The sequence below is a fragment of the Rattus rattus genome, chromosome 6 (assembly GCF_011064425.1).
Source record: "Rattus rattus isolate New Zealand chromosome 6, Rrattus_CSIRO_v1, whole genome shotgun sequence".
NCBI classification, from domain to species: Eukaryota; Metazoa; Chordata; class Mammalia; order Rodentia; family Muridae; genus Rattus; species Rattus rattus.
The window spans coordinates 147,464,809-147,608,987 of NC_046159.1; positions in this window are offsets into that span (position 1 = coordinate 147,464,809).

Below are 144,179 nucleotides of genomic sequence, written 5' to 3' on the forward strand. Positions count from 1 at the left end.
TGAAAGGGTAAAGAGGACGGATGGACAGACAGACAGAGAAGAGGGCTAAAATATAAAGGTTACTTGCTGCTCTGCTGAAGGCATGTGACCTCTAACACAGGAGACAGAATTCTCATGTGTGAGGATGAAGCAGCTTTTCACAGAATTAGGTGATAAGGTTACGGACCGTGATACTACACTCTGCTACTGTGATTGATCAGCTTGACCCTCTCTGTATGATAAGACGTTAAGCCTCATGTTATCCCTGGAGGAAATGGATGGCATAGGATTATATAAGGAAGACGCTTGAAGAAATAGTGAGGCACTGCAGGAACAGCTACAGAAGATCTTAAAATGTGGACCGATAGGAGTTATGTGCTATGTTTGCTCTTATGACAAGAAGTGTGGGAATAAAATAATGACAGGTATATAAAAATCTAAAGAGAGATCAAGAGAGGATAGCCTCAGGGGAAAGAAATACTCCAGAAGAAAAATAGCAAGGCAAGAGATATGAATATATGAAATATGAATAGCATTTTGCCTCTGCTGTGAAAATAATCACATGGACATATTTATATCTGAAGATTAATTATACATAAATTTTATAGGAGTTTAGGAGATTAAAGTACCGTAATAAAGGGATGTTCCCATTGCTCTCAATCAATATCCAATAGGTAAAACTGAGGGAAAAAATGAATACTTTCTACATATATTATTTAACAAATGAGTCAATTACAAATTTTGTAAAGAAAGACTGAAAAAAAATACAGTATTATCACCAAAGTATGGATCATGGCCGGATATGTGGAAAACAACTAAGTCTCTTGGAAATAGTTTTATAAGGCTTCTTAGAACTTACACATATACCACATATCATTCAAATAAAGTAATTAAATTTAAAATATATTTAATAACAAAACAAAAAAAAGCAATGGATTGAGAGCCACCATAGGAATTAGGAGCGACTACAATACCTTTGCTTCAAGAGCCTGGAGCAGGGGGAAGGACTGTATTATACTTGCTGGCATCTGAGTGGTATCTCACGAAATGAGAAAGTGAAGGTGATGCTTTGCCAACATGAGCTTGAACACAGAGAAGTGCGTTCACTAGAACTTCACAACTCAAGAAAGCAAGAAGAAAGACATGCAGTCAGGGAAATAATAATAATAACACTAATAATAATAAATTATAATGATATGTTAATATATTCAGAGTAAGCAAGATGGCTTAGCAAGTAAGAACACTCATTTCTAAACCTGATGATTTGAGTTCAATTCTCAAAACTAACATGGTAGAAGTGATAACTGACACCTGCAAGATGTCCTCTAACTTCCCACGTGTGTAGCCCCCTGACACACACACACACACACACACACACACACACACACTCACGCACAAAGAATAAACACATAAGCATTAAAATGTATATTTAAGTAACTTAATGGTAAATGGAATCTTAGGCAGACAAAATTATTGGTGAAATAAGTGTTAACACACTTCTGAGGCAACATTTGATGCTGACATACGAAACCTCTCAAATAGGACCATGGCAATCTGAAAGCCTGGGCAAAACAAGTTTCTCTCCTTGGCAAGCTTATTATTATAAGCACAATAACCCAGCAGGCTGCAGGCTGACTCACAACGTTTCTGGAGTGTTAGCTGACCACAAACACAGGGTAGCAATTTAGAGTAAGAGAATTTGTCTCCAAGCCAAAATATTATTTATTTCTAAATATACGACACATTTTCCTGACTTCTTATGCCCATAGCAGGTAGCCAACAGTGGAGAGTCCAGAACAAATGGGAATTGATTTGTCTCCAGCCAGAATGAGTTTGTTCTGGCATGCCAAGCATCCCATGACTGAAGGACACAGCACTCCTAGTAGGGCTTTTGGGGCTTATCTTTTAAACATTACTCTGAATCAAGACGAGAGTCAGGGGCAATTCAATTTCAATCTACATGGTCTGAAATATATTGAAATATTTCTTAGGGATTACACCATAAAGGTAATAGGTCACCATATTTAAAGATAGCAAGTTCAGGATGTTCTTGGTTCGGTATGTAGGAAGTATGTTTTCCCAGGTCACACAAACCCCTCAGTTCAACCTGCAGCACTGCTCTGGTGGCTCAGGCCTGTCATCACAGTACTCTGGAGGACCAGAAGCTACAATTCACTGGTGTCTATACAGTGTGTTTGGGGTCAGCCTGGGCTGCAGAGACTCCTGTTTCATAAACAAAAGAGAAAAAGAGAGGGGGGAGGGGAGGGAAGGGAGTACTGAAGAAAGAAAGAACTAATTAGTAATTTAAAAACCATCAGACCAAAAAAAAAAAAAAAAAAAAACAAAAAAAAAAACATCAGACCTTGAGATTTCCACTATTTCATCTTGATTGTAGCATCCCAGTACTGAACCTTTGATTGTTGGAGAATCCTTTTTTGTATCACAAACTCATTCCATACATATTTTCTGTTGACTAAATAATTCTACAGCTTTAAAACTAACGAAGTATTCTAGATCAAATAAATCAACATACTCTCTCCCATTCTGTGTTCTGTGCACTTTAAGGAATCCAGCTCCCTGTGGCGATATGCTTCTTTGTGTCTCATGCACATCCTTCTGAACACCACTTTTTTACTTTTTCCAACTAACTTTGTTTTTGCATTGCTTCCAGAAGGGAAAAAAGTAAGAACAAATAAACTCAAAGTAGTGACTAGTTCTGACTTGGTCAAGCAAAAGCGACCTGGTCATTCTCCATTTTCTCCTAAACTGTATCTTTGTTGTGGGTTTTTACTCATTTATGCTTCTAATGCAAATGATTCTCACAAGCAGCAGAGTGTGGATGTCCAAAAAGGTCAGTTAACAAACCCATTGCTTGGCTCCATCTTCAGTTTCCAATTCTGTGAGTGGGGCATGTGGCCCAAATTTTCACTGTTCTAAGGAACTCTTGGGTGATGAGGATTCTTCAATTAGGGAACCCACCTGGGAAAATGAGATCTGATAGCTTATATCTTTATAATTTATAAAATATAATTACACACCTGTCTAATATACCTCATAAGTGTGCTGTGGTTTCAGGCAATCTTATTGTAAGTATTTTTAAATGTAAAAGTATTCTATATATTAAAATGTATAAAATGTATTAAAATTATAGAAAACAATTCATTCATCTCCAATTGAATGTCCATATACAATTGAGTATTTTAAAATCAGGTTGTTTGAATGGCAAAATTGCGTTTTTATTTTATTTATTGAGTGAGCTTAAACACTGACATGTAGAAAGAGCAAGCCCAAGATTTCTCCAGTAACACTAAGTATTCTGTCATCGTTATCTTAGATACTTGTTATTATACATCAAACTAAACATGCCTATTATGCACATGAACATGAACATATTAAGTCATATGCCCAAGAATACAGAGACAGAAAATGTTTAAGCTACATAACAATCACCTTCAGACATTATCCCAGGAAAGTTTCTGCAATTTGATGATATCACACTAAATGTCAAGGTATGCCTGTGTTAAAAATATATGATACAAATGAGGAGGGAAATATTCCCATTTTCTTCTTGCCAATTCTTCTCCCTTCTCTTTGCTCTGTACTGGAGATGCCTTGGACTACCTTCCAAATTAATGGGAACCTATCAGCTCATTGTAGCTAAGAAATAAGTAATTCGTGATCGCAGTTTCACAGGCCAACAGAGAAACCAAAGGGGATTATTTCATATGAAGGCAACAGGTGAACACATACACACACACAAACACACACACACACACACACACAAACTTGAGTTTGTAACTTTTGTTACTTGTATAATGAGTTAAACATTGTGAGCACATGAATACAAACAAGTCATAGAAAGCTGCCTCTCTCAGCCTACTTTATGCTGCATGTTTATTGTATAAGTAAAGAAAATAAGCTAACTCTCATTTTGCTGTTAAGTCATACTGATTGTGAATTTTTGTTTTCAATGCAGAGAGCTGAACATAGGGCCTTCATGCATGCAAGTGCAGTGCTTCACAGGTAAACTATAGCCAAGCCTACTCTTCACTCTTCTGGGGAGCCTCTTCATCAAGCCACAACTGGGCTTGAACTTGCTGTCTTCCCATGTCAGCCTCCTGAGTAGCCAGGATGACATTACTATTGTGATTGTGAAATGTAATGCTATTTGCTTGTTTTGGAAAATATAAAAAAGTAATAATGACAGATACTAAAATTGTATATATAAACATGAAAAACATTTCAAGGAGTGCGTTCATCACCTGAGTCAGAACTTTACAAAACCCACCGACAATGTCGTGTAAAGCAGAAGTATGATCAGAACTATAAATTTGAGGAAAGGATTATTTTCTAGTATGTGGATCAAGTTCATGATTGGAATTGAGTCAAATTCTCATCTTACAGATGTCAGGAATCAACAAAATATGAGCACGGTAAGCAGAAAGAGTGGCGCAGCTACTTGGACTTTGGACTTCCTACCTCTAAGGGGGGAGAGCTGATTGGCTGACTGTCAAGTGGTCATGAGTCATGTCCATCCTTCTGGCTTCAGGGTGTGCTCCAATATCATCAGTACCAAATGGTTTTAAAAAGTAAAAAGTGGGGGTGGGGGAAAAAGTAAAAAGTGTTCAAACAACCAAGGGCCATAAATACAGGAAAGCCTGAGACATGCTCACAGCCAGAGGAAATTAAAGAGACAGAATGGGCATATTTCACACGAATCCTTAACTACAGCCTTCAAATTGAGAAACAAAACAAAGCAAAAAACAAAACAAAACAAAACAAAAAAAAACCAGAACAAAACAGAGAAAGAGGAATGAATGGATGATTAAGAAAGGTTAATAACATATAAATATCCCATGAGTTTTTTCAATATTGTCAAATAAATTTTGCTTCATTAATAGGAAGAAATGTAACATACTAATGCAACATATTCACCAAAGAAACGGTAAAGTGGAAGAAAATACAGATATTATGTAGAAACTGCTTAACTTTCCTGTAGAGATAAAACTCTTCTACTAAATAAAAGTCTATTAATATAAAAATGGGAATTTCAACACACCCATGCAGGCTGGCTGAAAGACAGCCAGAGGCAACGGGTCCTGCCCTCCACTATGATAAGAACTATGTTGTGGAGATGTGGGAGAGAAAGAGAAGTGGAGCAGTTAGTGTGCTCCGTAGAGAGGTGGGGCTGGAGATGAGATGGTGGTGAGGAACAGCCTGATGTATGCGGCCTGTCTTACAGCCTAAAGCCATGGTGATCTCCTGGTTAGTGCTGCTGCCAACAGCCATGCCCCAGCAACAGTAGGGGTTGATATCCATGGCCCATGTTACCACCAAATACCATGCTGCCATCTGTGATGTCAACTGCTACCTGAGGCCATGTTGATGTGCAATGACTTCTCTTAGCTTGCTTTACTTGTCTCCACTGGCTGCCTCATGCTACACAGTTGTCCCTGCCCATCACCCAGGCATTATTGGAGAGCTGACAGGCCAGCTAAGTAAAGCCCAGATCCAGGGCTTTGAGTTGGTCCACCACAACATCTGCACCGTCTATAAACTGCTGGAGCACGTGAGGATCTGGGCTTTCATAACTAAAGCTGTAGGATCTCCATGACTCAGAGCAACAACAGGATATCCAAGAGGAATCTCTTGTAAGGTCCACTATTCATGGTGTAGCAGAAGCCCAAAGTCTCGAACTAGGCCAATAGCTTATTACAGTGAACATTTGCAAATGAAACTGGACAAAGATGTATACTGTAATTTCCATGGCGAGATGTCTGTAGTTGTTTGTTTGTTTTTTTATTTTATTTTGCAGGGCAGGTTACAAGGGTGGAGGAAAGACAGGGAAGAACTAGGAAATGAATGATATTGGAGTGCATGATATGAAATTTACAAAGAGTCAATAAAATTATGAAGAACAAAAGGAATTTGAAAGAAATAAAATGAAACACACAGGAGGATTTGGAGGGAGGAAAGTGAAATGGGAAATGATGCAATTATATTATAATCTCAAATAATTAGATAAGTAAAAGTTTTTAAAAATGGAACATTTCATAATATCAAAACTGTACTATAACAAAATATAAAAGATTATACAATCTTCATGTATATAATTTTGTGAAAGACTCTTTCAAAATAAAATAAGCATAAAATGTATTATGAATAATGAATCCAAAAGTTTAGTAATTAACAATAATGGTGGTGATTAATAACGTTTCTCAAGTTAACCTACAATAGTTTTACAATAGTAAAACTAGCCAAGACTCCTAGTAATGGGGAGCATGGATCCTGAGCTGAACATCTTTGGTAACCAGACAAAGCCTCAAGTGGAGGGGATTGGACACGAACCTAGATAGAAATTTGAACTTACAGTTTGTCCTGCCTGCAGACTTTTCAGGTACCAGAACCAAACGTAATTGATATTAAAGAGACTTCATCCAGCAACTGATGGGAGCAGATGCAGAGTCTCACAGCCAAACACTGGGCAGAGCTCTCGGGGAGTCTTGCAGAACAGGGCAGAGAAGGATTGGAAGAATCAGAGTGGTCAGGGACACTGTAGAATCAAGTGACAAGGACTCGTGGGAGCTCACGGAGATAAGGGAGACTATAGGGGTCTGAATTAGGTTTTCTGCATATATATCCAGAAAGACTCACATGAATTAGGGGTCAAGCCTAGACTATAGAGTAACAGGATATCCTAGAATTCAGAGTGAGAGATTATGTCAACAGAGGCAGGAAACTTAAGATTTTAAAAAATGGGTCTGATTAGTTACGACAAACAACTAGGAGGTATTAAAAAGTAATAGTCATTAAGCAAGGCAACCTAATATTGATATAGGCATAATTGAATTGAAAAGCAAAAACAGATAAGGTGGACTATCTAGGGGAATGGGATCCACAGATAGGCAACAGATTCAGGGAGAGCTTCTGGTTCAGTTGTTGGGGGACCCACATAAAAACCAAGCTGCGTGACTGTCGTGGGGAGGGTGGTAATGGAGGGAGGATAGGGAGGGGGAACATCCATAGAGAAGGGGGGAAGGGGTTAAGGGGTGTTGGCCCGGAAACCGGGAAAGGGAATAACAATTGAAATGTAAATAAGAAATACCCAAGTTAATAAAGATGAAAAAACAAAAACAAAAAACAAGCTGCACTTCTGCTACATATTTGCTGGGGGCCTCAATCCAGTCCATGCTCATTCTTTGATTAATGGTTCTGTTTCTGGGAGTACCCAAGTGTTCAGGTGAGTTGACTCTGTATTTTCCTGTGGAATCCCTGTCCTCTTTGGGTCCCTCATTCCTTCCCCCAACTTCTCCAAAAGACTCCTGAGCTCACATTTGTTTAGCTGTGGGTCTGTTTCAATTCACTGCTGGGTGGAGCCTCTCAGAGGACAGTTATGCTAGGCTCCTGTCTGCAAGAACAACAAGGTATCAGGGTTTGTTTTTTGCCCATGGGGTGGGTCACTATCTATTTTGGCCAGTCATTGGTTTGCCATTTCCTCCTCTCTGCTCTATCTTTGACCTTGTCCATCCTCAGTAGGAGAGGATGCACCTAGTCATGCAGTGACTTCAGGGGTATATCAGATGTTCAGGGGTACATCAGATGTTCAGGGTACATCAGATGTTCAGGGGTACATCAGAAGTATGGGCAGAGGAAGTAGGGGCACGGTCCAGGGGTTTCACCCTTCAGATGAAAGGGTCAAGGGGTACTGTGAGGAAGAGGCTTATATTGGGATGTAAGTGAATAAATAAATTAATTAATAATAATTAAGGAAGCATAGACAACCCCTAACTCTTTCCTCTCAATAGCCACACGTACATTTGGAAACCTGATCTATGACAGAATTGGTCTCCTTGTGACTGGCAAAAGGATAGAGCTTCTAATAAAATATTGGGGTTATGTTTATTTTTATGAGATCATAAAATGAAATTTTTTCTCACATCACATGCACAACCTACTTGTATAACCAGCAGGTGGAAAAAAAGCTATAAAACCTTTGTAAAGATAACATAGAAATTTATTTTTATGTTGTTAGATAGGAAAACGTTATCTCAAAGAAGAGGGAAAAAGTAACACAGTAAAAAATATGATTAATAGAAATTCGAGACACCAGATGATAAACAGAGAGAAAATATAATGCGTGTTTCAAACCAGAAGGCAGATCTGGAACATTTTAAGTAGTCTTGTAGATCTTTAAAAAATGTACACAGCCCAATAACAATAAAAAAGAAGGCAAAAATCACACAACAAGGCAATACATAAAGTATATCACTTGGGGATTTGAATGGCCTCCATAGACTCATAGATGTGAATGCTGGTTTCCTAGTTGATAAACTATTAGAGAAGGAATCAAATGTGTGGCCTTTTAGAAGAAGGGACACTCTTTGAGGTTTCAAAAGCCTATACCATGCCAGAGCTGTTTCCATTAGCCATTCCTAGTTAGGTCTCCACCTCATGGTTGAGTTTCAAAATGTGAGCTTTCAGCTATTATGCCAGCACCATGACTTTCTGCCTACTGTCATGCTGACCTTTACAATGATGATTGATTCTAACCTCATAAAATTACAAATCTCAAATAAACTCTTTCCTCTGTAAGTTGTCTTGATTACAGTGTGTTATCAGCAATAGAAGAGTAACCAAGACAATCACCAAACATGAAAGTCCAGCAGTATCAAATGCAAGTAATATGTAGTGTATAGTTCATCACAGTATCTCAGGGTTCCCTGAGAAAGGCAGTAAAGGGGTATGGCATCAGAGAATGTGGCCAAACCTGCTTTATCTTTGAGGATTCTTCTGACTATAACTCTTTGCTGTTCTACAGCCCAAAACCATTTGTGGTAATTAGCTCCTGCTATCAAGAGCAGGGGATTAAGACAAAATTACTACATTGGTTCCGTTTTCTTTTTTTTTCACTCAAGACTCTGGCTGGGCCTAAGAGAAAAGATAGAAAAGAAAAGAAAAGAAAAGAAAGAGTGAAAGAAGGAAGAAAAGAAAGAAGAAAATAGAAAGAAAAAAAGGTAGAAAGAGACAAACATACTAGATGAAGCTGAAGAAAACTGCCCACCACTTTATTGCCATTCTTAATTCTTGTACTTTCTTAGGATAATAATTACATGGTTTGCTAAGCATGTTTACATTCCATAAGCCCATAACAAGTTCAAGACAATAGTTCTTGTCGCAAAAGGACCAAGCGTTGTAACAGAAATGTTTGCCTGTCTTTCTATCAAGACTAGTACCTGATAACTAGAATGATAAACAGTCATTATCTAGCTCGATAAGTTCATGACAGGTTTAGAACAGTAATTTTATGTCATAAATTGGCATGGCTTTTTCAAGAGACAAATCATCTGCCTTCTGTCTCCTTAGTATTGAAGTTTTGTAGAGATAAACCAGCTAATATTTTATTTTCTGTCCTTGCAGCTACAATGAATTGTCCATTCCCAGTTTATGACTTTTTGTTACCAGGTAATGGTCTTATAGCTAATCTAGAAGGAATGTTTCCCTTGATCATAAATTTGTTCCAAGTCTGCTTTCTTATCCTAGTGCAATTAGCCAACTACATATGAAGGTTTACAGAGCCTTATTTGCAGTTTTTAGAAGGCTCAAATTTACTTGTAAAATTTAGCATTTTATGAAATCATTATTAGGAATTATGAAATCATCAATTTGTCTACATAGCATTACTATATGAGGGTATATCTCCAAGTTAATCTGCAGAAAATCTGCCCAATAGTGTGGGATAATACCCAAGAAGCATTAGGCTATGTAATAGTGACAGGAAAAGGTATATCAGCAGCAAGAAGCAATCCTGGGAGGAAGTCTCTTGGGACCTTTTATTCAGAGCTCATGCAAAATAGTGGGTCATTTCCAGAAAAGTCACTTGCATGCCTTTAGCCTTTCCTAGATGACTTCTGACATTAGCAAAAATTCTGACAAAGGTATAAGAATGATACTTACATTCAGGAATTTTAGAAAACGAATTGGAATCCTTTAACAACATCGAGCCTTCAGTTCTACAATTCAGTGTTTATTCACCCCCAGAGAATTCTAACGTGTGCTCATTTCTACATACTGGTTACAATAAGATGGACTACTTGTGAAGATGCCCCAATATCCATTAGCAGAATTAACAGTTGTGAAACATTCATATTGTATTGACACTACAAAATAAGAACAAATGTGCCTCCTATACAATAGTGAGAATGAATTTCAGAATCCTAAGTTATGTTCCTTTTATAGTACTGCAATAAAATACCATGGTCAAGGAAACTTATAGAAGGAATTGTTTAGGTGGGCTTACTATTTCAGTGGCATTGGATTCTGTCATGAACAGGAAACATGACAGCAATAGCATACTAGAGTGGGATGCTGAGGGCTCACATCTTGAACTACAAGCAGGATGTAGAGAAAGTTCATAGGTAATGACATGAAGCTTTGAAAGCTCACAGCTCCCAAACCGACCCAAACGGTGTCACCAATTGGAAAGCATCAAACATCAGAACCTACGGAAGACATTTTCACTAAGCCACCACGCAGTATAATAAAAGTTAAAAAGCAAATTCTAGATGACTGATTACATGTGATGAAATCCTATATAAATCCCAGAAAAGGTAAACTATGTTAATTTGAAACAGAAAGATATATGGAAAAGTAAAAGCAAAGAAGCAAACAAAACCCAAGCAACAGAATATAAAGAACAAACTTTTTGACTTCATTTCTTTTGATTAGAGATCAAAGGAAATTCAATTCACTGTGTTATTCAAGACTTCATGAGGAATAATCGAAATGCTCGACAGGTAGCTTCTGAACCACCAGCACTCTATTTCTCACTCAGACTGTATGTTCTTAAAATTATCTCCATACTGAGAAATATAATTTTAAATTAAAAGGATAGTAGTAATGATTGATAACACTAAAACATGAAATACACTCATCTGCATAGAATCTACAAGACACATAGAATGGAATTTTTTTTCATCCATAAAGAACAAAACTGTGTCATTAGATATATCTGAAGATCACCACATTAGTCAGTCTCTGAAAAACAAATACCATATTGCTTCTCTCATGTACAATTCTTTGATTTAATAAGGATGTAAAAATTGTGTGTACAGATAGCAGGAAAATGTTTATGGCAGCAAAAAGGACTTATGAGAAGAGGAGGGTAAAAAGAAGAGATTAAAATTATGCTTAATGTATGTTGTATACTTGTATGAAGATGTCTTTAATTCAGTTCTGTATCCAATGAACATTCACACATTCTTATGTAGCTGAGTATTATGTACAATATAACAATAAAAAAGTAATCTTTTCAGAGGGTCGGATCAATATTGATGTGTCTTTGATGATTAATATTTTCCAAGTTGACAGGTTCTAGAAACACCTCGAACACAAATATTTGAGTATGTCTTTGAGTGTTTATCTAGATTAGGCTGACTGGATTGGGAAATATTACACGAACATGAACTCTAGACTACATAAAGGTGAGAGGGAAGAGAAGGGAGTGGGGAGGGGGGCATCGAGCACCAGCATTCATCTCTATGATGTAATTCCTGCATGGTGTACACCTGCAGATACCATGTGACTGACCAGTTGCCTCAGTGTCCAATTGCCATGACCTTCCCAACGTGACAAGCTAGGCTGTAAACAATGAGCTGAAATAAACCAATCCTTAAGTTTATTTAGTCTGGTCTTTTATCACAGTCAGGAGATAAGGAACTATAGAAAACTATTACTTTTTACAAAGTGATGCAGGCCTTCAGAAATAAAACCAGTTTGGCAATGGTCTTTTTCTACTCATTTGCAGTGATCACCACAAACCAGACTCTGCTGTTAAATCAGGCTGGCTCAGCCTCACTCTTTTCTGTTATGTAGAATAATTATTGTTCCTTATAGCAAAGCTTCAAAGCACACTGTGAAGACTAAATTGTCACAGATACTTTTTTTAATCATTTCAGAACAGAAAAGTATATCGAAGTCTACATTTTAAAAGGCATCATACCATGCAAAAATGAAAACAACCCTTGATTTATTAAAGTTTAATGGTATTGTTTAGGACCAGTAAACAATAGAACAGCACAGCATGGGCTTTTCACAGTGAGGGCTGCAATTTCAGTTCAGTGGGAGAGTAAATAATTACTATTGTAAACAAACTATCCTTTAAGGACCTTCAGTGCACTCTATCAAAAGTACTCAGAGCAAAATTCCAAGCCACTTAAATGTTACACAGTACTTATCAGCATCAGGGAGATCTAGGGCCAAGGTGAGGGTTATCAACAGGCAGAAATTAATACAGATTGGCTCAAATTTTAGCTCTTACATTAATGCATGGTTCTTTGGCAAACAGAAGAATAAAAGGTATTTTATAGACCCTTTGTTATGATTTATGCTTCATATAATGTCTGCTGTAGCTAAACATATTGATCCTACTAGAACTTAGTATCATTGCTTCTTCACCACAGTATAAAAAGCAACTGCTCATGTCTTAGAAATGTTTTATCATGAAACAAGTGAATATATTTTTAGGACGCAATGCTGCACTTCAATGCCATCCCAAAATCTGGCTTATAAAACCACAAAGCTGAAAGATAAAGAGAAGTATGCTGTCTGCTTAGAGAAATGTGGGAAAGTAAAGGACTAGTCTGATATGCATTTCGTTCTTGAGAGTGATCTGTTTGATTTGGGCACAAGTCATGAATTTAGCAAGCATGGCTTCAGTCTATGACAGCATAGTCCAAGCAGAGAACCTATTAACTTGGAATCTGTCCAAATAGCAGCTAACAGCAACTAATGTGATGTCTACTGTTACATGTACCGTGGAAATCATCCCAACTCACATATATTTTCATGCTTTTGTCAACTCAGTTTAGATAATCTACTTTTAGGTAATACAGGAAATCTACTTTTGTGTATGTAAATTGCACAGGATTAAAAGCTTAGAGACTAGAATTCTTGTCCCTGAACTAACGTGTTATTTTGGGAAATCATGTTGTCACTCAAGCAAGAACAAGAGATGAACGTATTTCTCTGAAGGAATTTTTTTCTCTCTCTCTTAGTTTCCAAATTTGATGTCTAGCAGCAACAAACACTATTTCTTGGGATTCTAAAAATTTTAGGTAAGTCCTAAAATATTTTTCTTTAAAAATAAATCTATCAAGCTCATGCTCATTCATAAGTGAAATTCAAACCAATAATCCAGATAATTTTAAGGTCCTTTTTAGCTCTCTAATTCAATGAAACATATTTTATCTTTATTTTTATTATTTGTTCTACCATCAAATTGTTTTCTTTTTTCCATTTTTTGTTGAATATTTTCTTTTATTTACATTTCAAATGTTATTCCCTTTCCTGGCTTCCCAGACATAAGCCCCCTAGCCTATCTGCCTCCCCTTCTTCTATAAGAGTGTTCCCATTTCCATCCACACCCCCTTCCTGCTACCCCCAACATTCTCCCACACTGGCTGTACAACCTTGGCAGGACCAAGGACTTCTCCTTCCATTGGTGTCCAACAAGGCCATCCTCTGCTACATATGCAGTTGGAGCCATGGCTCATTTCATGTATAGTCTTTGGGTAGTGGTTTAGTCTCTGGGAACTCTGGTTGATTGACATTGTTGTTCTCATGGGGATGCAAGCCCCTTCAGATCTTTCAAACCTTTCTCTAAATGCTCCAGCGGGAGTCCTGTTCTCAGTTCAGTGGTTTGCTGCTAGCATTCACCTCTGTATCTGACATACTCTGGCTGTGTCTCTCAGGAGACATCTATATCCGGTTCCTGTCAACATGCATTTCTTAGCTTCATCGATCTTATTTAGTTTTGGTGGCTGAATTTATATATGGGTCACATGTGGGGCAAACTCTGAATGGCCGTTCCTTCAGTGTCTGCTCCAAACTGTGCCTCCATATCCCCTCCTATGAATATTTTTGTTCCCTATTTTAAGGAATGAAGCATCTGCATTTTGGTTATCCTTCTTCTTGAGCTTCATGTGGTCTGTGGATTGTATCTTGGGCTTTTGGGTTAATATCTACTTATCAGTGAGTGCATACCAAGTGTGCTTTTCTGTGATTGGGTCACCTCACTCCAGATGATATTATCTAGTTCAATCAATTTGCCTATGAATTTCATGAAGTCATTGTTTTTGATAGCTGAGTAGTATTCCGTTGTGCAGATGTACCATATTTTCTGTATTCATTCCTCTGTTGAAGGGCATCTAGGTTCTTTCCAGCTTCTTGCTATTATAAATAAGTCTGCTATGAACATAGTGGAGCATGTGTCTTTGTTGTATGTTGGAGCATCTTTTGGGTATATGCCCAAGATAGATATAGCTGGGTCCTCGGGTAGTGTAATGTCCAATTTTCTGAGGAACCTCCAGACTGATTTCGACAGTGGTTGCACCAGCTTGCAATCCCACCAACAGTGGAGGAGTGTTCCTCTTTCTCCACATCCTTGCCAGCATCTGTTGTCACCTGAGTGTTTGATCTTAAACATTCTGACTGGAGTGAGGTGGAATCTCAGGCTTGTTTTGATTTGCATTTCCCTGATTACTAAGAATGTTGAACATTACTTTAAGAACTTCTTGTCCATTGGATAGTCCTCAGCTGAGAATTCTTTGTTTATCTCTGTACCCCATTGTTAGTAGGGTTATTTGGCTCTCTGGAGTCTAACTTCTTGAGTTCTTTGTATATTTTGGATTTTAGCTCTCTATCATATGTAGGATTAGTACAAAACTTTTTCCAATCTGTTGGTTGCTGTTTGGTGCTAATGACAGTGGCCTTTGCCTTACAAAAGCTGGCAGTTTTATAAGGTCCCATTTGTTAATTCTTGATCTTAGAGCATAAGCCGTTGGTATTTTGTTCAGGAAATTCTCCCTAGTACCCATGTACTCAAGACTCTTCCCCACGTTTTCGTCTACTAGTTTGAGTGTATTTGGTTTGATGTGGAGGTCCTTGATCCACTTGGACTTAAGCTTTGTTATCTCTCTCTAACTCTATGAAGAATTGAGTTGGAATTTTGGTGGGAATTGCATTGAATCTGTAATTTGTTTTTGGCCAAATGGCCATTTTTACTATATTTGTCCTGCCAATCTATGAACATGGAAGGGCTTTCCATCTTCTGATACCTTCTTCGATTTCTTTCTTTAGAAACTTGGAGTTCTTATACAGAACTTTCACTTGCTTGGTTAAATTCACACCGAGGTATTTTATATTATTTGGGACTACGGTGAAGGGTGTCATTTACCTAATTTCTTTCTCAGCCTGTTTTCCTTTGAGTAGAGGAAGGCTACTGATTTCTTTGAGTTAATTGTGTATCCAGACACTTTGTTGTAGTTGTTTATCAGGCTTAGTAGTTCTCTAACTACTTTTGGGGTCACTTAAGAACATTATCATATCATCTACAAATAATGGTATTTTGACCTATTCCTTTCCAATTTGTATATCTTTGACCTCCTTTCATTGTCTCATTGCTCTGGCTAGGACTTTTAGTATTATATTGAATAAGAAGGGAGAGAGTAAGCAGCCTTGTCTAGTCCCCGATTTTAGTGGAATTGCTTCAAACTCTCCATTTAATATAAGGTTAGCTACTGGTTTGCTGTATAAGGCTTTTACTATGTTTACGTATGGGCCTTGAATTGCTGATCATCCCAGGACTTTTATCATGAAGGGGTGTTGAATTTTGTCAAATGCTTTCTCAACATCTAATGAAGTGATCATGTGGGGTTTTTTCTTTGAGTTTGTTTATATAGTGGATTAAATTGATGGATTTCCATATACTGAACCATCCCTGCATCCTTGGGATGAAGTCTACTTGATCACGATGGTTGATCATTTTGATGGGTTATTGCATTCAGTTTGCAAGAATTTTGTTGGTTATTTTTGTGTTGATATTCATAAGGCAAATTGGTCTGAAGTGCTCTTTCTTTGTTGGGTCTTTGTGTGCTTTAGGTATAAGCATAATTGTGACTTCATAGGAGGAATTTGGTATTGTTCCATCTCTTTCTATTTTGTGGAACATTTGGGGCAGAATTGGTATGAGGTCTTCTATGAAGGTCTGATAGAATTCTGCACTAAACCCATCTGGTCCTGGGCTCTTTTTGGTTGGGAGACTTTTAATAACTGTTTCAATTTCTTTAGGAGCTATGGGATTGCTTAGATGATTTATCTGATCCTGATTTAACTTTGGTACCTGGTATTTGTCTAGAAAATTGTCCATTTCCCCAAATTTTCCAGTTTTGTTTAATATAGACATTTGTCATAGGATATGATGAATTTTTAAGTTTCCTCAGATGCTGTTGTTATGTCTTCCTTTTCATTTCTGATTTTGTTAATTTGGATACACTCTCTGTGCTATCTTGTTAGTCTGGCTAAGGGTTTATCTATCTTGTTGATTTCTGAAAGAACCAGCTCCTGGTTCTGTTAATTTTTTGTATAGTCCTTTTTGTTTCTACTTGGTTGATTTCAGCCCTGAATTTGATTATTTCCTGCCTTCTACCTCTCCTGGGTGTATTTGCTTCTTTTTGTTCTAGAGCCTTTCAGTGTGCTGTCAAAGTTGCTGATGTATGCTCTCTCCTATTTCTTTTTGTAGGCACTCAGAACTATGAGTTTTCCTCTTAGCACTGCTTTCATTGTGTCCCATAAGTTTGGGTGTGTTGTACCTTCATTTTCATTAAGTTCTAAGAAGTCTTTAATTAATTAATTTATTTATTTCTCAACCAACCTATCATTGAATAGAGCATTATTCAACTTCCATGTACATGTGGGCTTTCTGTCATTATTATTGTTTTTGAAGACCAGCCTTACTTTATGGTGATCTGATAGGATGCATGGGATTATGTTAATCTTCCTGTATCTGTTGAAGCCTGTTTTTTGACCAATTATATGGTCAATTTTGGAGAAGGTACACTGAGGTGCTGAGAAAAAGGTATATCCTTTAGCATTAGGATGAAATATTCTATAAATATCTGTTAAGTCCATTTGGTTCATAAGTTCTGTTAGTTTCTCTATGTCTCTGTTTAATTTCTGTTTCCATGATCTGTCCGTTGATGAGAATGGGGTGGTGAAATCTCCTACTATTATTGTGTGAGGTTCAATGTGTGATTTTTTTTAGCTTTAGTAAGATTTCTTTTATGAATGTAGGTGTCCTTTCATTTGGAGCATAGGTATTTAGGATTGAGAGCTTGTCTTGGTGGATTTTTCATTTGATGAATATGAAGTGTTCTTTCTTATCTTTTTTGATAACTTTTGGCTGAAAATAGATTTTATTCAATATTAGAATGGCTACTCCAGCTTGTTTCTTCAGACCATTTGCTTGGAAAGTTGTTTTACAGCTTTATACTCTGAGGTTGTGTCTATCTTTGTCACTGAGGTGTGTTTCCTGTAGGCAGCAAAATGCTGGATCTTCTTTACATTTCCAGTCTGTTAGTCTATGTCTTTTATTAAGGAATTTAGTCCATTGATGTTGAGAGATTTTAAGGAATAGTGATTGTTGTTTCCTGTTCATTTTGTTGTTAGGGGTGGAATTATGTTTGTGTGTCTCTCTTCTTTCCTTTTTGTTGCAAGGAAATTACTTTCTTGCTTTTTCTAGGGTGGAGTTTCCCTGATTGTGGTGGAGTTTTTCATCTATTTTCCTTTTTAGGGCTGGGTTTGTAGAAATATATTGTATAAATTTGGTTTTGTCATGGAATACCCTCATTTCTCCATCTATGTTAATTGAGAGTTTTGCTGGATATAGTAGCCTGGGCTGGCATTTGTGTTCTCTTAGGGTTTCTATGACATCTGCCCAGGATCTTCTGACTTTCGTAGTCTCTGGTGTGATGTCTGGTGTAATTGTTATAAGTCCGTCTTTATATGTTACTTGACCTTTTTCCCTTACTGCTTTTAATATTCTTTCTTTGTTTTTGTTCATTTGGTGTTTTGAATATTATGTGATAAGATGAATTTCTTTTCTGGTCCAATCCATTTGGAGATCTGTAGGCTTCTTGTATGTATATGGGCATCTCTTTCTTTAGGTTAGGGAAGTTTTCTATAATCGTGTTGAAGATATTTACTGGCCCTTTAAGTTGGGAGTCTTCACTCTCTTCTATACCTATTATCCTTAGGTTTGTTCTTCTCACTGTGTCCTGGATGTTTTGGGCTAGGACCTTTTTGCATTTTACATAATCTTTTATCGTGTCAATGTTTTCTATGGTATCTTCTGCCCCTAAGATTCTCTCTTCTGTCTCTTGTATTCTGTTGGTAATGCTTGCATCTATGACTCCTCATCTCTTCCCTAGCTTTTCTATCTCCAGTGTTGTCTCACTTTTTGCTTTCTTTATTGTTTCAATTTTCTTTTTTAAATCCTGGATGGTTTTGTTCAATTCCTTCATCTGTTTGGTTGTGTTTTCCTTTAATTTTTTAAGGGAATTTTTTATTTCCTCTTCCAGGGCTTCTACTTGTTTACTTGTGCTGTCCAGTATTTCTTTAAGGGGATTATTTATGTCCTTCTTAAAGTCCTCCATTATCATAAAATGTGATTTTATGTCTAAATCTTGCTTTTCCAGTGTGTTTGGATATCCAGTATTTCCTTTGTTGGGAGAACTGGGCTCTGATGATGCCAAGTCTTGGTTTCTGTTGCTTAGGTTCCTGTGGTTGCCTTTTGCCATCAGTTTGTCTCTGGTGTTAGCTTGTCTTGCTGTCTCTGACAGTGGCTTGACCATCCTAAAGCCCTTATGTCAGCACTCCTGTAGACCACTTTTCTTTTAGCCAGATCTGGGAACAGAGAGCTCTGTTCTCAGGTGTATAGGCTCTCCTGGTGACTGTCTTTCAGCTCTTGGTGCAGACAGGAATTGGAAAGGTCCTGCCCCTTGACTGCTCCTAGGTTCCTATGCCTGGGAGCACAGATGGCACTAGGTGATTTCCTCTTGCGTCAGCAATGTGGGCACAGAATAGGTTGCTCTGAGTTCTCATGAGTTTCTGTTCTTCTGAGTGTCCTGCTCTCTCCCACATGGGATTTGAATACAGGAAGCTGTGTGACCAGTTCAGTTCAGTTCCGGGCACAGGCTGGACCAGCATGTTTCTGCTGTTGACTGCTCCTATATTCCTGTATCCAGGGACACTATGCAGTTTCTTTTTGGGTGGAAATGAGGGCAGAAGTGGGCAGAAGTGGTGGTCTGTCCCGCGGTGTCATGATTGTCAGCTCTCTCCCCCATGGGATTTGTGTGCAGGGACTCTTGGATCAGTTCAGTTCAGTTCTAGGCACGGCCAGGAAAATATATTTTTATAAAAGCTACAACTTAGAACACAATCATTTTAGGATCATAAAAGTCTTTTATTGTAATTGAATACTAATTAAGATAATGTCTAAAATGATAAGGATGTTTATTTAGTTCTATGAAATGATTCAAATATGTTTTAAACAAGAACATTATGATCCAGGGGAATTTCATTATTAGTAAGTACTTGCCGCCCAAGCATGTGGACTTGAGTTTGGATCCCCTTGTCATCAGGTATGACACTAAACACCTTTATTGTAGCACTGAGGAAGCAGAGAAGGGATATTCTAGAGGTTCACTCACCTGAGAATCTTGCCAAACCAGCAGGATCTGTGTTAAGCGAAAGACCTTGTTTAAAAAAAAAAAAAAACAAACAGATAGTATGACACAGACTCAAATCCATTGCCAATGAGCACACACACATGCACACAAATACACTCACACATGTTTACCTACATATTCCTCCTCATGTGCTCAGAACACGTTCACATACATAAAAATACCAAGGTTACTATGAAATATACACATAGGGCTAATAAATATACTTAGAACACAAATATTTAATCTACATTTAAACTGAGGAAATCAGAACATATTTTAGATAATTCTATATGGATCAACAAAAGCTTTAAAATTAAATTGATTTACATTTATGAATCATAATGTAATAATGACTTATTAAAATGTCATAATTTCACTCCCACATTTCCTTCCCTTAGTCCACATGAATTAGCTACAAAACATGTTTTCATATTTTAAACCATCTTCTTATGTGGAATTATTTGGCAGAAGCTCATAGAGTGCAGGAAAGTATTACAGCGAGAAGTATGAAAATAGTTAATAAAAAGCCTTTCCCAGTGAGGCCATTGATGGAAATCAGCCCATTGAATAAATGTTTCACTGTGACTCATCCTAGCTGCTGCATCTAGGCAGCTTTTACATTCATGAACACCCAAAGATATCCATTGAATTCTTCCAGAAGTAGCATTTTCATGCATTTGGTAAGAAAAACAAAACATAACTTCACATTATAAAGCTCATCACCCAGTTTACCACAATTAACTCCTGCAAACGTCAAACATTATTGGATATTCAGGTATAGATGCAGTTATCTCTGCACCTACACCTCCACATTGCAATCAGCCAGAGCCTGGCGTTCTCCACAGATATAAGTAAAAATGCCATGGAATTATCAACACCTTATTTTTTGTGGTTTTTAGTAAGACACCTATCTAAGATACTCTTTGAGTTCAAAATTAATAAGGCAGACCACAGGTTAAAAATCATAATGGGGGGGCGACACCTTCATTTTTGCTTTTATACTACACATCACCTAAAGTTCCAATTATTTATTTTGCATTTGATTATACTCTTATCTATGACTAATTATTTTTTCATTATTGTGTCAACAAATAGGTATTTTTCGTGGTCCAAATACATTACTGAGGAAAAGGTGTCATATTGCAAAGGTTGAGATTGTTCTTAAAAGTTTAATTTACTCTATCCACCTTAACTAAAGGATATCTATAGTAGAGTTTTATTTAATACAAACTATCTAAAAAGTACAGCCCTCTTATACATAAATACATCACCTTGTCCTTTCTACTGTAGCTGGGTGTTCTGTGACTGGGATATTTACTGAAGTTACCAACTACATTTATGTTTTCAGTAAAAATAAATGGTTTTGTGTCTTCTCTTATCTGGATATGGTTCCTCTTTCTCATTATTGTTTGCAAATAGCACCGTCAGCATCACTGATCTATTTTCAATATTTATAAACATTTTTCCAACAGTCATTTCTAGACCTATATAATATCAAAGCAAGAATTATTTTTTCACTCATGTTTAAAGTTCCTCAAACACAGTTTTGCATATTGTAGATAACCTCTGTCCAAGACAATATTTGTATTTGTGTGTGTGTGTATTTGTGTGTGTGTGTGTCTGTGTGTGTGTGTGTGTCTGTGTGTGTCTGTGTGTGTGTGTGTGAGAGAGAGAGAGATAGACAGACAGACAGAAACAGAGACAGACAGAGACAGAGAGAAAGGCAAAGACACAAGGAAAGAAATGGAAATGCTTTTTTGTGCTATATAGTACAATACCTAAAATCTACCAAAATAGGAATCATTTGAAATGACACTAGAAATGGAGTCTTCAATTTAAATTTAAGTCAATATGGGAATAGAAGTTACTAATTGGACAATATTTCTGCATATAATTAGTATTGCTTCTTAAAATTGATTATTTTTTAGATATTGTGATACATGCATATATGTATATATGTGTGCATATAAATATATATGAGCTTTTATTATATTTTATAGCCCTTTTCTCATTTCCCTCTAGTATATGTTATCCAAAGCTTTCAGTAAATTACAGGAAACAATCGCAGGAAAAATAGCCAAAAGCGAGAAAAGAAATGTCAAAAAAAAATCAACTACAGTCTGGTGTTACTTAGAATCTGGACCAGCAATTTAAATCTTTGGACTGATGACCACAGAGATAATCCTGCCTCATTTCCAGAAGGAATGAACATCAGGAGCCCTGAACTAAATTCCAGCAAATTTCATTTCTGCTCTTACAGGAGCCATGCATCATTCATTGTCTAACATTGCTCTTACCAACCACTAAAAGAAAAGGAAACAAACAAGCAAACCAACCAACAAACAAAAAGCACAAAAACCTGAATCAAAATTTAAAATTTTTCTTCCAAATTTCTAAGTGGTAAAGCTATAATCTTACCTTTAGTTCAGGCCAGAGCCAGTGATATGTGCTCTCAATACGATGATTTGAGTGTCTTGAACACATGCCATAACTAAAAAATGCATGCATAATATTTTATAATTTTTCACTGTAAAATATTGAAAATTCAAGCAAACCCTTAAAGCACTTATGCTAAAGCCTAAGCCTATGAGAAATTATGAAAAACTAATGAGATGATCCATGGCCTAATGGTTCCGAATAGAGAAATTTATTTTCATAAATCAGTGTACCTAAAATAAAATGTTCAAATCAAATATTTCTACACTAAATTATTCATAGCATATTATTTTCTCAAAATATTATTATGTTATTTATAACAAATAAACAAAACCAGTTGTCTAGTAAGATTTTAAGATACTCTTTATATTATCTTTGAAAAATAAAATCACAAAAGTTACATTTACCTTTCTGTTATCATTCATAACAAACTCCTCTGACTCCAGTTGTTTAGGTTCCAAACACTGTGCTAAAATAGTTGCCTCTTTCTTATATATTTAAATCATTTTTCAGTCCTTAGTCAAGAAATCTACTGAAACCGGAGTGGTGTCAATGTAGCCTAAGACTCAGAGCAATGCCATGGTTTTAAGCGATGGTATCCGTGGCCACAAGAATACATTACTGTCTTCTGAGGTCTATAAATAAACTCTGGTTTCTTTAAAATGTCTATGAGAAAGAAAACCTCTTATTTTAAATCATCAAATTGATTAGCTTAAAGCTACATTTTAGAAATGACATTTATTTCATTACTTAAAAGTCTCAAACATCTTATGGTAAGAGAGATATATATGTGGATGGTGTATTTACCTTCCATGGCCTCTCTCTTTTGTTTTTCTTTTCATGCCGTAGTCTCTTTCTAAATTATAACTGTGTGCTCCACTCTGCATGAGACATTCCGTGTTTCCTCACAGTGTGGCTGGTAAATGAAGATATGCAACAGTATAAATACGGAGGAACTTGGGGTTCCTTTCAACCATGGTATTTTTTAGAGTTACCCTCCCTTGGCTTTACTAAACTTGGGTTGCTGGGGCTGCTATTGTCTCAGCTAAGCATAGACCCTAATTTAGATAATCATAGGATAAAACCCGCAGTGACATGCTGCTTCAAACAAAATACTGATATCCCTTCATATAGACAGGACCACAGAGACACACTGCATTTAACATCAGCCAGTTGTCTAGCACTGAACTCTGTTATTTCTGATGTCACACTCAACGTAAACAGTAAAAAGCAAATGAATCACGGGAGAAGTGCAAAATGTCTGCTTTTTATGTGTCACTGAGCTGAGTGGCTGTACCAGAAAAAATAATTTGATTAAATGTATCAAGATAATAATCAATGTGTAGCATGTTGCTCATTTAAAAAACGTTTTTTAGATTTAACATTGCGGGATGATTTAGTTCATGTTTATTGAATGGTTTCATTAGATAAATGATTTGGGCAAATTACTCATGCTAAAGTATGCTACAGATGCCTCATTCTTGTTTCAACGATGAGAGAGGAAAATAGAAATAAAGAGAACAAAATAAAAAGAAAGGGAAATATGCTAATCAGTAAGTTTTCAGAGAAATATGATGCATGTATACATGCATTCATGCACACATACATCATGTATATACGTGTGTGTGTGTGTGTGTGTGTGTGTGTGTGTGTGTGTGTGTACATATATCGCAACCCTACAATATCACTTCATGCTGCCAAATTACCTTCCAATTAGGACATAAAGAGTCGTACAAAGCCAGTTCACAAGGGCTCTCTTATTGAGACAGAATACTTTCATATTGTTAACTGAACGATAGGAAAGTGACAACATTGGGTGCAATTCAAATAACTTATGGATAAGGTAAAAACTACCTTTTGTCTTTATATAAAGTAGCTAGCTATTCTGACTCTGCCACTAGGTAATCTTACACAGTGATTAGCAATCCCTGCATGGTTGGAATGGAGACTTGGAAAGGAATAAATACAAATTCAATCTAATGGCTGCACCATGGGTTGTAGTGTTTCCAAACTAAGTGCATAGTGTCTGCTACAGGTTCCCTGTCCTGAAGCAGCAACCCCTCACCTGCTGGTGCTTTAAGAGTTAGAACTTATAGGTAGAGCCTTATAGCCGCCTGTCATTGGATCCATGCCTCAAGCAATGACGACTGCCCCACATGCATACAGCACAACTTGGCCCCACCACCACTCTGAAGTAATGAATTTCAGCAACTGATCTCTGAACATCTCCCAGCCATCAAAAGAAAGCAAGCCTGCGTGGAGACCATATTCCTAATCAACCTTTTTGCTTTGGTCTTTCCTTCTTGCCTCCCTCCTTTTTACAAACTCATTTTCTCTCCTGAAACCCTAGTCTTCTGTTCTTTATCCAAACGATCTTCACCTAAGACGCACGTGTGCTATTCAAATTGTAACTTGGGTCTGAAAGGAAAAGTGTAAGTTGAAGAGATGGCCCAGAGGGAAAAGGACAGAGGAAAGCATAGGCAAGGCACTGTAATGAGCTGCATAGACACCAGGCAATCCCCTGCCTCGCTTCTGATGTATTTGACTCATCCTCCTTTACCTTCAGAATGGAAGTGATAAATCACACACCACTGGTGATGGCAGTGTTCCATGTAGATGATGGGAGAGTTGGTTTTTTAATTTTTTTCTACTGCTCTCTCTTTGATGCTAACTTTGTAAGAAAAAACAAAACTCTATGTGAGTCTAACGATTTGGCTGAATTTGCTTTCTACCTTTCTGTCTTTTTTTTTTCACTACCAGTGTTGAAACCAAGCAACATTTTTTTTAAAAGTTGAATGAATCTCAAATATGTTACCAATATTTTGAATCAAAATTTAATGGAAAAATATGGAAGAAAATCATTCCTTGATTGCTTTTATCTTCTGCAGAAAGGAAAAATTTCACAAGAACTCCCTTTGCACCTTAGTGTACCTTTTGTTGATGAACACAGACTGACTTGGAATATAATTTGTCTCTGTTGATTTCATACAGAGCTCTCCTCATAGCATTGGAACCATATGGCACTAGAAGTGTAAAACCTGTCACCCTACAGCTAATATTTTCTTGTCACCTCGTAGTGGCTAGATAAACTCAAAGCTTATTTTCTTTAAATCTATTTTTCAATATTTAAAATCTGTGTAATTCTGTGCATCCCAAAGGTTGTATGAAAAACTAATGAAATAATGTCTTTAGTATGGTAAGTTTTAGATAGCCATTCTACAGTAAGCAGGCATGCTCATATCATGGTTCAACATTTATGAATATATATATGCATATATATATATATGGATAGATAGATAGATAGACAGACAGACAGACAGACAGACAGACAGACAGACAGACAGACAGATAGCCAGAGGGATTTAAAGTGTGCAATTCCAGCCAGATCACACAAACCTAGAAGGTCTTCGGATATGATCCCTTGCCAGAGTAGCCATCTTGCTGGATCAAAATTCCTCTGTATACGGGTTCATTACAGCAACAGAAAACAAACTAGAATAGGTATTGCTTTCTATTACAAGCCTTTTATTTGTTTCTTTGTCAGAATTAGGTGGCCATAGCCTTGCTGGTTTATGTCCTTGTCCTCTATTCTGTTCCATTGTGTCTATCTGTATTTATGGCAATATCAGATGTCTTTATCATTACAGCTCTTTAGAATAATTTGAGGTCATGTATTGTGATGCTTCCAACGGTGTCCTTTCTCTTTAAGATTGCTTTGGCTATTCCTGATCTTTCGTGATCCCTTATGAATTCTTAAATTGTTTCTCCCATATCTGTAAAGTATGATATTCGAATTTTGACAGATAGTACATTAAATCTGAGGGCTAGTTTTGGTAGTATAGCCATTTTGTGATATTAGTTCGGTCCATCCAGAAACATGAAGGTCTTTCCATGGTTTAGTATCTTCTTTGATTTACTTTTTAACTTCCTTGAAAGATTTATGAACATGTAAATGTTGAGATAGTATTAAATATCTCAAATATCACCACATGGATATATTAGAATTTACTAATTAATATGTGAGATAAGGGAACTGATGAAACTTTTCATAGTATCTTATGCTATTTATCTTAACAGCAACAAAGTAGGATTGTCACACACATATATATATATGTATATATATATACATATATATATATGCATACATGTCACCCACTTTTCTGGTAATGTGGCATGTTTTGAGAAGTTCTAGGTCTCTTCATTGGAACCCCATTCAGTGTCTGTCATGGACCCACATGAGTATCCGTGGGTTGTGGTTAATGAAGTCTTGGTACATATATCTGGTCTAGGGTCTGATTCACTGATCAGGGAATAAAACATGACTGTATCTTTTTCCAGGCTCCACACTGGGAAGGAGCATGTGATAGGACATTGTAGCAAATAATTGCAAGATTAATTACATCATACAGATTTCACCTCAGCCTTAGAGGCTACAAATTCAACATGTGTTTTACAAGGCCAAAGTTAAACATCTACAGGAGTGTGTCTCGGTGTGTTTGCCAATAATTCTAATCCATTCATGCAAAACACAGAATGATCAAATACCTTGCAGCTACTTTTTGTTAAAACAGTAGTGATGTGTCATATTAATGAAGCCAAGGTAATAGAATGACAAAATATTTATCACTTAAAATTAGCTGAAGATTGGAAGTTACATATTTACGGGTATAGAGTTCTTCAATTCTTAAAACCACATAGATTTCATAAACATATATATGTATATATTTTGATATATACCATATATACTAAAATAATAATTCATATTTTATTAAATCAGATTATAGAAGCTTCACAGTCTTCTAAACTTTAGAATAAATGCACATCATGTACAACTTAAAAACATATAGGAGAATTTTAGGACAAAGAGGAATCTAATTTCAAGCCATGCCTCTCAAATTATGTGAATTTTGGATTGCTTTTCTTTCACCCAATGCCTCTTTTTCCACTTAAAATATGCAAATTGATGGTGGCTGTCCAGAGATCCAAAGCACCATAAAAATTCACGACGTTATCAGAACTTTTTAAATGAAGATCTAACAGTTTTAATTAAGTGGATTATACATATGTATGAGTATATTGTATTTTTTTTTTGATAGAAGACACAGCTGCTTGCTGAGAGGTTGAAATCCCACTTAAAATGTTTAATCCTATGCTAATGATCGAAAAAGAAAGGAAAGTGGCAGGCGATAACATTTTGCTTTATTATTAAATATTCTCAGTGCCACAGGCCTCCTTACTATTTCAGTATTAATTAACAGCATTTTCCCTCACAATGGCATACTTAGTGTCCCCGTGTCTTAAATTACTTTTAATGGGGAACTCTGCATTGTTGGTTTGAAGAAAAAACAATCTTGTCTTCTGTGTTCTCAAGATTGAGTGATGGACTGAAAGCAGCTATCAGTATTTTTTACAAAGTGGCGACAAGGTGAGGCTGCGTGTGTTCTCATCACTCACCCAACACATGTCAGCTTACCCACCCGTCGTCTGTCTGCCTGCACCTTCTGGATACAGAACCCTCACACAGAATTTCATGTCCTTCCGCGGAGCTCCCGGCAATGCATACCTCACTGCCCCACGGCCAGCCTGGTTTTCTGAAGAAAACATTCGATGGGAGAAATGTTCTTTGAGACCTTGAGTACCCAGTCACATGGGCTGCTTCCTCTTGGAGTAAGAAACTTGTGAATGATTGGATGTTTTGTGTTCCAGTACTGCCATCCAGCTTGTCTGATCCCCTCTCATTTAGCAGGAAGAGGAAAGAACTGCTTGCCTCTGCTTCACCATGCTACCAGACACCAACTCCAGGTGACTGTGAAAGCTCGATGCTTTCTCTTCCCCAGGCCTAAGGAGAGGTCTCTATCACTGATACTCATTCTTCCACTAGTTCAAAAAGACCGGCAATGAAGATGCATTTGTTGTATAAATTAGCATGAAACTACCTGGGTTCTGACTGAATTGGGGCTCCTTATATATAGTGCCCCAAACAGTGCTTTGTATACAGTAAGGAAAACACTATATGAATGAAATGGTGTCAACACTATTAAAGCATATAAAATTTCCATACACAGAAATGGAAATTCAAAATCTCTAGAACTAGGCTTAGGCAGGAGAATGGCAGGGAGTTCAATACCATTTTGTTGGTGTTGTCGTTGTTACAGATTAAGTTTCTATCTTTAAAAATAATCTAAAACTCCTACTCCGACACACACACACACACACACACACACACACACACACACACACACACAGGAAAGGTTTAGTTCATGGGAAAGAATAGCTCAGAGAGAAGGAGACACTTCCCAGCTTGCTTTACCTAGGCAAAGCTGACCTCAGTGTCAGAAAATGTAAGATTCAAACTTTAACGATTATGGCTGCCTTAGGGAAACACCAGGTGGCTGGAACTTTAACACCCTGTCCAAAGAATTTAGGATAACACCCTGTTCCAGGAAGTGAGCTAACCATAAAAAAGGGAAGGGCCCTTAGCAGTCCCTATCCAAGTACCAAAGGTACCTCTCCATTAAGGAGTGTAAAGGTCATTGTGCATCATCAAGGACCAACTCATGCTATTGCCAAAGGCTATCCTCCACAGGTGTATAAAAAGTGTATGCTTTTGTCATTCAGGGTCACGTCTTGTCCCGATTACAGGGCCACCCCAGTGTACTGGATCATTAAACCTCTTGCTTGATTGCATTGCTCTCCATCTCTGTGTTTTTGTGAGTGGGACCTCCTGGACATAGGGCTGATTGGGTCCTACAAAAACAAATTAACAAGCATCAGCAAGGGTAGAAAGGGGAATTTACTTAGACATTCTTGGTAACAGGCTTTCAGACCTGTTACTTGGGTTGGCACCATACTGAAATCACTTCTCTGTGGGATCAAAGCAGCATATGAGGGAAGAGTTAAGGATTCCTTAGTGTTTGCCCTCACCTTTGAGATCTGCAGAGGACTCGAGATTAAACAAAATGCTTGGACTGACTCAGAACAGAAACAGTTTATTTACTGGGGGGAAAGCTGGTACCTTCAGCTTCCAGCTGGGTTCACAGGCAAGGAGCTGACTGGAAGGAGGCTCACATGGAGAGCAACAGCTAGCTGAGACAGAGGAAGACTTAATGACTCCTTCTTCCCTCCCCATCCTCTGACTCACTTCTGAATAGTGTGCTAGCAGGTGGCGGCACAGCTCCTGGAAATGGCTAGGCTCCTGGCTATATTCCAGTTGCAGTACTATAATTTTGTGCCTACAGCAAACCTTTCTCCAAATTACACCCACACTATAATCAGCTGCAGAGGCCTTTTGTGACTATTTATAAAGGGCACGCTTTAATTCACCCTTATAATTTAGCTGGTAGCGTTTTCTGGAAAAGTTTTTAACAGCTATGCAATGCAAAACTGCTTTTATTAAGTGCGTGGACTCCTTTGTAAGTGTAGAGTATGCCACAGAGCCACAAAATGCTAATTAATACAGCTGCCACCAAATTCCCATGTAAGAGTCTAATATCCTTCATTCCTCAGCAATTGCAAAAAAAAAAAAAAAAAACCGTACAAATGCCTCTGAATTGTCTTGGTCTATGCCTGGCCTAAACCAAAAACTATAATGAGATCTGCAAAGATCACCAATTCGGCAGGAGATCCATAGGGTTTATGGACGTTGTCCATCTTGGACAGTAAAGATCTGGAAACCTTGTAAAACTGTTTATTCAGAGTCAGGAAGTGTGTGATGTAGCTAGAAAGCCTGTATTTCTAAGAAGGTGGTAGCTCATGCCAGGTCAGACCACTTTGGGTAGTAATGTGGTTGCTGTTAGGTGGTAATATCTGGAGAGAATTGGGGTTCTACTGGGCACAGTATGAATATCTGCATCAGCAAATCCTTTTTTCAGTGATGAAGTTGTACTTGAAGTTGAAATTGGGAAAGCTAACCTTACGCCATTAGTTTTTAATCACCCACTCATGTTTATCATCATTGTCATCAAAAAGAGAGAACAAATACCCAAAAACGGATTCAATAAAAATGAATTCACAAATAAACAGTCTCTACAGCTATACAGAAGACAGAAATGTCCATATTTCTATAGCTCATCCATGTGTTAGGAAGCAAAACTACTCCTCAACTAAATTTAAGCTTTTCTTGCCTTTTGTTTATTTATATTTTCTGAGTACAAGTATGTGGGGTAGGTCATGCATGCATCATGGTACCTTGATGTGAATTTGAGGAGAACTTGAGAGAGTCTACTCTCTCCCTCCATCACGTGGGTCTGATGATGGTGGGATATATATTACCAGGCTTGACAGCCAGTTCACTTAACCTCTGAGCCGTGCTGCCAGTCATTCACTCAGATTTAAGATAATGGTAAATCTTTAAGTTTTAAGGGACATCATATGTCAATCCTTGAAATAACAAGTCCTGTTATCCCCGGACCCCATGCCTCATCACGAAAGCAAGAAAATTCAATCAAATGATCTATTTTTTTTCTAGGTCTAGATATAACACACCAAATTCTTTTATGTTAATGTGTGGCATTTGTCTTCAGGCTGAATCATGTGTTAAGTATGTAAAATATTATTTCTTGGCTCATCCAAACACATTGACTTAAGTGACTGAATTATTTTCTTGTCCTTACTGGTGTATTATCTCCAGCATAATAACAACAGGAAGAAGTGAGCAATCTCTGATGTTTAAGGAGAAAGAATACTTGGACCTGAAAATGACTTGTACACTAATCACCCTGGGATTATTTTGTATTATGCTGCAGAAACTTGATTTTGAAACTACATTGTCAGGTTATCAACAGAGTCACATAGCTAAGGAGAGCACAGTTTCCCATACCATTCTCTAGAAAGCCCCATTCTTTGAGGAAAGTCAGCAAATCAGTCTTTGTAGCTTCACACCAGTTCAGTGAGCACAGACTTCACAAATTATACCACTCCTTCTATTGTCCTGGCTGAAATTTTCTTGATGAGCAAATGGCCCCTCTAGCTTGGGGGCAAGATGATTTAGAAACAGAAAGCACACTTATAATAGTTCTGTGTAGTTAAGTGTTTGTTACTTGTATACCTCCAAAAATTCTCTCCTTACATTTTTCTCTAGCTGCTTGTTTATATCCAGATAGGAAAACAAAAATCATAAAGACAAATGTATTTGATTATTCATAGCTTTTTTCAGTCTTTTTGCTGTATACTAGGGATATTAAGTATAACTGTTATACACAGTTTACCTATTTTAACTTTTTACCTGGTAATAGTTTCACTTTGACATAAGATAATAATAATAATAATAATAATAATAATAATAATAATAATAATAAATTAGAGTGGTTGTGAGTTTTGTGCAACATTTTATCATCTAAAATATTTTTTTCACAAGAAACAAACAGTAATTTAATACTTCCCTCATGGTTCTTCGGTCAATGAATAACAGATCTGATATCAAAGCCAATAGTTTACTGTTTTTTACATTTCCTCAAAATTTCTGCCTCAAATTGCTTCTTATAACATAGAATAAAACATAAAAATCTCATCCAGTGGGAGGGAGAGCAACACCTTCAGAGGGAAACCAGAGGAGACTACTCTCTGCCCACATTTCTGTCTCTAGAGGAAAACACCTAGTGCCATCAGGGACCCCTGTGCACAAGGACCTAGAAGAAGGAGGGACAGGTCCTTCTGGTTGCTACCTTCACGGAGAGCTGAAACCCAGCCACAAGGTGCGACCTCAGGCTCGAGATCAGAGGTAAGACCAACTTTTCTGCTCCAAGTGACCTGCCTGGTGGACTCAGGACATACAAAGGCAAAATTCCTCTGGGACCGGACACTTCCGGTTTCTAGCTGGCGACCAAACCTTGCTGATGCCAGCCCACAGCTCGCTGCTCCCAAACTCCATGGGAGAGAGTGCTCATCGCCCAGACATGTGGGCAATCATGAGACTGTAGGGCAGAAGAAACCGCCACTTCTGCCCACCTTTGCCCACATCCCTGGCCCAAGAGGAAACTTTATAGGGCCTCTGGGAACAGGAAGATAGGGGCAGTCAAGCTGCAGGAGCTCTGTGGTCCAGACTGTGCCCGGATCTGAATGGACCTAGTCAAGCAGCTTCCTGCACCCAAATCCTGTGGAGAGAGAGCTAGACATTCAGAGGCAGACACACCTGGGAAACCAAAGGAGACTACTCTCTGCCCACATTTCTGAATCTAGAGGAAAACACCTAGTGCCAACAGGGCACCCTGCACACAGGCACCCAGAAGTTGGGCAGGCCCTTCTTATTACTGCCCTCACAGAAAGCTGAAAGCCAGCACTGAGGAGCAACCTCAGGCCTGAGACCAGAGGTAAGACCAACTTTTCTGCTCCAAGGGACCTGCCCAACCACAGAAACAGCTGAAAGTCAGTGGACAGGAATGACTACACCTGAAAGCAGAACACTCTGTTCCCATAACTGACTGAAAGAAAACAGGAAAACAGGTCTACAGCACTCCTGACACACAGGCCTATAGGACAGTCAAGCCACTGTCAGAAATAGCAAAACAAGGTAACATCAGAGACAACCTGATGGCATGACTCAAGCGCAGAAACCCAAGCAACAGAAATGAAGACTACATGGCATCATCGGAGCCCAATTATCCCACCAAAGCAAACACTGAATATCCAAACACACCAGAAAAGCAAAATCTAGATTTAAAATCAAATTTGATAATGATGATGGAGGACTTTAAGAAAAACATAAAGAACTCCCTTAGAGAAATGCAGGAAAACACAATTAAGCAAGTAGAAGGCCTTAGGAAAGAAACACAAAATTCCCTGAAAGAATTATCGGAAAACACAATCAAATAGGTGAAGGAATGGAAAATGGAAATAGAAATAATAAAAAAAGCACAAAGGGAGACAACCCTGGATATAGAAAACCAAAGGAAGAGACAAGGAGCCGTAGATACAGGCATCACCAACAGAATACAAGAGATAGAAGAGAGAATCTCAGGGGCAGAAGATTCCATAGAAATCGACACAACTGTCAAAGATAATGTAAAACGCAAAAAACTCCTAGCCCAAAACATCCAGGAAATCCAGGACGCAATGAGAAGATCAAACCTAAGGATAATAGGTATAGAAGAGAGTGAAGACTCCCAACTCAAAGGACCAGTAAATATAATCAACAAAATAATAGAAGAAAACTACCCTAACCTAAAGAAAGAGATACACATAAACATACAAGAAGCCTACAGGACTACAAATAGATTGGATCAGAAAAGAAACTCCTCCCATCACATAATAGTCAAAACACCAAATGCACAAAACAAAGAAAGAGTGTTATGGGAGGGCTGCAATGGGGGAGGGTCGGAGGGGAACACCCATAAGGAAGGGAGGGGGAGGGAATGTTTGCCCGAAACCGGAAAGGGAATAACACTCTAAATGTATATAAGAAATATTCAAGTTAATAAAAAAAAAAAAAAAAAAAAAAAAAAAGCAGTAAGGGAAAAAGGTCAAGTAACATATAAAGGCAGACCTATTAGAATTACATGAGACTTGTCACCAGAGACTGTGAAAGCCAGAAGATCATAGACAGATGCCATACAGACCCTAAGAGAACACAAATGCCAGCCCAGGTTACTGTATCAAGCAAAACTCTCAATTAACATAGATAGAGAAACCAAGATATTGCATGACAAAACCAAATTTACACATCTTTCTACAAATCCAGCCATACAAAGGATAATAAATGGCAAAGCCCAACACAAAGAGGCAAGCTACACCCTAGAAAGAACAAGAAAGTAATGGTTTTGCCACAAAACAAAGAGAAGACAAGCACACAAACATAATCTCACCTCCAAATACGAAGATAACAGAAAGCAACAATCACTATTCCTTACTATCTCTCAACAACAATGGACTAAATTCCCCAATAAAAAGACGCAGATTAACAAACTGGATACCTAATGAGGACCCAGCATTTTGCTGCCTACAGGAAATACACCTCAGAGACAAAGACAGACACTACCTCAGAGTAAAAGGCTGGAAAACAAATTTCCAAGCAAATTGTCTGAAGAAGCAAGCTGGAGTAGCCATTCTAATATTGAATAAAATCGATTTTCAACCTAAAGGCATCAAAAAAATTAAGGAAGGACATATTTTATATTCATTTTATATTCATCAAAGGAAAAGTCCACCATGATAATTTCTTAATCCTAAATATCTATGCTCTAAATAAAAGGGCATCTACATACATAAAAGAAATCTTTCTACAGCTCAAAGCACACATTGCACCTCACACAATAATAGTAGGATATTTGAACGCCCCACTCATCAATAGACAGATCATGGAAAGAGAAATTAAACAGAGACATAGACAGATTAACAGAAGTTATGAACCAAATGGACTTAACAGATATTTATAGAACATTCTATCCTAAAACAAAAGCATATACTTTCTTCTCACCACCTCATGGTGCTTTCTCCAAAATTGATCATATAGTCAGGCCAAAACAGGCTTCAACAGATACAGAAAGATGGAATAATCCCATGCATCCAAAAGACCACCACAGGCTAAAGCTGGTCTTCAATAACAATAAGGAAAGAATGCCCACATATACATGGAAGTTGAACAATGCTCTACTCAATGATAACCTGGTGAAGGAAGAAATAAAGAAAGAAATTAAAGATTACTTAGAATTTAATGAAAATGAAGGTACAACATACCCAAACTTATGGGAGACAATGAAAGCTGTGCTAAGAGGAAAACTCAGCTCTGAGTGCCTGCAGAAAGAAACTGGACAGAGCATATTTGAGCAGCTTGACAGCACACCAAAAATTCTAGAACAAAAGGGCGCAAATACACCCAAGAGGAGTAGAAGGCAGGAAATAATCAAACTCAGAGCTGAAATCAACCAAGTAGAAATGAAAAGGATGAAAAGAACCAAAGCTGAGGAATGTCAAATGACTGAGAAGCAACTAAAGAAATGTTCAACATCTTTAGTCATAAGGGAAATGCAAATCAAAACAACCCTGAGATTTCACCTTACACCAGTGAGAATAGCTAAGATCAAAAACTCAGGTGACAGCAGATGCTGGCGAGGATGTCGAGAAAGAGGAACATTCCTCCATTGTTGGTAGGATTGCAGACTGGTACAACCACTCTGGAAATCAGTCTGGAGGTTCCTCAGAAAATTGGACATTGAACTACCGGAGGACCCAGCTATACCTCTCTTGGGCATATACCCAAAACATGTCCCAACATATAACAAAGACACATACACCACTCTGTTCATAGCAGCTTTATTTATAATAGCCAGAAGCTGGAAAGAACCCAGATGCCCTTCAACAGAGGAATGGATACAGAAAATGTAGTACATCTACACAATGGAATATTACTCAGCTATCAAAAACAATGACTTTATGAAATTCATAGGCAAATGTATGGAACTGGAAAATATCCTGAGTGAGCTAACCCAATCACAGAAAAACACACAGGGTAATAAGTGGATATTAGCCCAAATGCTTGAATTACCCTAGATGCACAGAACACATGAAACCCAAGAAGGAATACCAAAATGCAAATGCTTCACTCCTTCTTTAAAGGGGAACAAGAATACCCTTGGGAAGAGATAGGAAGGCAAAATTTAGAACAGAGGCTGAAGGAACGCCTATTCACAGCCTGCCCCACATGTGGCTCATACATATACAGCCACCAAACTAGATAAGATGGATGAAGCAAAGAAGTGCAGGCCAACAGGAACCGGATGTAGATCTCTCCTGAGAGACACAGCCAGAATAAAGCAAATACATAGGCGAATGCCAGCAGCAACCCACTGAACTGAGATTGGGACCCCCTTTGAAGGAATCAGAGAAAGGACTGAAAGAGCTGAAGGGGCTGAGACCCCATATGAACAACAATGCCAACCAACCAGAGCTTCCAGGGACTAAGCCACTACCCAAACACTATATATACATGGACTGACCCTGGGCTCCAACCTCATAGGTAGCAATGAATAGCCTAGTAAGGGCAATAGTAGAAGCAGAAGCCCTTGATCCTGCCAAGGTTGACCCCCAGTGAATAGGATTGTTTGGGGGAGTGCGGTAACGGGTGGATGATGGGGAGGGAGAACATATATAGAAGGGGAGGGGGAGGGCTTAGGAGAATGTTGACCTGGAAACCTGAAAAGGGAATAACATTGAAATGTAAATAAATACCTGATTTAATAAAGATGGAATAAAAAAACATAAAAATCTCTCACAATGAATACTGAGATAAAAAATGTTTTAACTGTCTTTGAGAAAAACCTATAGTTAAAGAAAAAACAAAACAACCTTTGCTTTCCAATCTATTATTTGTTTACTTTTATATTTTAAGAGGAATTGTTTATTTTATAAGGACAAATGAAAGGGAGAAGATAAAATAGTAAATTTTCTTTTAAATCTATCTGAGATTGTTGAAGTTCTTTTCATGACAATCTCTCCAATAGATTGCATTCAGATGTAGACCGTTGTGAGTGGAGTGGTGCACAGGGTCTGCACATCTCACACACCACCTGTTGTACTTACCATCCCAGAAAGACACCATGGATCCAGAACGACTGTCTAATGATCTGTGTACCCACGGAGTAGGAATGTCCCCGTCAGACAACTCCACTATTCCGTAGCAAAGAAGCCTTGACTCAGCGAGCAGTATGCCTTATCACCCAGCATTTCATCAAGGCAAGCCAAGAATGTCCACCTCATCTTCCATCGTATTTCAATAGATTGGCTTTAGTCCATACTCATTCCCTTATGTTCTGTTCAGAAGCTCCAAGTTATAGCCCTCCTTTCCCTTTTTTTAAACATAAATATGCTTTGCAATATTTATTGACATCAGAACGATAGCAGAGTATAGTCTTCCCTATGCAGCCTTCTATTGAACTATTAGAATTTTTACTGTGTATTATTCTTTTCATTATAAGAAGACCATTTTAGTCTTTTTAAAAAGAAAAAATTGGGAGGAGTTTTTTATCTTTATTCATGAATATGTATGGGGTGTCTGTGCACATAAGTCATGTATGTGTGTGCTAATGGATCCCTTGGAGCTAGAGTTACAAGTGGTTGTGAGACACTGGATGTGGATGCTGGAACTGAAACGGCTCCTCTGCAAGAGCATCAAGTACTCTTAACTGCTGAGAAAGCTCTCTAACCCCCATGACAACCTTAAACAACACGCTGCAAGATGAAGTATATGGAGCAACTTCCCAGCACAATAATAATTCTTACATCGGTCATTTTCTCTAAATTTGTCACTCAACTCTTAATCCAGGGCTCTGTCCTACAGTGTCTTATTGTTAATATTTATCTATTCCAAATCAACCAAAATAAATTCTACTCACTAACTTATATGATGCATCTTAAAAGATATGTAAAATAGATGATAGATAGATAGATAGATAGATAGATAGACACATGTGAAAAACAGATACTATTATTCTACTAGAGTATCATAGCAATAAAATAACTCTCAACAATATTCTGAATATTCTGGCTTTCATAGTCTCTGGTAAGAAGTCTGGTGTGATTCTGATAGGTCTGCCTTTATATGTCACTTGGCCTTTTTCACTTTCTGCTTTTAATATTCTTTCTTTGTTTTGTGCATTTGGTGTTTTAAATATTATGTGACAGGGGGAATTCCTCTTGTGGTCCAATCTATTCAGAGTTCTCTGGGCTCCTTGTATGTTTATGGGCATCTCTTTCTTTAGGTTAGGGAAATTTTCTTCTATAATTTTGTTGAATATATTTACTTGCCCCTTATGTTGGGAGTCTTCACTTTCTTCTATACCTATTATCCTTAGGTTTGATTTTCTCATTGTGTCTTGGATTTCCTGGATGCTTTGGGCTAGGAGCTTTTTGGGTTTTACATTACCTTGACAGTTGTGTTGATCTTTTCTATGGTATCTTCTGCCCCTGAGATTCTCTCTTCTATCTCTTGTATTCTGTTTGTGATGCTTGTATCTACAGCTCCTTGTCTCTTCTTTTGGTTTTCTATATCCAGTGTTGTCTCCCTTTGTGCTTTCTTTCTTGTTTCTATTTCCATTTTCAATTCCTTCACCTGTTTGTCTGTGTTTTCCTGTAATTCTTTCAGGGATTTTTTTTGTTTCCTCCCTAAGGGCTTCTACTTATTTACTTGTGCTTTCCTACAATGCTTTAAGGAAGTTCTTTATATCCTTCTTAAAGTCCTGCATCATTATCAAAAAAATGTGATTTTAAATCTAAATCTTGCTTTTCCAGTGTGTTTGGATATCCAGGACTTTCCTTGGTGGGAGAACTGGGCTCTGATGATGCCAAGTAGTCTTGGTTTCTGTTGCTTAGGTTCCTGCACTTGCCTCTCGCCATTGGGTTGTCTCTGGTGTTTGCTTGTCTTGCTGTTTCTGAGAGTGACTTGGCCCTGCCGTAGGCCTCTGTGTCAGCCGTCCTGTAGAACTGTTTTCCTGTTTTCTTTCAGCCTTCCCTGAGAACAGATGCTCTGATTTCAGGTGTGTGGATGCTCCTGGAGACTGTCTTCCAGCTCTAGGCATGGGCAGGAATCAAAGGGTCCTGCTCCTGATTGCTCCTAGGTACTTGTACCCAGGGTTCACAGTTGGCATTAGACGATTCCCTCTGGGGTCTGGACTGTGGGCAGAGGGCAGTCTCCTCTGACTTCTCAGGAGTGTCTACACTTCTGAAGGTCCAGCTGTGTCCCCCACAGGATTTGGGTGCAGGGAGCTGTTTGGTTGGTTCAGTTTCATCCTAGGCACAGACCAGGACCACAGGAACCGGTGGCTGACTGTTCCTATATTCCTTTGTCCAGAGGTACTGCTTAGTTTCCCCTTGGACCAGGAATGTGAACAGAGGTGTACAGAAGTGGTAGTCTGTCCTGCGATGTCAGGAAGTCTGCACTTCTGGGTGTTCGGCCCTCTTCCCCACAGGGTTTGGGTGCAGAGAACTCTCAATAATATTCTCATACACTCATAAATCAGTGCCCTACTCAGTCAATATCAGAGTGGCTTCTGTCAAAGTGCAGAGAGTGATGGACTTGGAATACTCAATCCTAAATGGATGTCTTCATGAAACACTTTCTGTCAGGGTTCAAGGTTTACAGAAGAAGAGTTCGAAAATGTTAAGAGCCAGGGGGATAGAAGACACCAAGGTATCAAGGCCCTCCAAACACAGTAGAAATGACATGAACTAAGAAGCTATGGAGGCATGCACAGGCTCTGTACAGGTCCAAGTCAGACAGGGTTCCAGCACTGAGACAAGACACAAGCTCCCATCCCTACCCAAAAAGCTCCCTCCAATTGCTAACCATGTATAACAGAAAAATTAGTTTTCTCCAATGGAGTCTCATAAGCCATACTTTATGGAGGCCCCATGCACAGCATTAATATGGCTTTTGATTTGGTGTTCTTATTAGCTGTTTGTGTGTGTGTGTTTGTGTGTGTGTGTGTGTGATTCTTGTGCTTCCTGTTGTTATTAATTGTGATTGTTTGTTTATTTGCCTGTTGAGATGGGTGAGGAGGTTGGAAAAAACTAGATGGAGATTATAAGGGGAAACAGTGATCAGATATACTGTATAAAAGAAAAAGTTTTCAATAGAAAAGGAGTATGAATGGTCCAAATATTTCTCATTTTCCTTGTGGCAAAGACATTTTAACTCTTCTCTTTTAGCCATTTATACCTATGTATTTTCCTTTTCCATCTAAGAATCTTTCATGGTTTAAGTAGAGAAATTCTCTGGTGAAATTTGCATATTTATGTGTCTTATTCTTTCACACACTTACACATACACAAACAAAAGACAAATTTTTCCAAAGATGGAGATGGAATCATGATGGATTGGAATTACATTTAAAGAGACATTTAAAAAAATGATAATGTAGAAGCTATTTACTCCATGTACACTGTAACCTTTGTTTCTTTCTTTTTAAAAATTTTATTCTTTAATCTTTTTTTACAGTCCAGACTTTATCCCCCTCTGACTGTTCCATGCCCCATACCTCCTCCCCCAACCCTGTCTCCGAAAGGATGTCCCCACCCACCTCCATCCCACCAGATCTCCCCACTCCCCCAGGCCATAATTCTCACCAAAGTTAGGTGCATCTTCTCTGACTGAGTCCAGACCTGGCAGTCCTCTGCTGTATCTATGTCTAGGGATCTCATAGTGGCTGGTATATCCTGCCCTAGTTGGTGGCTCAGGGACTGAGAGATCTCAGGGCTTCAGGTTAGTTAAGACTGCTGGTCTTCCTATGGGGTCACCCTCTTCCTCAGATTCTCCCAGCTTTCCCCTAATTCAATCACAAAAGTCACCAGCTTCTGTCCATTGGTTGGATGTAAATATCTGCATCTGACTCTTTCTATTCTGCCTATCAAAGAGCAGTCACGGTAGGCCCCTGTTTATAAGCACACCATAGCCCTAGTAATAATGTCAGGCCTTGGGTCATTTCTTAAAGAATTAGATATCCCCCTGTGCAAATTATCTAGCCTCACTGAATGGGATACCCACTCTAACATACATCATACAACCCAAGCAAGCCACTGAACTCTGGGGGTAGACACACCATTGTGGTGTATGCTGAGGCAGGAGAATGAAACCTGTCCTGCTCATTTTCTGACTTTACTTTCATTACTTCTTTCACCGCTGACACTTGTGAAGATACTACGGGTGGACTGATCTGCAGTGGAAACCGTGTCTGCATCATCTCCCTGATTCACTTCTCGCTCTCCTGATATATTTGGAATGTCTTTTTTTCCCTTAAAGCTCTTCAAAGCCTCGACAACCATTCTGATGTTAGACTTAACAATTTTGCAGAGCAGCTTTCGGAGGGGTTGTGAAACGTTGTGTTTTCTCACCATCGTCTTCTGTGAGAGAGCTGTAACTGACATCCTGAAAGCAAAATGAAGCACATATATTAGTTGCAGTTTGGAATGGTCAAATCACTTCTTTCCTTGACTCATAATTAGTTCAGTTTGATTTCAAATGCAGAGCCATTTATCCACCTTCAGTAACTGTTCTGTGTAGGTAAAAACTCACAATTTGGCCTCCCCGGTGAAGTTTAAGAGCTGAGAGTGGAATTCAGTTGCATCTGCCAGCATTCTTTGACTAAAGAGATGGAATAATCTCTTAAATTTTTTCTCTGGAATTTCTAAACAGTAGTAAAACGAGTTTGAGACCCAGGGAAAGGTGTTTATCCGTCCTGAAGACTTTTATGCTCTCCAGTCACTGACTTTGAGTCTAGTTCTTCTAAATATAACATGAATATACTTACTGCTCATCTCTGTGAATAAAGTCTCAATCCTGGTCACCAACACTTCTGAACTAAAAACATTAACAAATAGTCATCCTGCACGCCATCAAGCCTACTTCCAACCCCTTCATACTGAAGCTCAGGAACGCCTGCAGATACATTCCACATAAAACTCTAGCACACTCTTGTTGGTCTCAGTGCAAAATCCAATCACTCAACATAACACCTCTCCAGCAAGTCTTATTTCTGGCTACTCACTGTCATTCATGCATTCTCTAATGAGAGGATTTAGCTTGTGAGTTCTATATGCAAGAGTCTCATTTCTATGGCTTTCTTATGCTATTACCTTTGTCTAGAATACATCACATACACAACAGGCCCACAAATACCTACACACATGTTCCAGGACAGAGCATAGGTATTTCAAATACCAGACATCTATTTTAAATATATTCTCTTGATTGACTTTGATTATGTATTGGAATCACCGGGAAGTTTTAAAGATCTCATTATCTAGGCCATAGTAAGACCCATTAGGTTAGGCTAGAATATAGGTATCAGTAGTTTGCAAATTTCCAGAGGGTGCTATTGAATAATGAGGGTTGATGTTCAGTATGGTAAGAGGTTTATCCAATTCTTCCCCTTAAAAATCGAAGCCATCCACTGCTATTAACCAGAACTTCCTTTTGTCACACTAAGACCAGAATTTTCCATCATGGTCATAAGAATATTGCCAATGTTTTTGTTGAAATCCATTGTCTTATTACTATGCTGTATTTTTAAACTAAGAGTTGCTGCTAATCTTAAATTGCATCAGACTTTCCTTCTTCTACAAAGTACTGTGTGCATGAAATATTTTCATTCATTAAAAAATGTATTGATATTCACTAAGTATGAAATGTACATTATAGTTATTACAACCACTAAATGAATTCTGCAAAGAACTTTTCCAGTAGTCTCATATAAAAATATGCTTTTCTGCATGCATAAATGTATGTTAAGAAGCTTTCTATTCTCAACATGACACTGAAAACTCATAAAAAAATGACAGCAACAGAATCGGCCTCACATAATCACCACTTCTATTTTAAAACTGTTAATCTTTTTGGAGTCGACAGAACATATATGTATTATGTACATGTTTTGTGCACATGCACACACACACACACACACACTCACACACACACACACATACTGTGGAATGATTCAGTGGAGCTAGTTAATAAATACATTAGCTCATCTCTTTAAATGGATCAGTTCAGTATTTCAAAAATAGGTGTCTTTCTTATCGACTTTCCTTTTCAGATAATGGTGGGAGCAGCACTGCGTTTTGACACATGCCCCATGTGCAGGGAAATATGTAGAAATCATAGGTCAGACAACTGGAATCCCAATTCCATGTCAATTCAAGGCGAGAACACAGTTATGACCAACATTTTGGGAAGTGTGAAGATTAACCTGTGAGTTGGAATTTCTAGTTGTCTTGTAAGATTTCATCTTACAGAAGACAGATGCATGTAGAAGGAGTGATTAAAATAATTCAAAGAAGGGTCAATTGACAAAGTGTGGACAGCATAAGGACCAACAAACCTTCTCAAGAACTCACAGACCAGTTAAAACACAAAGGACTTGGCACCGTCAGCTGTCAGTTTATCAGAGAAAGAGCAAGACATAAATTAGAGCCAAGTCTGTGGAAGACAGATGTCCTGCAGCCATGTAGAATATAGTCATCATTGCCAAAACTGTAATTTGGCAAGAAAAGCACAGAAAAATAAATACTTCCTCTCTGCTTCCTCCCTATTATCATGTTCTGTCAACTTTCATAGACCAAACCTTAGTACAATTCAGTAGAGTCTCAATAATGCATTCTATAGTAGCCACCATCAGGGGAACAGAGGACAGAGAAAAAACAAAAGATCTGGGCAAACGATTGGAGAATGCCAAGTACATCATGAAAGGTAACCAACAATATATTATGGAAATTATTTTTAATATTAAACAAAATATATAAGAGTGGAAAGTGTCACCTGTATGATATTATAATTGCAGATACACATCGCTATGATTTGTTGAACCCCACAGAACATACAATATGACTCTTATGTAAGCCCTGACTTAAATTAAAACGTGTCTAGACTGAATTATATAGATACAATTCTAAGAAATATAACACGGTAATGCAAAGGTGTTAAAATAGGGAAAATTAATTATGGAAAACAGAAATACAAGTTGTATTCTTCACTTTGTGTGCATGTAAATTAATATTCTGTTCTTGGTTTTTATTTTGTCTTATTTTTAAAAAGTAGTCTTTTGAGTCATTTTCATACACAGTTCCACCATGTGGGAAAATCTGTGGTGAGCTGACAGCCAGGCAATACCTTGTAAAACTTAGCTACAAGGAGTAGATGAGAGACTGAGAAACACATTTTCTAGCTGCACTTCAAGGCAAATTCCTACCACTACTAGTTAATGAGGCTTCCTCTTCTAAAATGACAATTCTCCTTTCTTTATTTCACTCACACAGAATGGCAATGCCTTTCTCTGTCTCTCAGCATTCTCAAAACCCGTTCAACAATCTCATAGCCCTTTGAATGCTAGAATCTTTACTTAAAGCTTAAACAACCTTATTTTAATAATATTTTAAGTGTGTAAGACTTGCTCTTTGTAAACATTGAAGGTATGTACTTGGAGATGTTTTTGTTGTCATTAAACAGTGGCTCTTTTGCTAATGAGTGTTATTCAAGTAAAATGTTCCCACAAAAATATCAAATATGGGGAAGGGGGATTGTTCAGTTAATAAAGTATTTAAAACTAAGAATTCCGATCTGAATTTGGATTCCCAGCACCCATGTACCAAGCTAAGAGCAGTGGAACATGCCTTTAATACCACTTCTAGGGATCCAGAGAGAAACAGATCACTGGAACGTTCTGGCTAGTGAGTTTAGTGGAATAACTGAGCTTCATGCTCCTTGAGAGGTCTGTTTCAAAAGATAAGGTCAAGAACGAAAAAGATACCAGCTTTGGATATACACACTTACATACATGAACACACAGATGCCATATACATGCCGTATTCACACACACACACACACACATATATACACAAAGAATGTTCAATTTAAAATATTCATTTTTTATATGTACCTCACTTTAATATTGCTTTTCTTAATGTAGTGCTTTAAAAAAATATATATTGTGTCAAAATGAAGATAATTTATTCTAGAATATCTAATATAAAGATTTGAGCATTTATTGACTTTGGATAAGAATGACAAAACTGTGGATCCCATGGCCCTGACTGCTGTTGTTGCCCACTGGTGGTCTCAGTGGGAGGAGAAACTGGGGACCAGGGTCTCGGGCAGTAGGGAGTATGGCAAGTATGAAGGATCAGGGGGACTGTGTCAGAAGACAGCTCATTTATTGAAGTGACTGAGCTAGTTTATACAGCTTAGGTTAGAGAGAGGGGGCATGGAAGGACAAGGGAGAGAAATGCCCATAATTTGCATATGTGGACCTGATTGAAGACAGGCAAACATTAATAATTAATCAGTTCAAACACTAAGGCATGCAGGAGGGGGAGAAACATTCCAAGCCCATCAGTTAGATCTGCAGACTGCTGGTTTGTGAGAGGCGAGTTCTCTGGCTGGGAAACAGAAGCCTAGTTGGCCTCATTATGACATGGCCTTTGTGTGAAAGGGTTGAGTAGCTGAATCCTTCTTTGGGTAGTGGGTGGTCCCACTCCTGCTGTGCTCTCTGGGAGCTGTCCCAGGTATGGGAAGTGCTCTACCATCCCTCATCTGACTTGGAGACCCACACAAAACCATAAGTGTTTATGAATCGTCTCACTCTTCGGTTCATATAAGAGATTGTGCTTTATGCAGAAATAATATATGTAAATTTTAAACCTTTATTATTCATTATGTTTCACATTATGCACCCAGGTCTGCTCACATCTCTGCCCTTGCCCTTGCAAACTTCCCCCAGAATAAACAAATAACAACAATAAAACAAACAAACAAACCAACCAACCAACCAAACAAACAAACAAAACCAAGCATAGAAAACATCCCATTGTGGAAGCTGTAGTATGTCACAGGGTATTCCACTATATATCCCTCTGTCCAGACATCTTTACTTGCACCTGTTCACTGAAATGAATCACTGGGTCTGGTTCAAGGCTTTTATATGTGACACCATCAACACTGGTTCCTCAACAGAGCTCCATCTGGTTATCCTATTGTTGCCCTGTGTTATGGAGATCCTGCAGCTTTGGAACAGCAGGATTGCCCCTTTCACACATCCTAACAGTTTGCAGATGATATAGATTTTAGAGTAGGCCGATTCAAAGCCCGAGATCTGGGCCTCAGTGGTAGCTGAGCTGATCAGTCCACCAGCTCTCCCATATCCTCACCATCAGGGTAAAGTCTCTAGCACTGCTCTGACTAGGCCACACGGTAGGTTCAGCTCTCCTGCTCTCTCACCCTCAGGCTAGCTCACCTACACCCATGCTTTCAAAGCCAGCTTCACTATGCTTCCCTGTCAAGGCTGGAGACTGCCCTTGTCAGTCTCCCAAGTACTGCAACCTGTGAGGATCTGGGCCAGTTCTTCTCTCACACTCTAGGAGCTGACTCACCTGTGACTTCACTGTTAGGTCTAGCTTAATATATTGTCCAGATGAGGTTCAGGGACAATCTCCTGAGTGCTGCAGCCAGTAAGGAGGCAGGAATAGCTATGCAACACTCATGACCCTAGGGACAGCTCTCCTGACTAGTGCAGGTGGCAGGGGGAGGGGAAGGACATCACCCCCCACACCCATGCCACCTCACAGCACATGAGGGACAGGGCTAACTCTCCCATGCTCTCACTCTTTGTCCAACTAACTCGCCCAATCCCCCCAACTCCCAGGACCGTTCACTTCTGCACAGCCCCTGGACCTCCATGTACTCATAAGCGACTACCCCTATCAGGATCATCCTATTATCTGTAGCAGTAATATGTACCACAGACATGAGCTCTGAAATCTATTGCTACATAACCATGGATTCAGACATGGCCCTCAGAGGCAGCTTGGGCTGGGACCTCACCATGTCCTCATGTGGCATGGCTGGCTACTCATAACCACCCTGGAGTCTCCAGTTCCATCTCTCTCCATAAATTGTTCCATTTCTCTTTCTCCCCCATCTGACCATTACATACTAGCACACTGTGATGGCTCCTTTGGAAGGCTGGCCAGGCTGGTGGTAGGTTTCTGGATGACATCATTTATCTATGCTGGGTGGTGTAGTGGCAAGAGGTATCTATGACCCACCTGTGCCATGCACTAGAGAGCAGGTCTGTGGGTGACATGGTAGTCCACAGGTCTCTCTCTGTCTCCCCTCCTTTGCTGCACTGCCTGTATGTGATTTGAATTGATTTGATTTGATTTAACTTTCATCAGTCCTAACTTTGGTCACCAAGCCAGGCATCAAGCTATGATGAACAAAGGACTTCCCTCTGCTCTGCCCCTGACTGATATACACTACCACCACCACCAAGGTGTCTCTTTGCTCTTTGCATGGAGGGGATGTAATTTTTAAATTGCATTAGGGAAGAAATCATAAAGCAAACTATGACTGACGAACATATGAACAACAAAGAACAACAGTAGACCTTACATCTCAAGTTAGAATTTAGAGTTGGTTCCTGATGCTGCCTACAGTAGGAAGGATTGTGGTTGTGCCTCTTCCCTAGACCACAGGGTGTCTGTATCCTCTGTCCCTTTTCCCTTCTCTCTCTCAACAACTGACCTATACTTCAGCCTAAACAACTCTGTCTCTGTGAGAAGATTAGTGTAGTAAATGATATTGTGCCATAAGTCTGGGTTTTGCCTTCTAGGGTTCCTCACAGCAGAATGATCACAAAGTCACCCCCTCTTCCCCATTGCTGCTGTATAGCACTGACAGATGGCTTCGGGATTGCCCCTGAGAGATTCAATGAGAGTGATTTATACCATTTATGGCTTTGACGGGAAGACTAAGATATCAGCTATAGCACCATACTTCAGATGTGTTCCATGCCTACACTTTGCTCACTCATGAGTAAAAGTGCAAACCCCATTGGGATAGAAATGATTCTGTCTGCTCTTATTGACATTGTTGGTGTGCACACTGTTGCTGGGAAGGCTGAATAACAAACTCTCACACAGAGATATGGATTGCTTTTGGATTTGCAGCTGCAACTGTTGTTTGCAGTACTTGATGCCTTCCATGGGCCCTTTTCGCTCACCCATATCTACCCAGCACCTTTTCCTGGCAGCTCAGCCAAGTTACTGACCTAGTTCTTGGAGCTCTGAGACTTCCCAGAAATCTGTGGCAGGTTTAATCTTCTAGAAGACTTTAACGGAAAAGCAGTAATTTTGCTAGTGATAAAAAGAAGAAAGGAGAGAGAGAGAGAGAGAGAGAGAGAGAGAGAGAGAGAGAGAGAGAGAGAGATTCTTTCTACTTCTTTATAAAACTACTACATTTTAAAAAAGGAGTACTTCAGAAACTTAATCCAAGATGTAGTATATCAGTCAAAGGGGCACTATGATTACAAGAGGAATTATTTAAGGAAGTACTTTTTTTTTTGGCTCAGGGTATGTGTTTTGTCAAACTAAGAACAACATCTTAGTAGGTAATGAGTTCAGAAACCACTTCACAATTAGTTTTTGGCTTGATGACCAGAGGTCCTAGGGCTTTGAAAGACTCTGGGAAAACTCTTCAGAGAAAGCATGAAGGGCACAGCATGAGAACAGGTCCCAGCTCCCTTAAGCAAGGAGAGGACTGTTGTCTCTCCCACTGCCTGTGTTAGTGTCTGTGTCCATAGATCTTAGAAGGAAACATCTAGAACTTCCAGCAGTCGTTTTGGAAATTTGCCAATGGCTTTATTTCCCCTGCAAAAGGAAGAGAACTGAAAAGAGCAAAAAATGTGATTTAGACATTAAATAAAAGCACAAGAATGTAAGGAAGAAGATCTGGGTGGGGAGCTCAAAGGTTATCTACTTGCCTCATCTGTGTGAAGCCCCTAGTATGATTCCTACCATAGCCCCAAACAGCAGGGAAGCAAGGAAGAAAATTCATGCACCTTTCACAAGAAATACCCTCTTGATAGTGTATAAATACACTGTGTGTATGACCACCAGCCACTGTACACAATGAATACAAGCACAGACAAGTAAAGTGTGATTATAAATTCAAACACAAACACCTAAGCTACCCACTAATCTTACTGATATTTTTAAATATTAATAATTTTTAAAATGATATACTGGAAAGCTTAATTGTTTAAGTTCTTTCATAGACAATGTAGATTCATGAGTCCTTTAATTTTAGCATTTTATTATTTTAAATTTAACATTTAGCATTTTCTTTGGTCATGTGATATATATATATGTATGTATGTATGTATGTATGTATGTATGTATGTATGTATATGTACACATACAGAGAACAATAACCAACACAGAAACCCAGGGTGAGGTTCTAATTGGATTCTACATTTTCCACATACCCCGCAACTAGTTTCTGCTCTCTTAGTTAGCAAATTGCATTTCACTGTTTTTCTTTAACTAGTTTGGTGACCCAAATGTTGATCCCAAATGTTGCCAAAGATGTCATCATCAACATGGAGAAGAGAAACAGTACCTCATATTCCCCAGAGAATCTGGATTAATCATCATACAGACATTTACTCCTCAGGTCAGTGATCTGAAGAAATCAAAGTATACTTGGGAACTCTCAGTCTCTGGAAGAACAGAAGCACTACATTAATCCAGCAGAGTTCAACATCTGGAGATGGGAACGAAAAATTTGCAAGGAGTACAAAACAGATATCCTTGGGAAGGGACTCAGCACTCCAGCTTCTAAATGTCAGACCAACACATCTCATTTCAGATGCTGAGGCCACCTTGCAAGCACTCTATGAAGTATAAAGTAGCCCCTCACATTTCCAAGTTTTCATTTGTAAGGCTTGACTTTAATTGTCCTCCCAACCAACAATCCATTGTTTCATAAGCTGTCTTCCATGTTCCTTTGGACAATGGCATCTGGGAGACGCTGTCCATAGAAAGACTAGTTTCAGTCTTGTGCATCTGAGTCACTGTTTTTGCTGTGAAATAAGCTTTTTTTTGGTCAGAAGCCACATAAGTTGGGGCAGTAAGGTAGAAAATAAGGTATTTAGTAAATATGCAGGTGGCAATGCTGGCAGAATCATTGATGGGGAGGAACACAAAATCGTATCCCAAGTGTTCTTTCCAAGATGGCAGCAGTGCAGTGTAATCATTCTGCCACTAAATGGCTCACTAGTCCCCTAAGAAATGCTTGCTTTGCTAGAGGCTCAGAGCTGGACTATATTATTGGTTGAATTACCATTTAATGTGGTGGTTGCCATTATGAACATTGGGAGGAAAAAAAAAACTTCAGTTGTTTGGAATACATCCTTTCATGCCCATGTTATTCATAAGTCCAGTACCAGCTTTAAAATATCACTGAGATGACCTAGGAAAGAAGTAAATTTATTGTCGCAAAGCAGATTATTTCAACAATCACCCCGAGTGTTTTCAGAAGTGGCTTAATGAACGCACACATAGACTGTGCAAAGAAAGCTGGATCACCAAGCAGTCTACTTAGTCCATTCAAGACTGCTCACCCAGATTTTCCATGAGTTTTTGCCCATTCACTAATGCACATTTGTACAGTTAAAGATGCAATCGTTCTTAACATTCTAACCAATGAAAAGTCATTTTCTCACTGTCTCCAATAGCATTTCTGAGTGGAGCTGCAGTAACATGGTAGTGTAATGTCATGTGATGAGACCTATATCACAAGTTTTTCTAAACCCACTCTTGAAGTCTTTCTTCCTCAGACACCTGAAATGAGAGAAGCAGTTAAGTGGAAACAGATACCTTGGGATATTTGGGTTTTCCTGATATGTTTCAACTAGATTTTATGTATATTATTTAATGCTGATCATAAAATGATATTGACCATGCTCAATTTTACGAAAATATGACACAGTTTATAAGGAACAAAAGGAATATAGTTAAATTACCATCTATAGTGATTTGTCCTCCACTCCATGGGCAAAAACTCAAGATAGGAACTAATATTTGAAAGTAAAATAGAGTTAGTTCTGCTTTGCATACAGTAATACCCAGGGATAGCCAGATGTGGTGGCACACACCTGTATTTCAGTACAGCACTCAGCAAGTGGGACAGAATGACTACAAATTGAGATTCTGTTTCATAAAGAAACAGAAAATAATAAAGGCCATTTTGACAAATCCTATTAGACACCTAGGACTGCTTTCCAGAGATGCTAGAGGATCCTAGGTATCTTCTGAATCAATAAGCGAATCCTAAGTAGCAAACAGTACAGCTTACATTTCAAACTAACTATGACACTTTGTCAGTTTTTGTCCTTCATTATAAACAAAAAAATGTAGCACTGTACTATTGGTAAACAGACAGGATGTCTTATGTTGTTATGTTTGTAGCTTTAGAATCAAAACTCCACTAAAGGGAGCAGCGTTAATTCACACACACACACACACACACACACACACACACACACACACACACACCCGTGAATTTGGACCCACAGCACCCATGGAAAAAGCCAGAAGCAGAGTTAATTCACACACACACACACACACACACACACACACACACACCACACACACACCCGTGAATTTGGACACACAGCACCCATGGAAAAAGCCAGATATGACACATGCCTTCTGTCTTAGCTCTAGGGACAGAGACTGAAGGATTGTTTGGGCTTCCTGCTTGGCTAGTCTTAGCTCTGTGTACAATGAAAAACCCAATTTCAAAATATACTGTGGAGCGTGACAGAGAAAAGACACCCAATGTCAACCAAGACTCACCATTACACCGTCCATCTGTTGTGAATACACACAGGTGCATAGGCACAGGCACACACATATAAACATACAACACACAGTCTCTCCCTCTCTTTCCCGTTCTGTCTCTCCCCCCTTCCCTCTCTCTCTCTCCTTATCAAGTTTGCAACTCCAAATGGTACTATATGGAGTGATAACTCTTTATTTTAACATGTCCAATGTATCCCATGTGTTACCTAGAAAAGTCTACTACAATCTAAATATTCAAAAGAATTGTCCTCACTCTGATGCACATGCATCTTACCAATCTTATCACATCCATAGTCACTGGCACTTCAAACCTTCCATGTCTAAGTGGCAGGATGTCCTCGGTCTAATGAACAAGCATAATGTTCTGTGTGATACTTCCTAGAATACCTATTCTGACAGAAACCTGAGCTTACATCATCCTCAGATAATATGATGAAGATGTAGTGCCCTCCTTGAAAAATGAAAGAAAATTTCTTTCTGTTGCTGCTTGTTAATTACTCTGGAGGAGGGAGAATGAACAAGGCAAAGAACTGCGTGCTGTATGCTAGACACTAAATTGATTTATGGCAGTGGAGATAAGACATCTGGAACAACAGCTGAAATTGGAGTCTCTGCCTGATTAATCACATGGCAATAAAGTCAGGTTCCACCAGATTCAGATACCGTCTACATAATACAAAATAGTTTGGTAAACCGGAAGCGTGATTTTAACAGTTCAGCCTGAATTCTCGAATATCTGTTAGACTTCACAGTAGTCTGGAACTGTGCTGAAGTTGACATTTAATGGTTGTTTATCCTATTTGTTTGTTTGTGGTAGTGGAAGTTGAGCCAACTACCTCCTTCATGTTAGTCAAATATTCTGTCACTAAGCTATCTCTCAAGCTATTTCTGAAGCTCTCTGTCTCTTTGTATATGCACACGTGAGAATGTCGCAGCACATATGTGTGCGGGCATAACTTGCGTCAGTTCTAACCTTACACCATGTGGGTTTGAGGGATAAAATGTCAGTCATCAGGCCTTGCAGCAAGTGTATCTTCAGCTGCAGAGTTTCCCTCTCCTATTCATTCCTTCATTCATTCATTCATTCGGCCACCAGGCTCTTTGGGATGTTGCAGAACTTTCAGGTTATAGACTTTTAGTCATCAGAATTGGGCTGGTGCAGGGGCCATGAAATCCACATCCACTTTCAACTCTGGCTAAGCTCTCTCCTTCTGTGTCTGGGCACTGCTTGAGAAGCACCAGTCACTTGCTTCTGCTGTCATGTGGCTGATCTGTTAGGCGGTTCCTCCAGCAATGATGGATGGTTCTCTCTGAAATCGTGTGCCAGAAATACCATAATTACTCATGCCAGACATGTTGTCAAGGTGACGAAAGCAGTAAGAAACATACCTTTAAAAGCCACACAGTTCAGGTCAATTGGAATCTGCAGAAAAGGGAGTTTGGTCTCCCCAGCACAAGGACATGAGATGCTTCTTGGTAGAAAACTAAAGTTCAGTGGATGTAGGCTGATGAAATTTTGAAGACTTCCTTCCAAGTATTAGGGTTATCTTTCTCCTTAGTCAATATCCCAACTTTTACATGAAAGACCTAGCATTAGAACTAAAATCTCAGTTTCCCTTTTAAGTTTGCCACTCGCACAATCAAACATTATTTTTGTTATTATTTTTTACATTCGTAATACCATATCTGTAAGTCCATACAAATGTATTTCTAAAAACACACCAAAGTGTTACTTCTCACAAGTGACTGTACTATGAGCTCCATGTTTTTCTGTCAACCCAGCAGTGCTCCTACTGCTATTCCATTTCTTTGAATGTGCATTTGTGATTTTATCTTCTGGCAACCAGTATCTTATATTCTGCTGCTGATGCTGAGACTCCAAAGCCAATCATTGTGTCCTGCCTATCACAGTCTGACAGCAATATGGACTTGCAAACCCAGTCTTTGTTCCCTGCCTGAGACTGTCTGAGTCTAATGTGGGACAAGCCAGTCCTTGTTTCCTGTTTATGAGAGTCTGATTCCCAGTCATCATTCTGATTATTTACTGTATCATCTAGGATTTGGTGACCAACACATAAGGCATAAGAGATTTAACAGAGAGCACAAGAACCGTGTAAAAACATCAGAAAATCTGACTTAAAAGAGGTGTCAAAAATTTACTAGATTCTGGAAATCAAAAAATAAGGGATTTTAAGGGAGCATTGCCAACTTCCTAAACTATTGTCAGTACTGAAATGGGAAGCACTCCCCAAATCTCCATCAGCTCACTTACAATGCTATTGTTCACCCCCTTCTTTGTTAACACTAGGACCCAATTCTCCACCGGTACCGTACATTTCTGTGCATGTTACAAAGGATGACATTTTCTAGTATTTCTCCAGATTAGCTTGCAGATAACCTTGGAAGAGAGAGATTTGTAAAGATGAGGGTAAAGATTTTACACAATGGCTGAAAGACACAAAATTAGATGCAGAGCTAGACAGCTGGCTCAGCTATAAGAGCACTGGCTGCCCTTCCAGAGGACCTGAGTTAAGCTTCCAACACTCATAAGGCAGCTCACATCTTTAACTCCAGACACAAGGGATCCATACCCTCTTCTAGCTTCCAGAGATACCAGGCACACTGATGGTAAACAGTATATTTATAAATATATATATATGTATATATATATATATATATATATATATATATATATATATATATATATATCCAGGACTCTTTGTGCTAAGATCCAAAGAACTATGCAAAATTTGGTTTCATGGCTGATACTCTAAATAGGTCTGAATAGGGCATGTTTTTAAATGTCTAGCCCAATACATACATGCACACTTACACAGGTTAAAATGCAGTCTTCTAAAGACTTTTAAAAAAAAAGTCTTAGTCACTATTTGGCTTTCACTTTTAAATCATGAGTGAAATATACAAAAATGTTCCTATTCCATATTAACTATTTGAAATATTTTAAGACTATGAGTTAAGCTATATTTTTTCCCTTGGAGCATTCTTATTTTCTCAAATTTCTGAGATAGCTGTCCCCTTTAATAAGACTTATTCTCTGAAGCAGTTGAGTCTTAGGAAGTGTTTTATAATTTCTCTTTGAGTTCTTAAATTGGAAGAGTATTTGTACAAAGTGCCTATTATGCTAAATGCAGAAGCTCATGAAGCCAGTTCCCAGAAAGAACTGTAAAATGCATGTTTCAATAAAATGAATTGGCTTAATGCAAAATCCATCAAAATGCAGAACACTGAAAATGGAGGTGCCTCTGGGTCTTTTAGTTAATCCAAGTCTGCGTGACGTCGTCTTTCCTTCTTCTTCACGTCCTTTGTCGTTTCCTTGGTACACAATCTCTCAAAGATGACTAAGTAAAAAAGAACACATACATTTTTGTATCGGTTGATCAAAGAATCTTGCTTCTAATACTACAAACAAATAATTATGTGTTTTGGAAAAGATATCCAAGCAAATTTTCATGATAATGTCATTTTATTAGTGAACACATTGGAGTCATCCACGGATACGCATTAACAATTACTTGGTGAAAATACTGATAAATAAACATATTGAAATTCTATGTGTTATTACATGAAAAGCCTTAAATATACACTAGAATATCATTGAAATGTTTATAATATTAAGTTGAATTATATGAAAATAGTTTGGAGCAAAGCTTTACAGTTAAGTTGTGTGTGTGTGTGTGTGTGTGTGTGTGTGTGTGTGTGTGTGTTTTGAATTTATCTACATACGATAATTATAAAGATTTTTTCATAGGTAAATTAAATGCCTTAAATTCCACAAACTGAACTGCTCTGAACAGAACAGAACAGAATTAAATTCTCTACCTCACTGTTCTCTTAAGCAGCCTCTCTTTTCTATCTTCATGAGAGTTGGGTATATCCTATCTCTGACTCATTCTGCCAAATCTTTCTCTGATTCGTCACTTTGCCTGCCCCTCAACTAGACATCACTCTTTGGGATTAAAGGTGTCTGCTAAAGTCATATCTGTATTCCAGCCAGAGGATTAACAGTATGTCATTCGAGATGATCCCTTGTCAAAGTAGCCATGTTGCTAGATGAGAATTTCCCTATATCTTCCACCTGCATGTTTAAGCTAAATGCCATACATAGTCTATTACAACAGAAACAATTATCAATCTCACAATTCTAACAGTTTGAATGCCCTTATAAAGATCACTGGTGTGGTCATCCTTCATAACTGCTGTCCTGATCATCTGTCCTTCATCAAATGCCCATTTCACCACCAAGCTTTCCAGTCTGCTGGTATAATAAAGATCTGTCCTCTTTCAGCCAGTTTGTTGCGTTGTCCTACTCCATTCTGGGGAGGGGTCAGGTTTCTGCATCATCTGTGTTGCTGTCTTTCTGTGTTCTTCTTTCTTGAGTCATGCTTCTCATGTGGAAACTTCTATTACTCAAATCAGATTCCCTTTTATCTCCTGTAAAAATGTAGACAAAACCTGTTCCCCAGCATAACACATTCCCTGCTGATGTTAAAATATCTTTAAAGTATACAGGTCTGTAGCGGTAAATATTAAAAATATCCACCAACCCTCGCTAGCTGATGTCGTTATGCCATATGGCATCAGTGGGGTACATTCATCTGAGTGGCAGCTGGTTCTAAGGTACCACGCCATGCTACCTCTACCTATTCTCTGGTCTCAGCAGTGGCCAACACCCTGGCTCTCTGCTGTCGAACTCTGTGCACATTTACAACAAGCTGGTAGAATCAAGACTCTAGAGGTCCCAGCAGCTCCCTGTCACTGAGTCTGCTTACATTCCTAGTGTCTGCCAACTTCCCAGGAAGCCATTAAAATCAAAACTCAATAAGCTTATAATTTAGCAATCAGATTTATATATTAAATTCTCATTCCACAAAGTGTCCACACAATAAACTCACAATCAATTGATAATGATATAAACTGCCCACCTAGATAAGATAAAGTGATCTATAAAATCTATCCCTTATGAAATATTCAAAACTTCCTCTGGCCATTTAAGACCACACAATCTGGGTCATCCTTTTCTGCCTCCATCTTGGTTTTTCTCGACCTTTTTTTTTTTTGCCTCTCCTACCTTACAAAACTGTGTCTCTGCCTTACTTTTTCTCTGCCCAATCTCAGGCCTTGCCTTATCCTGTGCCTGCCCTCACCTGCATAAAGACAGCAATCTACACTTCACCCTTTCTATCTAATTAAAAAAATGAACTTTTCTCTCAAATATAAGCTGAGAATAACTATTACCATTTTGTAATTTACAAACTACAAAATACACCTAACATCCAGTCAAACATTTTTTTTCAATTAAATAGTACATTTTGTAATCTATTTTAGCTTAAGGCTTAAAATCTATGTGTTATGTCTTGGTTAGCTTGTATACTATCTGAAAACTATCCAATTGAATATGTATTCTCAGTGTTAAATAGCCTGGGTGGGCTATGAGAATATAACTAGTCTTCAACCCTGTCAGAAATCAGAGAACAACTAATACTATCTGAAAATATAGGAAGCCTAACACACCTTCCAGAACTGAGACAGATTATAGAGACAATTGACTATCTGCACAGTCCCCTGTTAGCAACACATAAGAGCATCAGTCTTCAGCTTTCCAATGTTGTCTCTATGCAGGTGAGGGCAGGCACAAGATATGTCAAGGCCTGTGATTGGGCAGAGAAAAAGTAAGGTGGGGACAAAGCTTTTGTAATATGGAAGAGAAAAAAAGGGGGTGAGGGGGAACCAGAAGAACCAAGATGAAGGCAGAGAAGGATGACCCAGATCTATGTGGTCTTAAATGGCCACAGGTAGTTATGAATATTTCTTAAAGGATGGATTTTTATAGGTCAATTTATCTTATCTAGGTGAGCAGTTTATATCTTTATCAATTGTTTGTGAGTTTATTGTATGGACATTTTGTGGAAAGAGAATTTAAGATATAAATCTGATTACTACATTATAAGCTTATTAAGTTTTGATTTTAATTGGTTACTGGAAAGCTGTGACTATAACCATAGGGGGCAGATGCTGGGAATGTAAGCAGACTCAGGGACAGGGAGCTGCTGGGACCTCTAGAGTCTTGATTTTGCCAGGTTGCTGGAAACGTGAGCAGAGATCAGCAGCAGAGAGCTGGGGAGGAGAGGAGCCGCTGCTGAAACCAGAGAGTAGCTAGAGGTAGCATGTCGTGGTGCCCTAGAACCAGCCGCTGCTAAGATGAATATACCCCACTGATGCCATATGGCTCAAAGACGCCAGCTGGTGAGGAATGGTGGATATTTTTAATATTTACCACTACACAGGTTGGTCTAATTCAGAAGTTTTTCTACAATCCAGTATCATTCAGGTAATTTCCCATTTCTATTTTTCAAAGTACAATTAGATCTTTGTGAATCAACAATAAACTAGACACTTAGGCATTCACATTCTATTTCAAGCTCCAGTTAGCAATCTGGGCTTCTCACACATTTAAACACAAAATCAATCAAGTCATATTGCCTACAATGTCAATATATAGTGTCAGCTAAGATAGGTCCTTGTTGTCTGAGATTATTAATCTGAGTGTCCCATGTTGTAGTAGATTTCTTTCTCCCATAGGTTTATGACTGTATTTTTCCTATTTAGCCTCTGGTCCCACACATTCAATTTGTCTTACTTTGTTTTACTTGGAATAATGTTCCAATCCCAACAAACTGTACAGATACTTTGTGAAAAGGCCGATGTGGATTCCAAGATCCTTGTGAGATTATAATTAATCAGCTCCTCTGTCCACCAAACTTTTAATTTTAATATTATTTAATTTTAATTTTTGTAAAAGTAACTTGCATTCATCAGATGTAATTATAATCTTAGAGGCTTACTGTTGAATAACATCACCATTTCTAATTCTTTTTGAACTCTGGTTGGCTGGTTCAACTCAGCTGTTACACCTCAATACTCACCTCCAGTCTGACAGATTCAAACTATCTTCTTGTGGCTTCTGACTGAATTACCTTAGAAAGAGTAGCTCTGAACTCCATAAATGGGACACTCTGAGCTCAACTGCTCTTCTCTGAACAGCACTGAACACAAATGTACTCAACTGAACTGTTGGGGTCCAGGAGTCTCCCACAAACATCACAAACAATGATTTGGATTAAACAAAGATGGTTTATTGAACACATAACTCCAAGACTGATTGACCAGGGCAAGAGCTCAAAGGTGTGTGCTAAACATTTCTCAGGGTCAGCTTATAAATGCTAAAAATGCAAAAACCACGGTGAGCTCATACATAGGTGGTAGAAGTGCTGCCTAGTGGAAACTCAAGCCATTTTAGACAAAACAGCTTATATTGATCTTTAATTTGATTGGTCCTATGTGAAGCTTATAATTGAGAAATTTGTTAAGATTAACAAATCTCAGAACATAATGGGGCGACCCTAGTTAAGACTCATTGCAGTGAAACTTGAAAGGTCCATCTTCTGTAACTAGACAAGATGTCCCATGGATGGATTGGGGTACCAACCCAGCCACAAACCTTAGGTCCATAATTTGTCCTCCCTCGAAGACAAATTTATTACAGGAGTAAAAATTTATACAGGAGTAAAAATGGGACAGAAATTGAAGAAATGGCTAAACAACGACCGGCTCAGCTTGAGATCCATGCCATGAGAGGAAGCCCACCCTTGACACTCACTATTAATGATTTTCTGCTATACTTGCTGACAGGCAAGCTAGCTTAACTGTCATCTGAGAGGCTTCAGAGAGCAGCTGATGGAAACAGATGCAGAGACTCACAGTCAAACATTAGGTGGAGCTCAGGGAATCCTGCGGAACTGGGGAAGGAGATTGAAGGTACCAGAGTGGTCAAGAACACCTATACAATCAACTCATCTGGATTCATAGAGGCCTGCTGGCTGAATGACCAAACAGAGACCATGCATGGGATGGACCTAGGCCCTCTGCTAACAGTTATGCAGCTCTGTCTTCATGTGGCACTCCTAAGAGCAGGAGCAGGGGCTGTATCTGATTCTGTGGCCTGCGTTGAATCCCTTTCCCCTAACTCGGTTGGCTTACTTAGCCACAACAGGAGATACTGCACATTAGTCACACAACAAGTTGATATGCCAAGTTGATATCCATGGGAGCCCCCCACCCCTTTCTGTGGAGAAAAGGAGCAGGGAATGAGGGACAAGGTGAGAGGGAAGGACTATGAGGAGAGGAAGGAAGAAAAATTGGGATGTAAAATAAATTTTAAAAAATTAATTCCAAAAAATAAAGCAAAGAAAACAATCCTAGTGCTTTCTGCATCTGATAACTGGGGTCCCTCACACAGGATATGCATATAAAATAGACAAATACTTCTTTTATCGAAAGATAAATTACCTTAATCTACCAAAATCTTTAAGCCATGTAAAATTTTCCAATTGTAAATGTAAGTACCTAATTATGTGGGCATTTTGTGGACTTTCCTCCTCCTCCTCCTCCTCCTCCTCCTCCTCCTCCTCCTCCTCCTCCTCCTCCTCCTCCTCCTCCTCCTCCTCCTTCCTAAGGAATCTTTATATCCTCACCTTGAATGTTACTGGGCCAAACTTTAGTGGCATTAATATGTGCATTATGAAATTATAAACTTCCACAAAATAATATTTTTACCATCCTTTCTCAGTTAAGTCTTTTAAAGCCTGGAATTGGTTGTTGTAAAACTGCCACTGAATTTCTCTATGTGTCCTCCATCAGTAAACTGTAAATGCCTTCTGTGTTTCCATTAAATCAAATTCTTTTGGTTATCAGACTTGCTGTGGTCATGGTGTCTCTTCAGAGCAATAAAACCCTAACTGAAAAAACATCCTTAGTATAGATTCAAATTTAATTCTACATACAAAGAAGAGAGTTAGAGACACTGAGCAAAGTGGGGCTAGGTGAGTAGAAAAGGTTTTTTGAAGTTAAAAGTTACACATCATGAGCAGAATTTCTGAAAATGAAAAGAAAAACACATATGAGAAGTTATTTCCTAAGCACAGAGGGCTGGTGTTGAGAATATTCTAAATGTTTAATAAGAGGATGACAGGGGCAAACTGGTTGAGTTCCCAGGATGTGTTTTGAGTGTCTCTGCCGATGGAACTGGATGTTCTCAGCTAACTGCCCATGTGGCCTCTATAGCCCTAGGCAGAAAGTTGGCCCACACATAACATAATCCATTGTGTGGATTCTTCCAAGTTTATATTAAATTATCAAACTTTAATCTGAAGAACTTCAGAAGAGGAGTCAAGCTAATTGGAAAAATATACACTTTAACTTGGAGAATTATGATCATACATGACAGGTTACTAGGAGTACCTAAAACAACAGGTGAGCACAGACTCCGTTTGAATTCCTAGACACAATGACAATTTTTTTTCTGGTCAAGAAGTAAGACTTTCCTTTTGTTACCTCTGATAGGAATACCATAAGCAGGGGACTGGGTTGTTTTTCCAAAACTGTTTTTTAAATATTTTTTCCATAAAGTCAACTTCAGTCCCCAAAACCAGATTTTATGCGCATTATTCTCCAGTATGACATTTCAAAGCCTTGGTAATATAACCAATGTTCCCAATTATGCCTTGTTACAACAAGAACAGATTCTTATTGAACTTATGCCAATAGCTAATTGCCATGAAAATATGAATATTCAATAAGACTTTTCAAATCCTAAAGGCATTGAGTAGGAAGAAGGAGAAAATATAAGTGATTAATTTCTGTTTACAACAGTACAGTAATATGAGAGCAAAATATCTGCATATCTAGAAAGAAAAATGATCGAACTAGTGTGTTCCAAACTGCCACTCCCAATGTTGGATCAACATTGTTGGAAACCCAACAAGCACTGCATTGATGGTCTGCATTTCTTACTCAGGTCAGAAGACACTCTCAAGGTCTCGTGAGCCATGTCATGGGAAAGCACAATAGTCCTGATATTAATGGTAAATGTTTACAGAAAAGGGTCACAGCTTACAGAAGAAGTTTCGTAAGGAAAAAAATTATAAGATTTCTCACCTATAATTTTAATAATCATAGTGCTAAAATCATAATAAAATGTGTTTAAAGGATTATTCATTTTTCTTTGTTAATAAAGATTTTCCTTCACAGTGACTATGGAGAATTTACAAAAGTTGTCATTAATGTCCTGATAAGGAGCTGTATATAAACCATTTCAAGCCCAAGATTTGTTTTAAAAATATTTTTAACAGATATGAATGATGATAAGCATAGAATTTTCAAAAGCTTCTATATGTTAATATACACATGGTATCCAAAGTTTCCCCAAAACATGACTTTATTTTCTGTCACATAAAAAAAAAGTTTTGATTTTTTACCAAGCTCTTCATAGAAGTAGTTGGTTCTCCTCAATTTAGCCATGTGTCTGTGAGACAAGATCTCCCAAACCTGAGGTTTCGGGCAAGATGTGTTGGGCAGTGCCTCCCTGAGGTACAGCTTAAAGGAATGAGAGCAGAGGCAAAGCTGAGGTTACTGTAGCCATCCCAGCTACCAGGAGCTCGAGAGCTGATAGGAGCTGTCTCAAAAGTCAGAGGGTTGAGTGACATATTTGTTGCCATAACAATCATTATTGATGTCCTCTGGAAAAGAGGATAACCTTGCAAGAGGCACAGTGATACATTTTGGCAGCTTCTCTGTAGAACACACACACACACACACACACACACACACACACATACACACATACACACACACACACACAAAGCATACTAGGTAAGAGGAAGTCTCCAAGTCATCCCAGAAACTGAGTGAGCATTCCATTTTTGACGCTTGACCTTGACCCTACTTTTTCGGAAATAGCTGTTTCCTGAGTTTCATTAACCAGTTTTGATAACTGCAGTATGTATGATTTTATAATGTTAAAATAAAATTGCTTAGACACTTTCACACTTTTGTTGTTTCTTTTTAAAGGTGAAAATTTGGAGTGATGTTGAGAGTTTCATTTGTTATTGTATCAATAAGATCCAGAAAACAGACTGGCGTAGAACAGTAGTACTTCATACATACTAAACGTGTAAAACAGTGAGAACTGAGTGCTTACCTCATTTTTTTCAGTTCTTGGTTTGCAGTGTCTCTCTGCATGGCATCCTGCTGCAAAACCTATTTGAATGGAAAGTAAGTCCTGCAATACACTTTAAGAATATCCATTTTTAATTACAGGCTGTACTTGTCGTAATTTTAGGCATTCCTTAAAAATCACCACTCATATTTTAAAATTAAATCCTTGGTTCAATAGAAGAAAATTTCCCCAGGTCTGTTCAGCTTTCTGCTGTGCAATTACCAACTTGCTTTTGAGGACATTCAGACCCAGAGAACACAGTCTTAAAGATATATTCAATCTCTTAAATCTTTCAGGATGTTCTAATTTTCTGACTTTCTTGGTACAATTACAAATTTCCCTTGGAGCATTGATAACTTATCTGAAATTGTGTAGCGTTTATATCTTCTTAGGAGACTGTTTACTTTTAATCTTCTCTAAAGATTTTACTTCCTGCTGCTGAATTGTTGGAGATAAATAGTCACAGCGGTGGTTATTTCTGGTTTTTAATCAACCCGCCGAGTTTTAAGTATGTTTTACTTTTTCTATTTATCTCCCCTAATATAATTACTTTATTACTTGGGGACTTTCTGTTTCTTTTGCAGACTACAGTTCATGCTGAGCCATTTGAGTTATGGGGCTCATAAAGCAATTCTTTGTTTGCTCAGTGATGGCAATACAAACTAATAATTAACAATTTCTTCTACTTTATTGAAGCGGTATTCATACTTTTGTAGATCATTATAATATCCCTACTAATATTCTACATTCCACACCAAATATTTTTATAAACTTTTTAACTTATAGAAGAAAAAATGTATCAGGCAATTGTCCATAATCAAGCCACAGAAACAAACAGGAGTCAACTATAACTTACTGGTGTATGCTTTTGCAATGCCACACAAGCATAACTATCAAAGCATACTATCAAAGCATAATTCTATTGACCCTGCCATTTCTATAACTCTACCTAATAATATGATTAGAACAGATGGAGCAGGATTGTGAAAGTATGCAATTACTTCCTGTAACGTTAACAAGCAAGAAGTCCTTTCTGCAATGCGACTATGATTGAATGAAGGAAGACCATTCTAGATTTTTAAGGGGAGTCTTCTAAAGTGTAAAAGCATTTTTATAAATGCATCTACCATCACTTCCCAGACTATATGCAAATGTCTTGAAACTAAGAAAATATGGTTGACCAATATGAAGTGCCTTAGCAACCCACCAATCATGGATGATCCTGAATATCAACTTAATGAGATTTGGAGTCCACTAGGAGACTTAACCCAAAACTTATCTTTGAGAGAGTTTCAACAAAGCTTCAACTCAAGTGAGAAGAACTACCCTGAGTATGGGTGGCACCCAGTCTGAATAAAAGAAAGCAAGTAGTCTGAGGACCAGCAGCCATCTTTATGTGCTTCCTGATTGCAGATGCAATGTGCCCAGCACCTCAGACTTCTACTGCCATGATGCCCTTATCAAGACCTACTGCCATGAGGTCCCCATCAGGACCAACTGTATCCTCTTGAAGCCTGAGAGAGTTTGAGGTCCCTCACATACTTCCTTCTTTGCTTCTGTTTTATTTTTAATGTTGCATTTCTTTCATTGTTAATTCATTTTAATTTTTTTCATATATATGAGAGTTTTGCCTTCCTGTTTGTCCATATGTTCATCACTTACACATCTGGTGCCCAAGGAGACCAAAAGAGGACTTGAGTAACAGACAGCTTGAAGCTGCTACGTGAGTGAGTGCTGGAAATGGAACCCAAGTCTTGAAGAGCACTCAGTGTTTGTAAGAACCGAGCTATGTCTCCAGCCCCACAAGAATTTCTTCTTTAAGTTACTTTTATGGAATATTTTGCCTCCACCAGGAGAAAAATGTAAAGAAACTACACATTTTATCATGACACTGGAGGAAAAAGTACATTTTAAAAAATGATTTTCTGAGTTTCATTGTAATCAAAAACAACTTTTTACTATCTTTTTCTAAACCCCTGCATAGAATTACTCTTTCACGTCCCAACTATCTATAAGTCTTTGCTCAGTAAGAAATATTTCTTTAAATGATGACGGATTCCAAGCTTAAGCAAAATACTATATCAAAAGCAAAATGAAGCATTTGGATTTTGATTGACAGAAGGACATTTTGGGTTTACGTGGAAGAAAATTAAATGAAAACAGAAAATCTTCTGAGGTAGTAAATTGTTGTCATTGCATTACAATTTACTTTGAACATTTATAGTATATAGTGATAGTGGAAGAAAATAGAGCTAAGTCACGCATTGTTCCTACCTATAATCCCAGTTTTCAGGATACTGGAGCAGGAGGATTGCTTTAAATTCAAAGTAAACCTGAGTTACATCAACTCTGGCTATAGCATGAGACCCTGTCTCAAAAACAAAAACAAAGCAAATTAATAAACTAACAAGAGAACATGGAACTAGATGTAAACAGAATAGGGTCAGTCTGATGTACTTTTCAAGCATACTAAGACAGTGCAAAAGGGATACATTGTTTCCAAAGTTTTATTGAGAACGTAAATAATTTGAAAGAATACTGATTATCAGTTTAGATTACTCAAAACTTTGAAATGGAATGGAAAGTTTAATTATGTCAACTGAAACTGTTAAGTTCATTTGGAATATAATATATGGGAGAGAAAAAATTCTCAGCATAAAACCACTCTAATACTTCATGAAGATGGAGTTTTAATTCTATATAAGATTTTAATCTGTAATAGAAAATAAACTAATATTTTGTATACGATTACAAATTTTCTCCTTAGGTACAAATAACTCATGTAAGCTGATATGCAAAATAACTAACCTTATACATAAATATTTTCAAAATCTTTATGGTCAACTAATAGGCACATACAACAATCTAACTCACATTAACCATGGAAGTGTAAATAAAGGCATACAGCATTGCACACCGTAGCTGACAGAATAGTACTGATTATGGTTACTTCAGCCTCAGTACCGTCACAAGGAAGCACACAAGACAACAAATTATGAATTTACATATGTTCACCAATGATCAGGCACCAGACAACTTCCTGTGCTTACAAATATTGGCTCTGCCTGAATCTCTGCCATTACTTCTGATGAAATACAGTCAACTTCAAGACAGAGTCCCCCTGAGATGGAGAGATATTGGAAGGACAGGTGAAGAACATCTGTATTATGCATATATATATGCATATGTATATGCATATGTATGGGATGATTGCTCCTTTAGTACATCTAGGACTACTAATATTCCATAGACATATGCAATGCTTACAATTTTATGATTTCAACCAGAATGTAGACATCCTAATTATATTATTAATTTTATCCATCAATTATTTATTATTAAGGTATTATAATAAGTAAATCATGCATATTCTTTGCAGGCATGATCAAAATGTGGCCTCTGCATGTGAATTTAGTTTTCTCATTTTACTTTCTTTGCATATTTTATGTGTACTATTAGAATATGGAAGAAAGATTATGTGCATATTTTAATAGATTATTTTATTTTCTAGGTTGCATATCCCCCAATATTTTTGGTTCTCAGTTGCTCAAACGTGTCTCAAAAGAATGAGTCACTTTTAAAGGAGACGTTTGGATTATAAGCATAATGTGCATGTGTCTAGGAGAAAAAAGTAAGATGGAAATAATTTTCAAAAAACCACATGGGTAAGTTAGCATACCCAAAGGGCAGTAGCATTCGATACGGTGATAGGGTTTGCATGTTTTGGGCATTAATGTGGTTTCCATAGCAACTACGACATCACATGATAGTTCAAAGTAATTCCTAAGTTGTCAAGAAATATTAAAAGGAAACACACCCAACTCTGATAAAACTCATAAAATCAAGGAAATGCTTCAGAGTAGCAGGCTTTGAGTCAGGTGAGAGCACCTTCCTGTTCCTTTCATGACACATGAAACAAGAGTGAAATCGTTTCTCTGCCACCTTACTGGGTTAGCGAATGTCACCAGGCTTTGGGAAAGAGTGATGTGATGTGTATTAGCAACACACAGCATCACAGATTATTATAACTAGAAAACTTCCAAATTGTTGTGTTTTAGTCCTTTACCAGTGAAAGAAGCAGTGCTACATTTACTCCCAGGGTCGCATTGGGTTACTGCTACAATGACTATGAAAGCCTGTGTCATAGGCTCCATGCCCAGTACTCTTTGCCTTTAGCCCCCTATGTTGCTTTTTGATGTCACTGGTCCTAAGTGCACGAGGCAAACAACTTCAGAAAATAACGATTTTTGTATGTTCACAGTTCCGGGGACTTCAGTCTGTGCTCAGCAGGCCTGGAGCAAAGGCTTAAAAGAGGATAAATACTCCCATCATAGAAGTCAGGAAGCAAAACACCAAATGAGGGAGCAGGGAACAAACTGAGTCCCTCAAAGATCGGGCAAGTGATCAAAGAGGGCAAGCCCTCTGCTAGGGCTTGGCTCCTATGAAGATTAAAGTTTTTTACACATGCACCTTTAAAAGCATTTTATGTCCAAACCATAAAAACACCCTCCATGTCCCCTTGGTGAGCTCCATCAGTGCAAGGTCAGCCACCTGTGACCTTCTTCTACCCCACGGGCAGTTCTCTTCACATCAGTCTTCAGATGACTGAGTATTGAGACTTGGCCTATCGACACCTCCAACTTGAGGTTGTTCTTTCTCACAGCTCCGTGCCTTTCTGGGAATCACACATGAGCTATAATGTACTCCTTACCTTTTGTAGTGTTTCACATTCACCTCTACTACATGCCAAAATTACCATAAAAATTGAAAATGCTAGAAGTGTATTGATAGGGGGAAATTGAGAAAATAAGAAAGAAAATTGCCTTCTGAACTAGTTTTTAATCTGATCATTCTTAATGTAAATGATATCAAAATAGCCATTAACTTTTAATGGGTATAGCTTTTCCTGGTTTGGGGATGCTTGGGGATGCTTGCAAGTTAATCCTCAGATAAACTTCTCTTGATGTGGCATGCATATATACCTCCACCAAAATAGATAAGATTGATGAAGCTAAAAAATGCATGCTGAAAGGGAGCAGGTATAGATCTCCCCTGAGAGACACATCCAGAGCATGTTCAACACAGTGGTCAGCGCTAGCAGAAAAACACTGAACTGAGAACAGGACCTCATTGCGGGGAATTAGAGGAAGGATTGAAAAAGGTGAAGGAGCTTGCAACCCCATAAGTGCAACAATGCCAACCAACCAGAGCTTCCAGGAACTAAGCCACTACCCAAAGACTATACATGGACTGACCCAGGGCTCCAACTGCATATGTAGCAGAGAATAGACTTGTTGGGGCACCAGTGGAAGGGGAAGCCCTTGGTCCTTCCAATGTTGGACCCCCAGTGCAGGGGAATATGGGGGCATGCAGTAAGGGTGATGGATAGGGGAACTACATGTATGGGGGAGAGAGAGGGGATAGAGGGGCTTATGGACAGGAAACTGGGAAAGGAAATAACATTTGAAATGTAAGTAAAGAAATATATCTAATTTTTAAAAAAAAAAGAAAAAGAAAATTTTTTTTTCGGTCTTGCTGAAAAAAAAAATTGGTGTTCAGAGTCATTAGCCTGTCCGTGAGGATACTTAATCTTAGGGTCACATTTTCTCTGGGTTTTGTTTTTAGTTGGTTTCTTGTTGTTAGGAAAGAGTTTGGTATGTCTTGACCATTGGCCTAGTTTCATAAGCTTTTTGGTAAATGATACCTGACTCAGAAACCAAAGCAGGATTTTGTGTAGGATTTCACTCCTATGGCAAATAAACAATGGACTTGGTTGAGTGGAGCAAGTTCCTGACTTGAATGACTATGAAGGATCCCAGAAGAAGACCAGGAGCAGGGGTCCAAAATGATGGAGAGGAATGAGGAGGCCAAGTGACACCCATCCACACTCAAGGCCAGATGACAGTCATCCATACTCAAAGGCCAGGTGACTGTCATCCACACTCAAAGGCCAGGTGACAGCCATCCATACTCAAAGGCCAGGTGACTGTCATCCACACTCAAAGGCCAGGTGACAGTCATCCACACTCAAAGGCCAGGTGACTGTCATCCACACTCAAAGGCCAGGTGACAGCCATCCACACTCAAAGGCCAGGTGACAGTCATCCACACTCAAAGGCCAGATGACTGTCATCCACACTCAACTATAGCATCTCAAAGAACAGTCGACGGCATTTGTTGTTCACTTTTACTCATCTAACACATATGATCCAGAAGTGACTATAAAATCACCTAACGTATGTTAGGGTTACATCACAGTAGTCTCACAGTAAACTGAAATTATTGTAAGTCAAAAAATATATCTAATACTACTAACCTATTGAAAATCATAACTTAACCCAGACTTACTTTTCCTTACAAAGAATACTTCAATTAATGTACAGTGGTTTAAAGTAATATAATTCAAACTTATATTATAATAAGGTGAATATCACATAAAACTTATTTAGCATTATATTGAAAATGAAGAATTGCATGGCTTATACTATTTAAAAGTGAAAAACTCTCCCATTGGTGATCTATATTCTTACTAGTTTTCACTGGTACATTACTATTACTTAGCATAATATTTAGTGTAGAGAATATACAGGGATTCACATTTTGAGTAAAGAAAGAGATGAATATTGGTTACAAGAAAAATATATGACAGAAAATTAGAATGTTCATATCTGAAAATATAGTCATCAGATATCAGTATTAGATTATCATTTTCCTCCATTTCTCTTCATATCCCTATCCAATTTGAATGTGTTTGATTATCTGTTTCACTTTAAAGAAGAAAAATGAAAGTTGGGGTGGTGGAGTACAAATGGAATTATAAAATAAAATATTTTTCCTTTTTTTCTAGACCACATTTTATTGGCTATTTTTTATTTACATTTCAAATGTTATTCCCTTTCCCAATTTCTTGTCCATAAGCCCCCTATCCCTTCCCCATCCCCCTCTTCTATACGGATGTTCCCCCTCCCCAACTACCTGCTGTACCTGACTCCCTGCCTTAAAACCCCTATACTGGTGAGTCCAGCCTTGGCAGGATCAAGGGCTTCTCCTCCCATTGGTGCCCAACAAGGTCATCCTCTGCTACATAGGCAGCTGGAGCCAAATGTCTGTCCATGTGTAGTCTGGGTAGTGGTTTAGCTCCTGGAAGCTCTGGTTGGTTGGTATTGCTGTTCTTATGGGGTTGCAAGCCCCTTCAGTTCCTTCAATCCTTTCTCTAATTCCTCCAACAGAGATCCCGTTCTCACTTCAATGGTTTGCTGCTGGCATTCACTTCTGTATGTCATGCTTTGCTGAGCATCTCAGGAAAGAGCTTCATCAGGCTCCTGTCAGCATACACTTCTTGGCTTGACCAATAATGTCTAGTTTTGGTCGATACATATATAGGGTGGATCCTCAGGTAGGCCAGGCTCTAAATGGCCATTCCTTCAGACTCTGCTCCATTCTTTGTCTTCACATCCCCTCCTATGAATATTTTTGTTCCCCCTTTTAAGAAGGAGTAAAGCATCCACACTTTGGTCATCCTTCTTCTTGAGCTTCATACAGTCTGTGAATTGTATCTGGAGTAATCGCGCTTTGGGGCTAATATCTACTTACCAGTGAGTGCATACCATGTGTGTTATTTGTGATTGGGTTACCACACTCAGGATGATATTTTCTAGTTCACTCCATTTGCCTATGAATTCCATGAACTCATTGTTTTTGATAGCTGAGTAGTACTCCATTGTGTAGATGTACCACATTTTCTGTATCGATTCCTCTGTTGAAGGGCATCTGGATTCATTCCAGCTTCTGGCTATTATAAATAAGGCTGCTATGAACACAGTGGAGCATGTGTCTTTGTTGTATGTTGGAGCATCTTTTGGTCTACGTCCAGGAGTGGTATAGCTGGGTCCTCAAGTCAAACAATGTCCAATTTTCTGAGGAACCACCAGACTGATTTCCAGAGTGGCTGTACCAGCTTGCAATCCCACCAACTATGGAGTTTCTCTCTTTCCCCAAATCCTCACCAGCACCTACTGTCACCTGAGTTTTTTTATCTTAGCCATTCTGACTGGTGTGAGGTGGAATCTCAGGGATGGTTTGATTTGCCTTTCCCTGATGACTAAGGATGTTGAACATTTCTTTATGTGCTTTTTGGCCATTTGATAATCCTCAACTGAGAATGTTTTGTTTAGCTCTGTACCACATTTTAATAGGGTTATTTGGCTCTCTGGAGTCTAACTTCTCGAGTTCTTTGTATCTTTTGGATATTAGCCCTCTATCAGTTGTAGGATTGGTAAGATCTTTTCCCAATTTGTTGGTTGCCATTTTGTCCTAATGACAGTGTCTTTTGCATTACAGAAGCTTTGCAGTATTATGAGATCCCATTTGTCGATTCTTGATCTTAGAGCATTAGCCATTGGTGTTTTGTTCAGGAAATTTTCCCCAGTGCCCATGTGTTTGAGACTCTTCCCCACTTTTTCTTCTATTAGTTTCAGTGTATCTGGTTTGATGTGGAGGTCCTTGATCCACTTGGACTTCAGCTTTGTACATGGTGATAAGAATGAATCGATTTGCATTCTTCTACATGCTGACCTCCAGTTGAACCAGCACCATTTGTTGAAAATGTTATCTTTCTTCCATTGGATGGTTTTAGCTCCTTTGTCAAAGATCTAGTGATAAAAGTTATGTGGGCTCATTTATGGGTCTTCAATACTGTTCCACTGATCTGTCTGCCTGTCTCTGTACCAATACCCTACAGTTTTTATGACTATTGCTCTGTAATACTGCTTGAGTTCAGGGATAGTGATTCCTCCAGAAGTTCTTTTATTGTTGAGTATAGTTTTTGCTATCCTGAGTTTTTCATTATCCCAGATGAATTTGCAAATTATTCTGTCTAACTCTATGAAGAATTGGATTGAAATTTTGATGGGGATTGCATTGAATCTCTAGATTGCTTTTGGCTAAATGACCATCGTGACTATATAAATCCTGTCAATCCATGAGCATGGAAGATCTTTCCATCTTCTGAGATCTTCTTCAATTTCTTTCTTCAGAGACTTGAAGTTCTTGTCATACAGATCTTTCACTTGCTTAGTTAAAGTCACACCAAGATATTTTATATTATTTGGGACTGTTGTAAAAGGTGTAAATTCTCCAATTTCTTTCTAAGCCTGTTTATCCTTTGAGTAGAGGAAGGCTACTTATTTGTTTGAGGGTTTATCTATCTTGTTGATTTTCTCAAAGAACCAGCTCCTGGTTTTGTTGATTCTTTGTACAGTCCTTTTCATTTCTACTTGGTTGATTTCAGCCCTGAGTTTGATTATTTCCTGCTTTCTACTCCTCTTGGGTTTATTTCTCTTTGTTCTAAAGCTCTTAGATGTGCTGTCATGCTGCTGGCATATGCTCTCTCCTGTTTCTTTTTGCAGGCACCCAGAGCTATGATTTTTCCTCTTAGCACCACTTTCATTGTGTCCCATATACTCGGGTATGTTGTATCTTCATTTTCACTAAATTCTAAGATGTCTTTAATGTCTTTCTTTATTTCTTCCTTGACCAAGCTGTCATTGAGTAGAGCATTGTTCAACTTCCATGTATATGTGGACTTTCTGTCATTATTGCTGTTATTGAAGACCATTTTAGTGCGTGGTGATCTGATAGGATGCATGAAATTGTTTCTATCTTCCTGTATCTATTGAGGCCTGTTTTGTGACCCATAATATGGTCAAGTTTGGAGAAGGTACCATGAGGTGCTGAGAAGAAGGTATATCCTTTTGATTTAGGATGGAATATTCTATAAACATCTGTTATATCCATTTGGTTCATAACATGTTAGTTTCTCTATGTCTCTATTTAATTTCTGTTTCCATGATCTGTCCAATGATGAGTATGGAGTGTTGAAATCTCCTACTATTATCCTGTGAGGTGCAATGTGGTTTGAGCTCTAGTAAGGTTTCTTTTATGAAGGTAGTTGTCCTTGCATTTGGACAATAGATATTTAGGATTGAGAGTTCATCTTTGTGGACTTTTCCTTTAATGAATATGTAGTGTTTTTCCTTATCTTTTTTAATGACTTTTGGTTGAAAGTCAATTTTGTTTGATATTAGAATAGCAACTCCAGCTTGTTTCTTCGGGCTATTTTCTTAGAAAGTTGTTTTCCAGCCATTTACTCTGAGGTAGTGTCTGTCTTTGTCTCTGACGTGTGTTTTCTGCATGCAGCAAAATGCTGGGTCATCTTTACGTATCCATTTTGTTAGTCTATGTCTTTTTTTGGGGGGGGGTTGAGTCCGTTGATGTTGAGAGATATTAAGGAATAGTGACTGTGGCTTCCTGTTGTTTTTGTTGTTAGAGGTAGAATTATGTTTGTTTGTTTCTCTTTTGGTTTTATTGCAAGGAAATTGTAGTCTTGCTTTCTGTATAGTGCAGTTTCTCTCCTTGTGTTGGAGTTTTCTGTCTATTATCCTTCGTAAGGCTGGATTTGTTGAAAGATATTGTGTAAATTTGGTTTTGTCATGGAATATCTTGGTTTCTTCATCTATATTAATTGAGAGTTTTGCTGCATACAGTAATCTGGACTGGCATTTGTGTTCTCCTAGGGTCTGTATGACATTTGTCCAGGATCTTCTGGCTTTCATATTCTCTGGTGAGAAGTCTGGTTTAATTCTTATAGGTCTGCCTTTACATGTCACTTGACCTTTTTCCCTTACTGATTTCAATACTCTTTTCTTGTTTTAGGCATTTGGTGTTTTAACTAATATGTGATGGGAGGAATTTCTCTTCTGGTCCAATCTATTTGGAGTTCTGTAGGCTTCTTATATGTTTATAGGAATCTCTTTCTTTAGGTAAGGGATGTTTTCTTCTATAATTTTGTTGAATATATTTACTGGCCCTTTAAATTGGGACTCTTCACTTTCTTCTATACCTATTATCCTTAGGTTTGATCTTCTCATTGAGTTCTGGATTTCCTGCATGTTTTGGGTTAGGAGCTTTTTGTGTTTATATTATCTTTGACAGTTGTGTCGATGTTTTCTATGGTATCTTCTGCCCCTGAGATTCTCTCTTCTATCTCTTGTATTCTGTTGGTGATGCTTGTATCTACGGCTCCTTGTCTCTTCCTTAGGTTTTCTGTATCCAGAGTTGTGTCCCTTTGTGTTTTCTTTATTGTTTCTATTTCCGTGTTCAATTCGTTTACCTGTTTGGTTGTGTTTTCCTGTAATTCTTTCAGGGATTTTTGTGTTTCCTCTCTAAGGGCTTCTACTTGTTTACTTGTGTTTTCCTGCATTTCCTTACAGGAGTTCTTTATGTCTTTCTTAAAGTCCTTCATCATTATCAAAATGATGTGATTTTAAATCTAGATCTTGCTTTTCTGGTGTGTTTGGATATCCAGGACTTTCTTTGGTGGGAGAACTGGGTTCTGATGATACCAAGTAGTCTTGGTTTCCGTTGCTTAGGTTCCTGCTCTTGCTTCTCGCCATTGGGTTGTCTCTGGTGTTTGCTTGTCTTGCTGTTTCTAAGAGCTGGACCCTGCTGTAGGCCTCTGTGTCAGCACTCCTGTAGAACTGTTTTCCTGTTTTCTTTCAGCCTTTCCTGAGAACTGGTGCTTTGATTTCAGGTGTGTGGATGTTCCTGAAGACTGTCTTCCAGCTCTAGGCACAGGCAGGAATCAAAGGGTCCTACCCCTGATTGCTCCTAGGTCCTTGCACCCAGAGGGTACAGTTGGCACTATGCAATTCCCTCTTGGTCTGCACTGTGGGCAAAGGATAGTCTCCTCTGACTTCTCAGGAGTGTCCACACTTCTGAGGGTCCACCTCTCTCCCCCACAGGACTTGGATGCAGGGAGTGGTTTGGTTGGTTCATTTCAGTTCTGGGCACAGACCAGAGCCATGGGTACCAGCAGCTGTCTGTTCCTATATCCCTGTGTCCAGAAGCACTGTAGAGTTTCCCCTTGGACCAGGGATGTGGGCAGAGGTTGCAGAAGCGGCAGTCTGTCCTGCGGTCTCAGATTGTATGCACTCTGGGTGGTCAGCTCTCTTCCCCATGGGATTTGGGTGCAGACTATATGTACATTTCTAAGGTAGTATTTGTCATATTGTTATCACACTGTATATATTTATTTATTATTACAGTCTTACAAACTAAAATTGTATGTGGTCATATTAATCTAAGACTTACTTGAATGTGAACTTTAAAAGGTTATTTTCACTATTTGTGTCAACATATCTCTCCTTTTTCTATACAAAAAATATTTTTCTGTCTGACAGAAAATGGTTTGAGATGATAATTACTATAAGTCACACATTGTCTCCAAAACTGTGCTGTTGAATTACCACATTTGTTTTTAGGAGACTGTGTTAACCTAGCTGAATAATACAGGAAACCTCTGCAGCTCCCAATTCTTACCCAAATTCTCTGTGGATTTGTGGGTTAATACATTAGAGGGATTTAATTAAATTGCAAGAGTACAGATCTCAAGATATTTATTACACAAGCAACTATTCCCCCAGGTTGAACTTTTCAGGCACTCTGATTGACAAATCCTTAAAACAAAGGCTGTAAAGCCCTTGGCCACTGAGAGCAACAGACACCAGTTGCAGTGAAGTTTGGAATACGAATGAGATACTGGAAATAGAACCACTCAGCAATGTGCTTCAGTGAATTTCATTTTATTGTTTGTTTCCAGAATGTCCTTACTGTGGTTATCTTTAGATTGTCATACAAAAGGTCTGTTTTTGTATATGGTGTGTGTAGAAAGAACAAATAATTAGACTAAATATTTTAAATGAAACATAAAAACTACAGCACATCCAAATAGCCTCTCTTCATTTTCCCATTTCCTTATGTGTATTTTGTTATGACATTGAAATTTTAGTGCGTTAAGAGTTTTTATTCTTACAATACAAGTGTTCACATGATAGAATTTGATGAACACCAGGTAGGCTGTTCCTTGTTTACAATGTATCCCATGGTTCAGTGCAGTTATTACAATGGTTGTAATTATTCCTGTCTCCTATATAGAAGGAGATTACTTTTTTAAGCACATTGAATTCCTGATACCTTGGAAATTATTTACCTCTCTCCTGCAAGAGTGACAAGAAAAATAGAGCTACTTATTTGCACATTGCCACAGTTCTGCACTGAGAACAGAATAATTGAAAAATAAATAAGATTGGTGCACTGCCCATGAGATCAACCAAGATTGCCTCTGCCCTTGTCATCCAGGCTGGGTTCAGCCCAACATGCTTTCATGAAAGTCGAAAGAACCAGGTATTCATTTTCACTTCCAAAGTAGAGACAAAATGCTGTCACTATTTGAGAAAACTAACAAAAAATGCCATGCAATCTATCCTTACCTTGCTTCACCTCTGGACATCTCCTCATTCCATTGTGACCTAATGCAGACATAACTCACTTCATAACAATTCTGTTTTATCCAAGAAGCGTGCCAAAGAATTGCACTTGAACCATTGAGAGACCAATTATACCTATGTATTTTCACAGTCTACTATTCTAAGATGAGAGAGTGTGCTCCAAAACTAAGTTGGTTCTTCTTGGGAACACTCTGCTGCCTGAGGATAACGGTGAAGTAGTGCTGAGGGAATGAGGTAAGAGCTTTAATTTCCACAAGGATTCTCTTTTTTTGCAGAGTTGCTGTGGCTGTATGCAACAGGGTGTGCTACATAAGTTTTCTCAAACAAAATAAATGTCACAGGCCCTGCTGTATCTCCCAAATAAGGAGAGTTCCTCTACCTAGATCCCAGTGATTTTAAGATGGGTGTGACTCAGCGTGGTCATGACATCATCAGTGATGCATACACACTTGGCAAGAGTCAGGAAAAGCTTCCCAGAGTTAAGGGCATGCCTGCTGCCACGAGAAAGGTATTTTCCAAGTTAGCTTTTCATGGAGGCTGGAGTCTCTCTACCACCATGAACCCGCAGTTCTGTGGCTCCTCTTCTCCAGAGAAAAGCAGTTGCACAGGCCATTCAGAAACCACCCTGTGTTTGCTTGTTTCTCGAGTCAAAAAGGTGTGATGCTTTGATTTTCTTTAAAGGTTGTTTGCTGTTACTTGTTATGTCTGAAGTCAGGCCTGAGGGCTCTTTCCAGAGGGAGCAAAAAAGACAGCTGCTATACCTGGGGAAGGAGAGGCAGGGATGGACTGGCCTTAACCAAGTGGTGGCTTCCTCATGCCTCTGCTCTCCCACTGATGCCACTTAGATAGATGACTCACCTCTAAGAAGCAGTGTAGCACAGGAACACAGACACCCTCTCTTCCTCAGAGTTCTACCTACATCTTTGAAGTCTATTGTGGCCATGTTATGATGTAACAGTCTCCTGAGTTACATTTAAAAATAATTAATGTTTGGAGAAACCATGGTACCAACTCAATATTGTATTTACTTTTTTTGAGTAAGCAAAGCTATGAATAAACTTAGTAGGAATATCAAAATAATAGAAACCTTAGTAACAGGTTATCCCATAATTTTCATTGGCTATTTCATGTCAGGTTATCCAAATGCTGCCAAAGATTTCTGTGTAGGTATGTGTGCCCACACACATACTCATGAATACAATCAAACATGCTCATATTCTACTTAGCTCATTGTCATGAACTGTGATGGAGACATTTCTTGAATTTGGAGAAATAAAAATTTTTAAATCTCCACTTTTTTTAACTTCCCCATAGCTTTAGATGAAAATGCAAAAGGCTGTGTAGTATAAACAAAAAACCACAGAAGCCAGGCGTGTGTTAATATACCCAATTGACCCAACTCTACCATTCTGTATAGTCACATTTCTCTAAAATGCAGTACATGCTCACAAGACAGAGGGGGTGGTGAGGAGAGGGAGAGGGAGAGAGGGAGAGGGAGAGGGAGAGAGAATAAAGTGACTGAAGTACCACCAGAATTGATGGACTGCAATGTTAGATTCTTGGTGCCTGGATTCACAGTCCATATCTTTGAGGATTTAATTGGTTGTTTTGCCTTTCCTTTATATGCTTTTGAGGATATTGATGAGAATGCTTTACTTGGAAACCTTGAAAGCTGCCATGGGGCAGCTTATTAATCTGCTTACCTAGAAAGTTTGCCCTAGGAGTTGAAAACCTCAAGAACTTGGTTTGTAAACTATGGATCAGAACCTCTAGATCAAAAAGTTACAGCACAAACCAGATGCCTGGAGTAGGTGCAAATAGACCATCATGAAGTAGAGAATGCAGCCCCAATAAATAGTGATAGACTTTTGCACTGATGACGTCGCTGCAGATCTGTTCTAAGCCTACTTTTGGACTGGGTACAGATGAGAAAGCAGGTTGTCTTGCTGTGCTGTAAGAGGCTTCTGGATTGGTCAAGACACCCAGAATGCAAAAAGCTCTGAGTATTGTACAGCTGGACATCACTGAACATCTGAACTTGGGAAGTTTTAGGCTCAGAAATACCATGAAATTATGTGTTTCTTATCTAAGCTGGGCCAGTAACCTTCAGAAAATATCCTTTATGAGTATGACTGCAACCACATATATCTCTGAGTCACAAAACAAGTGGCATTTCTGAATATGTGCTGCTTATTTCCAAAACCTGGGCAATCTCTGGAGATTTAAATGGCATCTTCTTTCTTAAAGGAAAACTACACAAAACACTTATGAACTGCATTCATGTGGAAACTCTCAGCTTGAAATCCAACCTGCTAAAGGAATCAGACTCAAAGCATCTGAGTGTTCGAAATCTAGTCAGATGAAGGAACTGGGTCTGAAACATTTACATGCAAATGTTCTGTTCCAAACCCTCTGACTTCTTCCATAGAAGGAGACAGGCACTTTCAGACCCTTCTCTTAAACAATCACAGGAGCACTGACTTCTCTAGCTTTGTGCCATCCTGCTTGTCCTGATCATCTGTTTCTAACTCAACATGGTCAGCTGCCTGGGAACTCCACGGCCATTCTGAAGAACCTACTGTGCTCCACCACCAGTCTGAGACAGTTAAACAGAGGATTACATCCTGTCCCTCCAAAGAGCCTTGAGCCTTGATGAGGATTTCAAGTGTTGTGCTGAGCAAAAGTTTTTCCAGATTTCTTCTAGGTTGCAGCAATTACTGAGATACTTAAGACCATAAGGTCAGCTCTGGGCCAACTTCCATGACTCTACATACTTCCAATATTTTACTGTGGAGGTACAGTGGCTACTTGGAGCTTACTTCAATGGAAGAGTTATTTACCTGCAATCTGATTCAGGCAAGAAGATCTAAGATTCAGCCTAGCATAGGGTATATAGATAGATATCTTCACCATACCTCCCTAAAAGAAGGTCAGCGAGAAAAAGCATCTCCAGTGGAAAAAGAAACAACAATATTGATTGCTCTGAGTCTGAAGACCTGACAATGACAATGGGGAGAATGCTAGTGACACATAATCTAGTTCAAGCACAAAGTACCTTAAGATGGAGTATCAATGTTGAAAGATGTGAAAAGATGACTGTGATGTCCTAGTTCAAGACTAAAGAGAAAATTCCATTATCTTCCATGATTTTGTTCTGTTCAGGCCTCCACCCCACCCATGTGTTGTATTTGACACCTAAAATACTACCAGTAATATTTTTTGGTTGATCTACTCATGAAAATGCTGGTCTTCTCCAACATTATCTCAGAAATATTTAAGCATGTTTACACCCAATCTGGATTTCTTTGACTTCAGTCCCATTGATACATATTTATTTACCATAATGTATTTAAACTTAGCAAGCATTATAATGGTAAATTATTCCAGGAAATTAAGAGAATTATAGTTAAAAGAATGCTATATTACTTTTTAAAAGTAATTTTGAATTGTCGATGGAATGAGCATGGACTTGTGATGACCAACATTTTTATATTTGAAAAAAGGAAGTTATATGTAAAATGTTAAAATGAAAAGAACCATTTCTATCACAGTTCTTGAACATAAAAGTTGAAAATGTTAATTTAAGAGAATACCACATCTAAGGAATTATCACAAGTGCCAACTAAGTATTAAGTTTGCTCTTGGCATTTAGTGAGATAATCATGGTTTTTTTTTTTTTTCAGTTTGTATATATGGAGGATTAGGTTGGTAGAATTTCATATATTATACTACCCCTGCATCCATTGAATGAAGCCTACTTGATTATGGTTGATAATGTCTTTGATGTGTTCTTGGATTCATTTTATCTATTGAGTATTTTTTCATCAATGCTTATAAAGAAAATTGGCCTGAAATTCCCTTTCTTTATTGAGTACTTGTATGGTTCGGATACCTAATATTTAGATTCCATAATTGGTATTTATCTAGAAAATCATCCATTTCATTTAGATTTTCCAATTTTGTGGAGTATAGACTCTTGAAGTAAGACCTAATAATTCTTTAAATTTTCCCAGTGTCCATTGTTATGTCTCCATTTGCATTTATGATTTTGCTAATTTAGGTACTGTTTCTCTGCCTTTTAGATAGTTTGGCTAGACTGGAGAGATGGCTCAGTGGTTAAGAGCACTGACTGCTCTTCCAGAGGTCCTGAGTTCAATTCCCAGCAAACACATGGTGGCTCACAACCATCTGTAATGGGATCTGATGCCCTTTTCTGGTGTGTCTGAAGACAGTTCCAGTGTCCTCATATAAATATAATAGATAGTTTGGCTAAGGGTTTGTCAATCTTGTTGATTTTCTCAAAAAAAAAAAAAAAAACAGAAAGCAACAACAACAAAAGCACAGCTCATGCTTTTATTGATTCTTTGTATTGTTCTCTTTGTTTCTAATTGATTGACTTCAGCCCCCTAGTTTGCATATTTCCTGCTGTCTATTCCTCTTGGGTGTGTTTGCTTCTTTTTTTTAGAGGCTTCAGATGTTCTTTTAATTCATTAATATGAGAATTAATTTCTTTGTGAAGGAACTTAATGCCATGACCTTTCCTCTTAGCACTGCTTTCAGAGTGTCCCCTAAGTTTCGGTATGTAATGCCCTCACTTTCGTTGAATTTTAGACCATCTTTAATTTATTTCTTCTCCACTAGGTTGATAACAGCTTTATTTATAATAGCCAGGAACTGGAAACAACCCAGATATCCCTAAAGCAAAGGATGGATACAGAAAATGTGGTACACTTACACAATGGAATGCCATTCAGCTATTAAAAATGAGGATATCAAGAATTTTACAGGCGAATGGATGGAACTAGAAAATGTCATCTTGAGTGAGGTAGCCAAGACCCAAAAAGACCTATATGATATGTACTCACTGATAAGTGGATATTAGCCAAAAAGTTCAGAAAACCTATGATACACCCCCACCAACCTAAAGAAGTTAAACAGGAAGGGAGGCCCAAATAAGGATGCTTAAATCCCTCTCAAAAGGAGGAACAAAATAGTCATGGCAGGCAGAGGGAAGAAAAGACCTGAGTAGGTGAGAGGACTAGGGGGACAGGATCAGGCATGAGGAAAGACAGAAGAGAGTCCCAGAGGGCCAGAAGAATGAATGAAAATATGAAATTGCCAGGGTTCTGGGATGGGAGGGACTCTCTAAGAAGTTCCATTGACCTAGAAGGAGGGAGGCTCCCAGGAGCAAATGTAGGTGACCTTATCAGAAATGCCCAACAGTTGGGATATAGAATCTGAAGAAACCACTTCTAGTAGCTAGACAAGAACCCCAATGGAGGGATGGGGACACCAACCCAGGTACAAAACTTGGTCTTACAAAACCCAAAATTGGTCCTGTATAAAAGAAATACAGGAACTAAAATGGAGCAGAGACTGAAGGAGTGGCTGACCATCGACTGGTCCATTTAGAGACCCATCCCATGGGCAGGCACCAATCCCTTACACGATTAATGATGCTATGATGTTAATGGAGATGGGAGCCTAGCATGGGGGTGGGTGTCAATATTTGGGATGTAAGTACATAAAGTACTCTGTTTACACTCCTAGTCCACTGTCCTTCTCATTGATCTCTCTTAATAATAGAATCAGAAATGACATTTTTAATTTAATTTTGTTTTTTATTGTTTTAATATAAATTTTCACTATATTTTCCAGGACAGTATTGTACTCATCACATTTCTGCCTCAGCATTGAGCGTTCTGGGATCCCAGATATGCTGCACCCTGCCTCAGAAAACAATATGGCGATAAGTAGGGGAAGAAACTTGTCATAATTTGCTTTCTATTTCTATGATAAAACAATGTGACCGAAAGCAACCTGTGGAGGAAAGGGTTTATTTTAACTTACAGTTTATATTCCAGCTTGAAGAGAAGTCAGTACATAAACTCAAGGCAGGAACCTGTAGGCAGAGACAGAAGCCAGAGCAACAGAGGATGCTTGCAACCCGGGGCTTGCTCAGCCTTCTTTCTCACACATCTCAGTTGAAGTTCCTTTACCCAATGATCCTAGCGTGTGTCACATTGGAAAAGCTCTCCAGGACACTTATATTTGAACAGCAACTTCAAATCTAAAAGAAATAGATAATCTCCTAAGCACATGTAACATATTACAATTAAATCGAGAATTATGAACAACTTAATTGATCTCTAATAATCAATGAGACTGATGCAGCAATTAAACATCACCCAAAAGCAAAAAGCTCAGAACCTGGAGATCTCAATGCTGAATTCTACCAAAGCATCAACAGGGGCTAACACAAAAAGGAGTTATTTTTATTACATAAAGTCAAGCAATGGTTTGCTGCTTCTGTTCTCTGTGACAAGCTGACTTGAACAGCCTCTGACACGGCTTTTTTCTCCACATTGCGATGATGCTCAAGAGGTTTCAGAGTTATGTGTTTTAAGTTTGTTAACACAACAGCATCACACCTATCAACTGTCTATAAAGATTTCCTCCACAGGAGGAAACATAGAAAAAGGAGAAGAGAAGGGAGGGGAAGGGGAAGAGGGAGGAGGGAAACCATAAAAGAGACAAACTTTTGAATGAAACATCAAGTCTAGGACTTCCTCGCTTGATCCACAGTTTGTTTCTAGAAGAAACACAGTTTCTAGAAGATTGGTTTTCGTTCGGAGTTGAATCTCCATTTCTGAGTCTCAATGCTCCTAAGGCTTTTCCCCGAGAATTTTTCTAAGCAGTCTCACCTTTAAGAGTTAAATCTGTACTACACAAAATTTCTATCATTGCCTTCTGGGTTCTCTGCTCAGTAATAGTCCACATGAGGTATACAAAAGAGCTTGATTTTACGAGAAAGGTCTTAGAAATATGGCCACTAATGTAACTGTCTCAGTAGAACCATGATTATCCATTCTGAGCAGAGACAACAAAACAGTATCATTGATAAAACGAAGTGCCCAAGAACGAGCCATACTTGGACAAAATCTGTGGGGTATACATACTATATATGTTCTCATATGCATACACATATATACCATACACATACATCTTTCATGTATGTAGAGGGAGAGAAGTAAAATATTTTTAAGATGAATATGATCTCCTGATGGAATGTCTTTATATCGACTCATCAGTGGTTAATATAGTTAATAAATGTCTATAATGTGTTATTCTTGTTATCAGTAACAGAAACTTCCTATTACTCTCACAACCTAGTCCTAATCAGGAATGAAGTAAATAAGGGAAAATTTTTTTTAAAAGTACATAATTTTGCACTCATTCAGATTGCTATATTTTTTACTTAGGTTTCCGGTCGTTCTTCCTGATTCATCTTGACAGTTGGCTTGTTAGTTACATAAATTTTATTATTCTTTTGCCTTATTTCTCCATGTTGTCCTTAATACTGACTTTAAGGTTAAGCTTTTAAAACTGCGCAGTCTGATAATTTTCTCTTATACATGCCACTATATTTTTTGAGCAAATGTTACATACCTCTAAGCAACGGTCAAATGCTTACTATGTAAATGAGACTGGTCTTGGTGCACTTGTTTTTGTTGATCTTTAAGAGACAGATGGAAGGAAAAGTATCCTGTTGCTTGTTGCTTTTTGGTTGCACTGAGGCCAAAAATGAAATATTCAAGGTCCATAGAATTTAGAAGCAAAGTCGAAAGCATGAGCTTCCTTTGTTCAAAAAAATATGCTGTAATATGCACTCCTCAAAATAAAATCTTTCGGAGCAGTATTTTTTTTCAGTAGCATAATTATGTCTGTGTGTTTCATTTTCTGCTTTGGGCATGGCTTGGGGTGTATGCCGAGTGAGGGTATGCTGCGCCCTTTTATCTGGCTGCTGCCGGGTCAATTGCCTGACATAGAAAAGAACAGAATGACATGAGTTTTCAAAGAACTTGAAATTGAATTTCAACTTACAGAGAATAGTCTAACTTTAGGAGAAGGCCACACCGAGTATGGGGATTATTATCTCTTTTTATTCCCTGTCTTACTCAAAGAAGATAAATGATAGAGCACTCTAATGCTTATGAAGCTCAATTAACCAAAGGGATCTCCTCATTCTTACTCTTAACCATGAAGCGAATGCATCATACACAAAATACGCATACATACATGAGAAGAAAAAAGCTACAGTGAGAACAGTCTCAAAATTCTCTACTGTCAGGCAATTACCATTGCACATGATTGCTCTACAAAAAACTGCTTCATACATGAAAAGGCAGAATACTCAAGCAACGTGTTCGATTTTCTTTCCACGAGGTTGGCACATCAATAACTAATTTCATTCTTTCAGTGATGTTAAAGATGGAAATAAGTTGGTTCTTAGTTAACTATCAACTTCCTTATTTTTCTGTTATTTTCATATGTGAATCTCTATGCTTTTGCTCACCTTTCAGTGAACAGGTATTTGTGGGTACAATGTGGAGTTCAGTAATCCATAATTCTGACATATACTGTGTCATTTCAATGTTTCAATAATCAAACTCAAGAATTTTTGGTATACATCCACTTGAACATTTATCATGCCTCTATGGCAAGATCAGAATTATCCTTTCTACTAATTTTGAGATATACAATATTGTTTATTCTATTTCTGCTATTACACACAAGATCATATCTTGATTAAAGATTTACTCTTACTGGCCAGTCTCTCCTCATGCCATGCCCTCTATTCTTCAGCTTCTGGGAAACACAATCCTACTGTGAACAGCCATAAGATTACCTCCATTAAATCTGATGAGTGAGTAGATGAGAGCACATAACATTTTCTTTCTGTTTATCTATAGGATTCTCAAGTTCTCTTGAGGCTGCTACAATGACAAGATGTTGTCCAGTTTAGTTGCTGAATAATATCCCATCATGTATATGTAGCATGCTTTCTTTATTTTCATTTACTTATACATACTTAGGTTGCTTTCCCATCTTGGCCACTCTGGTTAGTGACAAGCAAGTATGTGCATTTACAGGACTCTTTGCCATACAAATTTACTTTGGATAAATATTCAGTCATGGATCCTCTGTTGTTTCTAATTTTCATTATTTAAAAAAAAAACCCTCCAATGTCTTTTCTATAACAGCTGTTCTGACTTGTATTTTAACCTGTCCACATGACTTCACACCCTTATTAGTGTTTCTCTTTTGTCCTTTAGAGGACAGTTGCTTTAACAGTGAAGATGTCTCACTGTGGCTTTGGCAGGCTTTCCCTGGTATATAATGATGCTGAGCATTTTACAAATATCTCTTTGATAAGTAAGTCTTCTTTTGAGAATTGTGTAAATATCTAAATATCTATATTTGAGAAATATCTAGTCTTTGTCTATTTGTAGCTTTTAAAAAATCTACTTTTATTTCTGTTGTCTGACATTTTTAGCTAATTCAATAAAACCATGCCTATACTAACATTTTTAATGATAATTTTGTCATTTTACATTTACATTTAAGTCTTTAACTCACTTGGAATTTATTTTTGTCACTAGTGTGAGACAGGCCCTACTTTCATTCTCCTTTTCTAGAGACACCAGTTTTACCAACATACACAGTTTTTCCCCAATGTGTGTTCCTAGCAACTTTGTCAAAAATATCATTGCTTAAAAAATATGCCTCTGTTTTTGAAAATACAAAATTACTGGATGATGTAGATGAAATTCCAGTTGTTTTAACACTTTGCTGAAAACAAAAGCTAAAAGTAACATTCTTTGCAGAAAATACATACAACCAAGAGTCCATCTAGTTCTTTCAGTTTTGTCTCTCCATATTGTTTTTTCATTATTACCCTCGTGGTTCACCCTCAAACAGTTCCTCATCCCATTCCTTCAATCCAGTCTCCAAAAGGATGTCCCCACCACACCTCCCCTCTCCTTGGGACCTCAAGTCTCTCGAGGGTTAGGTGTTTCTTCTCTCACTGAGTTAAAACCAGGCAGTCCTCTGGGTTATATGTGTCTGGGGCCTCATATCAGCTAGTGTATGCTGCCTAGTTGGTGGCTCAATGTCTGAGAGATTTCAAGGGTTCAGGTTAGGGGTCCTTCCTGTCTTCCTATAGGGTTGCCCTCCTCTACAACTTCTTCCAGTCTTTCCCTTATTCAACCACAGGGGTCCCCAAATTCAGTCCATTGGTTGGGTATAAGAATCTGCATCTGACTTTTTCATCTTCTTGTTTTGCCTCTCAGAGGGCAGCCATGCTAAGCACCTGTCTGTAAGTACACCATAGCATCACTAATAATGTCAGGCCTTAGAGCCTCCCCCTGGAGATGGGCCCCAATAGGACTAGTCACTAGACCCCCTTTCCCTCAGCCTCTTCTCCATTTTTGTCCCTGCAGTTCTTTTAGACAGAAACAATTATGGTCAAAGTTTTTGTATGTGGGATGGTGACCTCATCCTTCCACTTAATTCCCTGTCTTTCTACTGGAGATGGACTCTACAAGTTCCCTCTCCCCACTGTTGGGCATACTTTTAATTTTATTGCAGCCTTTTGCAGGAGCCCCACCTCCTAGCTTCTCTACTCCCTGGGGATTCCTTCCCTTGGTGTGGACTTGGTCCCCTTTACCTTTTTCCTTCTATTCCTCTCAGATTTTCTCCCTAGCCCAGATCCATTCTTTTCTGTCTCCTTCTGAACCACAGAAACATTCTCACTCCTCCACCAACACATAGAGTACCTACCCAAGAGAAAGAAGACCAGATATCTAAATCAAGAGACACTGCCCTCATCATAATTCCAGATGCCAACATCTGAGCATAAGAAACCAAACCATGAACAGCCTAGACAACATATCTCCACCCAAAGCCAGCAATTGTATTTTTAGAAACCTAGAGAAATACACTTTGCATGAAGTATAAGACAAAATTTCAAAAGAAGAGCTATAAATATGGTCAAGGATTATAAAGAAGGTATGAACAAATGGCTTACTAAACACAGTGTGAACACAAACAGTGACATGAACAGTGGGATGAAAAAAAACATTGAACATTTTAACATGTGAAAGCAGAAACAGAATCACTAAAGAAACCCAAAGTGAAGAAAGTCTGGAAATTAAAAACTTAGGATGTCAAACAAAAACTTCAAAGATAAGCCTTACTAACAAATTACTAAATCTGGAACACTATAAACATTTAGTATTTTAAATATTACCTGTTGTAGGAAAAATTTTTGATCATATCTCTTTGATATTCAGTATGATTCTTTTACCTTTATAAGCACTTTCTTCTTTTTTTGCCTGTGATTTGGAAAAAAATTTTTGTTCCTTTGACTTAGGTTTCTTATACTTTCCCCATTCCCATTATTTATAATCTTTTTTATAGTGTTGCACATTTTATCGATGTTTCGTGCATGGAATATTTTAGATTTAATATTTTTCTTTGACTGTGCTATCCATCTTTTCTGCATTTCCTTCATGGTATGAAATTCTTTAAATGTACAGAACAAAGAAAGTATTAAAAGATGCATGAAAAAATACAAAGTAGCATTAAGGAAAGGCCTTTCCAGTAACATTGGATTTAGCATAAACTCGTGGAAACTGATCAGTTCCCTGCTGAATGAAAAATAGGCCATGTATACATCATAATCTACATTTAAATGGTTTAGAATTGAACAAACATTAAAACAAAACATGCTTAGTCTTATGGACTACAATAAAAGATGCTCAAAGAGGCAAAATTCATACCACAATTGCCTATAAAAAAAACCTGGAGCAAACTCATAAACCCATATTAGTAACTTAGCAATGGCAAAAAATTTTATCAAACTCAGGACTGAAATCAATGTAATAGAAATCAACAAAAAAATACCAAAGAATTATTGAAATAAAAAGTTGGTACTTTAAAACACCAAGAAGATTTGACAAATTCTTAGTCCAATTAACTAAAAGACACAGAGAAAATATTTAAATTAATAAAATTAGGGATAAAAATGGGGTGAGCACAATCAGAGAATCACAAGGTCATACTTTAAAACTCACCCCGAGTGAGGTAACACAGACCAAGGAAGACATACATGGTGTGTATTTGTATTAGCTGTTAGTCAATGATTACTGAGCTTTAGAATCTTTAGAATCCTGGAAATTAGGTATTGAATAAGAGACTGGGATGGGGGGTGGCAGATAAATTTCAAAAAAAGGGAAATAGAAGAGTTTTTGATAGATGGGGTGGGGACTGGATGGGTGGATCAAATAGGGAGGAGAAGAGAAGAGGAAATGTGGAAGGGAATACTGGCCGAACAGCTAAAGTTAGGGGTCATTTTAGGGGAAGTATGGAAACCCTCTTAGAGTTAGAGCTTCCTAAACTATATCTATATACAAAGTTGACCTAAATAAAATCACCAAGCAATGGGAGGAAACAGTCTCAACTGGCCATCTCTTGTCACCAAATGGGACTTCCAATACCAGGAATGAAGAAAGAAGAGATATTAACCAAAGCCATCCCACAGGAGCCCCAAACAGTCCAGGTTGCTCCCAAGACTACAGGTTGCTCGTCACAAACTGATGACAAGGCCCCACTGCTGAAAACAGACAGCTCATTGAATATGAAGAAGCAGACCTGGTGTCTACGTAAAGACTTCACCTCTATATGCTAGAGTCTTTAGAATGGATAGATATTCTGTACACTCCCAAAGGAGAAACAAATGCTAACACCAACCCAGCTACAAACTGTTTGATTTACAATGTGTCCTGCCTGCAAGGTATGCAGGAGCAAAGATAGCACAAGCTTGTGGGAATAGGCAATCAATATCTGACTTAATTTAAATTCTACTCCATGAGATAAAATCCATCCCCCAACACTGTTTGGATGACCAAGAAACGATACTTAGTGCCTTGCTCAGCTGTCATCACCTCAAGATATCTTCCTCTGGCAGTAAATGGGAACAAACACAGAAACCCACAGCCAGACATTTTGCAGAGTAAGAGACCTTGAAATGGCCTTAAAGGGTATGTCTCTGTCCAGTTCCTCTCCTTAGGACTCAGGAAACCTGAGAAGAAGAAGGGGTCAAAAGAGTGTAAGGACCAGAGGAGATAAAGGACACCAAGAAAACAAGACCTATCCCTTCATCAGTATCAAGGCATATAGGAATTCACAGATACTGAATCATATGGCCAAGACATGGATGGTTCTGCATCTGATGGAGTTCTAGAGCGACAAGCAGAAGTGAACACACACACATATTCTTATCCTAGAAGTTATCTCCAATTGATAAGCCCTTGCAAATGAAAAGTTAGTCTCCGTCAAGGGATTCTCCCTGTAGAAACAAACTACTCTTAAGAGAAGTCACATGCCCAGAAGTTGAAGGTAAACAGAAAATCAATCAAAGCATCTTTGGAGGTCCTTTTTCTCCTAACATTGTGATGGGGTCTTGTTTTGTTTTTAATTATATCTTAATTTTATTTTCATTGTCTTATATGTTTTTTTTCTCTTTTTATTCTATTGGTTGTTTGTGTGTGTGTGTGTGTGTGTGTGTGTGTGTGTGTGTGTGTGTGTGTGGTTTTATGGGATTCCTGAGTGTGTGTATGAGTGGGCCTCTTAGCATCTATAACTGTTTCTTGTGCCTTTTCTTGGGCTTTTTTCCTCCTGGTTTCTGTTTTGTCTTATTCTGGCACGTTAGTTTTTGTTTTCTCTGTTTTATGGTATTACTATTCTTAGAAGCATGTTTGTTTTCTAATGAGAGTCATAAAGGATCAGAGGAAGGTGAGGAGTAACTGAGAGGAGTAGAGGAAGGGGAAAGTGCATTTAGGATATAGCATATGAAAAACCTCTATTTTTAATAAATGGAAAAAATGACAATCTTGGGGGGCAGAACAGGGTTTAAGAGCAGCTGCTCTCCAGGGGACCTGGATTCAACTTTCAGGACTCACTCCCAGTTGTTTGCAACTGTTCGTTACTCCAACTCAAGCGTGTCAAATGTTCTCTTCTAATCTCTGCAGCTACCTGATCACATTTAAGAAAAAAATTGATAAAAGGGGGGCTAGGACTTTGATATATTTAATGTATTTCATACTATTAGACTCACAAAACTTCACTCTAGTAGCATACTCAAAATTCTGTTGAGAAACAAAAAAAATTAGCAATAAACCTATGATAGTTATAAATCTGCATTATAGACCACTGTGATATCGGTGAAAAGTAAATCAAAATCCTTTTATATTGAATGTAGCAGTTCACAGTTGTAACCCTAGTATCAAAAAGACAGAGGCAGGAGGATTACAAATTCCTGGTCAGCCTGGATTCATAATGGTCCCTGACTGAAGAAATATTCTTTTGAATTATATTATGATTCAGTGATAGAGAACTGACAGACTTCTGGAGTAGGAGAGTAGTCAAGTATACTGCTTGCTTTGTCAGTTAAAAGCAAACCAAGTTGCATGTACAATAACCTATCTACCATATGTATTTTGGATTTATTGTAAAGAATTTTATCATGTAGTTGTAGAGGCTAAGATGAGTTAACATCTTCAGTTAAAAAACTGGAAGCTCGAGACAGCCAAAGTTTTAGTCTATGCCTAAGCACAAAGGTAAGAAAAGATGTGTCCCAGTTTGGAGTCAGTCAGAGGCAACAAGCTCTCCCTGTTTCTGCTTTTTATCTACTCAAGAATTTTTTCTGTTCATGACTGGATGAGATTTAATCACATTGGAAGGACAATCATCCATACTGATTTAAAGATGTTCAGAATAAGATTCAACTGCATATCAGGGCACTCTGAAATATAAAATTAATCACCTCTCTCATCGTGTGGCAAGCATGACAGCTGCAGTTACTGTTCTCATTGAGTTTCTGTTCCAGTAGACATGATAACGGTACTTCATAAGTACAATAAGGAAAAGCAAACCAGAGTAACAGGACACAGAGAGGAGAAATAGGCCGGGATAGACCACAGTCTTACATAGGGTGGTCTGATACTTAGTGCCTGCTTAGCTGTCACCATCTCAAGAAGTCTTCCTCTGGCAGTAAATGGGAACAAACACTGAAACCCACAACCAGACATTACACAAAGTGAGAGACCTTGAAACAGCCGATATATCTATGCCAAGTTCTTCTCCTCAGTACTCAGGAAACCTGAGAGAAGAGGGGGTCCAAAGAATATAATGTGAGGACTGCTTTAACAATTTGATATACAACAAATACTTGAATAAGTCAGGGTAGCAAGCCATATATGACTATCTTTGGGGAAATTTATTCTTGGCAAAAGGAATATCAATTGCAGAAGGATAGAAGTAGTATGCTTTTTGTTGTTATTGTTGATGATTGGGGTTTTGGTGTTTGTTTTTGAGAACAGTAAAATTAGATAAAATGAATCACTTTCTATTCTTTAGTCATATTCAATTGTTAGTGTTTGGATATACAATAGGTAAAGGGATGGGTTGAATCAGGGCTTTGATCTGATCAAGACCATGGTATAGGAATTGGGAGTACATGTAAATGAAATAAGTAATGAAGATCAGAAGAGAGTGAAAAGTGGTTAAAGATTGTTTGTCGGCTAGAGATCCTGAACAGGACTGAAAAAGTTACAAAGTAAACTTCTAAGACAAGAGTACTAGAATGACCTGAGTGGATTCTGTGTTCTGAATGCCTGAAATATTAGCTTTGTAATTTCAATGACAGACTCTTTAGACATTGTAATGACAAAAACAGAGTAGGGGAGAGCATAGACCTAGAAAAATTGAATAAACTTTTCAAAATAAAGAACTTAGAACCCAGAGAGTTGGGCAGATACCTACAGGTCTATTGACATTACCAAAAATAAGGACATGGGTAGTATTGAACAGAGTATCACTGCGCCCTTTCCAAAGCAGTCCATGTAATTATCACCTTTTCTTGAATGTGTCACGTTTTTCCTGAGAATTGCATATCCCATGTTTGTTTAGATCAGTATTTTGTTCATCCTTCCAAAATAGATATCACTTTTTGTATAAGACCTGTCCTTAATCTATAAAGTTTTGTTTTCTTCTATAATCCTAATGTACTTTATAACCACTTCTATCACGACACAAAGTAGAAGTTGTAGATCCTAGATTTTCCTCTTTGTGTAAACAGTGGAGATAGATGTCTTTGCACCCATACAGTAAACTAGATAAATTTCTATTAGAAACTTTCCATTAGAAAATGAATATATCCTGGGTGTGATTATATATCCCCAATGGATACACAATTTGTTGTTGTCTCAAAAAATTATTATTAACCTAAACTAGAAAACCTAAAACTACTAAAAATAAACTACAAAAATCAGGATAAGATAAGCAATTCAAACATACCCATCGCTCCTAATGAAATGGAAGCAGTAATTAACAATATCTTAAAAATTAGGAAAGAAAGGTAAGTAGAAAAAAATCACAGGGACATATTGATTCAGTACAGAATTCTACCAATTCTTCAAAGAATTAAGTCCAGAACTCTTCAAATTATTCCACAAAAGAGGCACTGAAAGAAGATTTTCTAATTCTTTTTATAAAGCGACAGCTACCCTGATACCCAAACTAGAGATAAGACCCAATGAGAAAAGAATTGTAGACCAATATTTCTCATATTTTATGAAAATAGATGCAAACATTCTCAAGAAAATACTTGCAAACTCGGTCTAACAATGCATCAAAAAGATTATCTACATAATCAAAGATATTCCCAGAGATGCTGGGATTGATAAACATGCATGTATTGATAAACATCCACCACACAAACCAACTAAAAGACAAAACCTACATGATTATCTCATTAGATTCAATAAAGGCCCTTGATAAAATCCAACACCCCTTAACAGTAAAAGTCCTGAAGAGACTAGGGATAAAAAGGATATACTTCATCATATTAAAGGTAATTTATAGCAACCCCACAACCAAATCAACTTAAGCAGAGAGAAACTCAAAGTACTTCCATTAAATCCAGAAAAAGATTAGGATGTCCACTCTCTTCATAACTCTTTAATCTAGTACTTAAAGTCTTAGCTAGAGCAATAAGACAATGGAAGGGAATTGAAGGGATGTAAGTCGGAAGGAAGAAGTCAACGTATATTTATTTGTAGATGATATGATCTCATACATAAAAGAGCTTAAAACTTGACCTCCATACTCTGACAGCTGATAAACAGTTTCAGTAAAGTAGCAGTACACAAAAAAAAGTACATAAAAGTCAGAAGTTTTCCTATTTATAAATGTCAAACCTATTAGGAAAGAAATCAGGGAAACAATGTCTTTCCTAATATCTTCAAAAAATTAAAGTATCTTGGGACACCACCAACAAAACAAGTGAATGATTTGCATGATTAAAATTTTAAGACACTAAGAAAATAAACTGAAGACACTTAGAAGACACTAGAATTGGAAACTTCCATGTTCATGGATTCATAGAACTAATTTTGTAAAGATGACTACTTTACCAATAGTAATCTAGAGATTTAATCCCAACACCATTAAAATCCCAACAGAATTTTTCACAAAAATTGAAAAAAAACTACCCCTTCAACTTCATATGGAATCTTTCTCTGTCTGTCTCTATCTCTGTTTCAATCTCTCTCTTTCTCTCTCTCTCTCTCTTTCTCTCTCTCTCTCTCTCTCTCTCTCTCACGCATGCACACACACACACACACATGAGTGCACACAAATACACACACAACACAGGATAGTTATATAATATTTAATAATAATGGAAATGCACACATTATCACCACTTTAGACTTCAAGTTGTACTAAAGATAACATAAGATATTGACATAAACCTGAAACATTGATGAATGGAATTGATCAAATAGAAGACCCATAAATAAATCCCCACACCTATGGATACCTGAATTTGACAAAGAACTAAAAGAATCCAGTAGGAAACATGCTTTTTTCAACAAATGGTACTGGTCAAACTAGATTACAGCATGTAGAAGAATAAAATCACCCTGCACAAAACTCAACTCTAAACGGATCAAGGACAGCAACAGAAGACCAGATACCTTGCATCTGAATAGAAGAGAAAGTGGGGAACTCATTGACACAGGAAAGAATTGTCTTTATAGGATTCTTAGGGCACAAGCATTAAGACTAGCAATTATTAAATGGGACTTTATGAAGCTGAAAAGCTTTTGTGTGATAATAGATATCAACTTTGGGCCAAATGGTGGCCTACTTAATAGGAAAAGAATTTTACTAATTATACTAATTATACATCAGATAGAGAATTACTGCCTCACTTTACCCACATTAGAGAAGTTTCCTCTTACAGCAGACATGAATTAAGACAGATGCACACAACTGGACCATGTGTAGAGAATGAGAGTCTTCGGAGAACTCAGTCCTAACTGCACAGCTCCTCTTCTGGTGGCTCGGGGAGCTATGCCGAAGAGAAGGCTGAAAGATTGTAAGAACCAGAGGTGATGGATGGCTCCACATAAATCTTGCTTCCAGACACAACAGGAGTGGTACAAATGTGAATTCACAGTGATTGTCAGCACATTCAAAATCTAAGGATCTACACAGGTTCAAGCCAGACATAGAACCAGAACTTAGAAGAGCAATAGATGTGGGTTCGCATTCCTAATCAAGAAACGATCTGCAATTGAACACTCACTGGGAGAAGAGAAAGCCTGTTTACTTTAATGGAATCTTATCGAGTCCATTAACCACATTTTAGAGCAGACCCTATGTAATTATTTGACAAACTTCTATTCACTGAGCAATTAGCAAAACTGTAATAGAGAACAAACAGGACAGCTAATGAGGAAAAGCTACATTAAGAACCAGGATCAAATAAAAGTCTCATCTGGTCGCCTGCATTTTCTTCTTCATTTTGTGGGAAGCATCACTGTTTACGATAGTTGTAGAACAGGTTGGATCATCGCTGCTTTACTACTGCAGTGCAGTGTCTCGAGTTCCAGCAATCATGTCATATCATAAGATAAATCTGATAATAAGAGCCATGTGTACAGATCCAAAAGAGAGAAGAAATGAGATGCCTTCTGCTGATTTTATGGAATATCAATTCATAATTATAACTAGATTCTGTCACTACTCACAAACTTCTTTCATGTAGCCCATTTTGTGTGTTTGAACCTCTGTGTGTTTAATTATTCAAAGGCAGTAACTAAAGCTCTCAGTTTTAGCTATCCCTTCCCAATCTCACACGTCATTTCCTCCAGTGAACTTGAACACTGACCCTGACATCTACAGCATTCCTTAACATTTTCGCATGCTCTCTTACACCATTATCCTTCGATGTGTATATTTTAAACACTCAATTCAACTACAAATAATCTAAGAATGGGAAGTTTGTCTAACAATTCACTTATTGATAGACATTTCAGATGATTTCTATTTGACACATAGCTGTTATAGACATTGTTATGCATGTGCTTACATAAACATATTTTCATTCCTCCTGGATTAAATATTCAAAAATGGAACACTTAGTTCTTATTGTGTGTGTTATAACACTTTGGAGAAGATGAGTAGATGCCTTAGAAAGTGATTATGTTGTATTATAAGCCAACTAGAAATGCATGTTTTATTTTTTTCCCATGGCCTCCCAAACATTCAGTTAATCATGTTTTTAATGTTCTGCTTGGAATCTAGGACTGTCTCAGTAGTTTTAATAAGTAGGTCTCTAATAACCACTTAAGCATTTTTGTGGACTGTTTCGCGTTAGAAAGGTCTCGCTTCAAATCTTTTTACTGTTTGTATTGAGTATCTGGTTTCTCTCTGTCTTTAAAGACAGTCTCTTAAGAGAGAGGCAAAGATTAAAACAGAGACTGAAGGAACACCCATTCAGAGCCTGCCCCACATGTGGCCCATACATATACAGCCACCCAATTAGACAAGATGGATGAAGCAAAAAAGTGCAGACCGACAGGAGCCGGATGTAGCTCGCTCCTGAGAGACACAGCCAGAATACAGCAAATACAGAGGCGAATGCCAGCAGCAAACCACTGAACTGAGAATAGGACCCCCGTTGAAGGAATCAGAGAAAGAACTGGAAGAGCTTGAAGGGGCTCGAGACCCCATATGTACAACAATGCCAAGCAACCAGAGCTTCCAGGACTAAGCCACTACCTAAAGACTATACATGGACTGACCCTGGACTCTGACCTCATAGGTAGCAATGAATATCCTAGTAAGAGCACCAGTGGAAGGGGGAAGCCCTGGGTCCTGCTAAGACTGAACCCCAGTGAACTAGATTGTTGGGGGAGGGCGGCAATGGGGGAGGTGGGGAGGGAAACACCCATAAGGAAGGGGGGGGAGGGGATGTTTGCCCGAAACCGGGAAAGGAATAACACTCGAAATGTATATAAGAAATACTCAAGTTAATAAAAAATAAATAAATAAATAAAGACAGTCTCTTATAGCTCACATTGGCCTCAAATTTACTATGTGGCTGCAGATGAATGGAAACTCCATCCTCCAGTGTCTGGAGTGCAGGAACGGGCACCATATCCTTTGTATTGAGTCCTGGGGACCTAACTAAGGTCCTTGAGTTTCTCGGACAAGTATTCTCCCAAATGAATTACAACCCTAATGATTTTTGAGGGATATTTCTATATTCTGAAGATACAGGTTTCTCAGACATGTACTTCTTTTCAGCGTGTGTGAAAAGACATGACAGCTTGCTTCAATAGGAAAATGAAAATTTGAATGTTCAGTGAACAGAGAAAATAAAATATAGAAAAAAAACAATATTAAACGAGTATTTACTGGAAATAAATGTAGCTATATTAATACACTAAGAATATAAAGATACGCTGTGACATGCAAAACAAACTGAAAAGCCAGTGAGATAATAAATTATATCTAGTATAAAATACATCAGGCACAAGTACAAAGGGACAGTAGGAACAGCCACCTCCCCCATCGCCTTGCTCTGGCTTTTGTCTCCCCTCATTCCTGTGACTGATCATAGAGAGTTGTCTACGGTTCAGTTCATTAGCTATTAATGACTGGGTTAAAATTTCCTGTTGTTCAACCCACACAGCCTTCTAAAGATCCATTTTAAGCTCCTATTAAAGATTACACAGGAAACAGATTGACTATTTATGGAGCAACCTTGAACATATTTTCTGGCAGGCATCTTCCGGGGCTAGCATTGCCTCCTCTCTGTCTCCTTAACTTTGGTGCTTTACCTCACTAACTGCTAAGCGAAGGGTACGGGCAAGTCCAGCTATTTTAATGGGAAAGAAAAGAAAGGGAACTAAGAGTTGTCATTGTCTTACTAAAGAAGCAAACAGCCATATCAGTAAGACAGTGGCCAAAGTGTAATGCATCAGAAGGTTCTAGAAATATCCCCTCCCTACAATATAAAGGGCTAGGTGAAGGAAAGGTTTTTATTGGAAAAAATTTAAATAGGCTGCAAACCATGAAAAGGTGTGTAAAACACATATATATCTTCATAGTGAAACCTAAAATTCCATATAACTGCCCAGGGAAAGATTGATAGAGACTCTTCAGTTGTAACTGATGTTCATGAGGCCTTTAGTTTGCTTCAGAACTCAAAGGGGAGAAAAGGTAATAGAGAGAAAGACTTAGCCATTGAGTGCTTTAGCGCTATAGAGGACATGTCTTTCCCATATAAACCTATCGCCTCTCCAAAGCTCAGATACTCCTGCTGAAGAAGGCAGCGGGGTGTGATGAAAAGGAGTGCTATCAAATGTTGTCTCCTGAGCACGACATGGTTACATGGCTTCTGGACTCATGGACTCACAGCAGCTGTGGCTAACAGCACAATACCTATACCAGATAGAGCCCACCAACTCATCGTTCCAACATAGGTGGGAAGAGGGGATGAGGCTCCCCGACTGTTCCCTGAGGATGACAGTTAATGATTCTGAGGAAGAAGAGTCATTCAGTCTTCAAGAAGTGGCTTGCCCGGTCCCTAATTATGGCCTTGAAAGAAAGCAGCCCTATTTAAACTTGGTGGATCCCAAACTATATGTATATGTATTTTGTGTGTGTGTGTGTGTGTGTGTGTGTGTGTGTGTGTGTGTGTGTGTGTGTAATTGTGTGGGTGTGTGTATATATATATATATAGAGAGAGAGAGAGAGAGAGAGAGAGAGAGAGGATGTGAAATTAGAATGAGGGATTTGGGAGAAGCAAAAGAGACTTATTGGGAGTGAGAGGAGAGTGAGGGTAACTAAGTAAAAAGCATTATATAAATGAACGAAATTGTCAGATTTAAAACATGAACATCAACAAAACTAAAAGTCTATGCTGAATCAGTAGCATATGACTCTCATTATTAAAATGAAGAAGTTGCAAGTTGCTTTCTCTTACTTTGTAGTGAGACTTAAATTACACTTTGCTTCCTTTGGCTTCATATTGCAGGAAGGAACGAAAGGCAGGAAGGCAATTTTACCATGCTTGTCACTCCCACGGTGTAACAGCTACAAAGGATGTTTGGCATGTAAAGCTGTCTATCACCTCTCCAGCCAACGTTCTGCTTCTTGATCCTCTCTAGGTTTAACTACATAAAACAATGAAAAGGAAACCACCCAGATGCTGCAATTATCTGCACTTCCTTTTCAGCAAAATCTTGATATCAAAACATTTGCCATGTCACCTTAATCTAATATTGTCATCAGGCTAAGTGAGTAAACATATTAAATGGGCATTATAAAGAACATATATACCTAGCACACATGTAAAAAAAATCTGTAAAAGAGCTGAAATTACATCCTTCCTTTATTCTTGACAAGAGCAGTTCATCATGGCTGGTGGCTCTGAGTTCCACAGCCCCACCTTGATCTTCAGGAAAAGATACTGGTTAGCTTCAGACAAATGTTTGTTTTGAGTTTGACTGGGTTCGAGTATGGATTCACTTTTAAGAAAGTGTCTCTACATTTTAACATTAGAATTATTAAATATCAAAGCTAAAATTAAACCCATGCAGCAGCTAATACATATAACATCTTTTGAAAGCCAGAGTAAACATGGAGTTCAAAAAAGGTACACATACCATTATAATAAATATTATTATTCATCGTTATGGTATTATTCCTTTACTTAGAAAAACTAAAGTAAATACGAAATCACATTGAATGGAACAGTATTGTACTCTGTGTCCAACTCCTCAGCCCCACCTTAACATTGAGAACTCTGTGATAAATGTCCTTGATTAATAATTAAGCCCCATTCTAACATGACCTAAGAGCAATGCTACTCTCTTACCAAAGCTTATTTTATACCAGTCAGTGTGTTCCCGAACGACAGAACAGAACGCTAATCCTCTGCAATAAAACATTCTTTTTTTAATCTAGTAATTTTTCTCTTTACTTTAAGATGGTTACACATACCACTCGGGGTTAAACATTTGTGATTTTACCCTAAGATAAGGGTTTTGCAAGCGAGTTTCTTAAAAGGACATACAAGTGGGCCGTTTATAGTAACACTCTGGAAGTTGTTCATAAATATTTGTTGAAGGAATGACTCACTAAGCAACAAATCCCAGTGAAATGATGACAATCTACATTAACCTTTAAAGTATTTGTGCTAGGATCAAGTAGGAACATAGGGTAGAAGAGAAGTTTAAATGCCCTTGGAAGGCCAGTCATTGAGCATGGAACATGGAGGCTACTGGGAATCAATCAATAGGGTAAAAGCCGTTTAATCCAAAGAAACTTCACCACACTGGTGACAGGACGGTGCTGCCAGAGTTGTTGGCAGGGCTGCTTCCAGAGCGCTTGGCTTGCAATTCCTACCCCAAACACCTACCATCTTCCCAATCCTTCCCCACTTTGCTTGTCTGCTCCAATTTAATACATTCACACTCCAGCTCTGCGTCCAATTCTGCTGTACTTGTTACTGTATACACATGGATAATGATAACTCTCTTATGACATAAACTATGATTTAAAGTACGTTCTTAATATAACATAGGGTTATCAGTAGGAAGGCGAGAAAGAAATTGTACAGTGTGTGTCTAAGTTAATGACCTGGACACCAGTTTGGGCTTTCTTCTTTGGCAGACAATAGTTTTTCCTGTTGGTGAGGATAAAGAAGTTACTGTGTGCAAACTCACACTAGCAACTGTCCTCTCTGACACCTTCGGAGTCCAAGTTTTAAGCTTTGCTCAACAACCTGATTTCGTTAAACACTTTAACTGGCGTTTCCTTCACTGTGCCTACAAAAGAACCAAATAGTTTTTCTACAGAACTTTGGCCCAGTCTCACTAGTCTTAACTGAACTTTCTCTCACATGTTTGTGCCTGTTGTAATTTTCTTCACTGACAGAAAAGTAAATGTTTATTAGTTCATTCTAAGGCACTGTCTGAACATTAATCCTGGTCAAGGAATTTAAGCTGTTACACATGTTCAAAACTCACCTCAAATCCCATCTTCCAGATCTGATCTTTCCATGGCACTGGTCCTCTCTGGTCCCTTCAACATTTTTGTCTCCTCTCTAAATATTGAAAAATGCATCATGATTTAATAAATAGAAAACCTGGAGAGGAAAGAACTTTACTCACTTCCATCTAGTAGGTGATAAGTTAACAGTAAGTGTAAGAATCCAATTATACCACAGAAATTGCAATACTCAGATTCTAGTCTCATGTGATATGTATTGCTTACATTTATTTCTAAAAGCAAATAAATTAGAAATTTAGTTATCAACCAGGAGAAAAGGTATTAGATGTAAACTTTACTATGGTATTGCCAATGAATGAACCACAATCCTCTCCTATGCTGCTACCCTATAGCTTTCACATCTTTGTCCTTCATGGACACACTAGTGGTTAAATACAGGGACGCAAACTTAACCAAGGCAAAGGCAAGTTATAAATAGTACCTGAATTTTTTAATGTCACTCATATTTTGTGTAATATATTAGTGTATCATGAGTTAACAATATACTCTTTAACAAAAACTACATGTATTCTTTTTCATTAGAATATTGTCAGTAAATTGTATTTTCTAAAACTGTACAACTTCCTTTTTACAGAAAACCTTTCAAGCCTCCAATATTCACTTACAGAAAAACTCACATTACCTGTAGACATTGTAGACTGTAAACAGGTTCAGTACACATAAATAAATGTTAAGTTTGCAGAGATTGTGGATTTAAGTTCTTTAGGTTCAGATACCATAATTTTGAATAGGTAACTACACAAAAGTAACTACATACCATAACACACATAGGAGAATAACTCTCACATGTTAAGATGTGACATTTGGTATATTTTCTTCCGCTATGAAGTACTGAGAAGTCATTAGGTGGAGTTCAGTTTCTGACTAACAGTGAATTAGTTAGGTAAACACAATTTGGAGAGCCAGCATACTAAAGGTCACTGGCATGTTAGGGGAAACAACAATGAGTAAACCTTACAATTTAATGTACACTTTAATGGACAATTTAATGTGCAGTTGTATCTCAGTAGCAAAAGATGCACTTAACCATCATAGGCTCAATGACTACCCCACCATAAAAGTAGAATTGGAAACTCCATATGTCATGTCTTCATTCAAACTTTCTATTATGTGTTTGTTAAAGTCTAAATTACTGGGAGCATATTAACTATTACATCCCCATGGTTCTATTTCAGTCACCATTCTTTGTGTCATGACCCACTTTTCATGTGTTTATTGGGAATATTATCTCGGGAGCAATGGCTATTTAAACATTTATCCACTTTTAAATGAGTATTTTTTATAAGTGAGTTAAAAAGTTTTCTTTATATTCTAAATATAAATACCTAAAATAATTTGTGATTTTAACCATTTTCTCCCTTTTTTCTTGATGCTGTGTGTCTGTTACAAAACAATTTTAAAATGAATTATCTCAAGAGAACAACACTGATATACTGTTTTGTTTTCAAACAAAATAGTAGAAAATGCACATTCAATTTTGAACACCAGGAAAAATAAAAGAAATTTTAATGAAGTGAGACTCAGGAAAATTCTTATATTAATGGTAATAGCTATCAAATCAAATTAACAAAAAAAAAAGAAAATCATAAATCAAAATGGATAACATGATAAACTATGCTGGTGAGGATGTGGAGGAACTGCCATACTCCTCCATTGCTGGTGGGAGTGTGAACTTGTACAGCCGTTTTGGAAATCAATATAGCAATGTCTCAGAAAATTGGCAATAGATCTTCCTCAAGATGTGAGAGCTGAGCAAAGGCTAGAATAGTCTTCTGGAAATTATTTGGGTCTTTGGGGAAACTATAAGGGGAACTTGATGAAAATATACCCTAAAATTCGTATTTGAACTGGAACCCTCGCCCAGTGGTCTGAAAGCTCACTGTGTAAGCATTAGCAGCAGAGGGCGGGTCCCAGCATCCTTATAGAAGCTGACTATGGACATGTGCAGCTAAAACTCCACCGCGGTGAAAGGAGTTTTCGCAAGGATTGCTGGGGCTTGCTCTGTGCCATCCTTGCTCCAGGTTCAGACCCTTTCCTCAAAGGAATAGGTCAATCACAAAAGTGGATACAACATAGGCACATGATCTATGCACGCATGCGCACACGCGTGCATGCGTGCATGCGCGCGTGTACACACACACACACATTGACACACATATGTAAAGTGAGTAAATAAGAAAATTTTTTTTAATGTGCCAAACATGAAGCAGAGATTGGGGAAGCCTTTGGAATAGGGGCAGGAAGCAATGAAGGAGTCAGAGTAGACAAGGACACCCCCCGAGAAAACCTATAGACTCAACTATCCTGGGCCCTTAGGGGTTCATAGAGACTGAGCCACCAGCTAGAGAACATGCATGGGACAGATCTAGGACCTCTGCACATATATAACAGTTTCGCAGCTCGGTATATCTTCATGTGGGATTCCTAAAAAAGAGCAGGGGCTGTCACTGACTACATCGCCTGCCTTTGGATCCCTTTCCCCTAACTGGGCTGCCTTGTCTAGCCTCAATAGAAGATGTACCTAGTTTTACTTCAACTTGATATTTCAAGTCTGATTTGATATCCATGGGAGGCCTCCCCTTGTCCAAGGAGAAGGGGAGATGGGGGAGGAGGGGTCCGAGGGAAAGACTGGGAGGAAATTTGGGAGGAGAAGCTGTAGTCAGGATATAAAGTAAGTAAATAATTAACTTAAAATGTAAAAGAAATTAAATGCCTTCTTGTATTTATTGCAGTCAGAAATTATTTCGACATTATAAAGGACTACTGAGTTGACAAGATATCTCTGTGTGTAAAAGCGCTTGCTGCCAAACCTAATATGGGTCCTGTCTATGGGACCCTCATGAAGGAAGAGAGGAAGGAAGAGAGGAAGGAAGGAAGGAAGGAAGGAAGGAAGGAAGGAGGGAGGGAGAGGGGGAGGGAGGGAGGGAGGGAGGGAGGCAGGCAGGCAGGCAGGCAGGCAGGCAGGCAGGCGAGAACTGACTCTTGCAGGTTGCCCTCTGACCTACAAATGCAGGCTGTGGTATAAACACCTCACCCCCTTCCGTGTAAGTATATAAATGTAATTCAAAAAAATTAAATCAGTGTTTGTTTCCCAATTAGAGGAAAATAGTCTAATATTCATAAACTTTGCAAAAAATTTGAACATGTTTACAAGTTGGTTTAAAGAAACTTTAAATACTTTGGCAGCTGTAGGAAGAGGAAAAAGATGTGCTGTCTTACAACATGCCGAACACCACTGAGGAGGGAGTCAACTGTCTTCTCTCTTCAAGTCTTTGCTCAGTGTTTGTCTCTAACTGAATCAGTCTTAAGGCAGTCACTGGAGATAAAGTGTTTGCCTCATCATGAGTACCTACATCTCTTTTCTGAGAATCATCAATTCTTGTCCTGGATCATATACAATTACCTAAGTACCAAGCCCAGGAACATATCTCACATATTAGAAGAAGTTTTTTGGGGATCATTTTCTGCATGCATTCTGTATGTAAAACCTCACGCTTTGGAAAGGGATTCAAAAGCAGGTAAATAATCACAAGTCACCTGCAGACAATACTCGTATCTTTCATGACAACTATGTGTTGAAATCAAGCCCCAGCCCCAAGCTCCCAGAAATAAAACTCAGATTCGAAATATAGTTACAAATACCCTGGCCATATAACGAGGCTCTTCTCTAACTAGAATAATAATTTAAAGCTTACTTTCGTTTACTCTATAATCTGCCACATGGCTGCTTATCTGTGTTCAGGTACCATGTGTCTGCCTCCTCACATCTGCTCAGGTGGGTCTTTCACCTGACTCTGCCCCAGACTTTCCCCGCCTCCTGTATTTCCCACCTTCTATTTCCTGCATAAACCATAGGCTTTTTAATTGACAGGTGATGCGTCCATACACTACACGAAATACTTTCTCTACAACTAAGGCTCAGGGGGAAAAGTGACATGCCTTCTTCCCCCAGTGACTGTGGCACCGAGTGTTGGCTAACATGAGGGACATATTTGGGAGGCAGTTGATCATTTTTGTTTTAATTACTGTTTTCTTTCCTGCTATAGGGGTTAAACCCAAGAAAAAGGCATATTTTAAAGCTGTGATTTTCAAATTTTCCCCCCATCAATGTGTTTTAGCCAATGTTTTTCTGATAACATCTCTTGAAATATTAGCACCACAGATTATGTCTGTTACCCACCATGTACCTATCTGTGAGTTACACATTCGAGTTTGATCACTCCACTAAGAACCAATGTTTTGTCACTTTGGAGAGATCTCTCCCCACGAAGATTGCATATTAGCTCACACCATTGAACACTATCATATTTTGGTACAAGTTACAAATCCTTTACCCTAATTGCAAAACTGGAATGGGTCATTACACTTTCTTTGATCCTTAGGAAAAAAGACTCAACATCATATTTGTGAAACTGCTGTGGGGAAATCACTTAGATTAAGCAATTGAAGAAAATGAGTCAATAGGAATTTTTCTGACACGAAGTCAATAGCTGGAATTTTTCATCCTTCCCACTCCTGGAATTTCTGAGAAAGAAAATCCATGCTTTAAAATACGCTACATGTAATTGGCCGATTGTGGATATTATAATAACTCCCTTCTCTTATCATGTATCGTATTTCAAATAAAGAGCTGGAATTTCACAGAGGCATAGTAAACCATAAAGGCAAGTCTCCACAAGGCTGGGTTGAACAGCATCTGCATACTGAACTAGATTTGCTGATCAGTTCTCATTTGTTATGTTTATGCCACTACATATTTCGAAGTTAAACGCAGAAAATAATGCTCAAAATAGCCTGCCATGTGTGTACATAGACACACACAGGGAAAGGATTCCTCTTCTTTGATAAATCACTGTGTTCTTTGAAATTGTATGTGCTCCATATTATATAATAAGCTATGTATGTACTTTACATGGCCGAAGAATCAGGTTTTGTCTGTTTTGTTTGAGGAGTGAAGAAGTAAAGTAAGTCCTTTTTTCCAGATAGGTCTACCCGATTCATTAATAATGTGTCTTCATGGCAACAGAATATCTGATAGGAGTTTCGGTGAGGTGCCAGTATTGATAAAGTAGCAGAAGCCACCAGACCATTAAGTCATTGCAAGAAACAATTACAAGCAGAGAAGTTTGAACGAAAGTGTGTACTGTGAGACATACTGTAATGCAATATGATAATAGACTACAGCTTCCACAATGAGATTTTTTTCTCTGGTGGGGAGGAGGTTGCACGGGTGGAGAAAGGATACAAGGTGAATGGGAGATGAGTGGGATTGGGGATGCATGATGTAAAATTCATGAAGGACCAATAAAAAAGAAGTGTCTTCATCTCACCTGTTTCAAGGTGAGAGTAAATAGCTTTTTGCCTCCATGATGTGTCCTGCCTGGTCCCTTAAAAAGCGCACATAGGCTAGATCTGCATGTTTTATTTACTGATGCTTATTGCTTATTTATTTATACCCATTATGCATTAAAATATGTTTATTTTTGCCTCTGCCAATGGAAAGAAATACTCATGCTCCCTGTCTTAAGCATTAAGAGAAGAAATCTGAAATGGAAATAAATGAGGTCATGAATTTTTCACTGCTCTCCTCTGACAGAATGAATATGACATCAACAGCATGGCTGGTGATTCCTGCAAACACGGCTAGAAACAGGTCACATGCCTCCTGAAGGCCCTTACAAAAGATCACTACAGCTTTCTATGTGTTCGATAGTACTCACTTCCAAGTTTGCCTACAAGGATTGCAAGGCCAGAAAACAACCTAGAAATATGTCCAGCATGCATATTTCCAAGCATGCAGACATACTTGTTATTGTTAACAATAAATCATTTTGTTTCTTGGTTCTCTGGAGAATGACTGTTGTACATGGTACTGAAACAATCTTATCTTTACTGATAACTGTAAAGAATGAAAGTTATTTAGTATTCAAATACCCGTATTGGATTCAAGTGTATTTAAAGTGAAAATCTCTAGATGAGAATATAAACAAGCACATGGAATATAAATTGTTGCTATAACATTCTATTCTATAATTTTATGCTTGGTAAGCCCAAAATTCAGAAAATGGTTACTTTTTATCCCCCTCAAAATAGATGTAAAGGATCTAAAAGAATGCTTCTCCAACAGTAGGGGAAATAAATACCCATGGTTCCTATTAAAATGTACATTCTGCTTAGTTGATTGTGTGGGCCATGCTCTCATGATGTCCTCTACCTCTCTGGCTCCTACAATTCTTCATCTTCCTCTTCTGCAGGGTTTCCAAACTCTACCTAGTGGTTAGCTATGGGTCTCTGCATCTGTCCCCATCAGTTGCTGTATGACACTCCTTCTGATGACAGTTGGGCTAGGCACCAATCTATAAGTATAACAGAATATCATTAGGAATCATTTCATTGACATTTTTACTTTTTTCAACTATATTTGGTTCTGTCCTGGGTTTCTAAGTTGTTCTGCCCTTGGTTCCTGGTCATCAAGGCAGTTTCAGGCATAAAATCCCTCTTGGAGAATAGGCTGCAAGTTGGGTCAGTCATTGGTTGACCACTCCCAACAAGTTCTGAACCACCATTCCCAGGAACAGGTAAAAAACAGACTGTAGGTCAAAGGTTCTGTGGCTGGGTTTGATGTTCAAGTTCCACTTGTAGGAGCCTTAGCCTACTGATAGAAGAAGGCCAGTTCGGACTCTGTATCCCCTAATACTAGGAGACTTCACTAGGGTTAATCTCATAGATTTCAGGGAGCTCCCACTGCACTAGGTTTCTATGTTGTCCATGTAATGTACCTCCCAGTATTTTCTCCCTCTGACCCTCCTATTGCCCTTCCAGACGGAACTCTCCCATTCCCCTCTCCACTTATCTCCAGTCCACTCACAAAATCTATTCTATTTCCCCTTCCCAGGGAGATCCATGTGTCCCCCTGAGATCTTCTTGTTCCATAGACTCTCTAGATCTGTGGATTATCCTTTTCTTAATAGCTAATGTCCACTTATGAATACATACCATGTTTGTCTTTCCAGGCCTGGATTACTCATGATGATCTTTTCTACTTCCATCTATTAGCCTTCAAATTTCATGATGTCATTGTTTGTAATGCTCCACTCTGTAAAATGTACCACATTTCATTTATCCATTCCTAGATGTGAGGGACTCTAGATTGTTTCAAGTTTCTGGCTGTTATGAATAAAACTGAGCAAGTGTCCCTGTGGTAGAATGGAACATCCTGTGAGCATATGACCAACAGTGGTATCACTGGATCTTCAGGTAGATCATTTTCCAGGTTTCTGATGAACTGCCTTATAGGGGCTCACAGAAACTGGACTGATAAGCATAGACCCTGTATGATCTGAGATAAGTTTTCTTGTTATATGTTATGATTGTATAGCTTGATGTTCTGGTGGGACTCCCAACAGTGGGACGGGAAGTATCTCTGACTTGGGACCCTTTTCCTTCTGTGGATTGCCTCATCCAGCCTTGATATGAGGTCTTGTGCCTAGTCTTACTGTATATTGTGAGGCCATGTTTGTTAGAGATCCCTGGGAGAACTGCTCTCTTAGCTGAAGAAAAAGTGAAAGAGGAGTGGATCTCGGGGAGAGAGGACATGGATGAATGGAAGGAGGGGAAACTGCAGTCAGGAAACTGCAGTGTGTTTGAGAGAGTAATAAAGAAAAAGAGTGATAAATATAATTTTTAAATGCAGATACTGATTTATTTACTCTGAAAGGAGGACCTTGGGTGCCGATATACAAACTACACCAATGATGTTATCTGCAAACCATGTTTTAAATGACATTGTCTGCAATTGTAAAATGCTTCATATTGCTTATGGTGAAGGACCTTGTCAGCACCCAAGGCCAGAAACAGATTACCACACTCTTGTCTCTCCAAAATTATAAAATTTATTGAATAGCAATAACTACATGTGCTCTGTGTAAATTCTCGTGGCTGATGGATCCATGCAATAAAGTAAAGAAATGCAAAACCTTTGGAGTAACCAGCAGAATACTCCAAACCCTATAGAACAAAGCAAACGCCTGAAGTTCTGAACTACAGTGCGAGACATAAAATTAACTAGTGATAGGGAAAGAACATGCATTTCATTTAACACTTTCATTGAGGCATCATAAAATTCCAATAATATTGGCATGAAGTCATTGTATGTGTTGTAGAACATAAGAAGCATATGAAATGTAGTGAGCCAACATGAGTGTTTGTGTGCACAGTGAGAATGAAGGTATGGGGTTGGGGATTTAGCTCAGTGGTAGAGCACTTGCCTAGCAAGTGCAAGGCCCTGGGTTCGGTCCCCAGCTCTGACAAAAGAAAAAAGAAAAAAGAAAAAAGACTGAAGGTATAAGTGTTTTTAAACAGTTATGCATTTTAATAATACAATGATACTCACAAAGTGTTCATATAGATTAATGAACAGGAAAATACACAAAGTGATTTAAAATTCTGTCAATTTATTGTATGATACTTGTATTTAGTGTAATTAGGGAACACTGATTTTCCAATAAATGATGTTAAGAAAACCAAAGAGGATCTCTTCCTCTATTTTCTAGTATCTTTTAAACATTAAGTCAAAAGAAATTACAGACATTGTAGAAGAAAATATAAAATATTTACCAGCTCGCACTACACAAAACCACAATGCACGAGCAGCAGACCTGCAGAAAAGAAACCATAAAACGAAAGTTATAACACAGATAACTTTAGAAATAATTCAACAGGGAGAAATAATCCAATAAAAATAAAGAATGTTTACCAATCACTGACTGAAAAGGAAACATATATTTAATATGAGAATATGCTTGACTGACAAAACTGGGAACAGTATATACATTTTAATTTATTTTGATAGACACAAAAAATTTCCCAGTAGAGAATGCTAGCAGAAATCTAGCAAAACAGGTGTTCTTGTGTATTCCTAGTGAGAGCAAAAACTGTCATAACCATTTTAGAAGGCAACTTGGCAATATCTACTATAACTTAAATCAGATCCACTCTGGCACTTGACAGCACAGCTTTCAGTAATAGAATTTTGGTCCACAGATCAGGGTGCATTTTTCAATTTTAATAAATACTGGCAGGAAACCATTTCCAGGTAGACTGATACATCAGAAAAATAAAGACACAGATATGTATGATCTGAGGATTGAAATATTATATTTGTTTATTGCACATTTACAGATGCCTACATGTTTAAAGATTATATAGAAATGATAATATGATCTATTGCTGAATAAACCTCTGATAGCAGGTAAAATAGGGACCAGAGAAAAATAATCATCCCTATAAACCTTTTAGTATTTTCTGAACTTTGCACCACATGAATTTATTACGCAGAAACTTTTAAAAAAAATCCAATTATTTTAATCTTCATCATTACTATAGCTGTAGTAAAACTTGATATCATATTTTTGATCATTTCATGTGTGGGTGGGTATGTATGTATATGTGTGTATGTGTGTATCTGTGAATGTGTCTGTGTGTGCGTGTGTGTGTGTGTGTGTGTCTGTGTGTGTGTGTCTGTGTGTGTCTGTGTGTGTGTGTGTGTGCCTCTGTGTCTGTGTGTGTTGGGAGTTAAAATCTATTGGAACTTTGTAACGACTGTATGGGTGTTTGCACAGAGAAGCAATTGTTTGCAATGCCAACTAGGGTTGTATCCTTTAAGTAAATAACAATCTGTTTAATCATGCCATTATTGACCATATTTTTATAACTGTTGAATGTGTAGATTCCTAACTGTTCACAAATGCTTTTCTCTATTATGCCTGTCATAGGAAAGCTTTTTGCTTACTACTGTGTGGTCCCTGAATATTCATATATCTGCTTTCCTTTCCGTAAGAGCCTTGGCATGCATTTTTCCTGTCTCCTTTCCACTGTGAGCCAAATGAATCTTATACAGACTTTTGTTGTTGCTGCTGTTCTTAAATACCCATTCTTTAATTATTCTTTAATTCCTCTATCTTTGGTTATTTTTCTAAGTCTTTTTGCTTCAACTGTAAAATGGTAGTGTTCATATTGATCTTATAAATGTAAAATAAAATTATTTCAATTGGAAGATGTTTGTCATTTCAGCAGTTGGGAAACTGAGGCAATAGACTTGTTGAATTGGATGAATCAAATTTGTGCCACACATAGAGAGACACTGTTATAAGAAAGGAAGATTTAAAAGTAATTAGCGAAGTTGTTTTTAAACACCTACAAGTTACACATTCTATGTAACACTTACATTTTATCATAATTACCATGTGCTATTTGTTAGTGACACTGTTACATTAAACATTATTTTGTGTGTCCTTGCTATGTTGATATTACATTTTACCCTTTCAGTAGAACACTATTTTTAAAGTACCCATTGTTTATTTAAATTTAGCTGTAAATGTCCTCAGTAACATTGACAGAGCACTGAACACTGTTTCTTGATTGACTGGAACATTTGGAATGAGAGATATAAGTTATTCTATAAAGAATTTTTTAACATAGAGATCAATATGTAAAAGACATCCTATGGCTTATTTCTATGTTTCCTTGTGAGAAATGCTCAACCACAGAAACTCCTTTTATCCCCTTAATTTACCACCAATTCATAGACATACATATTTGATGGAGACTGATGAGCCCATTATAAAGTGTAATTCAAAACACCGCTTCTCTCAGAGACCAGCCAACCTCGTGCATACAGAGTCGTCTCTTTAGCTTAGACACTTTGTTTCAATTATTGGCCTATATAACTGTTTGCGTGCCTTTTTCTTCTATAATATTGTGACTCTGAAAACAACAGTTCTGATTTTTCAGTCTCATTTCTCAGCCTTGATCACAAGTCCTGAAACACGGTGTTTACCAGTCTTTATTATGTTATAATTCAATAACCTAAAGAGAGGAAGCACATGCTTCATGTCTACAAGATTAAAAGGTCTTAGAAAGTAAACTTTATCAGGGAAATGATATAGGGACACAACTTTTACAAACATTTTCTGATAGTGTGTGCCGTAACGTTAATTGAAATAGTCAAAGATAATACGTTATCATCAAGCATAGAGTTGAAGATAAAGAGGAGAACCAAACAGCACTTGGTTTGAGTGTGTCCTCTCAGAATTCTGTCCTCAACATGACAGTGTTAAATACTGAAGTGTTGGTGATATGGATTCCTCATGATTTCACAAGGGATCAATTCCTTGCTCGTAGGAAGAGTTTAAGCTCTCCTTCCCTCTTTGCAGACATTGCCTGACCTTTTCACTGAGTTGAAACAGCACAAAGCCCTTGCTGTTTCCAGGGTACGGGGCTTAGCCTACCTAACAATGCACCAGAACTTATAAACTCCTTATAAACTTATAAACTGCTAAGTGTCGAGTTATAACATCAACCCAATAAATACATAAACAAATGACTAGGACACATAACAACCACTGACTTTGTGACAGTCACTCTGTGCCTAGCTCCATTAGCTGGGGCTCTGCTATATATATCAGTGAATATGTTTTTGGTGTTTTCATGGTGTTCTTCCATGAAGAACAATTTTCTAGACTTTGTGTCTTACAATATTTGAGTTTTTCCTCTATATATGATATATTAACTTGTAAGTAAAAAATTTAGAACTAGGAGAATATTACATGGTTAAAGGGTACTGTTTTGCTGATAAATACATCTGTCCTTGTGCTACCCTTTTGACACTGTATCTAATTAAATCAGGGGTGCACTGTGCCGGGTGAGAGGAACTGGTGAGAGATGAAAGGACTTGTTTCCCCAATTTTCTCCCTTTGGGGATGCTCTCTAACTACAACATACACTACCTTATATGACATATGTTCTTTGGGGGACCTTTATTTACATAGATGCCTTTCCATATAGATACATTGTGTGACTTAGTGTTGCGAGATTGTAGACTGAGCGCTCGCATACTAACCCACTGCTTGAATGTCTTTCCCCCTGTTTTATCCCCCCACTTGGAATCCAACCAATAATAAATGAAAAATTAATCTTTATTAATAGTGCTATTGTGGAGCCATTTCAATGTTCAAAAATTTAAATTTGTTCCACACTATTTTAAGCATTAGTTCCATATTCTTTCCCCCAGATTTAAAATGTTTTCTTCATTCTCAATAGGCCTTAGCAACAATCAAACTATATTTCAATTCTAAAGAATTGTACTTCTTATTTAACTCAAGCCTGAATTAGCTATTCATCTTGTTCTCTTCATGTCACTGTGTTCAGAATAACACTTTATTTTTTAGAATTTTTCCTGACTACTACTAGTTCAATCTTAGCCATTCTAAGAGTTCTTCCTTCTTCACTCGTGAGGTCATGGGATACATAAATGGAAGATGAAGGCAGACTACTCCTAGAGTTCCAGTCATTTAATTGGTCTTATGAAGACTATCAATGGAGGGAGCACTGCAGTACTGCAACTTCAGTTCAAATACATTCACACAGCTGTTCACTGGTCATATAAGCTGATCCATTGGACAATTAGGGATTTGGTCTACTTGTTTTGGAAGAAGGAACTGAGTATGTAGAGTCCGAGCTTGCCTCATCTGCCCGCGGTCTACGATTGCAAGCCTATGCCATCACACAGGAAAAAGTCGAGCTGTCTGTAATTGTCTGATAACTCAGCTATGGCAAAATAAATCATCTCCAATCTTTCAAATATTTATTGACAGATCTTCTATATATCAAATGATCTTTACAGCACTTGGATTCACTGGTGGTCAAGATGGGTTTCATTTTTTTCCCTCCATTTTAATGGGAAGAGACAGGAAAGTAGAAAACAAACATGATCATTTCTATGCGATGTTTATCAAATGAACAGAGTGACACAAAAATTAAATGCAATAAAGAACAGACAACTACAGGTTGAATCTCCAGAGACAGTTTTCTGAGGTTGCGTTGGGAAGGTCATATCATTTCAAGAGTTGGACCAAAAGTAATCCAAGTAATGAGACTAAGAAGAATAACGAGAGGAGTAAAACCTGGTCTTAATGAGAGGCTCAATGTCCTTGCAACCTGGTGAGGAAAAGGGGAAAAATACCAAGTGGTGGTAGGAAAACAGTTGGAGATAAATGTCCAGGGCCTTTTGGACCATAATATGTACAATGGTTAACTTTCTGTTTCTCTGAGAAAAACACCATGACCAAAAGTAACTAACTGGAGGAAGAGAACGTGTCTCTGCTGACTCGCAGTTCCAGGAGATGCAATTCATCATGGTGTGAAAGGGATCACTCCAGGCAGCTAAGGTGTGGTGGCAGGTGCAGGAGGCCAGCTACTCGCACTGCCTTCAACTCGAGAAGCAGAAAGGGAACAGGAAGTGGGGCCAAGCTACTAAATGCCAAGGCCTGTCTATAATAGCCATGGTGGCTTAAATGAGAAATGTTCCCCATAGGTGCAAGCATCTGAACCCTTGACTTTCTGGCAGTTATACTGTACGGTGGGGTTATGAAATTTTTAGGAAGTAAAGCCTGACTGGAGGAGGTACATTAGTTGGAGCAGGTTCTGAGAGTTCATAGCAGTACCCGTGCCTATCTTTATATCTGTACTTGAAGGTGTGCTTACTCAGCTTCCTGCTCTGACCTCCTGCTGTTGGACCTCCTGTGCCATTATGAGTTTTCCCCTATTGCTATGTCCTTAATAAAACATTGGGCAAAAGCAAGATGTGGGAGGAAGGGCTTTATTTCAGCTTAGAAGTTATAGTTCATCATAAAAGGAAGCAAAGGCAGGACCTCAAGGCATAACCCTAGAGAAAGAAGCTGAATCAGAGACCACAGAGAAACTGTGGCTTGCTTGCCTAGCAAAGTTGGCTACCTTTCTTATACAACCTAAGTCCACCTACTCAGGAATGGCACTACCCATGGGCTGGTGCCTCCATCATTGATCAGTGAGTGGCCTGCACTAGCACCTGAGGCTGTGGTGAGGTTCTGGGGCCAAAGTTGCTACCTCAGGCTGTGGGGTATCAGTGTCCTGTGCAGTGACAAATGACAGGGTTGATGGCTATGGCCTATATGGCTAAAGTTTTGGACGTGTTGATGCCAGAGGCCATGCAGATAGATGTTCACTGTCTGTTCTGTCACCAGAAACCATGTGTAAGTCTAAGATCCATGCTTGCACCAACTGTAAAGGACAAGGGAGTTACTTTTGCTATGGTGTTGATGACTGCAGACTTACAGTTGAGAAAGGGACAAAGAAGGCTTCTGTGACAACCTCTCCACCAACTCCATTCCCTTCCCCCTAAGTAACAGCATAGACAGAAGGCCATCAAAGAGAACTCTTAAAAAAATGTGATAAGGACACTGGACTGTTGCTCTCCACAATTGATGACTTCTGGTGGTGTGGGTGGGGAAGACCTTAGTTATCTTTAAGGGGTGGGCCATGGGTAGGTTGACAATGCTCCAGTGGGTATATGGAAAACACAAATTGAACTTGGTTTTTTTTTTTTTGTTGTTGTTGTTTGGTTGGTTCGATTTGCTTTGGTGTAATTTGGTTTAGTTTGGTTTGTTGTTGTTATTATTGCTCATTTGTTTTAATTTTCTTTCTCTGTTTTTTTTCTTAAGAGAGGGGAGGTGCAAACGGTGAGAGAGTACTGGGAAATGAAGGTTCTGGGTGTTCTTGTGAGAACCCCCCCAAAAAATAAATAAAAATGTTAACAAAAAATGAGTAAGAATAAGAAAAAAGAGAAAAATAATGCCCACAGACATGTTTATAGGCTAATATGATGGAGCCAATTTCTCAGTTGAGATCTTCTCCTACAGGTATGTCTATATCTGTGTGAAGTTGACTACGTACAGAGCTGACTAACTATGACACTTAGCATTACTGGAACTTTATCTAATGTTTGAAAACAAGAAACTGGAATAGTGCTGAGTTAGGCCAAACTGTAGCCAACCCAATCCTTCCCAACCTCATTCCTGCTTCATTGAGGTTTTCTCATATTTCCGTGACTTTGACAAGTGCCATGTGTGTTAAAGACTCTTAGCTACTGTTTGACCATGAGTGAGTAGAGAGCACCGTTATTGTGGGGAGATGAACTGTTATAGGTCAAAATCCAAAACTATTTTGAGCTATCTTTAATCCCTTTTAGTAGCCATTTTCATTGGCTTTGGTTCTGGCTCTAAATCTTCTTAAACTTAGACAAAATTTTTACGTGCCAAATGAATGTAGGATACTGAAGTTTCATCATCCCTAAGCCAAGAATCTTCATACTATAGATTTCCCTTCTAATTGTAGCCCACAAACCTAAAAGCTTATATATATATATATATATATATATATATATATATATATATATATATATCTCACATTCATTATTGATAATCTTTTCTATGAGTAGAAACCTTTTAAAATAGTTTATTTTATTTGAGATTGCTGCATTTACTCCTTTCCTTCCTCCAAATCTTCCCATATACCCCTGCATTCTTTTTTCTCTCCAGAACATTCATTTTAAAGGCCTTTTATAAATAAATTAGTTCTTGCTACAGAGGTGTGTGTGTGTGTGTGTGTGTGTGTGTGTGTGTGTGTGTGTGTGTGTGTATTCCTAAATACACAGACACAACCTGCTCGGGCTGTATGTTGTGTGTACGTATGTATACGCTTTCAGAACTGACATTTTGAATTGGATAACCAATGCCTTTGCTCTCTCTTAGAGGTGGGTATTTTACCCAACCTCAACTAATCAAAATGGAGAGTGGTGGAGCCCATTTCCAGCTGATACATCTACCACACAATTCCTGATCCTGAGAAGTAAAACTGTACGATGAAAGAGAAACAGAGTTGTTTTTGCTGTGAGGTTGTGTCTCCTAGGAATATCAGAAGCTCTACACCTAAAGTTTCACCAACATGACTTCCGCAACAAGGGCTGACAAAGGCTGACACCAATGCTAATGTGGAGACGGGAAAGTTCAAAAGGCCGCCGCCATCTACATATACAAATAGCTTTATGAAATGGTTTAGTGATGAATATATCCTTTGAGGTAGTTGGAACCCACATTCCCAGGCCATATTTACTTACATTTATCTCAAAATATGATAGCTAATATATTTACACTTATGATTCTGATGTACACAGCTTCTTCATTTCTCAGATCTAAGTACTAAGATGTCTGTTGTGTGTAATTTTATAAACATGCTTGCTCCTGCTAGGTCCTGGGACTCGCTGATGCTTTCCCGAGATCCCGAAATCCCGGCTATGCTGGCTTATTCCCGAGAGCACTGCCCTTCCTCCTTGGCTGTGTGGCAGTTTTATATTTTAAAACTGACCAGAAAACTCTAAAGCTGGGCGAAGAATAACCTGTCCCATCCTCTTGGGCCTCCACACAAACTACATGTTTGTGCCCTCTTTGCTCCACAGCCTGGACCAACTCCCCAGTCCTCTATGTCTCCTTTTCCTATCAGGCCTGGAAATCCTACCTTATCCTTAGCTCAGCGATTGGCTTCTGCCTTCTTTATTGACCCATTCAAGAGACAATTAGGGAACTTCCAGCTACAGATGCCTAATGCATCTACCAATCTAGAAACTTCCCTTTGAGCATGAAAAGCTCAAACTACTAGTTGTGAATGGGAAGCACGTGCGTGCGTGCGTGCGTGCGTGCGTGCGTGCGTGTGCGCGCGCGCGCACACACGCGCACAAGGGCACACCCGCATTTTAAAGCATAGTCCACTATCTTTAGCCCTGGCTGAAATTGCATTTACCGTGTAGCCCAGGCTGGCATATGCTACCAGACCTAAAAGAGCAGCTACTCTGATATTTATTGTGCTTATTCCCATAATAAAAATGTGATCCCTGGTACTTTAAGTAAAATGTTATAGAATATGCCTAAAACTGGCATTTATGCAAGCTAAACAGTGTCCTATTTCATTTCTAATTATTTCCTGGTTTGCTTTCTGGAACAGTCTGTGAGCTTCTGAGACTCTGATATCCAGCTTTCTGCGATTTATCTGTGTTTTGTATATTTCTCCTTACCTTCGAAATTGTATTTCATTGAAGTTTCTGTTTTCTTTCAATCAACTTTGGAGCATTTTGCAAAGGTCAGCCTAGACACTGCTTTTCTGAGACAAAATAAATACTGCTGCTCAAAGGAGTACTCACTCTGAGTTGGAGAAAAGCAAACACTTGTCATTGAAAACCACTTGCCAAAGACTCTAACTATAATCTGAAAAATAAATGTTCTGAGCCAGAATCTCAGACCACAGGAATAGATATTCACTTTTACTCCCTCGAAGCTGTTGGCGATGGAAAATGAATCCTTTCCAAATCAAATCAAATTAAATCAGATCAGTCTATTCTATTTCGAAAATGATTTTGTATTTGTTACTTGAGGTAGGACTTTTATACAAAAGATGAAAAATTGAAAATATTTTTACTGGGGTTCCTATAGCTATCCAATCATACAATAAAAAGAATCCTAGTTGGAAATTGAAAATATATGATCTAGTTACAATGATAACATTTTTAAGCCTACTAGATGGATATAGTTCTCCCTGGCTCACTTATGACTAATTTAGCCTTATAAACTGTTAGAGCATTTCACAAATAGAAAATGCATGTAGATTGTAAGTGCTATTTAGGAAAATCCCCTCCATTTAAATAGTATAAAAGTATAATAGTTTCATATTATTTTATGTGTTTGGAACTATTCTAAGCATTGTGTAGTGTTTGTGTGTATCTATCTGTCTGTCTTTTTGTCTGTCTGTCTGTGTGGTGAAACAAACATATAAGGTATTAATATAATATTCAAACAATCCAATAATTTTTTATTATTGTCTTCATGTGTTTGGATGAGAAGAGTGAAGCAGAGAAATATAATCTATAAAAGGCTTTACATTTTTTTAACTTCTTTTTTGTAAGTGTAAGTACAACAAGAACATATAAACTTTTACAACAAACATCAATTCCCACAAGCATTTTAGACTTGGACATTGTACTATACATACATACATACATACATACATACATACATACATACATGCATGCATATATTCCTTTTCTGAAATTCAATGGGATGATTGTATATGGTGTATGTATTTGCATCTGTATGTATACATGCATGTATATGTATGTATGTGCACATGACATTGGTTAAACTAAAAGAACTCAGTACTATTAGCACTTCCTCCCCACATCCTGGGTTTGGAGTCCTGTGATGCCGAGAATGATGGCCTGCCCTTACCCAGATGGTAAAAATAGCCAGCTGGGGTGCCTTGTAATTGTCGGCATTTTAATTGGTTTAGAAAGTGAGGCATAAAATAGTAGTACAGCTAGAGCCAAGATTAGATTTAAAGTCAGGGACTATTTACGTCTGTGATGTATGAGCTGTCTCTGCAGTGTGTGCTCCTTCTTTGCCACCCTCTGCTGAGAGCTGCCACCTACGCATTTCCTTAATCGGCCTAGAGTCTCCACTACTGGCATCCGTCTACACTACCTCATATTGATCAGATTTCTCTGATATAGAACAGGAAACTCATGCTCATGAGGAAGCTCTACAGATATCCGTGTTGTTGTCCTATCTGTAGGGAACCGTATTGGATTTGGGCCTGGCCGCTTTGTGACTGCATAGCTCAAGGTGGCTACGTGACTCTGGGCTGCATGGCCACAGAGGTTCAACCTTGAAATGACTGCCATACAGACATGAGATTGTTGAACTAAAGTCTCTCCCAGGAAGACCCTGGGAGCAATGACAGGATTTTTCAGCCTGAGCAAAACACCAGATGTCCCTGGGCAGATTCCTGAGAAGGGTTCGACCTTTTCAAAGAACATGTCCCCAGAAGACTGTTGCCTCTTTGTTATAGGAGGATATCTTGCAGTGTAGTGATTCACCTTATATCCTTGGGCACTTCCCAAACTCCCCCACCCTAAACTTCAGTTCCCGCTTCTATTCCTGCCTCAGAGCTTTAAATGCTGTACATTTCTCTCAATAAACGAGACCGTGACAACAGAATCGTGCTTGGTCTCCTTCTCTTCACCTTCATTTGGCCCACAGGTAGAAAGCCTCTTCGGGACCCTGAATAACTGGGTCCCCGCTGGCGGGGACACCTATCGACCATGAAATTATGTCACCAATCATTTAGGGGCAGGTCGTATACCAGTTGTAATCAAATTACAGGGAACCTATAAACAAGCTTGAGGAAAAATAATTGAAGGTGTAAAATTTTGATCTGTGTTTCCTTTGTCCCTTACAATTATAGGTTGTCCAAACTGGCTGAATTTGGGGAATTATCAAACTCAGTGGAGGAGAATTTGAATTTCATTGAGGCCTTTGGCAAGGGAGAAAAGAGAATCTTGCTGTGTTTCTAATTCCTGAGAATCTGCTGACCATGACTACTCTGTGTGCTTCACAAGGGTTCCTCTGCCGAAGCATGGAGAGTATGGCACCAGGTTTCCAAGACAACAGCATACTCCCAAAGGAGAACAGAAGAGGATGTGAAGGCAGCTGGCAGCCAAATGGGCATCCAGAGTTAGTAAGAGGTGCCACCTCATTGGGGAATTGAATGAGAACCTCTGGGCACCTAGAAGTCAGTGAGAAGAAGAGGGCTATATTCAGGAAACTGTACCATACATGTCCCAGCATTCTATGGTGCCAAAAAATATCAAATTGTCACTCCTGACAAACTGTAAAAGGAATTTAATCTCTGTCAGGTTGTTTGCTCTGAAAGGTAAGCCCTCTCCATATTTTTAATTTGAAATATTAATCCTAATCTCTCCAGGATTTGGCAAAAATGACCAACCTTTTCCTCTCCTATGGCAGGGCACATGAGTTTATCTATGGATTAAAATATTAGCAAGTCTGAATCAGCTACACATCAAGTCACCTCATCCAATTCTATGCTATCATGAATAATGTTATAATATTTTACTTCTGTCTTTTGGGTAATTTTGGTCAATGCTACATTTGAGAAATGAAATAGATGTGGATCTGTTTATGCTTGGAATCCCTAATAAATTCTTGCTATACTATTTGTGTGTAAGTTTTCTATTACTGATATGACAAATAGCCACAACCCCAGAACATTTAATCACACTAGATTGATTGTGTTTTCCTTTATGTAGGCCAAAAGTCCAGCACAGCAGGATTAGAACCTTAGTTTAGAACCACCATGGGCTGTCATCAAAGTGTTGGTTACAACTGTAGGTATCAAAATTCAAAGTCCTTGCCACAACAACCGATACGATTTTTGCTAAAATTTCTTTGTTCTTGTTTCCAAAAAATACTTCTTCCATCTGTAAGTCAGCAGCAGCTCGGAGGAGAAGTCTCTTCCCCTGTGGATCCCTCCACACATACCTCTCCCACTACTGAGTTCTAACCACAGTCTGCCTTGAAGTTTCTTCTCCCCATGTTTCTCTCCAACTCCCTCTTCCTTTCTCTTCTTCAGAAAACCTTTTCACAATGTAGTCTATTCTGGCTTAAAACCAGAGCTTGTGACTCTCCTGCCTCAGTCTCCAGGAGAATTATCAACTCTGGCTAGCTTGAATGTTTTAATGTTTACTTTTGATTTTTAATTATGTGTTTGCATGTGAGGGGAGGGGTGCTATGAGTACACATGAGTGTAGGTGTCTGCAAAGACCAGAAGAGCATGTCAGGTTCTCTTAAACTGTTCTAGGTAGCTCTGAACCACCTTCACATTCTGGGAACTGAAATCTAGTCCTGTGCAAGAGGCATCCATGCTTTTAACTGCTGAACCATCTCTCCTTTGGGATTATGCAAGAGAACAAGAGGTAGTCCTTAGTTTGAACTTTTAAATTCACTATTTGGGTTGACCTTACACAATTCAGGACAATATTTTTATCTTAAATTTAACATAATAATTTTATCCTGAAATCCCCCTTCAATATATATGAAAACATAGCCCAGAGGTGTAATATCAGCAGGTTACATTCATCAGAAAAGAATTTTTGTTAATTATTATGCTTAGGTAATAAGCTTCCTATATTAGAACTAAGAAAGTTGAAATTCAGAAAGGAAACATCAAAAGTTTATTTCAGAAGCCACATAGACAGTGAACATAATGGATCTAGAAATCAGACTAAAAACAAGCACTCTGGATTGCAAAGAGATGCAGGCTGTGACCCTGAAATCCATCTGACTATATCAGAAGTCACATAGACAATGCACATAAGAGGTCTCGAAATCAGATTAAGAACAAGTGGATGCATGCTGTGCCACCTGTGAATGACCATGTTCATGCTCGACAAGAGATACAATCTATTTCTAATCAAACACGAAGTTGGGGTATTTTTCTGTAAAGCAGGTGTGATGCATGATCTTCATTGCCAACTCAATTCTATATAAAATCACCATAGAAACATAGCTCTGAGCACATTTTTGAAGGGTTTTCCAGCAAGGTCTCAAAGAAGAGGGAAGACCCATCCTGAGAGTGGCAGTGCCATCCCATGGGCTGGCTTCCTACCCTGAATAAAATAAATCAGACAAGAGGTAGTTGTGTTCCCTAATGGTATCATTCAGGAAGATACAATTTCAATATATGAATGGCGAGAACAGATATCTAGACCACAGCAATAAATGGTCTTTATAAATAGTTCGTTCCACCACTGCTCACCTCGTTTTCCTGAGTACTAAAACATCTTCTTCATGAGTTTAATCACAGCTGCCTTTCCTCCTCTACTTTTATTGGAAGAAGCAACTCTGGTCTCCACTGCAAAAAAGAAAATTTCCACTAAATCTTTAGGTTTTATTGATTTCTGCTTGTCAGAAATAGATCCATCATTGATATGTGTTTACCTTTTTGTATGACATTCAAATACTGTCAAAAGTTTCCCGTCCTCTTGTCATTCTTTGGAAAGGGATGATACAGACAACATCTCACTATGAGATGCCTTCCTCTCAGAATCCTCCTCCCTTAGCATCCAGGCTACAGTCATTATCTGTATCGCAAAGCCTGACTACTTTTTTTTTCTTTTTTTTCTTTTTTTCTGGAGCTGAAGGACCGAGCCCAGGGTCTTGAGCTTGTTAGGCAAGCGCTCTACCACTGAGCTAAATCCCCAACCCCTACTTTTTTAAAGCAAGGAAAAGAGTTACTTGTAGTTGATCAGGCTTGAGTGTTTCCAAGTTCTTGACTTTATGTCCAAATAGTTGAAAATAAAAGCTCATGAAAATCTGAAAAATTAGCAACAAAATTTGATTTGCAGAGAATTTTAATACAGAATTGAGAGGCCTACAGTGTGAGCACTGACAGTGGACCATCTGAGTGAGGGTACACAGAGGTTCTGACTATTGTTTGAAGCCTCTTTTTGTAAAGTTCAAGACAAGTCATTAGGTCACTAATGTGTATAATGAGGGTCTTTCTCTGTTTTGATTGACAGATTGGATTATGTAATCTTACTTTACTATGTTCAGACCTCATAGTTCTCACAGTTCTCATAGTTCACCTAATTTGTGTGCATGAGCATGAGATGGTAAATGGACGATTCTTCTTAATTTTTATTTGTGGGACACAGTTTGACTAACTAGATATTATTCCTAGTCTTCACACATAGATACATTGGAAATATATTTGAACAAGAATTCTGTATATTTAATTGTTGTTACTGGTGGGAAAACATGCCATTGTTCAGAAAGTGTTCATATACCATGATGCAGGTAGGGGTCCAAATCTTCAAGGTACATTATTTGTAAAGGGATGTGTGTGGGAGAGGATAGCTTGTTCAGGTAAGACAGAGATGTGTGCAATCCAAATCAAGCAGAGGCCTAGGTTACTAAATTGTTTCTCATGTTTCACTGCTTCAAAAATATAAAGCTTATGGAGTGCCGGAACCATGGGAGTCTTTTCTCTACCCATCTTAAACAGAGTAGCAGGCCTTTGTTCCTATGTTACATCTTAGTCAGTTCTTCATATTGCTTTTGTGGTTGACAGACTCTCTTCTGAACAAAGTATCATACGCTATGTTCATCACTACCCCTGGCTCAGATTTCATCTAAACCTCAAGACAACGTAGGTGACACTTATTTTCTAAAATTACAGCCCATGACCTCAGTGTTCCACATACACATAAAGCCAGTTTTCTTAATGACAAATTAAATATGCTTTTATAAGGGCCCTCTGCTTCCCAGGTTCCCAGTAAAACATCAAGTTTTATGGGGTCCTGGAAAACCAGGCCTATACTACTTTGGGACTAGTGAAAATACGAGGGATCCACCAACCCTATTACCTACTGCACAGCTCAAAAGCAATCATACTGATAGAGAAGGTTGTCCTTTTAGATTTCCAAATGAGAGGTCAGTTGCAGAGGGTGTTTGTTGACAATGGGTGCCAGCAACCAGGCATCGCATTTAACACAACAGCAACTTTGGAACCACAGTCATAATAAGCAGAGTGGTCAACCTCTGTCTCGGTGACCCAGTTGGAGATAATTTGTGTTTTCTTTTCAATATTTTTAGATCCCCAAAGTCTAGCAATTGAGTGCAACTTTTGACACTGTGACAAGATGTTGTCAGCCTTGAGAGTTGAGCAATAGATTTACCAAAAACATGCACAAAAATTATCTTTTAAGAAAGCTTGTGATTTTACATTGAGTTGCATCTACAGCTATCTTGAGCCAATGGCAACTCATTGCTTACAGATTGTACATGGCTAATAGAGCTTCCATTCTTTACTAGTAGCAGCATTGGATCACAGAATACCTCTAATGCTATCCCGTCTCCTAAATTTTAAAGCCTAGGAAGCTGCCATGAAATAAGCAACTATCATCCAAGTTGACACCAGGCCAATCCTCAGGAGGAGGCAAGGCAATCACTATACAATGAGAAGAGATCGCAATATATGTATCCCTCAGGCAGTGCACTGGGAAGCCTCTTGGTGCTGCTGTACTGGTTTGACGCTAAGGCACAGCAAGTAAGTCCCAAGAACAGCACAGCAGCAGCTGGTTCAAATTGCCAAGACCGGTGAAAGAAGGGGAACCTAGGGGGCAGAGTCCGGGGAGATGGTCTGATAGTATGAGATCAACTGCAGCCTCTGGACTGAACGGCCTATACTATTAACTCTTCTCGGAGAATTTTCTGGGGAACAAGACCAACCAGATTCTTGGAAAGGTTTTCCCTGGTGGAAAGATGTTATTTAGAAAGTGAGTAGTTGTGAAACTCCCCAAGAGTGGCTGCATCTGAGTCTGTGCTTTTCCCAGCTTCACTCTGTACAGGCAATGTCTTCCTCCCATCCTATGGTGGGCAGCACTGGAGTTGCTGCTTTATATTCGGTCTGATGAGGACACATTTGGAGCTCACAAAGTTAAAAAGGAATCTGCATGTACACATTATAAACATGTCAGCATGCACACATTCCTAAACTGTGTTGAGTTAGTTTCTAGCTCACGTGGTACCTTGGGCAAACCCGGATTTACAGAGACAACAATGATGGACAATTCACTGCAGGAGACAGAAGGAGAAAATATAAACCTCATGAGGTCCAGGGACAAAGCTGTCCACCTGTCCAAGGGACAAGATCAAACTTTTGAAAAGGCCTTTGCTTCCACTCCTTATGAAGTTTGTTGTCTGGAGATGAGACGGAAGGCAGATTCTGGAATCGTCCACTCCTCTTAGATGATCATTTCTCTGAATAAAGTCAATTTTAAACTCCTGCTGTTCATTGCATTTGTGGTGACAGAAACATGAACTTTCTGATATCTTGAAGCCATTCATTTTCTTCTCTGGATATTGCTATCACCAAAGGCAGACTTTGTCCATGGTAAAACACAAATAAACAAACAAAAAAAAAAATAGCATGCCACTCAAAGCAGCCCAGAATACTGTCTCATGTGAGGATAGTAACATCTGCCATACTGGGCTTACCTGAAAGATTTTGGTGTTTCACCACAAGATGCAATAGATAAATTGTGACAATAAATCTTCTCCTCCTTACTGCTTAATCTTGGCACCCTTACTAGGCATCGAATGACAAAGACTATTGGGGCATATATTCTGTTGCAGTATCTGTTCAAAGGGTCACAGTCTACACAGAAGTGTCATGGAAGCTGCTGTTAGTAGAAGTGTGATTTGGGGGAAAAGACACAACAGAGGATGTGAACAGTTCTTCAATCAAAAACTGAGCCCTATGGAACAGTGCCAAGAAGGTGGATGGGTTTGGAGAATTTTCTTTCCTTATTGTATGTTAGGTAATTTAGGACAGATTCTGGCATGCTCAAACATTGGTAGAAGAGAGAAAGAAAACAGAGGAGAAGAAAGGTGAATGAGGTCATGGCAGACTGTAGCAATCAAGGCTTTTGTGGAAAGTTAACTAGTAACATATTTAGTCTATATGGCTTGTGGATCTGACCAACTGCTCTACAAGTGGTCAGACATAGGTAAGCATTATGCCTTCTCATTTCTTCTTCCCTCATTAAAATGAACTTCTTTTTTTTTTAAATTGGATATTTTTTATTTACATTTCAAATGTTGTTCTCTTTCCTGGTTTCCCAGATATAAGCCCCTTTTCCCATCCCCCTCCCCTTCTTCTATAAGGGTGTTCCCCCTCCACAACCACCCCTCTGAGTCACCCCTGACATTCCTCTGCAATGGGGGTTCCAACCTTGGCAGGAACAAGGGCTTCTCTTCCCATTGGTGCCCAACGAGGCAATCCTCTGCTACGTGTGCATGTACATATACAGGAGCCATGGGTCTGTCCAAGTGTAGTCTTTGGGTAGTAGCTTAGTCCCCGGGAGCTCTGGTTGTTTGGTATTGTTGTTCTTATGGGGTTGCAAGCCTTTTCAGCTCCTTTAATCCTTTCTCTAATTCCTCAATGTGGACCCTGTTCTCAGTCAAATGGTTTGCTGCTAGCATGGGCCTCTGTATTTGACACGTTGGGGCAGAAACTCTCAGGAGACAGCTATCTCAGATTCCTGTCAGCATGCACTTCTTGACTTCATCAATATTATCTAGTTTTGGTGACTGTATATAAATGGGATGTATACACAGGTGCAGCAGGCTCCGAATGGCCATTCCTTGAGTCTCTGCTCCAAACTTTGTGTCCATATCCTCTCCTATGAATACTTTTGTTCCCCCTTTTAAGAAAGACTGAAGCAGCCATACTTTGATCATCATTCTTGAGTTTCATGTGCTCTGTGGATCTTACCTTGGTTAAATTGAGCTTTGGGGCTAATATCCACTTTTCAGTAAGTGCATACCATGTGTGTATTTTTGTGATTGGGCTACCTCACTCAGGATGATATTTTCTAGTTCCATCCATTTGCCTATGAATTTCATGAAGTCATTGTTTTTGACAGCTGAATAGTACTCCATTGTGTAGATGTACCACATTTTCTGTATCCATTCCTTTGTTGAAGGGCATCTGGGTTCTTTCCAACTTCTGACTATTATAATAAGGCTGCTATGAACATAGTGGAGCATGAGTCCATGTTGTATGATAGAGCATCATTTGGGTATATGCCCAGGAGAGGTATAGCTAGGTCCTCAGGTAATGCAGTGTCCAATTTTCTGAGGAACCTCCAGACTGATTTCCAGAGTAGTTGTACCAGTTTGTAATCCCACCAACAATGGAGGAGTGTTCCTCTTTCTCCACAGCCTCGCCAGCATGTATTGTCACCGAGTTTTGGATCTTAGCCATTCTTACTGGTGTGAAGTGGAATCTCAGGATTGATTTGATATGCATGTTTTGATGACTAAAGATGTTGAACATTTCTTTAGGTACTTCTCAGGCATTCAATATTCCTCAGCTGAGAATGTTTTATTTAGCTCAGTAACCCATTTTAATAGGGTTATTTGGCTCTCTGGAATCTAATTTCTTGAGTCCTTTGGGTAATTTGGATATAAGCCCTCTATCAGATGTAGGATTGGTAAAGATCTTTTCCCAATCTGTTTTTTGCTGTTTTGTCCTAACAACAGTGTCCTTTGCCTTACAGAAGCTTTGTAGCTTTATGAGATCCCATTTGTCGATTCTTGATCTTAGAGCATAAGGCATTGGTGTTCTGTTCAGGAAATTTTCTCCAGTGCTCACGTGTTCGAGACTCTTCCCCACTTTTTCTTCTATTAGTTTGAGTGTGTCTGGTTTGATGTGGAGGTCCTTGATCCACTTGGACTTAAGCTTTGTACAGGGTGATAAGAATGGGTCAATTTGCATTCTTCTACATGCTGACCTACAGTGAACCAGCACCATTTGTTGAAAATGCTATATTTTTTCTTCTGGATGGTTTTAGCTCCTTTGTCAAAGATCAAGTGGCCATAAGTGTGTGGGTTCATTTTTGGGTCTTCAATTCTGTTCCACTGATCTACCTGCCTGTTTCTGTACCAATACCATACAGTTTTTATCACTATTGCTCTGTAATACTGCTTGAGGTCAAAGATGGTGATTCCCCCAGAATTTCTTTTATGGTTGAGGATGCTTTTCGATATCCTGAGTTTTTTGTTATTCCAAATGATTTTGAAAATTGCTCTAACTCTATGAAGAGTTGAGTTGGAATTTTGATGGGGATTGCATTGAATCTCTAGATTGCTTTTGGCAAAATGGACATTTTTACTATATTAATCCTACCAATCCATGAGCATGGGAGGTCTTTCCATCTTCTGAGGTCTTCTTCAATTTATTTCTTCAGAAACTTGAAGTTCTTGTCCTATAGAGCTTTCATTTGCTTGGTTAGAGTCACACCGGCTATTTTATGTTATTTGGGACTAATGTGAAGGGTGTCATTCCCCTAATTTCTTTCTCAGCCTGTTTATCCTTTGAGTAAGGAAGGCTACTGATTTGTTCAAGTTAATTTTATACCCAACCCTTTTACTGAAATTGTTTATCAGGCTTGGTAGTTCTCTGGTAAAATCTTTGGGGTCACCTAAGTGTAGTATTATATCATGTGCAAATAATGATATTTTGACTCTTTTCATTGTCTGAATGCTCTGGCTAGGACTTCAACTACTATATTTAATAAGTAGTCAAAGATTGTGCAGCTTTGTCTAGTCTCTGATTTTAGTGGGATTGCTTCAAGTTCCTCTCCATTTAGTTTAATGTTGCCTACTGGTTTTCTGTATATTGATTTTACTATGTTTAGGTATGGGCCTTGAATTCCTGACCTTTCCAGGACCTTTATCATGAAAGGGTGTTGAATTTTGTCAAATGCTTTCTCAGCATCTAATGAAATGGTCATGTGGTTTTTATCTTTGACTTTGTTTACATAGTGGATTTCACTGATGGATTTCCCTGTATTGAACCTTCCTTGCATCCCTGGGATGAAGCCTACTTGATCATGATGGATGATCTTTTTGATGTGTTCTTGGATTCAGTTTGCGAGGATTTTATTGAGTATTTTTGCCTCTATATTCATAAGAAAAATTGGTTTGAAGTTCCCTTTCTTTATTAGGTGTGTAGTATAGGTATAAGTGTAATTTTGGCTTCATAAAAGGAATTGGGTAGTGGTCCTTCTGTTTCTATTTTGTGGAATAGTTTGGACAGTATTGGTATGAGGTCTTCTATGAGATATGATAAATTCTGCACTAAACCTATCTGGTCCTGGGTTCTTTTTGGTTGGGAGGCTTGTAATAACTATTTCGATTTCTTTAGGAGTTATGGGGTTGTTTAGATGGTTTATCTGATTCTGATTTAACTTTCGTACCTGTTACTTGTCTAGAAAATTGTCCATTTCCTCCGGATTTTCCAGTTTTGTCGAATATAGACATTTGTAGTAATATCTGATGATTTTTTGAATTTCCTCAGATTCTGTTGTTATGTCTCCCTTTTCATTTCTGATTTTGTTAATTTGGATACACTCTCTGTGCCCTCTGGTTAGTCTGGCTAAGGGTTTATCTATCTTGTTAATTTTCTCAAAGAACCAGCTCCTGGTTTTGTTGATTTTTTGTATAGACCTTTTTCTTTCTACTTGGTTGATTCCAGCCCTGAGTTTGATTATTTCCTGCCTTCTTACTCCTCTTGGTTGTATTTCCTTCCTTTTGTTCTAGAGCTTTTAGGTGTGCTGTAAAGCTGCTAATGTATGCTCTCTCCTGTTTCTTTTTGGAGGCACTATGAGTTTTCCTCTTAGTATTGCTTTCATTGTGTCCCATAAGTTTGGGTATTCTGTGCCTTCATTTTCATTAAATTCCAAAAAGTCTTTAATTTCTTTCTTTATTTCTCCCTTGACCAAGTTATCATTGAGTAGAGACTTGTCCAACTTCCAAGTATATATGGACTTTCTGTCATTATTTTTGTTATTGAACACCAGCGTTAGTCCGTGGTGATCTGATAGGATGCATAGGATTATTTCAACCTCCTTGCATCCGTTGAGGCTTGTTTTGTGACTGATTATATGGTCAATCTTGGAGAAGGTACCATGACATGCCAAAAAGAAGATATATTTTTTTTTTTATTTCAGGATGAAAAGTTCTCTAGATATCTTTTAAATCCATTTGGTTCACAACTTCTGTTAGTTTCACTCTGTGTTTATTTTCTGTTTCCATGTTCTGTCCTTTGTTGAGAGCGGGGTGTTGAAATCTCCTACTATTATTGTGTGAGGTACAATGTGTGCTTTGAGCTTTAGTAAGGTTTCTTTTATGAATGTAGGTGCCCTTGCATTTGGAGCATAGATATTTAGGATTGAAAGTTCATCTTGGTGGATTTTTTTCTTTGATGAATATGAAGTGTCCTTCCTTATCTTTTTTGATATTTTTTGTTTGAAAGTTGATTTTATTCACTATTAGAATGGTTACTCCAGCTTTTTTCTTGGGACCATTTGCTTGGAAAATTGTTTTCCAGCCTTTTACTCTGAAGTAGTATCTGTCAGTCTCTGAGGTGAGTTTCCTGTATGCAGCAAAATTCTGGGTCCTTTTTCAGTATCCAGTCTGTTAGTCTATGCCTTTTTATTGGGGAATTGAGTCCATTAATGTTAGGAGGTATTAAGCAATAGTGATTGTTTTTTCCTTTTATTTTTGTTGTTAGAGGTGGAATTATTGCATTGGAGCAATTATCATCTGCAGAATGAAGTAAATTAGTTGAGGATGTGTGTAGCCTATTCCATGGTTATTTTCAACATTTATATGGTAAAATTAACTCTACGTGTCTGTACATATATTCTCCAAAATTTGTAGATTATATCAAAATGTATACATGTTTATATAATATAACATATTGATCTTACTAATTCACTAGGCGATAGATCACTGTATAAGCAAATACAATGAAGCTAGAATACCCTAGAGAATTTGTTTCTAAGTTCATTTTCCTTATTGAATTTCTGTAAAGTCTTGTAAAAAAACAGTATTCAAGAGAAAATTGGAAAAAACAAGATGTGTTTGGAAGTCTAAAGTCTGGTACTATGCTAATGGCTAATGTGTGTGAGAGAGACAGAGAAAAAAAAGAAAGAAAGAGAGGAGAGAGGGAGAGAGAGAGAGAGAGAGAGAGAGAGAGAGAGAGAGAGAGAGATTGAGTTACCAAAATCAATGATAACATCAAGGTCCTTGTTCAATCAATGGTATAAAATAAATATTTAATACCATCAATATTCTGTTTTATTTCAAACTTCTTTCTTCTTTGCCCTTTGTTTTTGTTCTTGGTAGTGCTGGAGCCCTGATCTGAATCATGCCTGTTGCAATAGCTGTTGCCTGTTCTTTCTTATACTTCTCCACCTGTTTACTTTCTCGTCTCTGGTGCATGCTCATTGGACAGCAGGCTCCTGTTTTCTTTTGTGTCCTCAGTTGAAGCTTGCCCTATCCACCTCAGTCTCTAGCTCTCCAGCACAGATTTGTTGTTTTACCTTTTCACTTGTGATGTCCACTCTGTAGGTGTAATAGGAGTTTTCAAACATCCATGTTCAAGTGTCCATGTATTTTGTGCTATATATAATTGAATGCATTAAAAATAAGTGTAGCTCCACTCTTCAAATGAACAATGTCCTTTGACTTCAGTCAGAGACCACATTCATCTTAGCTTGTATTCAGCATACAATTTCCATCTGTATGAATAGCCACAGTGTTCAGTCTAGTCTCATACTGATTACTCCCACCCTGAAATTTTCTTCCCTGCTTTGAAGCATTTATTCTTTTTGCTTCCATCAAGACTGTCTTGTATATCCTTCTGTCTTCTGCTTTGACAATTGAACACCAGTTTCTATATTCTAGCTGGCTCCAGATAGAGTCATAATCACCCACAGCAGTACATAGAACTCGGAAAGTCTATGTGTCTAAATCATTACCAGCAGGGCCCACATTAGGTTCTAACAAACATAAGCAACCTTGATATGTGGGAGAAAAGAAATTTGAGGATGTACTACTTAGACCAATGTGTAAATGTTGGCTGAAATGCTACAGAGAAACCTCTACTAAGATTATTAGCACAGAATAATCTACTCGCAAATTTTCAAAGTGACATTCTTGGAATATCATCACTAGCATCACCTAGAAATGTTTTAGAATTGCATACTCCAACTGTGCTCCACATGGGTGGGCTCAGAGGACCTGGAGTTAGGGTCAGAGGACCAAGTTGATTCCATATATCAGAATTGAGAACCACTGAGAAATTTGCTCATAGAGCAGGTCTTGACTGAGTGTTCAAACTGGCTTAACAAAATCACCAGAAATGCTTCTGAAAAACTAGATTAATTACTGGATCCCTGTACATAATACCCATAAACAAAACTTTTCAAGAAAGTGAAATTTTGCTCATATTTCCTGAATGAGTCTCCTTTTCAGTTAAGTGTACATAGCATTGTTCTGTGTTCTTCCCAGTTCCTTCTTTAAAGCACCATTATATTCTCTTTGGGACTTCAAAAGAAGGCACTTTCATCTGAAAACTGGGTTATAAAAGAGCATGCTTGTGTCACTAAGCCATTGTGTCATATACTTGTAATCCTAAGAATGACCTACTGGGTAGGAAGTAAGTGTAGGAGTACCAGGAAGTCAAGGTCAGCCTTAGCAACGTAGCAAGTTTGAGACAAGCGTGGACTACATGAGAGTCTATGAAAAAAAAAAAAAAAGAAAGGCAATTTGCCCATTAAGTTCAATATTCATTTTGAAAAAGAATGCATTCTATAGTTGTCTATTTCCTGATATTAAAGGAAGTGACTCGTAGCACACACACTAGTTGCTTGTTGAAATTACAGATGTTTAGATCAATTAGACAAGATCTGTGGTCATTAACGGACACACTAAAATTCTTAACCATCATTAGGACACCTAATTCATATTTTCTATACCACAATGAGTCATCATCTGTGTTATCTATATGTGCAGAATAAATATAATATAGAATATATCTATGGAAAACTTATGTATAAGCTCTGGGAATCAAGTTCTTAGTGAACAAAGCAGAAGTGTTCAAATGTTTGATCTCTGATGTTTCTTCTGTTTCAAAGTAGAATAATTAAATTACTTTGAAAGTACTGTGATTAAATTACTTCTTTATCAGCTTTTATACATAGTCACTTCCAGGAAACATAAATGAAGATTAATTGTATTCCTTTGAACTTCTGTTTGATGGCATTTATTGCATTGGCTACAGGAAAATATTTAAAATTTATTATCCCTGTCACTACAAAGCAAGCACAAGGAGACAAACAGGAATGCTCTAAATATTTTGTTCATACTTTGAGCCAGTTACTGCAAATCTGTTATTTATTTATATTTGCTAAAAATATTTAAAATAACTATCAAGTTCATATGCAATTCCAAAAGACTGAATTAGATTTTACTCCCATAGGGAAGGATTAAATACTTAAAATATCCCAAGCTTTAAATATCCCAATACTTTAAAATCTGTGTTTCCATTGTTTTGGCAACTTTTAATTAGGAAAGGTATGTCTTGACTGATAATCCCAAAGATTTCATCATGATTAGTTGCCTTGATTGCTTGTGAAAAGGCAACCAGTCATAGTTGGGAATCAATTACAGAGAAAGAACACCCTTAGCAGCCTTCCCTGACCCCATTCCCCATCCTGCTCTTGTGGATCCCACAAGTCTCCCCTCTTTAGCCTTCCTCACCCTACTTGTTTCATCTCAAATCCCAACCACAGCGAGAGCACCTTCTACTAACCCAAGGTTCACTCCTCCCAGGGCAACAGTAGACTGAAAGCAGACCCATACCTCTCCTATCTCTCTTGAGATTCACCCTTTGTCTCCCACATCTGCTGTCCCAATCTTATCCCCAGCTCTGTATCTCAGGAAACTTAATGTGATCTCCCTCTCTTCTCTGAAGTCATTTGCAAGAGATCACAAAGATTCTTCTCCAATCTACCCTCCCTCAAGTGACTCCCATATCCTATCATCCAACATCAGCAGACATTCCCTGTGAGCATACCAGCTGAGCTGGCCAGGAGACAAAGAAACACAAAACTACCAGATACTCTGAAAATTCAGAGGAGAAACAGAAACCAAGAAGACAAGAGGCTACTCATCAAAAACAAATCCAGAATTCAGCACCTAGACCTCTACTCATACCAATCCATGATGCCTTCACACCAGAATAAAAACACAATCAATAACAGCCAGGGCAATATGTCTTTATTGGAGCACAGCTATGCTACCAAAGGAAACCTTAAATATTTCAACGTAGCTAAGGCACAAAGAAAAGGCCTTAAAAACCAATGATATGAAGATCCAGGAAAACACACACACACACACACACACACACACACACGCACACACACACACACACACGGAAAATGGAGGAAATGAATAAATCATTTAAAGAAACCCCCCCAAAAACAAAACAAAAACAAAAAACAAACAGACAAAAAACCCACAAAACAATTGAATAAAATGAAAAAAACTGCTCAAGTCCTAAAAACATGGAAATAAAACCAATAGAGAAACCACAGACTGAGGGAATTCGAGAAGTAAAAAATTGAGAAATTCAGCCAGAAACTACAGAGGCAAGCTGCACCAACAGAATACAGGAGATGGTAGTGAGAATCTCAAGCGTCGAAGATAAACTAGAAGACATGGATACATACATCAATCAAGTTGTACTACTGAACTGTAGTAATAAAAACCCTATTGTATAGCTATAAAAACAAACAGACATGTTGGGCAATGGAATTGACTGAATAAACTGGACTCATAACCACATACATATAGACACCTAATTTTTAATAAAGAAATCAGAAGTACACAGGAAAAAAACCCCAGCATTTTCAATAAATTGTATTGGTCAAACAGGATGTCTTCAGGTAGAAGAATGCAAATAGATCCATACTTATCACCCTGCACAGAAAAAACTTCAGTCCAAGTGGATCAAAGACCTAATGCTATATACACTGAACCTGATCGAACGGCCTTGAAGGCATTGGCTCAGAAGACAACTCCCTGGACAGAAGACCAATAGTGCAGGCATTAAGAGCAACCATCAATAAATGGTACCTCATGAAACAGAAAAGCTTCTGTAAAACAAAGGATACCATCAATAGTACAAAACGGCAGCCTACTGAATGAGAAAATAAGTTTAACTAACCCCACATTAATAAAGAGCTAATATCCAAAAATGTAAAAAGAACTCAAGAAACTAGATATCAAAAACTCAAATAATCGAATTAAAATGGGATACAGATCTAAAGAGAGAATTCTCAACAATGGAAACTGAAGTAGCTGAGAAACCCTTAAATATTGAACACCAATATCCATCTGAAAAACACAAAAAGACTTTGAGATCCCATCTGACACCTGTCATAATAGCTAAGATCAATAACATAAGTGACAGCTCATCCTGGTGAGGATGTGGAGTAAGGAGAATATTTGTCCATTGCTGCTGGGAGTACATGCTTGGATATCACTATGGAAACCAATATCACAGTTCATTAGGAAACTGGGAATTGATTGACTTCAGGGTACAGCTATCTCACTCTTGAGTATATACCAAAAGGTGTTCCATTCTACCACAGGATCACTTGTTCAACTATGTTCAAGCAGCTTTATACAGAAATAGAAACAACCAACTTGTCTCTCAACAGAAGAATGGATATAAAAATGTGGTGCATTTATACAATGGAGTATTAGCTGTCAAAATAATGACATCACAAATTGTGCAGGCAAATGGGTAGAATTAGAAAAAAAACAACCTGAGTGAGGTAACAAAGACCAAGGAAGACAAATACGGGATGTATTCATTTATAAGTGGATATTAGCCATTAAGTAAATGATAGTGGAGATATGAAGTGTTAGTCCAGGAAGGTTCGTTAAAGAGGGATCTGGAGGGACTCACGGGTCTCTCTGGGAGGGGGAAATAGAATAGATTTTCTAAGTGAACTGTGGGCAGGAGCAGATGAATCTGATATTTGGCAAGATAAGGTGGAAGTAGAGAAGGTGAGAATAGAAGGCTGGAATGGGGAGGGGCAATTTGGAGAGTGGCATGGAAATCTATTGCAGTGAAAACTTCCTGGAAACTGTGAAGGTGATCCTGGTGAGGACTTCTGGTTATGGAGGACATAGTCTCAACAGACAATCTATTCTTTTCAGGTGAGGTTTCCAGTGGCAGGACTGGGGTGAATCCAATTACCAGGAGCCATTGAAGTACCCAAACAACCTGGTTATTGCTAAGACAAAGGGTTGTTCTCTGCACACTGACTTCAGGACCTCATTACTGAGGTCAACACCCACACAACTCACCGAACATGGAGAAGTCAAGCTGGTGCCTACATAAAGCCTTTGCACTATGTTCTAGCCTCCTTATTGTGGAAAGGTACTCTAAAGTCTACCGAATGAGAAACATAAATACCAAATGTGCCACGAAACCATCAATCTACAATTGCCACACCTGAAAAATATGCTAGGGCAACAGTGGCACAGAACCTGTGGACTTAGCCATCCAATGGTTAATTCAACTTAAGGCACTCCATGAGAAGGAACCCATAACTGATGCTGCTTGGGTGTCCAAGAACCAGAGAGCAGATACCTAGGGTAAAACCAAACACTCAAACTCTGGTAGTGAGGAAGGAAGGAAGGAAGGAAGGAAGGAAGGAAGGAAGGAAGGAAGGAAGGAAGGAAAGAGGGAGGGAGAGAAGGGAGGGAGGGAGACGGGAGGGAGGGAGGGAGGAAGGGAAAGAAGACTCCAAATTTTTTTTAATAAAAGAAAACTGAAAAGTGCAATCCCTTAACATTTTATATGTTAAAAATAACATTTGATTACATATAGTTATTTGCATTTCCTTTTACTGTTTCAAGCAAATGTCTTTTTTGTCTAATCTAATGGAATCTAAGCTCACCTTGACTTTAGCACTCTCCCATTCCAGACCCCTACACACTGAAACTACTACTGTCCATTGCTGTAGTAAGTCTTAAAATATGTCTTTTCTGATTATAACATGTGATTACATGAATTATAAATACTCCATACATTCAGAGTAAGAGTAGACCTATATTACTAAGCACACAGTTTAATGTTTTCCTTCGGTACTATCTAAATGTGCTTGACTGGTGATTAAGAACTCCTTGAATCAAGACACCAAAAATAATGTGCTAAACCCATTTAACATGGCTTAAATGGTAAATATGTCTAGGTCCTTCTCATTATTTCCATCATAATAGAATTTTGGTAATTGTAATAATTGAAACTATCATATGAAAGAAGTATGCATCAGGAAAAATTGGGGCAATGATAAAATTGATCAAAAGTAGATAATTGTATTTATACTTTCTGTATCACATGGTAATAATCTGGAGAGCTATGTACAGAGGACTGGTTCATTCACATTTCCTGTCAGTTTTTAACATGCTCTGCTAAGCTCACGCAATAGTCACCTTAGTTTTGGTTATTTCCCAGAATGATAAAGTGAAGTGTTATATACATTAAAGACAAGAGAAGGACAAAGCCCGGGTTAGTGGTCATGGTCCAACAAAACCCAATCTGTTGGCCTGAGGCTGGTACAGATCCATCTGCTAAGCCAGATTTTTCTGAACTGAGGGGAAAGCAACTGGATGGTTGGGTCCACATTTCATTGTTTCATCTGAGTTTGATGGTTTAGTATTACACTTTTGGCATAACACAGTAATGTCTTTATTCACTGACAGCACAAAACACTGCTGTGCTGTGCTGAAAGTGTAACACCAAGAACCAAGCATAACATTTTTAAAAGTGAAAGGTATTTCATAAAATGTTATTAAAAATAATTATACTTTTTATCTAAATTATACTTAATCTGATTGAACCATGATCAGTTTTAATTTTACTGAGAAATTTTAAGTGATTTGTGCATACTGAGAAACAACTCAGATTGGATTACAAAATCAAATTCCCTTTGATAATAGTTTGCTCCAAGAAAGAAGACTTTTATAAATTAACCAAAGTTACTGGAAAATTGGAAGAACAGTAATAAATTAGTTAGACAAACCCAGAATATCTGACTTAATTGTGTGTCTGAGTTATGAGACTTAGCAGTGGCAGTTACTGGATTCTATATTGACTTAGAGATGTGAGTCAGACATACTACTCTACTGAGGATGGAGAACAAGTCTTTATTAAAATTATGAACAGTGGTGAACCTTCACATGCATTATTTTGTATGTTCCTTCACTTCAAACCATTGGTTTCATTCTTTATTTGAACCAAAATAAAGTATTAAAAGACAATATTTCATCACCAAAATAAGTTTGAGGAAACACATTTATTTCTCAAATCTATAATATAATAAAATCATATCATAATCTCTCCATTTTTGTTCCCATTATAGTGTTTTATCAGTTGACACATGTGTTTGCTGGAACAAAATACTTTATAAAAGCAACATAAGGAAAAACAGTATTTATTTGGGCTCACAGTTCCAGGACAAGGAAGGCAATGTGACAGGAGCTTGCATTAGTTAGACATAGTACGATGACAGTCTAGAGGCAGAAAGATGAATTTTGTATTTTTCATTTTTATTCATTCAGTCACAATCTTAATTTGAAGATTTTCACATCTCAATTAGCATACTCTAATCCTTCTTGGGACGCAAACCTTAAATATAGTTCCTCATGTTGTGGTGACCCTCTACCATAAAATCATTTCTGTTGCTACATCATAACTGTAGTTTTGCTACTGTTATGAATTGTAATGTAAAATCTATGCAAATATCAAGAACCACTGGCTAAACAATCCATCATGCACAGAAGATTGTCACCTAGGTGTTTCTAGACCAGGAAACTGCTATGCTATTGACTGATCTGTTTGGCTGCATGAGTCAGACTATATAGTCTCTCATGCAATAGCCAACTTTATTCAGGGCATCAGACAGTTTATATTCTGAGGAAATTCTGAGAGTCATATGAACAAGGTCATGAGAGCAAAGTTTAGTTTAAGTTGTATACAGTTACAAAAGTAAGGTTACATGAGTTTAGGTTTACACGGTCCAGAGAAAACATCATTCTGAGTAATAATGTAAAATGATGGGTAATCTAGTAAAACCCACTACTATTATTACACCTGGGAGGGGAACGAAAACACCTTCCAAGAACAAACTATGTTGTGAAGGAACAGAGATTACAGACTCTTGTCTTGTTTACTTGGAATTTTCTCACAGGTCTCAGAAATCTTTTCACGTAGCTTCATTCATAGATTGTGATCTTATATGCACCCTTCCGCCTTTAATTTTTTTTTAAGCACAGTATGCCTAGAATGGTTTTGATTCAATTTGTTGTAGACACATCTAATGGTCACTTAGTGCGTGAGTATCCTACAAGTAAGCAAATTATTAAAACAATGAATAACATTAGACCAGTGAAAGTATGCTGCATCATACTATGTAACCAGGTGTGAGGGTCCATTCCTTCTAACTCTTTAGCTATTCTATAAGCCATATTCTTGCAAGAAATGCCTTGGGAGTAATGTGAAAAAAAGCATCAAAACTTCTTATTTTAACTGCTTAACACCAAAACTCAAATTCTCTCACAAATCTTATAAGTGGTATTAAGTTTATTCCCATGTGTAATTATGAACATGCCATAGGACTGATTGATTATAATTAAACAATTGACTATTATCTAAGGAGTGGTTATAAATAAATCTTGTAGAGGATCACAATTGATTAATTTATCACTAAGTTAAACAATTTTCCCTTTTTGTTTTGGTATCCTCTACTAGGAATACATTGTTATAATGTCCTGTACAAATAGAAAGTGAGTCAAATCCCAAGGAAAAATTAAATGCTGTCCCCAGTTAGATGGTTGAATGAGTCTATTACAGTCTAAACATGCATAGCTTAAACATAGAGTCATTGGTAAAGATAGAAGGAGTTGGATGGATGTGTTCAGAGGTACTTACTACAGATGCACACGTCAGAGAAATCACTAGTAAAAGAGTCTCAGGTGACATAGGACTTTCTTGGTACATAGGGCCTTAATTTGGTGCAGGAGGGGCAGACTTGACTTGGAAAATATGATTGAGAGATCTGTTTGTCCTTCCTGTGGAGTTTTGCTACCTTTCTGACAACTTCCACTGTCTCCATACCATCTGCAAGCACACTTGATAGCCCAGGGCCTTTCATTATACCCCTTCTACATTTATAACCCTTCCTTTTCCCTCACAAGTTAGGTCACTCTCTATTCTCAGTGCATTTCTATCCTTTCTGTGCTACTTTATATAGGAGGTCAGATACTGTTCTGCCTCAGGCTTCCTTCAGGATACCCATTTTGAGTGTGGATGTCCAAACTGGGTTTTTAAAGCTGTCTACCATGACATGAAGACACTGGTTCTTTCTTAGTCCACCCGATAAACTGTCACTGAATTTAAATAAATGGTAGAGTAGTTAAAATAGTCAATGGTTGAGAAATATCAAATAAAAGTTTATTGATTACAAGTTGTTGACCTGTAAAAATTAAGTATAAGTACAACTTTTTGTGAAGCATGTGGAATCTGTATATAAAATGCATACTCCCTCTCATTTTGTAGAGACATTGCTAATATCAAAGATGGAGGAGAAAGGCTACTGACCCAAATCACAATGGACAAATTAACTAGAGCAAGCTTTTAAAATACATTTACAAAGGCTTTCTCCCCATAAGGCTTTCTCCTCCCAAGAGTGTAGCATTCGATATGAAGAGGATAAGATTTTAATAGCATAGTGAGAGAGAAGGTTCCAAAAGGATTTGATAAAAAATAAATATAGGCAGGATTACAGGAGCAGAACATAAGCAATTCAAGTTAGTCATAATGACATCCCGAACAAAAGACATGATTAAAAGGTGCTCATACCAGGAGATAGTTATAACATGATAGCAGAAACAATCCTTTTGGAACAAAGGTAGGGTTTTGTTGTGGTTTGCCCTGGAGTTATCTGTATTTTGATGCTAATTCCACTGCCCCAAGGACAGCTGCCTAGTCAGTACTCAGGACTCAGGTGACTTCACCAGAACCTTCTCCCCGTTGAATTTGTAAAATACAGGTGAGGGGCAGGTACAGGATAGAAGGAGGCCTGTCATTGGAGGAGAAGGAAGGATGGGTGTGAGAGAAGTTTGAAGGAAGAGGAGGAGACTGGAACAGAAAGGGAGAGACAGGAGGGAGGAGGCGAGAAGCCATGGCAGGTGATCTTAAGATTCTGCTCTGTGTATTTACAGGTTGTTATTAATGTTCTTAAGGGATGGATGTGTACTGGGCTTTGTATGTTTAGGTGGGCAGTTATATCTTACCAATCTGGTCAGAGATTATTGTGTTGTGTGTTCTTTTATGTGACGGTTTGAGTGTAGGAAAGTGTGCAGCAGCTGGAGACACTGGGCCACCTCCGCGGAGTTGGGATGTGTTTTTGCCAAGCTATCTAGCAGATATCTTGGGGCACTGTGGTGCTGAACCTAGCAAGGTAAAAGACAACCTTACTTTTTTTATTTTTTATATTTTTACAACAGCAGGGTTTCAAGATGGTTATTAACTTTTTGAACCAAAGACATGATTGCAATTCCTGGAACAAGCAATACAGAAGAAATTGTAGTTATGGTAACAGATGGAGCATAACCCAGTCCTTGAGAAACAGAGGTTTAGTAATAAATAGCAATGGACCTATAAAATGGCTTCCAACCCTGAGATTGAGGCAGGCTGGTTCTTCCTATCTATGAAAGTATTAAAAGTGATCTCTACAGGATTTTTAGACTTAATTTTATGGAGTACCCATGCTGCTGCTGCTTTGTACTGATGATCCTTAGGCAGAAAAGGCTGACAGGCAGCATGCAGCTTTAGAGCTCTGGGCTCTGGACAGATAATGAGAGAAGGGATGAACCCCAAACCCAAATATGCCTGGCTTTACAACCTGGGCAATTTGAGAGTTCATTCTGCTCTCTCTCTCTGTCTCTCTCTGTCTCTCTCTCTCTGTCTCTCTCTCTCTCTCTTTCTCTCTCTCTCTCATCTGCAATTGACACACTTTGCTGACATATGTCTTTGAACAGAGGTTTCTAAAGCAGTTAATTTTGCTTTATGTTTCTCTCTCTCATCTGCAATTGACACACTTTGCTGACATATGTCTTTGAACAGAGGTTTCTAAAGCAGTTAATTTTGCTTTATGTTTGTAGGTCTCCAAATTTCTACAGAACTTTAAAAGTTGGAACTTGGAGCTTAGATACCATTGGATAGAGTTTGAATGTGGGTACTAGTAAAAGACCCTCAGAGAGAATCTTCCTTCGGGAAGGAGACCCCCAAGCCCAATGACCAGGCCAAGACCACCGGATGCAATCAGCAAGAGGGTTTATTGTCCGGATATATAGGTACCTGCGGGCATCTCAGTCAGCTAGGAAGGACTGGCGCGTCCCGCAAGACCAGGGACGGGTTTTTATAGGGTTCTGGGGAGCAGAAGCAGGCATACAGAAGCAGATGCATGGTTACAGGGACTTGATTGGTGGATTTAAATGAGGCGCGGATGCATGGTTACGCAGCAAAAGAGTACGTGCAGGCTGGGTCGTCCGGAATGTCAGGGGCTAGGGGCTTATCCCTTCCTGCCAGATGGCCTATGAGTCAGCACTGATAACTTGGGCTGGTTCCTGCATTCCTTTTTCCTTATCTTTATGGTCTGTTAGTCTTAATGGCGGGGCAGGCCCCACAGGGCCTGTTTTAGCTCTGAGTCTGTGAATCTTAAGACTTACTTTTTACTTTTATAGTTGTGGACCTTAAGCTCGTATAATTTTCCTTTTAAGGGGGGGGTCTTTCACTAGTGGGTGAGTTTTGTGAGCCTCTCCTGTCTACCCCCTTCCTTGTATGAATTTATGTTTGCAAGAATCCTTAACTATAAAAAAATCATCTGAGGTGCCAGTGGGGCCAAGCAAAAACTTTTTCATACACTCAAGCAAAAAAAAAAAAAATCACCTGGGAATCAGGATGCTGTAAATGCACAGATCAAACCACACAGTCTTTAAGGTCAGACGAAAGTGACTTTTCAGGCGTCTTGGACATTTATGATAGAACTCCCCAAGCAGTCACTCTGGAAAGAGAAATCTTAAATACATACATACACATAGTACACATGCATACATACATACATACACACACACACACACACACACACATACACACACACACACATACACACACACATACATACCACACATACCACACACATATACACAAAAACACACCACATGTGTATGCTAATATCACACACATACACACACACACACACACACACACTACATACCACACACATACCATAATACAAACATTTACAACACACACATCCACACATACCAACACACAGACACACACAGACACAGACACACCACACACACACACACACACACACACACACACACACACACCATGAAAGCAGCATTTAGATCCAAGATAAGCAAGTGGAGATAGCAAGAGTGCTTATGAACTCTCAAATATTATTTTATATGGCAAAGCTCATTCTCTTCTTTTGTGTTTAGTACAAGTACAGAACTTGGCACAACCACCCCTAGGATCTAGCCAAAGCAGAGCTCCTCTCAGTAAATAGTTTCCCTCAAGAATATGTGTACTAGTCTGAATTTTAGACATGTGACCCAAGCAGGAATTTAATCCTTCATGAGATTATACTTATACTAGTTGAAAATTGCTGCCTTTGATTTGGCTCATAAGCATACTGATCTGGAACTGTAAGAACGATCTGTCTTTCCTTCATATAGAAGAGCTTTCATAAACAAACTTGGGCCAAACATAATCCCAGCATGGATGGGGAGTTTGGTATAAAGTCCTTCTCCTAGCTAAGTAGCTATTAGCAATGGGTAGTGAATGAAAATTAGGACATGATCCCTCCAAGGTATGGTTGAAGAGAAGGATTTTATTATAGATAGGACAGAGTACAGGCAGTGGTATTTGGAAGAGTCCAGACAGAACAAGGCCATGAGAGAAGGTTAGCATGGGGGTAGTCAGAGAGGAAAAAAGGGAGAGAGAGAGAGAGAGAGAGAGAGAGAGAGAGAGAGAGAGAGAGAGAGAGAGAGACCAAGAAAGGAGCTGAAAACCAAGAGGACATCAAGAACCAAAAGAGCAGAAAAGCTAGGAGGAATGGACCTCAGGATTTGGAGAGGTTTAGGGAAGTAGGTTGGGGTGAGAAGTGCTGAGAAAAGTCAGGATTCTTTAATAGGTATTTGGACTCAGAGACCCTGTGGGCCATTCTATGCTTTGGTATGTTAAATAGGTATCACAGTTAGTCATTATTCCTGAGTTTGTTTGGGATCTGATAGATAGTGACTGGGAGAAAGAGAGTCAGTTTTCTTTAAAGGTGTGGTCTCTAGTGGGTTGACCATGCTTCAGTGGAAGGTCATGTATCCAAGACTACAGGGCAATGCCAACTGTACTGGATGCTTTTGTTTGTTTGTTTTTAAGAGGACACAAAGTCTGGAGGGTAGGGAAATAGAAGTAGACCTGAGAAAATTGTGGGAGGCATGAATATGATCCAAATATATTGCATAAAATCCTCAAAGACCTAATAAAAGGAAGGAGAGGAGAAATAATTATGTTATGAGCTAGAGAGAAGGATCATCAGTTAAGAGTCCTTACTGTTCTTCCAGATTTGAGTTCAGCTCCAAAGACCTATGCAGGGCAACTCACAACTTTGTAACTGCAGCTCAATTGGGATCCAACATTCTCTATGAGTACCTACATATGCATGACACACATATATCCAGACTTGCATATAAGCACATACATTTAAAAGAAGTGCTGGGAAGTACCAGGACTCTGTAATAGAGGGGAAAAAACAATCAAGATAATGAAGTCATCAGACAGAGAAAACTATATGGATTATCTTTGCTAACTCTGATCTAAAAGTGTTCACAATTTAACCCATGTCTAAATTTGTCTTACTTTAAAAAGTAAATAAGAGACACAATCCAAAGAAAATGAGAGCATTACTCACTTTCTTGACTTCGTGTGGATTTGGATTTGGTCTCTATTGTTTGTCTAATGGTTGGGCCACCTTGTTCACAAATCCCACATGACAGTCCCATAAGGGACTGTGTAAGAGTTTTCACCCCTCAAGCAGAGCTAATAGGCTATGGGCCTCTGAAAGTGTTGATGGTTGTTAGGCATAGGATTGTTTAGAATAATGTAAAT